Here is a 121,222-nt window from a genome sequence, read left to right as displayed (position 1 = left end):
TGCCCGCTGATGTTGTCTATTCACGACCAACACATCATGTAATGTGAAACGTTCTTTAGAACGTTCAGTCAATATTCAAATTAACACCTGTCAGACCGTAGCCAGAGTTTTCAAAAATGTAATTACCAACAATATGCAAATATTGAAATAACTAATTAAGTGATTAACTAATTAATAATTAATTGGGTGAAAGGTCACGATCCGATCGCGATCATAACATTAGGACACATCGTGCACCGTACATTGACGATGTTAAATGTGGTATATGGACATCAGATATGGGAATTTGCTATTTAAATATCTCTGTGCTTAATTTTTCAAAAAATTATTTAACTAACTATGGAACGAGAAAAACTGTAGTTCCGAGTGCAAGGTTACTTTCAATGAGTGAATCGTTTGAGTCAAGGGACGTTATCAGCTGTTACTTTTATAATCCTATTACAGTTGACATTGCCAACAGATTTAGAGATTGTCAACAACCCGACTTGCCTATTGATGACCTCGGGTTATCCGTAGTTTGGTTTTACCGAGACATTACCGACATGCGCTGCTTGCACTCTGTAGATATAGTCTAAATACTGGAAATCGTTAATTAGCCTAATTAATCATTAACATTTTTAGGATGTTTAACAAAATCTAATCAGTTCTTATTGTTACCATAAGGAAGGTGTGTACAAGTTTCATTAGAAATGATGCTGTATTTTTTAGATATCATGTCCACAAACAGACACACACACACACACACACACACACACACACACACACACACGGGCAGAAGCATAACCAAACACTCCCCTATGGGAGGTAAAAACAGTAGAGCTATTCCAGCCACTATGTTTCTTACATTTCGTGAGATTCTGTATGAATGGTCATTCAATAAACATTCTTTCCGGTTGATTTGTTTATTGTATGGTATTTCTAGCTCTTGTCCATTATTTGTATAATAAGATTATCAATGTAACAGATTTCTTAGATTCATCGCATTATGTTGCCACACCGGATCTGACAGACATGTCGACAGTGAGCTGTTCTGTGTCAGACTTTCTATGTTGCACTACGTCAAACCCTCTATTTTGTTCTATTTAAGATAACTAACCCTAACCCTAACAGGTAACCGTTAATAATATAGATAATATAACCGATAATGCATCAACCCGATATTGTAGTAGTAATATACGTATGATATATCAAAATTAATCAATAATTTATCAATGAACTGATAATGTAATGTAAGTTATTTTCCATATTCTGTCTGTCTGTCTGTCTGTCTGTCTGGCTGGCTGTCTGTCTGTCTGTCTGTCTGTCTGTATGTATGTATGTATGTCTGCCTGTCTGTCTCTCTGGCTGTAACTCTGCATGTATGTATGTATGTATGTATGTATGTATGTATGTATGTATGTATGTATGTATGTGTGTGATTATGCATGTATGTAGGTATGTAGGTATGTATGTATGTAATAAACTTTTGTCGGCATTATCATTGACAGACATTTATTATGGAAAGATCACATTGAATATGTAACGAATTGTGTTAGGAAGAAATCGGGAATGTTATTTAAATTGAGAAATGTTGTTCCCCAACATATTTTACTGTTACTTTACAAAGCCTTTCTCCAGCCCAATATAATGTATGGTTTAGAAGTTTGGGGCAGTACATATTCATCGTATCTACAGCCAATTATGTATATCCAGAAAATGTGTGTGCGATGTATGACTTACTCTGGGTTCAGAGACTCGTCTTCTCCTTTATTTAAAAAGCTGGGTCTTCTTAATATTTATAAACTTCATAAACTTGGTATAGGAAATTTTATTTTTGATTTGTATAATAAGAACCTTCCTCATGATTTAAGCGATTATTTCCAGGAGATCGATCATAGTCGAGACACAAGATTTAAACTTAGGCGAAATTTGGCAATTCCGAAAATACGCACAGCTGCCGGTCAATTTTCCATCAGGTTTTCAGGCACAAAATTGTGGAACAGTTTGCCAACAGAAATGAAATGTATCACATCAAAACATCTGTTCAGGAAAGCTTTTAAAGAGTATCTACTTGACGAAATTTAAACTAGTGAATATAATACATATTCTTGCATTGTTAGCTCGTTTTTGAAATTTTCTCCCATTATATTTTTTCTTCTAGTTCTGTGTAGCCCTTATTGTTATTGATGCATATGAACTCTGAGGTGGAGCCAAACTTGATTAGCGAAAAGCTATTTTTTTGACTCCAAATTTCCAATTTGTTTATTTATTTCCTGTCATTTTGTAATTGTAACTTACTTTAAAAATTGGCAATAAAATGAATGAATGAATGAATGAATGAATGAATGAATGAATGTAGGTATATAGAGCGATCTGATCTGCATTTTACCATAGAATATGTACATGTACAGTTAGGTTATATATACCAACAAAATTCAAATTTTGAAAGTTACGTACTGACAAAGCCGTTTCACAATCTGCGATATCGTCATCCATGTCTACCGTGACTACCTCAGAGATGTTAACTCAACGACCTCCAAATTTGAATACATAATTTAAAAGTAAATACATTAACAGTACAATTTTTGATACATTATCGGTTTAAGAATTTTACCATGTTTTCGATAAATTTGATTTTGATACATTATCAGAATTCTTTTACTGTGATATGCATTGATATAATATCGGTTATTTACTACGTTATAAGGAATAACAAGCCCTTTTTTCGTGGAAAGTCACCCGCGGTTTTAATGGCCAACTTTGGATTCATTAAAGGAAATGTACCAGGTAAATTTAGATTCTAAGAGGACACCAAACCATATTCGACACCATGTTAATTAGTTTTGCAGACATAAAATTCTCCCCCAATGAAATAATAATAAAAGGACTGGTGTAAGCGAATATTTTTTCTTTAAAAATAGTATATTTGCAAAATCAGAGGTTCAAACAATTGTCTGCTTTTCGTAGGAGGGGCTGCATTTTGAGATATCGAACAATTCATCAAAAACAACATATTTTAGAGACAGATTTTCTCCTACCACAGCCTGTCATCATTCTGTCAACCACCCAAAACCATCACCATCACTCATATCATTATTAATCAGTCCACGTGTACCGGAAACATCAACTTTGTGGTAACTTACCGGATAAAAATTAGTATCGGAACTATGGAATGGTCTAAATCGTACCAACCTGTCATCAAATTTTGTGGTAGTCTAAGGGGTCTTCACATGATATATATTGAGCATTATCAAAGGTGAATTGGTCAGAAATTCGTTTGCTGGCAGGAAGATTTCAGCTAGAGCGCTACACATTTCTGAAGATGAAGTACCTACTAATAACTGCTTTTTTGGCTGTGATAGCTACTATGCATGTCGAAGTACAAAGCAAAGTGAGTATAGAAATGTGGGGTTAAATATATCTTGTGAGTTTGCATCGATAGTTAGGGGTGAGATCAATAGTCCAATGTAGGATTAAAAAAACTAAATTATTTTTGTTAGGCCTCAGACCCACCCCCATCCTAACTAAATTGGCCAAAATTGAAAATCATTTTAGACAACGCAATCAATTTCAACTCAGTAGTATGTAGTGCTATGAGTGCTAAGCCAGTATGTTGTATGGACAAATAATTCTTTTGTTGGCACTTGACTTTATTTAATGCCTTGCATTTACTATGGAGAAAATTCTTCCATTTCTCAATTTGACGACAATTTTTAGAAATATTTATTAAGGGGTACAAAACAAATCCATTAAATGTAAAAATCGTTTTCGTAAGATGAGAACTAAAATGGCCCAACATCCCAACCCCCAACCCAAAGTAAAAGAATTTATGATTAGTTTTTTATCCTGCAATGAAACTATTGATCTCGCCCCTTCAGCAAACTAATAGTAATCCCTTTGAAATGATATATATCAGAACGTAGATTGCCTTTCTCCAACATCTCTGATCAGAACTAATGTGACAATTTATAACTGTGTCGTATCGTTTGAACTGAGACGATTTTGTTTGATTCACATAAAAAAATTCTTCTAAAGACTATTGTATACTTTTTTTATTGCAGACGTTAACCAATCACATGATGAAACGAACGCATGGTGAGTATGTTTCCTTGGACCTATTATGAATTCCCCTTCTTTTGTTTTGGGTAATTTAATTTAACAATGAAAACGAAGAGCAAAGCACAGCATCACATCATTATTTATCAGTACTATTTAGATTATTATGATTAAAGTAGAAATAACTGGAGAGCAGCCTGTATATCATAGTACTGTGATGCCAAACATGTGTTTGACGATACTTAACAGCACTGCAACATAGCTCATGTTTTCAGGTGAAACAGTGGGTACGTGAGTGAGTGAGTGAGTGAGTGAGTGAGTGAGTCAGTCAGTCAGTCAGTCAGTCAGTCAGTCAATCGACAGACAGTTTGTTAGTTTTGTTAGCTAGTAAGCAAGTAAGTAAGTAAGTTACTTAAATTTAATAATAGGGATATTCTTAGCTGTGCACACGGACGTAGATGCACCTCCGAGAAGCACGGTCGAATAGCTCTGATGTCATTACGTGTAGAACTAGTGTCAGAATTCAGAGTCAATCTTAGATGTCTTCCTTCCTTTCTTTCTTTGTTTGTGGTCTACTGATCAAAACACTAACTTAGATACACTTTACAGTGTGATCTTTACCAGCAAATCACAAGAGTCAGTTTCGACATTTCACACAAAATTCAAGGAGATCTTAATAGTGTTCTTTGCTGGTGACATGGCGTTTCCAGTGCCAGTGGACGTCAAGAGCTTCCCTTGGGAGTCTTTTACGGCGGAATTACGACACTATATACCAAACAATGTAGACGTATATGCGATCTTTCAAATAACGTGTCAAGACCTTTCCTGTTAAAGCATACATTACATTTCATTTCATTTTATTTCATTTCAATCTGTGCAGCTTTATCAATTTAAAAAGTAGTGTGTGTGTTTGTGTGTGTGTGTGTGTGTGATTTTAACCTTCATCACTGTTGCGATGAATTTCATGACTGAGTTTAGTCTTTAGATAACCTAAAGGGTGCTATTACAATGGGGCCCGTGTGTGCCATATCATCAGATGCAAGCTTTGTTTTAAGATCTTGACCTCAGACTTCTACCTTACCCTGAACGTTTTCTTTCGAGTCCTTGACCTGTGACCCCGGGCCTGTAAGGTCGACTGTCAAAATCAAAGGTTTTTTATTGCATATTTCAGACACCTGGTGGTATCTATAAAGTGTGATCAATTTGTTATTGAAGTTTTGCAATGGGTAATAAAAGAAAAAGGAAATACATTTCCTGATTTAGGTGCTCACGCATTGCCACTTTTGTAATGCAGGACAGCAATATTTGGTGTACAAATCACTTTGGGAACAAATATCAAAATTGCTATTGTACAAAATGTTAGCTTTCTGCTGGTGTCATTATATTCGATCCCAACCTTGACCTTTGTATGTCAATGTTATATCCATCTTTGAAAAAAAGGCATTTTTACTGCTTAATTCACAATTGTGTAACACAAAGAGAGACTGCATTGAAGCGTCTACTCCTCGTTACCAGGGGGAAAAAATATTTTAATGCTTTGTGCCAATTTTGCATAACCTTGCCTTTCAGGGATAAATAACAAAATCAAACCATTTCGTGAATGTTATGCTATTTGAGCACAATTCGTGATGTTTAAGTGTTATCAATTTCTTCTAAATCTTGTACAAGATTATATAGAACAGTCCTTATATCGCTTCTTACTGGGTATTAGCCATATTTGGTGTACAAATCAACCATTTTGTAATAGCTCAAACACAAAAGACACTTTTACCCAAGTATCTATCTCCACATTATCACATATAACGTTTCTGCTAGTATATTTATATTTGACCATGACCTTTAAAGACACCTTCTGAATCAAAGTTCAACAAAAGAAATCAGCTAATTCCCATTAATCATACAGAGGAAAAGTATTCGAGGTGGTACCTATTGAAACCCTCCTAAGCAATGTCAAGGTTGTATTGTGTTTGTTACTTCATATAGTATAGTATGTTTTTCTGAATACAGCTAGTCATTCTTATTTGTTTTCAGGGAGATGTATTAGTTTTAAATTTTGCAATGTAAAGCGCCTCTGAACAAACAACTGTAATCTTTTGGCGCCATACGCATTCTTACTTCATGTCCACTACGTATAAGAGTCCGAGTTTCATATCTACACAGGAGCGCTGACTGAACTAAAAGATGTAAGGAGAAGGCTCTAAAGGTCTCTACTCAAAAACGATTTCCAAAGTTTGGTTATCTTATTAACCTTTCCATTCAATTGCTTTCTTATACATCAGATATAGAGGTACAACGTTGTATGTTGACCCATATATTTAATATCGGTGACATCCTCCAACAGAACCATCTTGTGTTTTAAGTAGACGACCTCTCCAACCTTAGTTGTGTCACCAGTATTTTTTTCTGCAAGTGATGCAAATATTACACCAAAAATGTATAAACTCAGCTTGTGCCCCTTTAAAAACATGATAATGAAATGTGTTGAAAATATTTGATGGGGTTTATGGTTGATGCATTGCACAGAACTATTACTATAGCGTTATAGTCTATAAATCTCCAGACACAATTACTATATCCTTTTCAATATGATTTTTTTGTACCTTCAGATGATTCGTTATGTGATAATCTAAGAGGAACCTGTCATGATGACATTATAGCGGACCCATGTGCAGCTCCATTTCAGGCTGACCCAAACATGTGTGCTGGCCCTACCAGTCGTCAGTGTTGTGTAGGTAAGAACGGTTCCACATTCATTCTGTCACATATTACACATAATGTCATATAGCGTATGCATTCCTGTAAATTTTCAAATATTAGTTTAGTGTAACATTAGACATCAGACCCCAATTGGTATTACACTGCAATGCATGGTATTGCACTGCAATGCATACACATGTAGTATGTCAACGCCGATGCAAGTAAACGCTGGTAGATATGTATTAATAACGTGTAACGAGTTCCTTGAAATAAACTGACGTCATCGCGTATTCCAATTCAACTTAGTTTTATTACAATATTATCACCTTACTCTGTACAGAACACATTCACTAACAACACAAAGAATATACCAAAGAATATACCGCAAAATAAACACATGTAACATAAAATACCAACATTGCACTGAACAAAGACAACAGGGTGACGTCATAACTAATGTGACGTCACCCACATATCATTAGTTTCTATAAGAATTCGCATGACTACAGTTTCCTAATGTTCATTTTAAAACATGTTCCATGGTTATTAATTGTAATATTCAATTGTCGATTAATTTTGCTGAAAACTTACACACAACTGTATTTTAAGCAAAAAAATAAAATAATGATGAACTCAAGGGACACACACCACTCTTTGAAATAAAAGCATGTCCATGAACTTTGGGGCTCTAACATCACCTATACGTGCAACTGCAGAAAAACCTCAAGTTGAAGTTGTCTCCCATTTGGGAATATTTGCTGTGGGCCACATTGGCTCATGTGAGTCAGCAAAATCCTTTACGCAATGGTTAAAAAATCAATATTCATGACGTTAGGGTTCGTGAATATTCAGTGTTTAACCATTGCATTAACATTTCTGAGCCTTGAGTTGTAAGAACATTGTGGTGCAATAATAATTAATATTAACATAGAGACTCATTCTTTGTGTATTTTTTGTTTCTTCACAACATGAGTGTGATTATAACAGTGTGGCAAAATACCATGCATCATGGTACATATACTTTTAGACACAACATAGTTTGCGTTGTATTTCGTTAATACACATAATATTACTTTTGTAGGCACATTGATAAACAATAATTAGGCGCACTCAACATATTTCTGAAGGGGAACAAAGTTGACAGCACGGCCTCGTTTCATTAAATTGTTATTGCTGAGGGACGACAAGCGTATAACATGAATTTACTATTGTTTTATTTCTTTCATTAAAAGATCCTTGTGTGGCACAAGTACCACATGGTAAGAATGGACGTTGCCTACGTCCCGACCAAGTCTGTAATGAGCTTATCGATGAAACCCTGTGCTTTGGAGATAGGAGATGTTGCTTTGGAAATGGAGGTAAGGACATCAAAAGAAAGAAATTATCGGGGTATACCCTCGGTCCTTTCCACAACACTTTGCAGAGTTAAACTAACACCATGTATGTACTTAACTACGAGGCCAAGTAAGGTTTTAAATTTACCATATATATTACAAATGAGTGTTTAGTTTGACTTTTCATTTAATAACGCAACTTTATCCTGTGTTTCTACTTAATTTGTAAAAATAATGCGAAACTACATAGAAATTATACCAAATCCTTGTTGTAATGGTTTTAATACGTAAATGGTTTCGGTATTTTATATAGATTGTGTTATTTTATTTTTCTTCCTTGCCTGTGGTTATGCCTACGAACTTGGCCGTACATTATGTTGTTTCATTAAAAATAAACCAACATACTCGTTTGTCATTCACATGGCATCTTAGCTATATTGTTTATATGTTCAAATCCCATGTTTATAGTGATGTGGTATTGCGACATAGTTATACCTTCTCTACCATACTTTAATTTAAGCCCCTACAGCGCATTAAGACCTATTGTACCTGTGTATTGAAATAAATACGAAAATGGCACGATACGAAGTCAAAAAACAACAGTTTACGAAATTCAAACAAGAACCTACGCCAATAAAGGGTTTCTGCAACACTGTACTGCCAATTCGGAGACACCACATCTGAAATAAAAGAAATTCGTATATAATAGCTTTGCTTACTTGTTTCTCTGTCCAGCTCAGTTGACTAATTGACACACTTTTGTTTGTGTCTTGATTACTGTAATCTATATGCTTTGAGATTTAGTTTCAAAGTACCAGACTGCCATCCCAGATGCCACATAAGGAAAAACACAATAGTCCACTCGAGGAGTTCCATTATAGACTAAAATATGAAAAATGATCCAAGACCTTCCCTGACTCCACGTAAAGAAAGCTTGAAATTTCCTCCTAAAAAAACTAGAAAATCTGACCTGTATAAAGGTAAAATTGCCACTTGTACCAAAATCATGTATTTGTAAATGCTAATTGAAATCTTATATACATGTAATTCCCTCTGTGGTTGCTAAAAAGGTGACGTAAGGCGGGATCCTCATTTAACAACGTTAGATGGTCATCACTACAACTTCCAAGGTATCTGCTGGTATACAATAATTGACGTCTGTTTACCTGGTGATTATCCTGCCTTCAGTATCATTGGACTATTTGAACCACGTGATCTGCCTGGTCCTGAGATCAAGACAAGAATGGTGACTGTAGTTATAACTGTGGGTGGAGAATCTGTTACATTAAATAAGGACAACACTGTCCTGGTGAGAAAGCATTCAATTGTTTCTAAGTCTGGCACTTAATGACAGATCCAAGAGTTGGGTTGCTGCATGCGATTAATTGTATGAAAAATGCATATGACTGGAACTATTGTCTGCAGGGGTTAATAATCATCTCAGCATCCTGTCTAAAAAATATAGGTATACAAGTTGGCCTAGATGGGTTTGAATAAGCCTATTATTCTCTGGGGCGATGCAGGAGTTTCTTACAGCTGGCCTCAGCATGGGCATTGTTGCAGATGGTGTAAAGTTCCTAAATTTGTTTATAATCTATCTAACCTTAGTGTTGTTCTTCTTCAAGCTTATCTAATACTAAAGTATATGTTATTGAGGAAATTCAGAACACATTGTAGGTGTTACATTTCTACCAGTTTCAGGACAAGTGTTTTTGACTCACACAATGTTCGCTCCTTTTTTTCAGATCAATGGCATGTCCGAAAAAGTCAGAACGGCAAAGACAATGAACATAACACATGAGGGCGACGTAGTCACTCTTAACCCATATGGTATCGATCTAAGCATAACTTGGCGTGGGCTAGAACACAAATTCTTCGCTGAGCTCCAGGATTCACGATACAGTGGAGCTGTCTGTGGTCTCTTGGGCAATGCTGATGGAGACAAGAGGAACGATTTCAGAAAGAGAGATGGTATGATGACTCTTGACACCAATGAGTTTGGAGAGAGTTGGAAAGTTCCAGGAATGAGGTAATTGTGTTGATATTTCTACCTGCAAAAATCGAAAACTGAAAGGTATCACATGGATCAATATTGCATTGTGTCATTGTCTCAATTCATTCGTACATTGTCCTGCTGAATGCGTTTCGAATGTTTGAGTAGATGTCTCTCCTTGTAAACATACATTGAAAAAATGATAACAGTTAATTTCAATTATTACAATATGACAAGGTTTAATTTGAATCTTCGACATTGATTAATTTTATTACATAAATACTGAATTTGCTTATCCCTGATCAACTCATGAAATGTTTGACTATAACGAATATTTGTGTGTGACTCATACGAGTGATCGTTCACACATTGATTTCTAATGCAAAAGAAACAATTACATAGATGCTGCACACAGTGGGGATGCAGAAGTAGTCAAGCCGATATGTTGATTATCTGTTAAAAATGAACAATTGAAGGCATTGAAATCATGAAGTCCACGTGTAATGTTTCCATTAGAAGCCTGTCTTTACCACACTGTAAAAGAATGGCTGTGTTTGTTGTGTCTCTGTTATTTGTTAGTCTAGAATTAAAATATTTCTGTCTTTTTGTCAAAAAACGCAATTTCCCATTGAGTGAAACACCAAACCAATATACTTTTAGCTGCAACAGACAACTTTGTAACGCATGCCATTTCTCTCATACACAGCTGTCCAGTCAAACTTTAATAATCCCTGCCAGAAAATGAAGTCGTGAAAAATCGTTGACGTGGTGGATCTGCATGCTATATTGGAATTTTGTGCTGGTTTACTTGGACATCCGGGGACTTGTACATTGAATAGTGGAGCTTTATAATGCATATATAATGTTACTATGACAATAACATCATCATGTAGCAATGAATACTACGCGAGTACGCCACTTTCGCTACGACGTACCTAAGTATAAAGGTATAGCTTGGGACATGGGATCTTACGGATTCATTTGCGCTTAAGTTTGCAGAAATATTTATTAAGGTATGGATATCGCTGATAATTGAGAGAGTGGAATTTGAATAATACTTGGGAATAATTTTGCCAACTGCGAAATCTTTGTTATGTACTTAAATTCCTGATTATGAATTAAAATGGGTGAAACTGCAAAGTATTGCTGTTTATTGTACCTGAATGTGTGTGTGTGTATGACAAAAATAGTCGTGTTCATAGATTCAGTCAAGCCACCACAGGGAGCCCAGGGACCGAGTTACAAATTTATTAATTAAGTAATTGATTAATTAATTATTAAATTGATTAATTATGTTATAAATAAGGAACAAATTGACACTCATTTACAACAAATTTAAAATGCTATGATGAGTTTCTTTCATTTATAGCAATCAATCAATCAATCAATCAATCAATCAATCAATCAATCAAACATGCATGCATGAGTAAATGAAATATCATTTAACCTCATGGATATCTATAAACATGTATAATATGTATATACGGGCCTGTATACAATTGACATAATATACTCTGTTTCTATATATACTGTCTATACAAACACACCACAAGCATCACTTCTCCAAAAAACACCCAAAATCACGATCTCGTGAGGGAAAAAATGTCGGATACATAATATACTTTATCCCTGCTCACTGATTCAGCCCCTTTTTTGACCTTTCATCGAACGTGATCGTTGAAATCAATCAATAAATAAATAAATAGATTAATAAATAAATAAATAAATTAAGTAATTAATTAATTAGTTAATTAATTATTTAAACAGCCCAAACTTTGGTTCACCTTTGACCTATGCCTAAGCTTTGACAAACAACCACAAATTGATAACCAATGACGAGTGGTGGCCATGGAAATCGGTTTGTACGAGTTCGACAATGCATTCGCTGCATATTCCAAGACCATTCAGCTGCCATAATTAACAGACTCGCAAAACTTTCAGCTCGCCTTACTACATGTAGTACGTCACTCAAAAAAAGGCCTACACTGGCAGAAACGTGTACCCATGTTCATAGCACTGAATATGATAGTGTCGGTCTCGAGCATACCTAGCTTAGTAAATATGGGTTTAGCAATTCTAAAAGTGCCCTGACAGGCGGAGTGATCAACTGAATCAATTCAAATTCAAAATGTGCTAAGGTGTTTTATGCAGATTCCAACATACGCTTCGATTCAACAGCACTTTATTACTTATCATCTGACGAGATTGCCCCAACTGACGAATTACCGTTCGTTCACATTGATTTGACGGTATTGCTACATCATTTGAGGGTAGTATTGATATTTCATTAGACAGTATTATATGATTTGACAGTATTGCTGCATCATTTGCCCGCATATAATAGTATCATTTGACGAGACAATTTTTTGCCTTGATTACGCGCCATACCCGTACAACTATTCTCTACACAGAGGGCGCATTCCAATAGTGTTAGTCCAAAGATTTTTAAATTACAACAATGATGTACTTCCACATATACTGTGAATCTGTAGCAAGTCTATCAAGTTATCGGGATTCGAATTAATGTGTATTTTTTGGTCAAGTTATACTGATTATGACCTGGGATATCGACAGGAAGAAATTATACTTTTTTGTCACGGACAGTATTTTGTTTCGGGTAGTAGTAAGCCCATTAAGACCGATGTCGATCAAACCTGAAAAAAGGTAAATCATAGTGTGTACTCGAAAACCACAGGTTGAATTTATCTCTGTAATCCATTAGTTATAATGAAATCTTCAAGATGTACAGAAATTATGTCTGTAACTTCAAAACTAGCATACAACGGAGAGAACGTGGCATCAATCTAGTTATAGGCTTTCGCTAAGCATGCAGTGGGGTCACGACCTTGCCTGCTGTTGTCAGTAGGACAGTGGTGTTTTCAATATTGACAGTGAGGGCGCTGCTCTCCCGTTTATGTATCTCATGGTACACGCTTGACAAACGTAATACGCATGCTCGAAGCAAACCCGGAAGTAAAGTGCAGTCATACATGTGTTTCAGGCGAAACATTGCATACGCAGTTGGAGATTTAGGGGCAATTTCATATAACTGATTTTAAAAATTCCATTGCGAAGAAGATCAGATATACAACCATTACAAGTGTTGCCCGTTAGAGGAACTATCTTATAAATTTTAGACTTGATGAAATGTATCGTCAACACAGACTCTGAAGTCAGAACAAGGATGGATAGAACATGGATACCATGCAAACAAGGTGAAAGTATATATTGCTATAAAAGAAAAGATTCTACGGAGCGAACTCTGCACTTCCTTGCAAACCAGGGATTTGGGAAAAGGATGCAATATGAAATGCTGATAACTGTGATGGGAAAATACGTGTGAAAGCACAATTGTCATAGCCATGCTTGAGAACATTTTGGACTACTTGAATAAATTACAGAACACTGAGTTTCATGATTAGTAGTGACAATGATCCCTGGCATATTTATGGAATATTTTGAATATTCATTAAATGTCTCAACAATTAGTTTATACCCTGCATGGATCATATAGCTGAAGCTTGAAGCTGTCAACTTATCAGCTTGAAACAGCCAGGCCCAGTTGTACATCAACAAACGATCAGGCCAGGTAAGGTATTGCATTGTATAATATTGATATTGCAAGCATTTATACATTCTATGATGCTATAACTGCATATGATTAGTTTATGTATAAATACAATACTATTAGGCAATAGGCAGTGGCTGTGATATTACCTGGTATATTAAGTCTTGTAGCATGATTTTTATAAACATACTCAAATTAAGATGTCTGCTAGTTTTCTGACCCAACCTGATTATAGACCAATTCTTCTAGTTCTGTATTTACACGCAAGTCTGTGAACTCTGTGACATTTTAAAATTTGAATGAGAGATAACACATTAAAAGTTTAATATGTCATCTTAAATTTATCTTTAAGTGTAATATCTCCCACTCCAATTTAATGTACATTTATAAATTATTGCCATATATTAACCCATTTCACCAATGACGAATTCTAAATACTCATCCAGGTTCCAACACTTAACCATTTTCATTCACATTGCAATATTTTGGTATAGACATACAATCATATAAGTATGTTTTGGAGTTAAAAATACATGCTTTCATTTGATATTTACCTATTCTGAAATTATGTTTTAGTGTTAAATATGTATGAAAATATGCACTGATAACAAATAAAGAAATACATTTTTTGTCATTTTATAGGATAACGATAATCAGATTTGTAAGGTTGCCTGCAAAAGTGATATGTTTATTTTACCCTGATTCGTGTACTATCAATGCACAACTATAATATACTGGTATTATTTTAATTTATTTACTAGTTGTTATGTCAATGTTTTTCATTATTCAGGTCACTAAGCACACAGGGTATTTAGTATATCCATATGATGTTCATTGAAATCAATCAATCATTCATATTGTTGCTATATATTACTCATCAACACACACTAGCAGAGAGTGTGTGATAGGGTACAATTCATGAAAAGACTATTTGAAAAACTACAAGCGTCACAATTGAAGAGCATAAACAATTATGCATTGTATACAGGCGACTTTTATCTGTTGCATGGAGCTACCGGAGAGCACAATACATAAGTGTTTCTTTAAAATACCTGCATTGATGATGGTCTAAATAATTTTATTCCATTTTCATTTTTTAAGACATTTTCTGTATGTGAGATAATGGAAAAGGTAGAAGTATTGAAATTACAAATCTGGAACAAAATAATCCCATCAGATCTGTGCTCCTTACATGAAACAAACAAGTGAAACTCACATTATTCTTTTCCTTCGTAATCTTGGTTTATTTTTTCTTCCCTTTTCTATACCCAAATTATGATCACTTAGCCTAAATTTCTCCAGAGAAATTTCTACATTAGATGTAAAAGTCTTCAAACTTAAATGTATTATTGAAAATCCTATTAAAGTACATAATTTGTTATCACTTCCATCATTTCTTGTATCACCGAATTTTTTTTTCTCCAAGCAATCAAAATATTTATTACACAATTTCTGCCTTACTTTCTTGTTTAACTGGTGGTAAGATTTAACTCCATCTGATTAAGTTAGGGTAAAATTTGTGCATGTCGCTAATAATATGATTAGCCATTAGCTTTCCTTTAGTAGAAAGTGACTAGAATTGACTATTTCCTTTGTCTTGTGAATACTTTTAATTCTACAGTGATGCACCATACTTTGCAGAGAATAATGTAAATTTTAGTGGTCAAAATAGATACATGAAATAAGGTTAATGACTACATACTACTACTCAATGTCCTGAGTCATCCACTATATAAATCCACATCAGTTGACAGGTGAGGCTAAGGAATTAATACACTATAATTCTTTGAAAACAGTCTGTACCCAATCTCTTATTAAAACCAGTGAAATTAACTTAAGTGGAAGTGACAACCATTCTTGACATTTTGCAGAAACTTTAATACACATAAAAATACTGATTGGCATATTTTGATATTTATTTCAGATCAGCAAAATTGGTACAATTGGGCAGCAAATGTCGTCACTTTTACTTCCATCATGAAGTTGAACATCTAGGAGTAGTGCATGTAAAAGAAAGAACAAACAGTGAAGAGACAGAAATAAAATCCAAATACTGAGCTCAATGATGGACATCTCAATACTGACTGCAGATAACCTACCTGAGAGCTTTGTATCAACTGACATTTCAATGGATTGTCAGAAATACCTGTACTACAACTTGTGCTGCTCAAGACATCTCGCCAAAGTTTAAGGGCTTATATGGCTTATTATTACAATAGGGTTTTACTCACATTACTCACTAGAACCAAATCATACAGGCCTTTCCAAAAGGACAACAATCATTAAAATGGTCTACTAGGACTATCTTTGGAATTAACCCATTTAAATCTGTTACCAACTCGACTGGATTTTGTGAAGGCCAATCAAACCAAATTGTTCTTTTCTCTGCCACATCCTCCGAAAAGAAATAGCCCATACCAACCCAATAAACATAACAGATTGTTTATATTTGTCTCTATGTGTGTATGTGCATGTGTGTGTGTTTGTGTGTGTATCTGTGTGAACTACCAAGATAAGACTTTGAACAAATATTGTTTATAAAAACAATGTAAAAATGTCTGACGAAAATCCTAAATTCAAGGTAGATGTATGATATTTTTACGTCTAAATTGATCGAATTGTAAATATAGTTTTAAAAAAATTAAATAAACATTCATAATAATGCACAGGAAGCCAAACTCCCCACCACCCCCCCCCCCCAAAAAAAAGAAGAAGAAAAGCAACTTAATAAAGTAATGAATACAATTAAAAATTTGCATGATAATTTGAAATTGAAATTAATAATCATGAATATATGTATATATGAACATGTATATTTATTCATGCATATACAGGCCTGTACACTATCAAAGCAATGCACACTGTTTTACAAACTATATAGAAAAAATAGCAATAAGTAATACATGTATAGGTATACAAATAAATGTATATAAATATTCTTCTCAAAAATATTTTCATTTCCTTTTGTTTGAGAGTCTGGCATTTATTATACTTTTCTCAAGGAAGGATAAGATGCTAACTCAACGATGGTGTCGTGCACCAAGAAATATGTGCAAACACTCGTACTTTTGTTTTTGCATGTTTATTTTATTTATTTAAACATAGGACGTCCAACACTACCTCTCAAATAAGCTAACATTTCTCAAGTACATTTGCAGTGTGGCTAACCATCTCGTTAATAATTTAGACCCGATCTGAAATGCGAATGGCTGTAAATTTATAAATGGACAACACGAAAAATGATCAATCTTTTGAACTATGGATTTATAGGAAAACAACTGACCAGCATGACACAAAATGAACAGTCTGATTCTAGGGTTACAGATAGTCAACGAAGTATCATTTTTAGCACTGTATTGTGATATTTGCCAAAGCCTCGAGGACTGGCGAATTTGAATTTATCTCGATACCGCCACACGGACTCCCTCTCTATTCAGGCAGTGTATGTGTTCCTATTTTTTTTCGTGAGATTTTATAGCATCAACTTTGAAGGGGTCAGTTTCTTTGTACAGTTGTGATGGTTTGTTAGCAAATGTCTGGGTTTTCCCGACAAGTTTGACAAAACGTAGTACAACTTTTGTTGTTATACTGCACTGTTTTCCAATGTTCTTGTCGCATATTTCTGTCAAATTCCTGAGCCTTCGTGAGATCCAAGTGAAGTCGTCATTCGAGGTTTTTCATTTCGTCGATGCCTCAAAAATAACCATTACAAACAAAATAGAATTGTCAATTGACTGAAACCAAGCATGTCAATTTTATATTTATTATTATAAATTGGATATTGTTCAACTAAAAGTGGTGTACGTCTGAATATACAGATTCATAGGCAAGTTTCAATGTTTCACATTAGCGGGACTTGGGACTACTAATTTTTTCAGCAGGACCACTTCATTTTTTAATCACTGGTCCGGGGTTCACCAGTTCACAAAATGATTTGTTCACCCCTGGATAAACTTGACATTAGCCTTGTTCCGTTCGTTAAATCTCCATGAACTCATTTATACATGACATTACACATTACTTCAACCTTCACTCGATGTGATTCACTTTGTGTGCACACTCACCATGCAAATTACCCTGACCTATTTTTAGACCCAGTGTGTCGCATTGACAGTGACGTCTGTGGATATCCATGAGTCATCTGCCGTTGATCGACCTCAGCACAAAGGTGTATGTACCTACCTTCACGATCACATTCTTCTCGTGAAAATGACTACGTGAAAATATTATCTAGGTTAGTTGTCACGTGACGTGCATGTCACATGTTTGATGCAATCCGTAAGATCAGGGTAGCCGGCGCCATGCTAACATTTTATATGCATAAATCGGTAATGAAAACGTTAAACCCATTCATTATTCATTTACAACTTTACTTCTGGTAATAAAACACTAACTTTATTCTCTCTTTTTTTGGGGGGGGGGGTTATTTAAAGGTAATTACAAGGGGGAAGGGTCGGGGAAATTCAAGTTCGGTCTGTGGCATAAACTGTGATTCCCCTCCCCCTCCTAGTCCATGACCTGTTAATTTCCATTCTCTAAAATATGACCCTCCCTGTTCAAATATTTCAATGAAAAAATATTTAACACCGTGTTTGTATTAAATCAATGCCTGCGTTGGATCTAATAGACTGAGCTGATGGCCGGAACTCCCAAAGACAAGAGGAGCGCACAACTGATGACAACTTCAGGACCGAGGACAACATTTCCGCTCCAACACATTATCCGCAAATATTGTCCCAAGCTGTTCCCCCTTAACTTTGCAATTGTGAGACCCTCTCCTATAAAGCTAGCTCCTGGCCTCACACCACAACTAACAGTTAATGCACTCCATTGCAGTGATGTGTTATGACATTACTTTACAATGGTGGCAGTACTAGTGGTGGGATGTAGAAGCAGTAGAATTCGGAACTGGATGGGATCATGCGAAATCACAAAACTAATGCAGATTAGGTTAACTTTAAAAAAATGAGACAAAGTAAAATATGATCCTCCCCTTATTTCCATTTTCTAAAATATGGGCCGAAATTTGGTGAGTAAGGTTAACGTTCATAAATTTCGGCTTTGAGTGATGCAGTGTAAATGCTCAGTGCTGTTTACATGCAATGAGCATGTACTGGTTAACGAGCGAGAGAAGAGCTATAATAGTGAAGATATCGCACCAACCGATTGATCTGCTGCTACACACTCGGTTGGTTCAACATATACATTATAGTCCCAACTAGCATTCATTGAACAGCTTAGGCGCTACACCACATACACGTACACCAATAACATGTTTAAAAAAATGCTGTGAAAGATAAATTTCCTCTGTCCAATAAAGTTAGCTGAATGAAATCCATCCAAGAACTGAATCCTCACGCTACTGAACGTGTTGAAACAATAATTTATTATATCATGGTTTTGAATAGATATAAAACATACGAGTATGTGGTCTGCATTTGGGATTAGTCTCTGATTACTGTCAACACATGCTGTTGATGCCGTACGTTCAGTTGTCCGTTAGAATTATTATATTGAAAGTGGTTTGTACAGATGGTAATCTAGTATGGCTTCTCCATTATTTCAGAAATGGACTGGTCAGTGACATTGACATCTCATGACCTCTGGATCTAAACTGTTATACCTTGAATTTATAAAATAATTGTATCCTTCCATAAGGCCAGCAATTGACTCTGCATGTCTCTAAAGCTAACTTGATTTCATTGACCACTAAATTACCACTATCGCCCCTCTATTTCAGAGACAGATTGTTAGTCTTTACTAATCAAACATTCTACGTCATTACATTAATAACAAATTTCATTTACTAGCCTTTTTTTCTGAGAGAATATTCTCTCAATTTCTTCAATTTTCAATACCAAAGAAATTACCTGCAAGTCTAGGAACATCATTTAACATTATGATGACACTGTTGTATTGGAAGTACAGATATCCACATGGTTGATACATTTTAGGTTTCGACCAGCAAAAAGACTCCGATGAGCATATATTCTTTTTAAGCAAAAGCAAGGTGTTGGCACTGACGTGCATGGTTTGCGACTAGTTGCAATGATTTGAGTATTAATTTCTATTTTTTTCAACAATAATTATCCGACATTTTTAATAAATTAAGTTTGGAGTGCAAACCCCAAAAGTATAAAACGCTGAAAAATGACAAGCTGAAAATGAAAGAAAATATATCCTATTCTCTGCTTTATACAGTTTGTGATTAGTTTTCCAACATAAACCATTTGATGAAGTTGGCCTAGGTATATCCGATTCATAGGTATTCATAAAAGACAATAATTTCAGAATACCAAATGAATATCAGTCTTATCAAAATACAGTCTAGGTATGTGTCTGCTCAAAAAAATCAAGTAACTCCATTAAGCATCCTCAATAGGAATAAGCATGAACTCTTAGACATTCCATGACACTAAAATTGAAATTTGTCTGATAACAATATCAGCAAGATCAATGATTAAAATCTACATGAAATGTTTAATTCAAGACCAAATCGAGTAATAAGGGGAAAAAATTGGGTATTATGTGTTATGTGTTACATGTTACGTGTCAATGACAATGGCACCGTCTGTTTTCATCAGTTAGGTCGATGTTAATTACTCAGTATTAAAAACTGGTTCCAATTTAACGACATTTGATTTTACCACGGTATCAACAAAGAACAAATTCATCTAAACATCTGCACTTCAGTAAATAACGTGTTACAGGATTATTCTCTCACATCGGCGAATAGCCAGTACAATCACATGGCACTCAGGCTTAGTTAGTTATGTTTACGAAAACAAGCAAACAAACAAACAAACAAACATTTGACATCTTGGATGTGGTACAAATTGCAAACAGGTAATTGCCAATCTATTCATAGTCGATGAGGTTACTTGTTTACTGACTTATACCTAATTAATGTTAACCTAACGTGTGCCACATTGGCTAAACACTACTTATACGGTAATGTGTTGCACAGCTGTTGCGGAAATTTCAATCAACTAACTTCTCATTACATGTAACCTGATAAGTAGGTTTGCAATTACCTCTTTGCAATACCCGCTTGAATCGATAATACCACACGAAGTATGCACACCGCAAAGGGCGATAATTCTCCTTTAAACACATTTTATGATATGTGTCCTATTGGATCTTCTTGTACGGTAATGTGCACAGTTGTTGCAGAAATTACATTTGAGTACTACTGTTCGTGATATATCTCATGCCAGCTGCATTGGTAACATAATGATTTCTTTCAGTTTATAACTTTCAAGTACATGAGTGCTATATTTATTCCTGTCATAGGATTATGGATTACTTTGCACTTTGGCTACCCAGTGATGACAACTGGTGCACGCTTTGAGGCTGCTTTATTTGATTAAGTTCGCACCGGCTCCCGGTGAATTTTGTCTGTCAAATAACAGAGCCATTTGATAAGATATTGTAATTGTATCATTCTTGCATCGTCCTTTAGATTTATAGTGATCACTGTCGTCGTTGTCGTCATTTATGTCATTCATTTCGAGTCATTCTCGATACTCTTCCACGTTACGTTTCTCAGCATGTATGCATACATTAAGCCAAGTTCAAATCAAGGCATATAGACAGACAGACAAACAGACAGACAGACAGACAGACAGACAGACACAAACACAACACAACACACATACATACATACATACATACATACATACATACATACATACATACACACACACACATACATACATACATACATACATACATACATACATACGTACATACATACATACATACATACATACACACACACATACACATACATATACATACATACAGTCTTGTCAGTAGCAAATCGAGTAACATATAAAGAGAAGGTGTGAATGTAAATCAGTGTGACCGCTTGAAGCAAGGAAATTACGTCTAAAATTTTGAATTCTGAAAAGGGACCCCAAAATAGCTTTATGGGTCGAACAGTTTACTAAATATACAAATACAAGTTCGTGACGGAGAAATGCAGCCCAAACCAAATTTAAACCTATTACCGAACCAGCGCAACTCCGGGGTAAATTTCGTGCTTGGTTTATTAGACCGATTCGGAGTCTGATGTAACTATTAAAGTTGAGGCCAGTCAAATCCTATGCAAGTTCGCTGAAGACTAGAAGTTAGATTTCAAATGATATTATCTGATAAAAAAGTAATGTCATAGTCCAGCCAAAAGCAGGTTGGTAGCTCATTAGGTAGTCTTATAACAAGACCCGGATCTACGCTCAGAAGGTTGCCAATCAAGATCCGAGCCAAGGATGACAGCACCTCTAGAGAGCAGCTCTCAATGTGCACTTCCATTGAAATCCGACTTTTGGAAACTTAATATCGAAAGAAAGCCCGGCAGTATGGTGTCTAGACTACTCGTGAGCACAAGAACGTCTAACTTTATCAGACGGCAGTGTTGAATCTAACTTTGATTTTAGACTCTTGGTTGAATTTTAGAGAGAACAATGTGACTCATATCATTGGGAAGGCTCAGTCAAATTTCAAATATTTTTTATCAGACGATTTTGTTTGATCTGATTCAGAGTCTAGTATTAGACGAAAGAGAAGATTTTCTAGGCACAATAGTAATTTTATCAAATAATATCGTCAACGATTTTAAGTTATGGTCTAAAATGTAATATTAAATTGTAATTAGTACTTTTTATCGGATATTATCGTCTAAAATATTGTACGTTAGTCACAAATCTAATAAGTTATAATCAGTCTATTTATTAGATGCTATCTGATAATGGATATTTCAGCAATGTCACGTCATCGTGAAGTGTGACAAATGGTCGTTAGATAGGGAGTAAGAACCCGGGTCACATCAGACTTTTTCAGTATTTGGCAATGCCCGTAGTGCAGTCCGAGTTGGTGTAACTAATGCCATTGATATATCTGACAATCATAGTTCTCATGTTTCAGTAAACTCTACTGGCACACTGTATATTCCACATGCAGTGTACGGTCATACACGCTTTTGTTTCGTCTGTTATAAATATTTAGGTGTCTTTCACGTAATCGGCATTTACTAAATCGTCATCTGCCCAAAGAAGGACACATGCAATAAGTGTACCTCAATGTATGCATATGGGTCGTGACATCACCCGCTGCAAGAGGCAGACACAAGCAACATTATTGTCTGTTCTGACTGTATTTCTTACGCAGATTTGTCTCTTCTGCTGAATTTGTATATACGAAGTAAACCAATATCAATGGTAGGAATTTTCCAAGGGCAGGGTGAACTGGCCAGGTGTGACTAACAAAATATCTATGCCATAATCTGAAATACCTCACGTCCAAAGAATTATGCAAACACTACAGCAAAACTGTGAAAACCTATCAATTATTTCAAGATAGACATGACAGTTCCGTGGAAATATTTGGATTCAAAACTTGAAAGAATTCTACTCATTTTGAAGATCAAAATATTTGTACTGGAGCTATTTTCGAGAGGGGTACAATGCCCAGGATTTTGTTTAGCAAAATTAAAGTCACGGAAGGCGTAATGCAGGTCCTCTATCTTCATGTGAAAAACATACTTCAGTCATCCATCTTGAGATCATCGATATGTAGTGTTTATATTCCGCTTTGGTATAGCTTAACATGTGGAAAATGAGGCAATTCACGAGGAGCTATGTAACATCTATGTAGGTCACATCCGGCCAATTTGCCATGTGTCTGGAAAATGTCTTCCCTTGATGAAAGGAATCTTTGTATCATGTAGTTGGCGAACATCTACGGGCAAGTGACTGTAGTAGGCATTGTCACTTGTTCGTGTCAAATCTTACGGCAAGGAGCTTGTTGTAATTGGAGTGCTACTTGAAGTTGACGCCAGGGCCTCATCAAGGCATGTTGATGCACTAGAAAACATGTGAAACAGTCAATATGTACGCAACATGGAACAACGGCTCGTGATGTAAATACTTCATAAACATTACCTGAAAGAACGCCGCAAGGTGAAGCAAAATGGTGCATGGAACTGTGGGTAATTGTGCTGAAACACAGACGTCAGCGAAAAGAACGAATGTGATATTTACAGACAAGCTATCAACGTATACAAGTCGGTGTCCAATTTTATTATAATTTTTAAAACCCCTCTGTCACTGTATGTTGTATGGAGGTTTCAATGGTTGTACGGTTATTTCGATTTCCCTTAAACATGCAACTGGCGGCGCCTGGGACCCTATTTTGCATATGACTGACTGTATGTTTGGAGATGGAGAACTTGTGATGACTCACTGGCAAGTAATCACCGAAATATAAACATTCCCTATATCTGGGTTTTTCACATGCAAATGCCGCATATTTGAATAATCCCGAATGACACATAATCCAAGCAGCTGTTTGCAGGGGGATTTGTCTCATTTGGAAAGTTTTTTTTTCATTCTATGAAACAAACAGACTGATTTTCAACTATTTTGTGTATCAAGTTACCATCCTACGACATTCACAATCAATATGTACATGATACATATGACCAGTGTGTTTCTCGGAGCACAGAAAAAATGCTGAAAACAAGACCCAGAAGCTAGTGCTCTGTACTGCAGTTTGAATTCCCCGCATTTGCATAGATTAGCAATAATCCTCTTTATATAGGGCAGTTCTGTCTTTAAGAAACCAAAAGACAACAATAGCATAGCATATTAATCACATTTGCAGCAAAACGTTCTTCCTCAACGAAACTATTAATTTTACTCAATTATACAATAAGGAAATTATAAAACTAATATAAAAGCACAAACAACCTCCCTCCCCCCCCCCCCAAAAAAAAAAAAAGAAAAGAAAAGAAAGTGTTTTCGTGATGCCTTTTGATATTATCAGTAAGGAATAGTTCTTTTAGATCACCAAACTGTGAGAGCAGGTTTCTGACTTACCAAAGTACATTCGGTCCTCAGCTATCAATCATTCCAGAAACGTCACAGATCATTCGCATCATCATTAATCCGTCAACGTGTACCGGAAACACCAACGTGTCATCAAATTTATTGGTGGTCTAAGGGGTCTACATATTCTATATAATGAGAATATTCGAGACGAACTGGTGATAAACTTGTTTGCTGGCAAGAAGATTTCATCGATCGATACACTTCTCGGAGGATGAAGTTCCCACTGAATATTGCGTTGTTGGCTGTGTTAGCTACTCTACAAGTCGAAGCAGAGAGCGAAGTAAGTATAGCATTTCGAAATTTCACATTTATTGTCGAATTGGTCATTTATGGCAAAATTTTCACTTTATCCAAGGTACTTGTTAAGGAAATTAAGATATACCCGTTTGACAAATGTAGCATAGCTACTAACGTAGCAAGTTAATACAATGCCAGTGTTTCAAACTACACGATTTTGTTGTATTTACACAATAAAGATTGTACACCTATTGAATGTTATATTTCTTTATTTGCAGCAGACAACCAGTCCCTTGGGTGAGTATGCTTTGTCTGTTCAATTATAGGAAACATGTAGCCAGTTTGTCTCTTTTTTAAATTTAAAGCACATCTTTAACGATGCAGTTAATGGACAAAAGAGAATAACTTCGTTGTCATGTTCTTCATCAGAAATTGTTAGATTATTATGATGAAAGTGGAAATAATTCTCTTTAGAATGTGTCTATACTGGATATCAACTTGGACAGTGTGATTTTAACAAATTGTAACACTAGGCATGTGTATGACAGTTACTCAACAACTGTGCAAATTGGCTCGTCATTTTTCACATCATTATTTATTTATTTATTTATTTATTTATTTAGTTAGTTAGTTAGTTAGTTAGTTAGTTATTTATTTAGTTCATAGACAGTGCATAGACAGCCCCTCCACTGTCTATGGTTAGTTAACAAGTTAGTTAACAAGTTAGATATTATTAATGTTTTGTACCTCCAAGGAACACCATCCTACATAACAGATCTGGTGTCATAAGATGTTAGACCATTGACTGAATTGCGGCATTGTAGGACTAATGTCCGAATTTAGCCCCTGTAGACCAGTGTCCGAATTTAGCCCTTGTAAGACCAGTGTCCGAATTTAACCTATGTAAGTTCATGTCAGATTTTAGACAATTTAGGTAAGTTCTTACTGGACCTGGCTTCGTGATCTCATTTCGTCCCAGTCCAGGGGGATCAAACAATGTCTGATGTTTTACAGGCAAATCGCAATAGTCAGTTTCTGAATTTCACATGAGATTCGGGAAGGTCTCTTTATTGAGTTCTTTACTGTTGTGTGTGAATCGTAACAGCTCTTCACAGGGACTTTGTGAAGTGGGATTATGATACGATTGCTATAACATTAAGTATTCATTCAAATACACATTGTTGAAGCTTCACTATTGTTGCAGTTATCGGTCTTGTTGAGGTTTTGTACACTTATCGAAATATCAATATTTAGCCACACAAAAGGGTGTTATTACAATAATGGGCTCCGTCATGCCTTCATTCTTCCGTAGCATGCCATTTTTTCTATATGAAAAATCAAACCTGGCACAAAGATCACATATTATAAGGTACATACGCACGTCACTTTGTTTCACAATATTATCAAATTTTACCGAATGGCGACCAGACATGTAGTTAAAAACCAATATTTAGTGCATAACTCAAAGGTGTAGTACATGTATAGAGACTCAATTCAAGTGTCCAACCCCATAGTATTGGGCAAAAGTTGTCCATTCAGACCTTGACCTATAACCTTGGCCTGTAAGGTAAATTATGAAAATCAATCGATTTCTTCCATATTGCAGAGATTTTGTGGTATATGTTCTTAAATCTTGGGCTCAGATAATAAACAACAGGGGAAATTTTGCAGCGCATGTCACTTCTTTTACAAGGTGGCAGCACATTTGGTCTAAAATATTTAGTAATTTATGCAACAGCCCAGTAACTATAAGACATACAGACACCATTAACATATCTCCTCCTATTGTATAAGATGTTATCTTTTTCTTGGTGTCCTTCTTTTTGACCTTGATGTTGACCTTCATAGACACAGATTGAATGCAGCCGTGTGTGTTGTACAAATGCACCATGATCCTGCATACACCATCTCTTCTTCGAATCTTGGCTGTATTTGGTGTAATAATTAATCTTTTCTGCAATATCTAAAAATCAGAGAGGCACTTGACTAGGTTATATGTCTCTATATTATTGAATATAACCCCTCCGTCCGTATCTTTTATATTTGACCCTGACCTTTACCTTCTGTAGGCCGAACTTAACAACAAAAATAAATTTCATTTGTCAGTCAATTTAAGTATATGAGTGGTCTTTATGTGTCCTACGTAGATCTGTTACTCGGGCGAACATCCTTACATAAAATCTCTATTCTAGTATACTAGCATAATTTTGATGTCGGTGCATGCCTTCTATGGCATGATAATTGTCTTCTGATATTGTGTGTACAGTTGATTTCAAAGTGGAGATTTTCTCAACATTTTCATACACGTAATAAAATTACACCAGATGTTTCACAAGTTATATATCTGAATGCCGAGATAAGCACAGTCAAATTCAAGAGGTTGTTAAGCACGCACCAATAAGGAAAATACTATACTCTGTTCATGTGTGCAGTAAACATTACACAGCAAAACGCATATACTCAGCTTGTGATTCTTTTGAAAATATCATAAAACAGGGTTGAAAATTTACCGTAAAGATCATATGGTAAAAATGAAATGCTTTTGAATGAAATATTTGTTGACGAAGAAACAGATAATCTTTATAAACTATTACTATAAATCTTTTTCTTTTGGATCTGATTTATTGTACCTTCAGATGATTCATTATGTGATGAATTAGGAGGAACCTGTCAGTACACCGATAAGACCCAATGTGCAGTACCATTTAAGGCTGACCCATTACTGTGTTCTGGACCTACCAGTCGCCAATGTTGTATTGGTAAGAAATTATCCGTATTCACTCTGTCATACATTACATACGGTATGATATATGCAGTATATATGCAGTCCTGCAAACTATGAAATATTATTCTGTAGTTAGATATTTATAACAGAATCTTGTGACGTTTGATTGTGGCAAACTCATGAAATGTGTACGTGCTTATCTAAATCAGCAAAATTTGGAGAAAAAAATAATACTTCTGAGCATATGTACAATGCCCAATCGTATGTCCATTGATTTGCATACAAGTATTCAATAATGTTTTAGGTATAACTGCAATGCATACACCCCTCTGGTATGCAAGCGCTATGTATGTAAACGCGGGTTACTATATCACTCTATGTAATCAGTTTCTTAACGTTCGTTTTAAACATGTTGCCTCGATCGTGTCCTTATAGTTCTTTTTAGATAAACTTGACCAAACTGTTAAGCGAACATTCAAGATCAGTGAGCATGATCCCAAAGTTTCATGTTGAGATAGACGCCACAAAGATAGCTAACATACAAACATCAGATACACAGTGTGGACACTTTATTTAGTTAATGATAGGAACAATAACTGCATGAAAGAAACAGTTGAGTTGGCTGCTGATCATGATTTTTTTTTTTGATCTTCGAGAAATTATTCCTCACGTCTCTTGTAATTATAGTACTTGCATTTCGTGGGGATGGGGTGGTAATGTCAGTATATCAGAATTTGGTTAAGACTATACAGTATGCTACACGTACACTTAGAAAGAACATCATTATAGTAAGCATATCATTCATACACCACATATACTACTTGTACTATGACTCATGGCTCAGTTAACTATGTTTGTGTTTTACATTTCTAATTTCCATATGAGGATAGTAGCGGCCTCAAAATCATAACTTTTCATGTGATAATCATTTGATAGCACCATGTCCCCAGGACAGTCACCATTTTAAAAATGTTGAATTTGCTGAAACTTGATATCGGTGTAAACAATCACCAAATTGATCTGAGTGTAAAATGGTTATATTCAGATCCACTAATTAAAACATGTTTCAAGTTTAACAAGTTGAAAAGGTGGAAACCTAATCAAATTGTTTGCTGAAGAAAGAAGCGTATTTAACATTGATTTACTGTTTTGTTTTCTTTCATAAAAAAGATCCTTGCTTGGCATATCCACCTAATGGTAAGAATGGCAAATGTCTACTTCCCGAACAATTTTGTGATGATCTTGTAGATGAAAAACTGTGTCTTGGTGATAGGAGGTGTTGCTACCTAGAAGGTAAGATCATTTTCTATTTTCACAATATATCTCTTTCACGGTATATTTTACTAAGGAGACAGTCACAGTTTTTTAATGTAAATCTTTAAAGAATACACGCAATTGCAAGTTTCTATTTATTTGTTGATTTTCAATTTTAAAGCCGGGTAGTTTTCAATCTCTGATATGTTAGTATGGTATATTGTCTTGTTTTTGGAAAGCAATTAAGATCTGAAAGTGTTCATTCATTGATCAAAAATGAGCATTTTTTTAGAATTTTAATTCATGAAACAAGTCTACTATGTTGTCGTACTTGATATTAATGTTTCAAAGGATCTACCCTAACCATTGGAGTCGTTTGCCTCCTTGCTCACTGGTACTACGTAACGAGAAACAAGGTAGTCCGCTTGAGGGGGGGGGTTACAATAGACGAAAAATATCACAATTTTCCAAGCTCTTCCCTCCCTCCAATTAAAAAAATTATGAAATTTCTTCCTAAAATACAAAATCTAAAAGCATAAGCTTAAATCCCACGTGTAGTGTACAGAACGAAATAGTTATAAATGCTACGTGTAATCGCATAAACTAACAAAATCGTTTCTTTATGTGTTCCCTTAAAGGAATCATAAAAGGTGATCCCCACTTAACTACGTTCGACGGTCTGACGTTCGACTTTCAAGGTGAATGTTGGTATACATTAGCTAAAGTATGTGCCCCTGATGTGAATCCTACCTTCGATATCATTGGATTGTTTGAACCACTTGTGTCTGGTTCTAAGATTAAGACAAGAATGGTTACTGTAGTTATAACTGTGGGTGAAGAATCTGTTACCTTGCATGAAGATAACACTGTCCTGGTGAGTAAGCATTTAATTTGTTTCGAAGTTTGGCGCGTTTAACGGTATGTATATGATTTGAATTGACTTTAATCCCCCAAAGAGTCCTCCCACCCTTGCGTCCCTCCGTACCTCCGTGACACATAATTTCTCTGAAATGCAATATTCAATTTTATTAAAACCTTACACAAAAGTGACATAATCCAATTAACCGCCATTTTTTCATTTGAAATGGTGCGCAATAAGAGTCTGTGTGCTTATGTATGGGCCAACGAGCACAATGACTGAGGAACTATTCAAAAACCGATCTTCACCGATTAAACCACGGCTGTGAGTGTTGCATTGTTTTAACATTCAGACTGTACCAAATACAACTACTATTGATAAATTTTACCATATCTTTGATGATACGTTCACTAAACGACAGGGCCAAAAGTCACTTGAGCATAATGAGATACACCTAGCTTTAGAATCCTTTAAGCATATGGTTTATGCGAAAAGAGTGTTATCATTGAGGGGTGTCAGATCCTACAGCCACGCATGCGCAGTTTTACATTTATAATATGTATTTCAGACAAGTGTTCACATATCACAACATGTCTGGTCTCTCTTTTTTCAGATCAATGGCATAGCTGAGGAAAAAACAGAAGCAAAGACAATGAAAATAACCCATCATGGCAAAACGGTCACTCTTGAACTAAATGATATCGATCTAAGCATAGAGTGGCGTGGTGACAAACACAAATTGGACGCTGAACTCGAGGGTTCACGGTACAGTGGAACTGTCTGTGGTCTGTTGGGTAATAACGATAGAGATAAGACGAATGACTTCACGATGAGTGACAAGAGCATAACTGACAGTATCGTTGAATTTGGAGATAGTTGGAGAGTTCCTGGAAAGAGGTACTTGTATGGATATTTCTAATTGCAAAAATTAACATTTATCACAAACGTGTTGTCACACAGTGTATCATTTCATTCATACAAGGTACATTGTACATTGACCTGTTGAATATGTTTTGAAAGTTTCATGGGATGTGCCTTTTCTTACAAAATGTGCAGCTAAATAGTTTGTAACTGGCTATTCCAATTATTCGAATACAGTAACGTTGGTCTTTAAAAATATTAGACATTAGTAAGTCCATATATACAGAGATCTAGAGAAGTTTAACTTTCTTGGTCACGCTCAAACCATGACGACAATGGACCCTAAAGGAATGCCCGAATGCAAAAGTGACTAATGTGAATGAAATCTTATAACTTTTAGTAGGCGAGGAATATTATAAGGGTACGACAGCTGGAGTGACCCTATTTTTTATGTTTCTCATTACTTTTCCATAATTCTCAACTATGGTCGGTCGCTGGATTTAAAAGCAAAAGTAAACAAATTAAAAAAATCATCTTCTTCATGTTTCTCTGCGTCTCCTTTTCCTCCTCTCCATCTTCTTGTTTAGGATTCCTGTTAACAAGCCATTTCCAAGCTTCTGTACACAATTGCTATGTTCTCAGACCCCCTACTTGAATAACTTCCGTCTTGAAAGACATGCTCTGTTCGTAAACAAGTGTCGCCGCCCTCGCCGTGACTAGAGATGACGTCGACAGTCCAGCCACTTACTTGTTCTTGCCAGAGAGGACGCTTTTCGCCACCTATTAAAGGCGGACGAAAATAATTGTTTTTCTTTTTGATGTTGGAGTTAGAAATTTGGGTCGTTCGGGTATTGAGAAACAGAAAAAATAGGGCCACCCTTATGAAGTAACTAATAATTTCACTTTATGACAGTGAAACAATGGATAATGGATATATATATATATATATATATATATATATATATATATATATATATATATATATATATATATATATATATATATATATATATATATATATATATAACTCGGTGAGTATCAATCTGCTATAAGACAGTGCTCTATACCGCAGTGGCAGAGCGTAATAGTTTTGGTAGTACTGGAACTCTTTCTTGGGTGTAACTCGGAGTTTCACGCATATTGCGATCATCAGACACTCATCAGAGTGTCTGATGATCGCAATATGCGTGAAACTCCGAGTTACACCCAAGAAAGAGTTCCAGTACTACCAAAACTATATATATATATATATATATATATATATATATATATATATATATATATATATATATATATATATATATATATATATATATATATATATATATATATATATATATATATATCAATGATTATAGTCAACGGGTGGCTTCTAATGTGTCGTATGTCTTTCACACACAGCTGTCCATGAAAACAGTCAGACGATGAAGTCAAAAGAAAATAGATGATTTGGAAGACCAGCATGGTGTATTGAAATTGGTGTTCCAAATGTATTTACTCAGCAGACAACGCCGGATTTCTACAGGGTACCACGGAGCTTCATAAGATTAAATAAAGTCCCTTAAAGACTACTACATTTATCGATTATATTAGTACGCAGCAACATATTCTACAAGTATTCCAGTCCATTTCCAGTCTTTATTAAAGTCTGTAACTTTAGACTTGTATTGTTTGATTTCTGGGATATATATATGGGTTCATTTACTCTCTTTCAGAAATACAATTGAGTCTAAATATCGATTGGGGACAGTGGGTTTTTAACGTTCATAACTATTTTAACTGTACTGTCTTGCTCTTCTAAATTGGAAATAAACGAGATGAAATGCACTGACTCGTTCTTAATTGCCAGATTGCGTGTATATGTGAAAACAGTTGTGTTCCTCTATTTTGGCCTGAAAACTAATGCAATGAGAAGCAGTTATATGGAATGGATAATATTGGAATATGGAATAACTTACAGACAGTAGTTACATTGCCTCTGATGAGTCTGAATACTTCTGGCTTACAACTGCTATAGATTAACGCAGACTGCTTGAAACCACCATATATATTAGCTGTCCTATAGTTTGGCGATCAACATTCAAAGAAGACAGGCTTGGGCGCTAATAATATAGCATGTGCATGGTGTGTGCGATTAAGAGAGAGAGAGAGAGAGAGAGAGAGAGAGAGAGAGAGAGAGAGAGAGAGAGAGAGAGAGAGAGAGAGAGAGAGAGAGAGAGAGAGAGAGAGAGAGACAGAGAGAGACAGAGAGACACAGACAGAGACAGAGAGAGACACAGACAGACAGGCAGAGGCCTGAAGGATCGTAATTTCATTCATAGTGAAACTAGTCTCGCAAATTATATACTCTTTAAGTGCTGCTACTTTGTTCACGAAAACTTAAACATATGCTCAGTTAATTTCAGAACGAAATCGGGGGTCATCGTTCAAATATTGAAATCGAGGTTACCCTGTTATCAAAATAAGACATTTTAAATAATCCAATTTGACTACCGAATACTGTGTCAACTATATCAGAAACAAATTTCCTTGACAACAAGGTAATGGACCCCGGATATCTTTATTTTGTTGAGTCATTATGGACGAATGGTTAGAATGGCCGGCTTTGAATCTGCAGTTTGCAGGTTCGAGCCCTGTCGCTGCCGTTTATGTGTGTGAATGGTTAAATTCCTTGGGCAATATTTGAACAGCTTTTGGGCCCAGTCAACCCAGCTGTATAATTGTGAACCTGGTAGGATAGAGGTGGCAATATGAATGCTTTCATCCTATGCGCTTAAAGAGATGGGTTGTATGCTGTCAAGGGAGTTGAGGAAGTAATGGGTCGTTGTGCCGCTATAGATCCGTGTTGGGGGTAATAAATGTAAACCACTTTAAGCACAGAGTGAGAAAGCGCTATATAAAAAACCAACATTATCATAATTATTATTTCAAATAATTATTATAAACCTAATGCTTAACACTTTGTTCGAGGAAATTGGAAAGTAAGCAAAGGGTAATTACATGCAAAAAAAGATTAAATTAAACCAATCTCTATGGAAATGAGAAAATTGCACAGGAAATAACAAAACAAAAATTACTTTAATCAACTGATAATTTCTCTATTCAAACGTCAAATTGTTTTCCTAATGGATGGCGAAGATTAATGTGTCTACGTCATTGGCGTCGACGTGTGTTACTTGAAAAGGTCAAGTGGTTTGAAGTACGTTAGTCCTTCACATCGTCTTGTCTGCACAGCGTTGAGGTGAGTAGGTATCTGGGCAGTTTATTCATAGTGATTACGTAACAAATAACTACTTCACAATTTATTTGTGCTGAGACTTGCTCCAAACATTCTGACACACACAATTCTGTGCAGATTAATTTAATCTTTCCAGGTTTTGGGACTGCCTGACAGGGTTATGTTGCACGTTTACCAAGTGCAGTCTAATAAGGGACACGGCTTTCCCACGTCCGTTCACTCAAACCCGGAATGCTTTGCACCTGAGTGTGTGCCCCATGTGAATAATAATGACTGACTGCATGGAGTCTTTATTCCAGGAGTAAACCCCCCCCCCCCCCCCATCACATTGTCACATTCGTAAGTTGTGAAGGACAAACTATTGGATGAGCTCATGGGGTGAGACGTTATGTTTTCTTTTAAGAAAATGTAGCTTTTTATTTTGTATGATATCATGCCTCTATATAAACTTTTTCCTTACTTCCCTACTTCACCATCCTTCTTTCCTCCCTAACTGGCTGACTGACTGACTGACTGACTGACTGACTGACTGACTGACTGACTGACTGACTGACTGACTGACTGACTGACTGACTGACTGACTGACTGACCGACCGACCGACCGACCGACCGACCGACCGACCGACCGACCGACCGACCGACCGACCGACCGACCGACCGACCGACCGACTGACTGACTGACTGACTAACTAACTGACTGACTGACTGCCTGACTTACTTACTTACTGTCGTACTTACTTAGTTACTTACTGTCCGACAGACTGACCGACTTGTTTACTTTCAATAACACTTCATGTCGAATAGAATCTAGAGCCAAGGAAACTACATTTAAATTTCACCCATTCCCCTATCAATTTCAGTCCCTTTCGCTATACTGAAAATAATCAGCTTTAAACGTTCTGGAGGCCAGATTCTTGCCATTGGTGTACAGTCAAAATAATTTGACGACAGGTTGATGTTGCATAGACAATATTAGACAAACTATTCTTCTTTGTTGTAATCTCCTTTTTTTTTACATTTCTCGAAGGCCATCACCCTTCCATCGATATGAAGACCATCACCATACTTGTTATTTTGCTGACAGTACAATCTACATGTGGCGGGTGGTCGTATTACAGTGGCGATGGGGAGTCATACTACCCAATTCCTGTTCCGGAAGAAAACTTTGGTTAGTGATACCAGTATAACTAATACTGGAGATAGATATAGGGCGTTATATAATAGTGCTTTAAATTAGTAAGTGTATAAACCACATACTTAGCGTAAATGTGTGTGTGTGTGTGTGTGTGTGTGTGTGTGTGTGTGTGTGTGTGTGTGTGCGTGTGCGTGTTTGTGTGTTTCTATAGAACGCCCACAAAGTTTAATTGTGTAGTGCAAATTTTACTTTAAATTCGGTATACAAATAAATTCTCACTTTGTCTCGTGGAATCTCATGGGAACATGTACACCTTTCGCGGGTAGGTACATTATCTGTATCTGTATCTGTAGAATACTGTGTAAACATCCGAGTACGGATTATCATATATACAGGTACATAATACACTGTTGAGGTAGCAGGGAGCAAGTTAGTAGTAATAATGTGAACATTGAACAATTGACATGACATATGGGGATTGTAGATGCTGTTTAAAAGCAGTACTAAATTGCGCTTCCTTGATGTTGATGAGTAAACAGTTCCATTCAGGAATTGTTCGTGTAACAAAAGAGTAACAGTAAGGGGTTAGTAGTAAGGAAATATCGTGTTTCAAATTAGCATGTTTTCATTTCAACCTTTGTCATATCAAGAAGATAAACCACGCATGCTCCAAGCGAATACTGTACACATTAAACCTAATGTACGTCAGCATCTATACGTATTTTTTTCATTGGATAATTGCTAGTTGCGAATTAATAGTCGCCGTCAACGCTCCAATTTATTCCAGTTATTAAATAACATATTCTTCAAACCTGGACCAATTTCCTGTTGTATTATTAAGAGTGGCGATATTCTTGTCAATGATATTATAGAATTATTTTTAATTAATTGATATTCTTTTCTTTTCTTTTGAAAACAAAAAGGTGATTATTACTGTACGACTCGAATGTCATCCAAATCCGGCCCCGCCGACGATGCAGAAGTTGAAGTGGGCTGTGAGGAATGGGAAGTCATGACGTCATGCTCTAGCTTCACAGAACCATCAGATGAAGCTTCGCACGGTACTCGTGACGGCGAGGAAATTAAAGTTATTGGTCGTCCCAAGTGTATCGCATATAATGGATTCGGTGGCAACGGTAACAATTTACGTCACATCCTAATCAGTTATAGTTCACTTAGTAATAGTTCTACTCGTTTTATATACATGAACACCCCCACCCCCTACCCCTCACCCCCCCTCACCCCCTAGATAGATGACAAGAGAACAATTTTGACGAAAATCCCCTTACAAAATGTTTATTTGCTGGGGGCGCTTCATGTCATATGACAATATTTCTCGACTTGTTTTATTGGGACAATTCCTGTGTAACGTATACAATGATGTTCTTGTTCAGACTTTATTTAAAGCTGCACTGCTGGTTGCAACTGGAACACAATTTCTTAAAACTGTTATGTTACATGTAATGACGTATTCTAAAATGATGCACAATGTTGTACCCCGTCAGGTTTATTGAATCATCTTTAAGCAAGAATGTGAAGTAACGTGACCTGGCGTCACATGAGTACGCCCTCTGTGTTGCATGACTATAAACTTGTGCAAGGGCCGTGGTGTGAGACAGGACAATTCAAGGGTGGGGGAACAATGTCAAATAACAGAGGATACAGTAATTTTACCTTGGAGGTAGAAGATATAATGTACCTCCATACACAGGGGTCTATTAATTCAAATAACAGAGGATATAGTAATTTTACCTTGGAGGTAGAAGATACAATATACCTCCATACACAGGGGTCTATTAATTCAAATAACAGAGGATACAGTAATTTTACCTTGGAGGTAGAAGATACAATATACCTCCATACACAGGGGTCTATTAATTCAAATAACAGAGGATACAGTAATTTTTCCTTGGAGGTAGAAAATACAATGTACCTCCATACCCAGTAATTTACATTGGAGGTACAATATACAATGTACCTCCATACACAGGGGGTCTATTCTAATTGCATGGTTCCTAGCAACAACAACAACCACCACTCAATCACTACATTCAAACACGACTCAGTCTGAGAGATATTATAGCTCAAATACGAATAGCCAATCATTATGAACCATGAAATAAGCCCCACCCACTTACTTCACCACTCTAGACTAGAGTAGAAAGAACAAGCGTAGGCAACAAGCCCCCAGGGGAACTTATGATAACTTCACAAATTGCATACATTAGGCAAACAAGGAAAGTTAGTCTTGGACATGCGCAAATCTTTATATGTATCTAATATACGGTCATTATCTCGTGTCTAGGTGTCTATGCAGTAGCTCAATGCTGTTTTCTGCCGTCAAACGTCCAATGTTACTACGAGAAATCTCAACTGTCCGGTAACTATGACGACGCTATAGCAAAGGCCAGCTGTTCAAGGAGCATTGACAGTTTACCAACAATACCTACAGGTAGGAATTCGAAAAAAGTGTATTGATTGTCATAAAACAACTAATTGGTCATGTACATTTGTTGGTAGACATTGTCTTTGGTTTTACTTTCATTACTTTTTATCATCATCATCATCATCATCATCATCATCATCATCATCATCATCATCATCGTCATCATAAAAATGATAATAATAATCATCATCATTATCGCCATCCCCACCAACACTACCACCACCACCAACACTAATAACAATACCACCAATCACCACCAATACCACTACCACTATCACCACCACAACCCCACTATTTTTAACCGTCAAAATAGCCCCATCACCAACGCAACCACCAACCACCTCTACCATCATCACCAGCACCGCAACTACCAAAATATTATCATTATGCCTCCCTTCGCTTCAATTCTTACCAAAGCTGTTTTTCTTCTTCTTAACTTATCTAGCCCGTCTTCGTTCTTCGCGGACCTTCTCTTTATCCGTTTCAATAACAGCAATTATGTAGTCTAGAGCTATTAGCTAAACTCGACTTATCATCGATATAATGAATTAGGTTTGAAAATGGTCGTTTTCATTGTCTTTTTTTATATGAGCTAAAAAGAAATCTACTCACGATAAAGTTCTGTCTTGAATGTATTTCTCAACTTTTCACTGTCAAGGTTGTATGGCAAGGACATTCTGGCAGTGGCTAGACGGTGCTAGACCATATTCTGAGGAGAATCCGTACAACATACCAGCCGATGTTCAGTTTCCACTTGACAAGAATTCCTGTGTCGCTCAGAACGGTGTATTCGGTCAAGGTACTGTGTAGTCTAGCCCCACGGGCTATCTTATTTAATTTTAAAGCGACCGCCGAAGGTCGTCACTGAGGGCGCTAGCCAGACAGAGGTACTGATGACTGATAATACCGTTCAGCTTCAAATCTCAGACCTCTAAATCGCAGAGCCAATTTTCAAAATTCAAAACAATACTAGGCCATGGAAAGTTTACTTCAAACTTGTTATTTAAAAAAATGTGTCCTCATCAGTGTTGAGATAAACACGCTGATACAAATATATATATTTTCCGTACAGGTGTATATGCACAAGCCGCTTGCTGTACCGGACTTGAATGCGGAGTTGTTTACTCCAAACTAAGTGGCGGTGATTCAGGAGACATGACGTATGCCAAGTGCGAAGACGGTTATGTCCTAACTGGATGTAACGTCTTTTCGTGGTGGGCAATAACAGACGGTGCAGTTGGTTTGGCAGATGACAATCAAGGTTATTATTTTGATCAAAGATGGCCCAACGGTAAGCTTTTTTTTTTTACATAACCGTACATTAGAACAGTGTCCACTGTCAGTAAGTAAATAGTTCCACAGATGCCAGTCGACGGTCTTCAGGATGCAATGGCTACTCGCTGCGAGCTAGTAAAAAATTGAGGGTTTTTTGTGGAAGCCATGTTGTACTTTCCTGTATGATATGCATGATGTTGGCGAGATACCATGTGAGAGAGAGAGAGAGAGAGAGAGAGAGAGAGAGAGAGAGAGAGAGAGAGAGAGAGAGAGAGAGAGAGAGAGAGAGAGAGAGAGAGAGAGAGAGAGAGACAGACAGACAGACAGACAGACAGACAGACAGACAGACAGACAGACAGACAGACACAGACAGACAGACAGACAGACAGACAGACAGACAGACAGACAGACAGACAGACACAGACAGACAGACAGACAGACAGACAGACAGACAGACAGACAGACAGACAGACAGACAGACAGAGCGTAAGAGAAACACAGAAAGAGAACATTTATTTGCAATGTGCTGTATATAAATGTATTTATGTCCTCCTGACAGATAACAACGTATGTGTAGCGTACAATGGAGGGAAAGGAACGATGGGGACAAACGACAATGGCGTGTGGGCCGTAGCCACGTGTTGCCGATCTGCAGCTAGCCCCTAAGTGATCTTGAGACTTGGAGGTCATCATTTCACCCACTTCACAACTAATCAAGGGGAGATAACCAACTATTTATGAATCGATATAATCTAGATTTGATGTTGACAAATGTTTTACAAGGAAATGGGGGCGATGCAACGGTTGTGAATAGGAGATAACTTTCCAACATGTTACAGTTTGTCTTTTTACATCATAAAATTGGTGATGGGTTTATTTATGCATGTGTTTAACATTCATCCAACTTCAATACAAATAAAATATCTAATCAAACCGTATATATATATCACTCTATGATTCTATCAAAACTAGTGGCTAATGATAAAATAATAACTCCATTTCTTTTTTAAATTAACATAAGGCCAAATAATATTACATTACTAATTACACTAAAACACACCACTACAAAAATTTACATCCCAGGAAAGCTCAAGAAAGCATTGCCATGTTAAAATTGTCAAAATCTTATACAATATACAACATACAAGTTGGGGGCTATGTCTTCGATTGAAGACTTATACTAAAGATTAGTACATTCAGGCTTGCTATAAGAATCACATTACTGGATAACATACACGAGTGTCTGAAATGATCTCACAGTAATGTGCGCTATATCGTGACCTTTCAGACAATTGAAAGATGTTCTTACATTATTGGTTTGAGTAAGGGAGCCTTCAGTGATTACAATGGGGGGGGGTCACTTTTTACAGATCGGTTCTCGGGGAAGGGTCATGTTTTAGAAAATGGGATAAGTGGAGAGTCACGTTTTACTTTGACTCATTATATATTGTCTAATTTTGCATTTTAGGGGGGTATTTAGTATCCTATGCCACTGCTGCCACATCCTTTAGGGCTAGGGTTAGGATTAAGGTTAATGCTAGGGATTAGGTACCGTAATATCAGACCATGTCAATCAAATTTGCTGCTGAAAACCATGCAGTGAATTAATTATCAAGTGTGATGCAAGGAGAGAAATACAGTGCGTCTCACAGGAGAAGAAGTTACATTGGGTCTCACAGGAGAGGGTACAGTGGGTCTCACAGAAGTAAAACGGGAACAATTGGGTAAGATACATGTATTAGGGATAATATTGTGGAGATGTTGACCTCGATATCAGGAGTGTGCATATCTAGTGTTTGGGAGTTAATATTCTTGCCTTCACCTCAGCCAAGAGATCCAAACCCAGGAATTGATTAATGCAGTGCCAATTTCACACAAATTCGCTCTGGAGGTAGTATCGATATCCTTTAAAACTTTCAATGTGGTGGCAGCGGTGGGATTATACCCATTAAACCATTTATTCTGTATCCTCTCCCACGTCTGACAGCATTTAAACTATGTTTTGTGAAATAGTTTTAATAGAGGAGGGTCATTTTTTAGTGAAATGAAATTGAGGGAGGGGCAGTTTTTAGCACAAAGGAGTTGGGTGTGTCATGTTTTAAGCAATATAGTCCGGGCCTAATTACCCCCGGCCCTCCTCCCTTGCAATTACTAAAGGCTCCCTAATGTATAATTATATTATATTTGTTTTTCAAATAGTTGTAATACAGACAAAGTGATTACCCCCATCATATGTACGACTGCAAATTAAATATATGTCTTTAGGGCAACTAGACGCTATTCTATCTTACGGTATATTACGTTTAATCTCTAATGAGCTATGAGAGATTAACGGACTTTTTACGGTAAGCGCTGTAAACAGGCTAACTAGATGCATTCAATTTGGGAGATAATTTCTTCTGAAGCAGCCAGCAATATTGATTATCGTTGCTTTTTAGCTGGAAAAGAAAAGAAAATTGCATTCATTGATTTATAGAGTTTTATGTCTTCAGATTTCAGCATTAGGGTGTGTATTAAAATTGTGTTATAATAAAATATTTGCTGACATGCAGGTGATGCAACACATACATACATACATACATACATACATACATACATGCATACATGCATACATACATATATACATTACATACATACATACATACATACATACATACATACATACATACATACATACATACATACATACATACATACATACATGCATGCATATACACACAAAGACAGACATACGGACAGACAGACAGACAGACAGACAGACAGACAGACAGACAGACAGACAGACAACTGTAACTTACTTTCTTATGGGACAGCAATGTTTTTGAAAAGATGGTATTATATCCAAACGACTCGCCCTTCTCTCCGTTGACATGGATAGACGCAGTCTTGAATATTACATCGTATTCAGAATTAGACCGATAAATTGTAGGATTAAAAGACAATATTTTATCACCTGCAAATATATGAAACATTGCAGAGCATAACTTTTCATTTCCGTCAACAGAAGAACATGTCGAAACATAGCATTATACATGTAGCACTCTAAAGTAATATTTTGTCATACGGTTAGTGTGCTGTTGGTAGACTTCTCCGAGTAAGACAAACAACATTAAGTAAAGAGTTAAAAAAGGAATACGGGGGGGGGGGTTGTTAGGAAGAAAATAAAGGAAGAATTAAAGGGAAGAACCATCCCAGGAAATAGAAGCATTTGTAACAAATGGGATCGACGTCGTTTTTGCTACTGGTCAATGTCTCACGTCAACCTCTAATGTTAACGTTAATTCTCCACCAGTGTTACCCTTTGATCTCCGCACCTAGCTGACAGATCATGTAACTATACTAGAATCACTCTCATATCTCCACTTGTATGCACAGGATCACTTGGACTTAAGCTCAGACTACATACAACGTTCATGGTTAACTTGTATCATTTTAAAAGTAGCCAGGGAGTAGGTGGACGCTAGCGCTCCTTGTGCCTTGCCTTCAGCTCCCTTCTAAGGAGAAGCCATACTTTATTCCAAGTTTAAATTCTTATAAACATAAATTATACAATACTGAAATGTTTGGGTGCTGTAATTAGTCATTACTTAACCCTGTTGATCTTTTAATGACTTAATGTTGTCATCTCAGAAGAATACTATTTGCGAAATGCAAACATTTGTTCTAAGTATTATTACTTCATGACAGCTGAGAGTTCACTGTGACCTCGCGTCACGTCAAAACTTTGCGAATATTAGACTGTTGTACTTTGTCATCGGTAACACATTTACATAGAGTATGGGTTCGTAAGAGTCGATATTTCATGTTTAATGTTTTGACATCACCTACAATTACTTGCGATTTCCAGAAAAACATCAAAGTTGATTCTGTACCTTTATTGGGTGTCTTGGATGAATATTCAACGATGAGAGGTGTTCAATGCTGAAGAGAATAAGCATTACGAATCATGAATATTCCTTGTTCGAACATGTATTATCTTTTCTGCTGAGGCAGTGTTGCCAATAGTAAAGATACCGCATGAAGGCATAATATCAACTTTATGTTTCTCTAAAATCGGAAGTAATTGTAGGTGATGTAGAATCATGAAATAACTCTCCAAAACCTCTATTTCCTGGAGTGATGAATGATGACAACTTTACGACATATGGTCTCGTTTCAGTTTTCGATGAGGTGAACAGACGTTGCATACATTTGATATATCATTCAATATATACTTTGAAGTTGGTCGGAATGATAGGCCATGCCAGTGTGTAGTTTTAAGGACTCATTTGCATAATTAATATTTTACAGTAATTAGGCCATATCTTACGAATGCATGCTTCAAATTGAATATAATTTGGTACATGCTTCAAATAAAACAAAGGGCACATGTTCTGAAAAATTTGTTGATGTAAAGTAGTTATAAATCGGGGGACATCATATCATATCATATCACATTCATAATCACAGCCTCGTACACATGATGAATTTAAAGTCCAATAATGCCTGTGGCTGTTATTGTACACGATTTAGCGTGGTTTTGGCTTTCTTTTCCCAGGTGTGGGTAGTTTTTGTTTCGTATTACCTGCTTTAATGACTTAAAAAATGCAATTCAAATTGGTCAACTAAGCGGGAATCGACTAGTCATCTCCGGTGTTCTAGGCAGCCCTTTGCTGATTGCCTCGAAGAGCGCCATCTATGTTTCAAGTCAGTAATCATCTAGTAAAAGTCCACGCAAATTGGGATGAGACAAATACATATGTTACAATGCGTTAATTTGATATGAATTCCTACCTCCAGGCTGAAAGCAACTCTCTTTAACAAAGAGATATCCATCATATTTAAGCCATAAAAGAATACTTTTGACCAAATTTAAGATTTCTTCGTCAGTCAAGTACATAAGGAACGAATTACTGAATACCATATCAAAGCTGAAAAACGAACGTGACAAGAGAATGTGTAACAATGCATGTTTTTTAAATGACTAACACTAAAATGATTTTATACAAACAAACATACGTACGTACGTACGTACGTACATACATACATACATACATACATACATACATACATACATACACACACATATATACATACACACATACACACACATACATACATACATACATACATACATACATACATACATACATACACACATACACACACACACATACATACATACATACATACATACATACACACACATATACATACACACACATACACACACACACATACATACATACATACATACATACATACATACATACATACATACATACATACACACATACACACACATACATACATACATACATACATACATACACACACACACATACACACACACACACACACACACGACATTACTAAAATTTGCGCTGAACAAAAAATAAACCCAGATTACATAGTCAGCGTTGACTTGCCACATTCACTGTACTTGTTAAAGAAAAAACATTACGTTAAAGGATAGATAGAACGTTTATTTGCTTAAATTGTACATATTTGTATTGCTGAAGTAGTAATAGTCACAATACATGAGTATCACATTCCAGTCGCCATCTTGAATTTAGCTAATTGCTCGAAGATCAGAAATAACATGTCTAGATATGTGTGGTTGCTAGAAAACCAGTATAGTCACAATTTTTTTTATTTACAGTAAATCTCAACGCATAAAGCACTATAATGTACAGTTATGAACAGAGAAGTTTACATCACGATCTTTGACCTCGTGCAAATTAGCACAAATTCAAGATGGCGGCGCCCGGATGTCAATTCTGATAATTATGTTTTACAAGTAGATTTGATACACTTCACATTAACACTATTTATATATTTGCACTATAACCCTTATTTACAAAATGATTTGTAGGTATACTGAGGATAGCTTACGATTGCCTAAGTCCCAATCCATGAATGAACTATTCTACTAACGTTATCGTGTGTCATACCATCATTCCCACTGTATTGTTAGGCGGCCATTTTTTCTTTGATAAATATACTAATGGTTTGTCCATAATCATAAAAGACACGGTCATACACCTGTATGTTGACGACTAGCAGCCAAAGTGACATAATATTTGGTATAATTTTCCAGTGGACACGCATTACGAATAATATTGGGCCAACTATGCTAAAACGTGATGTCACAATAACAGCGTTTCCAACACAGCATTTGTTTGAAGTTATCATCATCTCAATTCTCTAAAAAAAAAATTGAAATCTCGCTAGTCTTTCCAAGCCTACAAACATGTCAATAGATATGATCAGTTGTACATAACATTTGCAAAAAAATAACATAAATCAGAACAGAAGTTAATCTGTTTTCCATAAAACCTTTCATGACACCTAATTATGGATTCATCATGTGACCTGATTGCGATTTAAATATGATTAATTGTATATTCGACCAATCACGTTATCTGGAGGGATGTCAGAGAAATACTAGCAAGTGTACAAACCATCAGTAGTCTTTGGAAAAACGATCGAAAATTCAAACATCACACTGACAGTAAGGATAGCTCAAATAATGTACTAGTGTTAGTCTTTCAAGACTACATGTAGGCTATAGTTAAAAATGACATATAGTCTAAAATGGCATATACCACAGACATTTTTATGCTCAATATGCAAACCTTTTTGTGAGTAAAATTTTGTTAAAAGGCCTATAGTGAGTTCTTATTTTATAGTGAGTTCAACATTTGTATGTTGCAAATATGAAAGTACCCAACATCATTTTTGTTGTCAAGCATGCAGCAAGAACACTCTAGAATTTACGTTTAATGATAATTATCAAGTCGACACACAGTGGTTATTCCAACATAACATTGAGATACTTTGTTAATTTGTGTGCACCTTTCAACAAAAAAGTTAAAACTGACTTTACCCCTACAAAGTTTGCTCAAAAGTCACAAATTTCAAGCTCGTGACATGGATAATCTTTACGCGAAAGCTGCAAATTGTATTACGCAATAGGGAACTTGCAAACCCGCCATGTTGAATGTTGCATCATGTGATAATAAATACTAAGCAATTAGTATTGTAAACAATATTGTTACATTGTTCATAACCACGAATGATCAATTTATATTTAGCCTGACCATTGGGGGAGGTTTATTTCATCGGTAGCTCCAGATAAGATATTACGATAACCACAGATAATCCCATAGTCCTTTGCATCTGAGCATGCTCAGTCTGGATTGCAAGTTTCCTTTTGGTTGGCTGGTAGAACTTATGAGTAGAACATTACACTAACCATTATGGCATAAATATTTGCAAGGTAAAGTATCAGAGTCAAAGCATACAACCTTATACACACAAAAAAGGTTTTTTTTACAAAAAAATCCTACCATTTACAATGACAACTATCATTTTTACTGAACCTTCAACATATAATTTATTGCAACATAGTATGTAAATTAGCTGAGTTCAACCAACGAGGGAACATGGAAATAATATCACGTGACAGTAAAGCAATACTATGGGGGTTGGTAATTGCAATTCGTTAAAACCCAATGAATCATTCATTTTCGTGTAAAAATGTGGTCATTTGTGATTAAGGCAGTAAAATGAATTAATTTCTAATTAAGCTTGATTCTCTGTCACCAACATAATACTCCGAGAAGGTTCATTATGTGTACCCCATGTTTACTTTTCTCTTTTGCAGAGACCATTGTAAATTTTCAAGAAACCTTTCCATAAAACTGGCCTTTAGTATGTCAATATCTGTTGGTTTGGTGAAAACACAGAGGATAAACTGTTTACTTGACATTACATATGTGATTCCAAAAATAGAACCAAATATGGTGAGATCTGGTAAACGAACAAATTTTATAATATTGATTTTTTGGCTTCAATTGTTTTGACATGGAGAGTTTCAGAGAGGTAGATTCCTACTAAAACACGTAATAAAAATGTCCATTACACAATGCACTGACCCGTTTTTTGTAAACAAGAATGTGTATAATAATTACCCAGCGTCCTTAGCAGTTTGGATGGTTAATCTGGTGTGAAGGGAATACTTGACATGGTGACCAACCAGCCTGCTAATGAGACGATGATTATATTACTGAACATTTCCTTACTACACTAAAAGCCAAATATTACATAACAACACAGTGTATGTAGCCGCCACTATGGCAAAGAAACAACGTGCAAGGCATGTAATGGTTTAATAACACGTTATTCAAAACGAGGGATACATATATTAAATTCTGATGTACTGAACATTGGACATCGACAGACTATATAACGGTGGTGTTTGAGGCTTGTATAACACGGTATTTGGCTAAAATATAGGACAACACAAAATATGTATTAATTTGGCCTATAGACATTCGGGTATATATAAATAAATATATATATATATATATATATATATATATATATATATATATATATATATATATAACAACTTAAAATAGTTTCGCCGTTCCTAATATAATATTTTAGTTGATAAAACATTACAGGTTGAGGCATAGACCCTCCACCAACGTTGGTGGAGGGTCTATGGTTGAGGTGAGATACATATTATTGGAACATGGTGGTGCACGTGATAATTGGTTGTATATAAATGGTAGTAAATCATTCACTGCTGAAATGACGTCACTTTGACGCATGGTCAATAGAATGTGAATCAACTTGATAAATTTCACTCATGCACATTACTAACGATTTCAAGGATTATAGACTATAAATTGACGGATTGTACGCATGCGCACTAAGAACTAGTTGACAAATTAGAATATCCTCAAGAAAAATGAGTTATTTGTTGTTTCTCGATTTGTATTAACTCTTTCGGGATATCCTTTGAAAAGATTGTGGTCTAGAATAGAATGTGATTTTCATTGTTGACTTTTTTTAACTTACAGGCAGACTATCAGTTTACGTACAGTAAGGTCAAACCAAAAGTTCCAACTTAATACTAGGCATAGACACTTTGTATATACTGTCTCGAAGTCTGATTAATTTATCGAGATATTTGTTTTTTAGAAAACTATGATATGATGTTTGAAATCACAAACTATAGTCATGCCTTTCTATCAAATAGTAAGTGTATGTATCTGACTAGCATTGAACCAGTAGACGAAGTACGATGTATATAATGTCACAATAATGTGTAATCATGCAAAAATTGTCCCCCAATATGTCGCATGCGATATATTAATTGAAACCACCTGTTAACTTTAAATAACAACACACATTTATCTAGACTGTAAGATACGTCGTGTCGTCCCGCCCTCATCGATGTGTGAGGGCGCCCCGTCATAGCATACCTTTACAAACTATTACAACTATCGTAGTGTATGTAAATGAATTGAATTATTTTTGATTGACATCTATGAACATTTCAAGTCAGAAATTCCACTCACGGCTTCTAGTTAAATAATCAGCGGACATTGAACTCACGACATACCCACAGTCTACTGACTGTTGACTTGTAGTCTGCAGACTAATATTATGGTCTGTATCTAGTCTGCGCGACATAACATGCACAAAACCTATTTTAACACCACAGTAGCTATAGTATCTTTCTTTCTTTTCTTTTTTTTTTACAAAATAAACTAAACCTTCACCAAAACTGTTAGACCACTCGAGTTCCAAATTGATGAATTACTCGTCAGTGATTTATGTGACAAAAAGGCAAAAATGAAACATCAAAACGATTCAAAGACGGTAAAAGTGGCCATATGGATGAGGATTGGGAACTTATTTTGGATTATTAATTCATACTATAGAACAATTTTGTCATGGCTTCTTACTTGAAAAATCAATGTGAAACAACATGTGCAAAGTCTTTGTCTGTAACTCAATAAATTGAAGAAGATTAATAAATGTGTAAAATCTGTGCTATTATATGTACTAAAACAAACTTTTTACACATATTTTAGCTTTTAGCAATGCATTGAGTTTCAAACACAAACTTATTCAATGTTATTTCACATTGATTTTTCAAGTAGGAAGCCATAATAAAATTGTTTTATAAATCAAAAATCCAAAATAAATACCCAATCCTCATCCATATGGCCACTTTAACAAAAAGCTACAAATACTGGGTAGCACAATATTTTCCATTCAGCACCTTTCTTGTTGATACATTTTGAAGTATGAATAACGGATAAATTATTTCAATCCAAGGCCGACAACACAATAGTTTACAACTACTTTCACACAAGCATTGTGAATCGATAGATGGTTCGACTAAAAATATTCACCAACAAAAAATCAGAACGTCTTTCGAGTTGAGGGGCAATGTTTCAATCCCGGGGTCATATTGTATTTTCTATAGCTATGTCAAGCAACCGTATTTCACCCTTAGATATTAATCCCTAATCAAAATTGTGCTTTTAAACTTAAAGGCCTTGCTTGGATTAGGATTAAGATAATGAGTGTAAAAAAGTATACAGTTGTCTGGCAGAACGATGGGAAACTTGCTCCAGAACAAGTTCAATTATCCCGTGTAATTCCCCATGGATCAACTGGTAAGATAACACGGTGTATGTGAGAACCTGGGATTAAAACCCTGACCCTCGAAGAAAATTTGGCCAGTCAAATACTCAGTAGATAATAAACATCACAAAATTGCATGAACAATGGAATAACATCGATTTTTGTAACATCATTTTGAATTTTTCATTGATTAATAGTTTGATATAATGTAGATGTAACGATAATGTGAGAAATTGTAATGTTATGGGATACATAGTGTACTACGGTAGTTGTAACGATAATGTGAGAAATTGTCATATTATGGGATATACGGTGTAGATGTAACGATAATGTGAGAAATTGTAATGTTATGGGATACATAGTGTACTACGGTAGTTGTAACGATAATGTGAGAAATTGTCATGTTATGGGATATACATTCTTTATCGTTGAATATTGAGGTCGAACCATTATCAAAGTGTACTAGTTGAGTGAAAACGGTTGTATTTCTCAGAAACCTTTCAATAAACATACTAAAACAATGCCAAAAATCAGAGCTACTGCGCATGCTTTGTAAAAGAGCGGGAAACTTAACATCAAATATTGCCTGTCCGGGCCTTGTAAAGTTTGGGCTTTCTATGTAATATCTGTAGAAGGCTCCAGCACTAGGTACGCTTGAAGTTTTCTCGGCAAAGTTGAATGAGAAAATGTAAGATGACACCGATTACCAAGATGACTTCGTATCGTACACCGACAGAAATGTTGCAGAGAACGGGGAATCTTTTCCATGGCGCATAACTGACGGAAGAAACTGTCAAGTCTCGGAGGCAATGGACGGATCAGCGTCGATAGTTCCTCTTTGAGATGGACCACTCCGATGCGTGGATGCGTGTTAATGACCATACCTAAAATTTCCAACGGGTAACTCTCGCGTTGGTTTCGGTTATACTTCTGTAGATATCTCACGGCTTGGTCTTCCACGACCGGTCGAGTTATGATTCCGCCAAAGTTTAAGATTTTCTGAATACATCGAGCGACTTCCCTGTTCTTGTCTTCCATACTCCAGTAGTTCTCCGCCACCTTCATGAGCAGGAAATTCGCCGCTGTATTAAAACTATACGTTTTATCATTGATACTAGAAATACGCTCTACCAAAAAGTCAATACTCTTGAGTTTCAAATGCTTACACGCTAGATGCAAGGCGTTTTGACCGTAGTGATCGGTAATGTCCGGATCGCCACCTGCGTCGCAGAGCAGTTTCAACAAATACGGGCTGTCTTGGTGAGATGCGCAATAGAGAACGGGACTGCATCCCACGTCGTCCTGCTTATTTGGATCGGCACCGAAACCTAAAAGAGCCCGGATGATTATATCAATCGGCTCGGTAAGAAAAGTGACATAGTGAAGAGGTGTTTGTCCACGTGAGTCAGTCACGTTTATGTCGACGCCGTGACGAACAACAGTTCTCATCAAACTCACGCTCATTCTATTGTTGACAAGTAGATGTAAAATAGAACCGTACCCTGTAACTGGAGATGCGCATGACTGCAAATGAGTCAAATCCGCACCTGCTTCCACGAGCATCTTAAGACACTCCTCGAACCGACTCATATATTCGGGACTTTTCGGCAGCGATCGGCAAACAATCGCCAATGGCGAGAAGTAGGGCAAATCGATGTCCAAATTAGCTCCGTGTTGCAGTAAGACCTGCATGCACTTAGGACTACCCAGTTTGGCGGCTACCTGCAGAGGGGTTACTTTTTTCAACTTTTCTCCTAAATTATACTGGAAATATTTCTCTAATTTCTGCACGTTATCAAAGCTTATGTGCACATTGACATGTATACTACCGTCGCTAAGCAACTTCTCCAGGACCTCGTAGTCGTCATACACACACGCTTTCACCACCGTTTTCATTGTCGAGGTGGAAGGGTGCTTCGCAGAGTCACCCAACTTGAGAGCCATACTGGTATGGAGTATTCACAAGCGTCCTTTGTAAATGATAGAAGTTGATGAAGTTGAATCGAAAATTTACCTGAAACAGACAAATTTTAACTAGTTATCACCAAAAAACATTCAAATCAAATAAATCTCAAAGGTTATGGTTCAATCAGTTGAAGCAGTTCATGTAAGGGGTAAACCGTTTGATTTCGGGGGGGGGGGGTGTGAAGTTTGGACCCTACATTTTTTTCAACCACCATGACACCAATTTTTTTTCGGGAGCAGCTAGACACCTTTTTTTTTTGAAAGTAGGGGAACAGCAATCTTATCTTTGCGTTAAATTTGATTTTTGAAATTTAATTTCCTTATACATGATGAATGTAGCTTATTTCAAAACTTAGAGATAACAATGAATGCGACTTTAATATTCCAAAAGTAGCTAGTTAAATTGGAAAGTAAGCAGTAAAAGTTGAATAGAAGTTTGAGGGAGCCAAGTGGGGGAGGGTACGGGAGGGGGAGGGGGTTCTCCGTCCCTGAAGCTTTTTGAAAGTCAAGGACTGAAAGAATGTTTTCTGGTGCTATTTTAACATGTTGAGGTAGTAATAATAGGATGTAAAATTTGAATCAAAATACAGGGCAGCAGTGTGGGGGTGGGTACCCCTAGAAACTTTGAAATGCAAGAACTAAAAGAATGCTTTGTGATGTTATTTACCATTGTCAAGGTGGAAACAATACTAGTTAAACTTTGAATCAAAATACAAGAGAGTAGTATGGCCGTGGGTACGGGAGAGCAGAAACTCCTTCCCGCTCTTAGACATTTTTTGAAATTCGAGGACTAAGTGCTATCTGTTGTTATTTTAATATGACAAGGCGATAACAATACCCTTTCCTGATCACAATTGAAATTAATTTGAATTCAGAAAACTAACACCAAGAATGTATAGAAAGCATTCCGTGCCATTCCATTTACAATTATTTTCTCATTTATGAAAAATAACATCCAAGGTACTAAGTCAGGTCAGTATTCTTTGATTTGATGGTAGTACATGTATGTCCGTTTGTTTCAGCAATTTCCAACAGTTAGTATAAACCTTTGATAAGAAACTTTAAAAGTGTAGGTGGCGGCTACTCATCAGAAACACATGTACCTGGGAATTTGACATTTGTAGCTAGTTTCTAACTTGCAGCACAACAATTTTTTTAACTCATACCCTGAAGTCTTTTTTGTCTTGAGTTGGTCATCAATTTTTTTTCGGAAATCCTCCAAGCCCCCCCCCCCCCCCCCGAAATCAAATGATGTACCCCTTAATAGATAGCATTGAGCTTTTGTTGTCGAAATGACTAATTCCATAGTCACAGGTGACCACTAGGTGGCGGTATGATCAGCCGATCAGATCAGATCAGATCGAAAATATAAATGCTATACATGTCTTTACACTAAATTGAATCCAACCTTTGAAATTCATAAAATGGCTACGTCACGTATGATTAATTAGAGAGTGTGCGTGGAGTGTGCAAGATTCGTTTGGTGTCCTTTTTTCGCTCGAACAAACAAACACGGTCGAACATTTTCTCGATGAACGCCTTGCTATGCATCTTTCTTTTCATTACACATGTACATTTTCGTCTCTTAGTACACTACACTGTAACACATATGCCCATTTGATTGCCAACTTCCTGCAAAGATCGGAACGATTACTAGTAGACATCCCATTCCCCCACCAGACACCCCTGAAAATATTCGCTAAAATCAAGCGTTATCACTTGAGAGGCACTCGCCTTGTATTGTATCTATGTAGTCGCATTTGAAAATAAATATAAATAAATGAACTAGTGCATACATACATACATACATACATACATACATACATACATAACATTTCAACTCTACTACTTCTACATCCCCACTGTGCACGGCACCTATGTTGTTTCTCTTATTGTAACATCAGCAGTTGTCTGTGTATGTGTAAAAAATGTAATGTTACATGAGTGAAAGGCCAAGGTAAACTCATTTATGCTGTAATACATTTTTATTTTGACTTATTGTATAATAAGCATTGTTCGATGTGTAATCTCCTCCCATACACTCGCTAAGTGAGCTTACGCGTTATACACATGGGGCGCTTGTCAAAGTAAAATCATTAATGTTGAAGAATTAATATTAATAATATATCATGTTTCTATACAAAATGTCTACAAAGGAAATTACGCAAATCAAACCTATGGTATTTTTTGTAGTTAATGGACGTACAGTAATTAACCTAGACTGTCAACAGTCATCTTGACTTTTTTGTAATTTATCTTTAATACTATTTTTACTGCTGAAGTTGATAAAATTAAAAAACATGGTGTGCGTTGGACGCTCGATGAAGTCAAGACAACGAATTATATTGTAAGTGTTCGAATCCTCAGTGAGTAGCACGTGTTCTGTATCATGTGTATAGAACAGAGAATGTGCATTGTACATGCTGATTATTATATCGCATATTATGGGTTATATTATGTGTACATAACTAGTAATAAATAAATAAATATTTCAGAAGGGTTTTTTTTTAGGAATGACAAAATTGATCCGCGTCTGAATAAAATATACTATATATAGTTGGCCTTCAAAAACCCAAAATAATCAGTTCGGTTTTGTACTTTGAAAACGTGGTTGTGTTTCCTTTACAAATCAGTTACTGGGTTAACAACAGTACTGTATACGGACGACGGTACCATGTGCGTTTAGCATTACTATTCAGTAGACTATGTACATCCAGAGAAATAAACGCGACAAGTAAAAAAACACACAACAATTTCAAAATATTAAAACGTTTATAATATAATATCAACTGTATACCTAGGCAATTTTATTTCATTATGTATATAAACTTAGAAGTCCTGTCGTAATTAATGTAAATAATATTACTAAACGAATCCCATGGAAGCAGATGATGAGTTTACTAACGTCTCGTAAAACAGACAGACATACAGAGACAGACGTACAGACAGACAGACAGACAGACAGACAGACAGACACTGTGACACAAACACACATACATACATACATACATACATACATACATACATACATACATACATACATACATACATACATACACACACACACACACACATACATACATACATACATACATACAGACAGACAGACAGACAGACAGACAGACACACACACACACACACACACATTGTGATTTAATATTTTTCTACGAAAACCTAACTTTCGCATGTATAAGTAAGTTATCCCCCTTCAAACCTTCGGGGCCTTGTTGTCCTTTGTGTTCCAATTTTAATATATATAGATCCATTATATAATAAGATATATGCTTTACTTTATGGTCAAATCAATATTCTAACCATCGTCATGTATTTTGCGCTGATTTTAATTGGTTCTTTCAAATGACCTCTCCCCCCCCCCACCACCACCTTCTCCTTTTCAATTTCATTCTGCCAACATTCTATCGAGAAACAGATGTAGATATTTCCGATAGAAAGCATAGAGTGACGCACAGAAAACAGAATTTACGTCAATCTTACGTTTTCGATAGTGACATGGCGGCCTCTTCTATGACACGACAGTTTTATACTACTCTACACGTCCATGGTAATGATAATAATTTATGCTAGAACGACTGTAAGCCGCCGACCTTCGCTGTCGTACGAGTAAAATAAAAAAGCTTTTATAAGCTTACGGTTCATTGTGACCGAACGTCACGCTTTGTGTTCTTATTCTGAAAAATATTTTTTATGTACGTCATCGATTTTTAAAAAAATGAAATCTGTTATTTTTAAAAATACTATATATTCAATATACGGTTCTGTAAAACTGGCACGTTATTGAAATACTAATAAGCTATGAAATACTGGTAGTGTAGCTGATAGCTATAAATATATAGATGGGTGGATGCCATCTTGCTTGTCTTTGTCAATATCAGGTTAACTTGTGACGTAAGCGGTGACGAGGACACATACACCGTCATCTAAACACTGAAATAAATCGATAAATTTTGAAGCGCGTTGAAATCAACCGATGCTATAAATTTGTCATGTTTAAACAAACGCTTTAAATACCCTACCTTTTGTGATACGTCATAATCCACTTGACCGATAAAATACAGCCATTTCTATTACGTCGGTTCGCTCTGTGTGCATTTCGCGTTCCTTGACCCTACGATGTTTGCCTGCTTGTTTGTTCCTCTTTTCTCGAAATACATTATTGACTACGGCGCCCTCGACGGCAATGTTATCAATACTTTCTCTTATTATACAACGAGTAGATATTATGTGTATCATTTTAAATATGTTTGATAAATCACAATATGTCTATGGCCAGCACCTCCGTATTTATTTCTAAGATAAAGCCTGAGGAGGGTGATTTTAGGACGCTATATTGCAGACGCAAGCATACGAAATATTTGCGTTTGATTAATTTACAAATTTTACATATTCTGCGTCTAGGTTACCTCTCGAAATATGAGCACCGAGATCTCAGCTGACACGACTTCGTACCCCTCGATCTCCGGGACTAAGACAAGCTGGAGAACTATTTCTTCGTAAGTTCTTCTTCGAAAGGCCGAGACACTGAGTACATCACAATTCAAAATTAAAATCAACATTTAGAATTCAAAGAAAATGTACTAGGCATAACCCCCCCCCCCCCCCCCCCCGCTGACAATCGCTAGCAAATCCATGTCCTAAACCAGCATTATACAGGACGAAACACAACTATTTTGACAACATTTTCCGTTCCCCTGGTTGGAGAACTGTAATAATATCAATTCAAAAACTTACAATCTACCTAATGTAAATTATCTCAACATGACAACTTCATATTTATTACATTACTAAACGGAATGTATCACGTGACGGATTCCACTATAAGTGGTTTAGAATGTACGATTACATATACATTATCAATATGATTAAGACACAAAGAAAATAATGTAAATACATTATCGATATTTATAATGAATATTAATGTTTCTTACAGAGATGCAGTTGATATTATAGATTTACATAATGTTATTAGTGCATGTACTAACTCTTTGTCTATTCTACAACCAGTTTCAAGTTACCGCTCACCAACTGTGTTTAATTTTGATTCAACCACGCAGAGACAAATTAAATAGGGAATATATTACCTTGATACATTTTGTCTATTATGAAATAAACCATTTAAACAATACTGTAACTAAACGCAGACACGCGCAGGCGCCAATGTTTTGACGTCTGCATTTGATGTCTGCTTGGTGGCACTTTACTCGGGCAAAGTGAAACAAGAAACTTCAACAAATCGTATTCTAAAGTGTAGCAAGTGTAGTTTCTTATTGGTTTCTGCGTTCTAAATTAAATCGTATCAAACAGACGGAGGGAGGGGGCAAGGTAACTTCAAACGGGTTGTGTAGCTATCCGGAAGTCATGACAAACGTCATCAGTTCTCGTTGCGGAAAACGCAGTTACAGAGCGTTGTTATTTGCTACAACAACTGTACAAACTACACAGGGCCATTGTGCTGCTATATATCCGTGCCAGGGTAATAATTGTAAAAGCGCTTTGAGCACAGAGTGGGAAAGAGTGATATGAAAACCAACATCATTATTTTTTATTTATCAGGAGTCAACAAACAAACAAACAAACAAACCTAGCATACTCTCCTCAAACGTTTACCTCATTCAGCTTCTTAGTACCAACACTTGATAATCATCTATAAGAACTTTAAAGTAATGGATGAGGTGTGGGGTTCTATGATCATAAGAGTTCCACCTATATACTAGAAGCGTTGTATACGCACTTGAGTTTAATATAGGCAATCTAAAGGCTTTGTTAATTTGGCAATTAACATTACTACAGCTAAATTTCATGTAAGTTTTAAGAATGGTAATACATGTATATTCTTTAGCAGGTTACAGTCGTGTCATCTAGCTATCTAAGTGTCATCTAGCTATCTAAAGTATTAATAAAGTATTAAACTGGAATAAGAATTGGGACAACGCAAAAATACCACACTTCAGTCACAATGATGTTAGTACATAAGTGACAATTTCTTCAGTCATCAGTCACGGCAATCCAAAACACACCGAAACCATTCCCCGTTGAATACGTTCAAAACAGGGTAACCCCCTAAAAAAAGTTACAAAAAAGGCTGAAGAAACTGACCTATCCCTAAAGTTACATTGTCTGATACATATACTTTGTCAAAGAGTCATCAATATCCAGACTACTGAATAATACAAAATATAAATTACTCTAAAGTACGAAAATCTTAACCAATTACACACAACATAAACTGATAGCCACTGACTAGTACTGTTAGCTGTTTTCAGTTCGAAGAATGTGACCAGTCTTTTAATTAAAAGTGTATGATTATATGCAAGGCAGTGCAATGATCAAAGGACAGCTTAGAGTATACAAGTCGGGGATAAAAGGAATACATTTTTGGGTTGTTTTTTGTTTCGTTTTGTTGTTGGTTTTTTATCAGCTATTTGTTTTCTTCAGAAATACGCCTACGTTGAAATACGAACTGTTGCAGTTTGGTAACATATAGGAGGTGTAGTGTTATATTCACATATGAAATTTCACAACTGTTAGATTATTTCCACTTTTAAATTAGTATGACATGAATAACTACAGAATTATGTGTTATTTTCACATCATGAAATGAACAACTGTAGCTATTCTGAAACAAAATGATGACTAATTACTACACGAGTGACTTTGTATTTCCTCTGTATTAATGGGTGAAAAGGGCAAAGAACTTATTACCAACATAGGATAAATACTTTATAAGCTAGGTTCATTCGAGGTCTGACTCTGAGTCATTCTTACGTTACACCCAATGAAAGGATCCATCCATCTGTGTAAGGCTGCGCCTCAGAGCTGCGCACAGTGGATTTGAGATATACAATCATGTAATGTTTAACTCTACTCTCTTTATCACCCGAAATACAAAAACAAACACTCTACACACTAGACTGTTAAAATCTAGAAACGATTTTTGTTCACAAGTTTATCTTGGGATACATGTATTTCACTCTATCAGATCCATCATATCCATTGCCACCTGCCCAGCCCATGGAATGGTTTATCCTCGTAATTTATTACTGTAAAAGTTTATAGTTCACACGGGAGTTCACACTATGATACGTCTGATTGTACGTCTCATATTGTTGGTATTTACACGTCATTTGTAACGAACTTTGGTGTTATAGTGTATGGACCATGTACATATAGACCAACAACCTTATCTACGCTGTTACGCTTGAGGAAGTTTTGAACCGTAAGTATATGTACGACACAATTATTTCCCCATCTTTACTCCGTAAAGTACTTGACACACTTTGAACGTTGATATGGTGGTATAAAGCCTTATACGTGATATGCTATTGCAGCCTTGAAAAAAGTGCGTGACACGACAAGTAGTGATATTTGTCTCATCTCTCCATGGAGTTAATTATTTACAGTTTGAGTTAGCGATCTTTGCAAATACAAAGACAAGCCACCAGTCGAGGAATTTCGTTGCCAGTGTACATACACAATTTAAACTACGTATACAACACAAAATGAAGTTTTATTCTATTCTTCCAATGATTCGCATCGTCTCCATACCCGCAGCTATCTGACGACAAATGAAATGACCTATATATCATACTACGTTTATTTGAAACAATATTTGAGGAATTCCATCCATGCATCGCGTTGAACAAGCCTTCCTTTATCGTGGTGCATATGGCCATATGGTACTATAAACAATGGAACCCGGATGTGAGGTGATGACCCATTTACAGGTTTACATATAGATTACTCAGTTCAGTCCCAAAACCTGTATGCCACCGATTGCAAATTTAAAAGTGTTTGAATTCTGCTTATGCCAAATTACCGATGATGGATAATTAATAACATTTGTTACTATTCAGAATATTGCCATTTCGAAATTTTGGCTTAAAATTCTTTAACTTTGGCATTTTAGTATGCAAAAGGTTAAACAGTTTAACTCAAGGACGAAAACATAGTTGGTTAGTATTGTAATCTCTAACGTTGTTATGGACACTTACAACTCTTTTCCCAGAAGCTAGCCAAAGCTATTAAATGAACTATCAAGATTAGTGAGCCTGATCACAAGGTTTCATGTTGAGATAGACACAAAAAAGATAACACACAAACATCACTTACACTGTGTGGGCACTTTATTTAGTTAATGATATAAACAGTCACAACATATGCACACTACTACACACAGTATAATCTGTTGAAGTTCAAACAAAATCCATGGTCAGTAGCCAGTGAAAATTTAAACACATGCTCACATCTAGACTCCCTGTGGAAAGCCCTAAAATTGAAAAAAGCAGGCAAACTGTTTCAGTATATTGACAATATTTTCAGGTACACATGTAATATGGGAATAGATTATGTGTTCAACTTTAAGATTCTGATTATGACACTTAAATATGACGAAATTGATGACGATGGAATCTTGTCGTGTATGAAGACAACTTTTTAAGAACGATATTGGATGCGATGCATGTTACTGCATTTAATTGTTAATACAATAAGCATCAGCGGTTTGTCTTCTAGAGAGGGTGATTATACTGTTGTAAGGTTCAGGCAAGCCTAAACTACCGATCACTCTACCAGCCTTTCACCTCAGTCAAGTTGAATTCCGGTCTGCATGTTATGTTATAGAATAGGTGAGGTAATTGGTTCACTGACTGTTGGTTCAGAGTATATAATGCACCATGCAGAGTTCACTCACAGGGCTCTGACCTCATTTGACCGATCAAACATGTATTGCAATAGTCTATACAGACATTCGTGTTACGCTCAGCCAGCACACATCAGCACTGGTTAAGAAGTCTGATAGGGCTGAACAACATGACGTATCTTACAATCTAGTATTTAAAATGTGTTTATTTTGACAACAGATTGAAAATTTGATTAAAACTAAAACAATATGGAGCCAGCAAATCGACATTATGAAACCATCACCAAAAGCGTTTGCTGAAGGTCAATTTCTTACAGTCCACAGGACTTTCTGATCGTATTGGTCTTATTCATTCTATCTTGTATTTTATAGGTCCAATGTTTTCAATGTAGCATCTATATGGCTTATCTTAAGTGAACGCCAAGGTATATGACATACTACAAACATCATGGTTGAATTGTATACGATGACCCGACGGGGTCAAGATCTGCTGACACTGGGATATTCCTTTCTTGGACTCCGTAAGCTACCTGATGAGATATTAAAAGAACATGAAGTAGAAGCAGTGTGGCTAGGAGGAAACAACCTGAAAGATCTCCCAGAAGAATTTGGTGAGCTGCAAAAGTTGGCTCTATTGGATCTTGCCTCCAACGATTTCAAGAGCATTCCTGATGCTGTTTATAAGTTAAAGGAACTTGTTGGGCTATACATGACAGGCAATCAACTGAAAATTCTCGGCCCGAGGATAAGGAACCTGGAAAAGTTGGAAATTATCTGGTTGGATAATAACATATTTGCAGCATTTCCACAGGAAATCTGTCATGAGAATTCTCAACTTGAGCACTTGAGACTAAATAGAAACACAATTATGGAAATACCAATCAGTATTTCCACACTACAAAGATTAAAGGCACTCGAATTAAACCATAATCGTATAACGAGCCTTCCTGATGCTATTTGCGAGCTTAGCAGTCTTGAAGTTCTGAGACTCAACTTCAATCAGATCACTCACCTGCCAAGACATTTAGGGAATTGCATGAAAGCCTTGAGAGTTCTAGAAGCTTCTAACAATAGGTTGGAAGAGTTACCACAAACTATATGTGAAATGAGTCAACTGAGGTCACTCATTCTTTCAGACAATTGTGTAACTGTCCTTCCTCCTCAATTCGCAACCCGGCTTGCCGAAAATCTTGTAGACTTTGATATTGAGAATAATCCTTTGATAGAGCCACCATATGAAGTCTGTTTACAAGGTATCAATGCGATACGAAGCTACGAAAAGGCATGTGCCAGTGGAAAGCCAATGGACGAGCCGTGCCAGAAGGTAATCATTCTGGGAAAGACAGGTGCAGGAAAAACGAGTCTTATCAGAACAATGTTACATGGGAAGTCGATGCTAACTGATGAAGTGGAGGGTAGAACCCACTGTGTTGAAATCCTGACATGGTCACCTGGCAATGGAGTCAGGTTTGACGTCTATGACTTTGGAGGACATAAAGTTTATGACATAACCCATCACTTCTTTCTGACATCACACTCACTAAATTTACTCGTTGTGAACCTGAAAACATACCAGTCATCAGAGTTCAATGATACTATTGGAAGGTGGCTATATATTCTACAGTCAAGGGTCCCCGGAGCGATGGTGTGTGTTCTTGGTACTCACATCGACCAGTGTAGTGAGGAAGACATCAAGACAAAATGTGCTGATATCTGTACTCAAATCTCTCTCCAGCAGGAATCAATCGTAGAATTAAGTATGGCACAAATTGCTGCATTGGGTGATGCGATCAAGAACTTTGGCAATCTGCCAATACACCATCGACTCTATGGAGCTAGTATGGAATCCATGCAGCAACGACAAACCCAACTTGAAGCACTCCTACAAAACGGATTGAAAGTTGAGATGAAAGTCCATCTTGTGAGTTCTACAGAAAGTATGGAAGGTGTCAACAACATAAAGGAGCATCTCATCCAGTTAGTCAAAGATAGCAGAATGTTTCCAAATCTTCATCGTCGCCTGCCATCTTCATGGGCAAAGATGGAGAAACTTATGTTAATGGAAAGGAAACCCTACAGGTACATGATGACCTTGAGTGAATGTCTCGATTTAGCAAAATCCTGTGAATTGAAGCTTGAGGATTTGCAACCAGTTTTGTCATATCTCCATCAACTAGGCACCATCCTTCATTTCCATGACAACACAAAGCTGAAGTCCTATATATTTCCAGATCCACTTTTAATCATAGATATTTTGAAGGACATTTTTCATCATGATCAGGACAAAGTCCTCAACAAATCAGATCCTAGAATCAAAGCAAGATTCACCCGTGTCCGTCTTCAGAAGATGCAGAAAGATTTCCTCCACCGTGGATTAATACCTCAAGAGATGATGGAAGTACTGATGAGAAAACACTTCAAGAATGCTGAAAATATGGATGTCATCCTTGAGTTGATGGAGAGATTGGGGCTATGTTATGCAGTTTGTGGCGCAAGTGAGGGGCCTGTCAAAGTCAATCCAATATACAGATTTCCATTGTACCTCAAAGGACAAAGCCCTGAGGATCTGAAAGCATGGGAAAGTGACATATCAAGAGACACAGAAGAAATTACCATTGGTTTAGAAATGCACAAGTTTTGTCCATCTGGTGTCTTCGAACGTCTCTGCACAACCATTCAACCCTACTTGAGCCAATCATATCGACATGACTGGGCAGACGGTATTTGCTCTTACTGCTGGGATGGAAAAGCATTGCTTCTAGTTAAGAAAGAAGTCCACGATGACTACATAAACATCACAGCTACAGGAAGGGCAGAATTTGCAAAACTCGACTCTGTCTGGAATGGTATCACAGCTGTTTTGGAAGAATTGAAAGTAATACTCAAGGAATGGCCAGGTAACTGTGTTAATGATCACCTATCTCTATAGGAAGAGGTTGTTAAATGAATTCAATTGCATGGGTTAACAAATTTAGAATACCATCATCTTAAGAAATTATGAGTTCTCATCTTACAATTTTGTGTATACTGCATTTTTATGTTAATTTGATAGCAAAGGTTATTCAGTCTCACATTCTTTTTATAAAAAAATCCAGCTCTTAATAAGTTGATGCATGAAAAGTAGACTAATAAAGTAAAGAGGATATCTAGGCCTACCAATGCATAATTAATCACACTAATTATTGTACAAGGTAAAACATGTATGAGAGAACTGTATCTGGGGAGCAAAAAGAAACAGATACCCTAGTCAGGGATCTTCATTACCAGTATATGCCAACCAAATTTTTATTCTCATGATTTTACTAAACAAATGACTCTTACTTTGAAATCATAATCTATTTGTCTTTTTATATGTATACCGCTTACTATATCTGGTAATTCTTTGTTTTATATTTTGCCTTTCTATTTAAATCCAAACATTTCCACTTTCTTTAGGCATCATATATGACGAGTATATTGTGTGTGCCCACTGCATCAAACTAAAAGAAGATCCACCAGAAGTTTTCACTGGAGACTATCTGTATACAAACTGTCCTGAAGGCTTAGAATTAGTGCCATGTCCATCAGGAATAGGCGGTGTAGATCCAGCTTTGGTATACCCTCCACTTAGAAGAGGTAAATCTATGTCTAAATATAAATACGGCTTTCTTCCATATTTTGTCACTTTGGTCGCATGAGAAAAAAGTCGATATTCTGTATAGTAACACTTGCACAGAAATCTGTTAAGATGTGAGTCATGATTGTCGAATAGCTAGCTAGAATGGCAGCCTTGGAATTCGCAGGTTGCAGATTTGATACTCACTTTTCAATGGCTAATGATTTGGGCAACATTTGAATCGCGTTTTGTCCCAGTCAATCCATCATCTGTATAAAAGGGGCATGAATAGAAGTTGCAATGTGAAAACTTTAATCTTATGCACTTATAGAATCAGCTGTGTACGTTCCCAAGGAAGTTAAGTAAATATAGGCCCATTGTGTTGTTATAGTTCCATGCTAGGGGTAATGATAATTGTAAAGGAAGCACTTTGAGCACAGCGTGACAGAATAGTATTTTTATGCGTGTGCATGCACACACACACACACACACACACACACACACACACTAAGGCCCTAAGGACTCGTACATCTTTTTCCTTGTATCATACATTATACTCAAAAGTATGTCTTTTATGCTTGTTGATTTCAGCAAGGACGGGTGAAGGATGTCCTAAGGGGAAAGAAGTTGTACATCGTCCAGGCCACAATGTGAACCTCGATGAATCCACTGGGAATATTGTACTTGTTACTGGTGATAATGCTGATATCAAAATACAAGACTTGAAACTTACAAAGTCATCATAAAACTCTCACCAGTGTAGACACCATTGTGTAGCTTTATACTTAAATTTAAAGTCTCAGATGAGTAAAGTTACACAAACTCACAAACATGTTGTAAGTTACCAGTGTTTTCTAAAAAAATAAAAATCATATGTCAGTTGATAACACTAATCAATACACAAAGGCAGAAATAAGCCTGAAAGGAGTTTTCTTTCAGTTTTATAAATGGATTCCATTACCACCTGTAGAAGGTTGGTTGTCCACCTGCAAGTATTCTCGTGACTCGGCCTGTGAACTCACAGTTATCAATTTCTGTATTTTTTATGAGTAACCGGTGTAGCAGCTGTTGAATGAAGTCAAATGATGTCTATACTATTGGTTCAAATTACATGGATTAGATCTACTTTGACATATATGGCAGTGTAACCCTTTAACAAATAACCACGAATATCAACATGTGATATACTATAATTGCAGATAATGATATGTAGTCAGAAATATTGAAAATGATATACTGAGTTCATAGGCCGAGTGGAAAGAATGCTTGCCAGGCTGGCCACCCAGCCTGCTATGGAGGTTAGGGTTTCATCATAGTATGGAAACTGTCTTCACACACTTATGCATCCATGTACCAATCAATAACCATTCCAGAAATGAATTATATTCCTGAAGCCTTATACTATCTGAAACTAGACTGTAAAAGTCGAATTCTTGATCAAGCCATTTTTTGCATTTAAATGAAGTGAAATAACAGGGAAGAATGTTTTCAAAAAAAATAATTTGGGATAACATTATTTTGATTTGTGGCACCAGATATAATTTGTTATTATGTTATTATATATAATCTTCCCATTGTGTATTAGATGATACATTGTAGGGTACAGGACAACCGGATCCTGTGTATTGATGATACCAGAACTATGAAATTGAATATTAGAAATACACTTGGTTTACATTATATATACTTATTAATTTCAGTGTGCCTCAGGTATAATTACTCTAATCTTATACCAATGTGATTAAAATCTGATGTGGTGAAAGCAGCTAGATGTCTTCATTTACCTCTTTTTTTGATCGCTTTGTGTTGTTTGCTATATTTCGGGTGATCGCCGCTTTCCCACTTTGAACAAAATAAATGACACAAAGCGATCAAATTAGATTTTAATCAGATTGATCTCTATAATATACAAAATTTACACAATTATTAGTTTTGGTAGAACTTTGAATCAACTTTGAATCTTATGTAAATAGTTTCATATTTTATACAATATATATATATGAAGTTGTTGTCATATGATATATAAACATATGTATGGGAATTCTGTCTCCAGCTAGTAATGATAAATAGCAAGTGATTGTGACTAGAACTAGTAATATAACATCAAATAAAATAAACAGATATAAAATTACTATGAAATAAAATTAAGGTATGGATCATGCCCTCTGAAGGGTAATTATTTTGTGCATCTGTAGAAGTCAGTGATGCCAGTGAATGTGAATACTATATGTGATGTTGTTAACATAGTATCAATGCACAGACACATCTGAGCATAATTGAAAATCTCTCATTTATTCACCAAAAAGAAATTAACACATACACAATGTAAATTATGCGACATGTAATAATACTTACAAACACATTTTTTTTTTGTATTTTCAGTGTCAGAGTAATACAGCCATACTTGACATTGAGGCTATATAGCTGTATGGTGTTCTGACATTGCAGTCAATTATAATTATTCACAATTATCATTTAGATATGCCATATATTTATTCCTTATCAGCAGAATTTTAAGTACAGAAACAGCTTGAAGTTTTGCACCTCAACATGCTGTTTTGAAAGTTTGATTCAATTTCCAAGTAGAATTTATTAGAATTTTAACTTTATGTAAATATATTTCTTATTTTTCACACAATTGAGAGTTTATGGTCCTTTCTTGTGACTATAGGTCTTGTAAAACCATTGATCGCAGCATTTTGTATTTTAGTAAAATAATGAAAAATTTAACAGCAAACTTTCCCCTTCTGTGCTCAAAGCAAGAATTACTCTTGGCAAAGACTGATTAAATAGGCTCCTTATACTTTCTGATTCCTTTGGAAGCCTACATTCCATTGCAGCCCAGAGGATTACATCCTTCACTTCTAACTCTATCCTACCAGATCCCCATTTATACAGTTGGGTTGATTGCTATACAATAATGGTTCAGAACTTGCCTAAATAGCAGCAGTTGGATGCAAACCTGCATCTTGCAGATTCCGAACTGATGATAAACAATTTGACTATCATAACTTCCATTGTTGTAAACCACACCCTCTTTTACGGCACTGTCCAAGATGCAGTGCTTGATATTTTGCAGTGCCGTGGAAGAAATATGGTTTGCGAGAATTCATAACTACATATTCTCATTTTGTCTTGCCTGCATATCACAAAAAAATACAACTATCATACGTAGTGCTTTATGCTCGACATCTATAATACCATTTTATACTTAGTAATGAATACACTCCTGACGATGCTGATGAGATTTCAGTGAAAATTTGAGATTCACTTTCAACTAATTTTTTGACTCTGTGAGTAGAAATATTCATTACTAAGTATGAACTCAGAGCCCATGAACATTCATTCTCGCACATTTATATCTCTTCAATTTTATTGATTTTCTAAATTTTACCGATACAGTACTACGCTCTCTGCAAATAATGTTATGGATAATGATAAGTATAGCGAATGGAAATTGCTATACAGTCAATACAATTTTGGAAGTGAAAGTGAAGTGAAATTTTTGCTGACATTGTGTTCACATCATCATTGTATCATGCCTGATGAATACCATGACGATTGTGACAAGACATCAGTGAATTTGGGACTAGCTTCTAACAATTTAGATTCATCAGTACAAATTTTTGTCTGATACCGTGAACGCAGAGTCCATGACATTCAAATTAAAGCCCTAAATATAGGGTGTAATTACACAGAGTTACAGACACCAAGTCATTAAAGCCTAACACCCTATATTTAGGGTGTAATTACTTACAGTTACAGAAACCAAGACATTAAAGGGTTAATGAAATCGTTCTAATATAGTGTTATGTACATGAATGCCTCTGAAGGCATCAAAAATAATTTCTTGGCATTTGCGCCGTTTTTGGCATACTAAGAGTTTTCTCAACATTTCAGTAACTGTATATACTAAATTTTATTGAGTGAGACAGTTGTAGCAAGCCTGAATATCAGATTTAAGTTCTGCCAATAGCAAGTGACAGTCAATTTTTCTTAATCTGAGAATTGTGCAGGTTAGTGACAGTCAAATATACTTAAACTGAGTAATAAGCAGGATAGTGACAGTCAAATGTACTTGATCTGAGTATTACGCAGGATACAAGTACATTTAATATACTAAAAAATTACAACCCAAGGACATATTAGTCTGTATACGATGTGACAGGGCGCCCTCACACATCGGTCAACCCCTTCGAGAGAGCAGTCAGTGATTGCGGAATGATACAACATATTTCACAGTCTATTAAGGAGATGTAAGCTCAGCTTTAGCTCCCCTTTGATGAGTATATATCAAAAGCAGATTGGCAAATTTAGATCCTTATAGAATGTGACATGCTTATGCAAGCTGTATCACTAGTACTGCTGCATTTGTACAGTGTAATCAAATGTGGAAGTCATAATGGAAGACAATAATTAATTACTTTGCTTGCAGAGCCAAATGTAAAGAAATTGTTCAGTTCAATCCATTACTACAATAGTCGTTCTGATGACCTAGTTACAAGTTTCAAAACAGAATCAAGAAAACAAGTCATATAGACTTCCTTTCTCACACGTTTTGTACAAAGTTATTGTCCAGATCATTTGAGCTTTCGTTCTACTCTACAAGCTGAAACAAATGTAAAATATATTGCTCATGGTTCCAAGGTTGCATTTAGACAAATGAAATATAGTACATTGTAAGAACATCATTATCTGATCAAGGTACTTAATAGAGTCATTCGCAGTCTTTTCTAATTTTCTGTTTCAAAATGACTTATTTCATTGTCCAGGCTGAAACACACAAGTGTTTTGAAATTTCATAGTTTACTTTTAAATTCTTCAAATGATCCGGATTTTCCAACACCACTGGTAAACCTTCCTGCTCCTTTCACAGATTCCTTCATAATGATTGGTTGTCCATTCTTGTGTTCAAATATCATAGCATCATCAAATGATTGGCTGTCATAAGAGGCATAATATGCAGATCTTCTGTCAGCTTTCATACACTCTTGAGGAAATGATGCAATTTCATTGGCCAACTTTATTGCTTCATCTAAGGCTACAATATCAAAAAAAAAGAAAGATTTAATTTCAATCATTAAAGAGGCAATTTAGAGGCGATGTGGTTAAGTTTATTTACATAAGATATGGGAATTATAAAGATTATGATATTACTTGCACAGCTGCTTGCACATACTAAGTGTTATTTGAACAATTACATTATTACAAATGAGTGCATAACTGTTTATTATACACAGAATTGATACACTTACATGAGCAAAACGTGTATTACAAAAATTGTAGTTTACAAAGCAAGCACTCAAGGAAATTTCCTGAGAGTACCGGGGGTATGCCATGCTTGTACTTGTTTGTCATGGGGTTCTGCCATTATCATTTCATTGTTTTAGGCATGTCAGTAGAATAGCTGTATCAGCCAAATTTATCGTGTCTCTAAATAATCCCCTTACACAAAAGTGCAATTTTTGTAATACACATTTTCCTCATGTAAGTGTACAATGTATCTATGATGGAATACTACCAGTACATTGTATTACAGTACACAAGTGTCGTGTACTTGGGGTATTTGCATGAGAGCTTGCAGTCTTCTCTGTACTTTCATGAGTCTAGCGAGTGAAAGTGCAACAGAAAACACTGCAAGCATGTGTGCAAATGCACACAAGTACCCACACTGGAACTCACATGGAATGGGGTTCTGTTATATTATCTTTCCATATAGATGACACTGTGCGATCATGGGCTTTCATGTAGGATGAAAGATCATGCCATCATTTGTAAGCACGTATGTAATAATGTAATTGCACTGCAGTGCAAGCTACCCCTAGTATCGCAGTGCACAGGCACCAATGCAAGTAATCTCTGGTACATAATAATGTAATAATAGCATTACTTCTGAACTTACAGTCATGTACAACTTTCTTTCATTGTGTGATATGAGTTTAATTTACTTCAATTTCTACTTCTAGACATAGTCTTTCACTGTTGACGCTATAACTGAAGTTCAATGTATTTGTGTTTTGGTTTTATACATTTATTTATTTATTTATTCTTTAGAATAAACAGTAAAGTGTGTCTGGCCAAGACATTTCCCTGAGCTGCCTAAACAGGCCATATATGTTCAGATGAGAGTCCTTACTTTATTTAGTTATTGTTCATTCATTCATCTACTTAATTTTTTTAATCACTTAAATTCATTTATCTATTTATTTTTGCATACTTACAGAGAATATATCTAACAATAGCAAATTTGCTCAAAAGTGAGCCCTCTATTAGTAAATTTCTATATAGTCTGCAATTGTCAACTTGCTAATATGATTTCATTTTTGGAATTAAGTTTAGGTATGAAAATAAACAAGCTTGAGTGTACAAAAATTTTATAAATTATCATGTGTTATGTACCAAGTACAGTGAATTGTGAATAGCTCCCTGCATCTCACTCAACCCTAGATATGATATTATGATTCTAAGACGAGTGGCTTTTGTGTTATATGGGTTATATATTTATTTGTCGTAAATATCGTAGGTTATTTTTTTTAAGGCTCAAACTTCAACAGGTTTTCAATTTTTTGTATGCTTTAATATGTACCTTAACTACAAACTAAGATTTATTGAATTAAACTAATGTCCCTATATCTTGAATGCATAATCATTTTTTCCAAATTCATTGACTGCTGACTAAATACAGAAATACACAATTCCTAAATACCTCAAGAACAAACTTACCTGTTCCATCTGGTACAACTCTATTGGCAAGACCAAACTGTAAGGCCTCTTGGGCTGTAACAGGTCGACCAGTTAGCATCATGTCTAGAGCTCTGGATAAACCAATTAACTTTGGCAATCTGACTGTACCTCCATCAATTAGGGGTACCCCTATTGGACAATAAGGAGAGTGGATACACAATCAATCACAGTCATATAATTCTGTAAAAAGAGGCAGAAAATTAGTATTATGTCATTATTGTAATGATGGTATTCCAGTTTGATTGAATACTTTATCTACTTATTAGTCTTGTAGTACAACTTCAGATCTGTGATTGGAAGGTTAGCAAAAGGATGACAGTACAATGTACCTCTGTTGGAGAGCATGCCTTAAGCTTCAGCTATGTATCATAATCATATTTAACGTTAGCAGATTATTGCCTGTGTGTCTAGCTATTTATTAGTCATGTGCACAACTAGTGACATCTAAAGAAAGAGATACAAAACTTGTTTGAAATTTTGAAATTCTATAATATATAATTAAAGGAATTGGACTTAAACAGGAAAATCATACAAGATCTAGTACAGACTGAACATGAATTTGAGGAGGTAGCTCAAAATCCGTTTTCCCAGCATCAGTGACATGTGACTCACAACTTTGTTCTGCACAACCAAAAGGACATGGCAAATTCAATTAGATAATTTCATACTTTACCAAACCTTCGGCAGAACACTCCCATAATTGCACTCTCCTCAACAACTCTCATATCACAGATGAGTGACAACTCCAAACCACCAGCAACAGCATAACCATTAATAGCACCAATGATGGGTTTACTAAATACTACTTTAGATGGTCCCTAAAGTATAAAATACAATGTAAATGTAAGTAGAAAACTGTTTAAGCATTTATTTTAATCACCAGTGTCTAGGTTTCACACAGGTGTTAGATCATCTGAAATTGGGGGTTGAATGCCTCCTAAAGCTAATTAACAGACTGATTTTCTCACCATATTAAGTCTCAAGAGTGCTACCGGAACAATTGTTGTCATAGACTAGTAGAATAGAACACTATTTCTGACTTATCAGCAACAAACATTGAATTATTGGTCACTTTGGGATTACAGATCACTAACTTAAAATTACTATACATCCTTAAATATGTTCATTAGGTCACTTAAACATATTAATAATTACAGGTCTAACTATTGCATCCCAAGGGTTCTAATTACTTACAAGTTACAGAGATGATGCAATTGGTACCCTTGGTCATGATACAAGAACTAATTATGACAGGAATTATTTTATCATATTATCAGTGATTTGAAGAGTTGGTCATGAATAGTTACTATAGTTAATAACACAGGCTTAGACATTACACTATTTTCTGTAGGCTCTTAATAGTTTAGTTATAGGCAAATTGAAGTTATGAATCGTTAATGACATTGAAGTTGAACTCTGGAGTTGTGATTTATACTGAGTGGCATTGTACAATTAATACATAATGGACTACGTAGAAATTCTAAAGATCGGACACTATCGATATTCTGCTCACCATTGGTGCATACTTAATATCTCTAGAGGCTTCTGGTATGCGACTTCCCATAGCAAGTTCTTTTAGATCAAAGCCAGCGCAAAAACACCCACCTACAAGGGGATAGAAAATATACAATACTGATAACACTAATATGTGATATCTATACACCTACATTCTTTTAATTATCCCTGTAAAATTTAAAATTACAGTTACTCTCATTTAAGTCAATGTCTATGGATTGCATAAATGGATGAAAGTTTTACAGCAGAAATGTGTCATTTTTAAAAAGAGACTGTCTATGCAACTCAAAAGTATGCAGTACCAGTAATTAGTATAATTTATACATCTGATATTTATAACAGTAAAGTGAACAAATAATTGAAAAACTTGAAATTTTATTGTCTACAATCTTAATGAATTCATACCTATCAGTTAGCACATTTTTCATGGTGTAGACAGCAATTGAATTTTGATTGAAAAATTTGGAGGATATTTTAATATGGACCCTACATCATATTCTGATATTGTTAGGGACAATTGCACAATATCACACAAGCTCGATAAATGAATTTTGTTCATTTAGGAGGGGGGGGGGGGGTAGGTCTGGCATCAGTGTGATTACTGTACTTCATTTTCATGCTTCTAACCAAACTTTAAAAATTTTCAAGGCTTCAGCTCTGTATTTACTACTGAGATGTTGATTGAAAGTTACTGCTATTGTGATCAACAGTGCAGTGTTTCTGGTTAGCATTTTAATGTGTTTTTAAATTGAATGTGTTTTAAAATTGTATAGACCATAGTGGTTTAACCACTACAATTTTTGCCACACTCGTTATGTTCGTAGGTGGGGGGGGGGGGGGTTGACCTAAATGAATAGAAGTTAATTTATTGAGCTCATGTGACATTACGTGATCTTCCCTTAGTCCGAGGCAGCTCTCACTTTGAGTATGGATATATTAGGTCCATATTACTCTCTTCTCTGTCAGAGATGCCAGTGGTTACACATGATGAGATTTTGTGTCCGCCTGCCCTAATTAGTATGTGTAATTTGAACAATGTGCCTGTATCAGACATGTATATGACCTTATTATTGTATGGGTCAGTGTGTGCTTGTCAGTGAATGAGGGCCCACTATCTCATTATTTATTCAAATGCATTGTTTGCGAGTTTGAGACTACTTAGATTTCTGACTGAGAATGATGTCATACCGACTAAATATATCTAACTGTGCCCAGTTAGAGCTTTCTCTGACTTGTATCATATACAAATGTTCTGTACCTACAGTACAGGCTGTATAGTAATATATTTGTATTTACAAATATCACACAGTGGTGAACATAATTTTTTTTCTGAAATAATACAAAGGCAACTGATTTTACAACTTTTATAACAAGAATTTGGATGTTTATCACATTGCATAAAGTTGAACCAAATATCCATTAGACATTGTACAAAGTAGCAGAGCTGAGGCTACCACTGCAACATTACAATCTGTATGTACAAAATGTGTGGTTCCTGTCAGACCAAGAACTTTGATAACCAATCAAAACTCTTGATTCATCTTACCTTTGCCATGGAAGACAGCCACCAATGAATCATCATCTTTGTCAAACTCTTGGAAAGCCTTCAAGAGCTGAACACCAGTTTCAATATTGACAGCATTTCTAGCATGTGGTCGATTTATCCCAATCAGGAACACCTTGCCTCTCTTTTCTGTGACCACTGTTTGGTCTGAAATAAATATAAACCTGGTAACTACAAAAATGTTCCATTTTCAAGTAAAAATATTGAATACATTTATAACCATATTAAGTTACAAAGTTAGTGATAAATACATAAAATCTACAGTCATTGCAAGGAATCTGCTACCAATTGAAAAAAAAATATGGATGATCCAAGAAAGAAGAATCAACATTCAACTGAACAGAATTGACAAAAAATGTGATACATATAACATAATTATAACTATGTAAATTCATCATGGAAGCACTAAGATTCATGCACAAGTTCGATTGAGAAACAGACATGTTTCGAAGAAATCACTTGTCCTTCTTCTGTGTCTAACTGGATCTGACAGAATGATCATAAGTTGCTGGAGGTGTTGAATAAAACCAGTTTCAACACACACACACACACACACACACACACACACACACACACACACACATACATACATACATACATAGATACAATAAAGATACATACACAAACATACAAACCATGGATTTATTATTGATAATAATAGATCCATGTACAAACATACCACGCACGTATAGTCCTGCTTGGATATTACGGAGTAAGTCGTCCCTTGAGGGTCATGCCACATTGTCAGTAATCTAGACCCGTGCATCGTGCAACTTACAACTTAAACAAGCAGGACTAGGTGCACCGTCTACAAGCAGGATCTAGGACTAGGTACACGCACCTAGTCCTGCTTGTAGACGGTGCACTGTACATAGTCTGGATTACTGACATGACCCTCAACACCGGAGGGACAGAAATGAGTCCCGAATTACTCTTCATGCAAGCAAGATATCATGTACGGTTGTACCTTCTTCACCGTGTTACTTTCGCCGTTTAAGAATCTGGTAAAAAATTTTATACCCAAGGCAATACCCAGGTACTTACCATCGGCTGTTGAAGCAGTGCTCATCGTAGTTAGCCTTGTAACTGCTGGATTCAAGCGGCCAAAGTTCACAAAAGTTCGTGAAACCCTTGCTGACATGTGCAACATGTTTCGTACACACTGGTACACTATTCAGGTAGTGGTGTTTAGCGTCTGCTAGCTGAACTCAACTGTGCTGACCTGACGGTGACCTCAAATGAACTCTTGGTGACCTTCGAGATACCTGAAAATATTTTACATTTCCCTATTTTCTATTTTTCTTTCTTTATATACTCAATATAAACCCATTTAAATGAAAACGAGAGAAAGGAGAAAAAAGAAAAGGCACGGAAAATGGGCAAATATTCTTCGAGAATCCGTGTGGTGCCGATCATTTACGATTACAACCGGGAACTTTCGAGAACCCTATCCGAACAACTTCGGCTGAGTTCGGCTATCTTCGACATAGCAAGTGACATCCAAAATGTCGGCACTCACAGTTAGCGGTACACGGACCTCAGGCGCCAGTATAAGGGAACAAAATGGTAAGATTGTTGTAAATAAGCTCTATATTTAAAAATGAAATATGAACGCTGGTCTTTTAGTGTCCTCAAAAAAAGTCTTTGGTGAAATACTAGTAACATATTTTCGCAAAGTCACTAGTCGAGTCACGGCTTGAATCCAACATGGCGGCCACCATGCAGTCATGTGCGCCTAACTTCCACCCCAGAAAACTTGTATCTTTCACCTTGAAAAATAAAGTTGAATGTGTGAAATGTTTCAGTGAACCATAACTATCGCGTTATTTGGTTGGCTAGATGTTATATATGTTTTATCCATCTCATCCCACATCAGGAGGGGAGGGTAAAAATTTGATTTGATTCCCGCATGTCCACAGGCACAGGCATAGTACTTCTTCATCGTGACGTTTGACTTGATAAAATAAAATTATGCCAGGTTAATTTTTGTCACGGAGGTAGGGACGCTCTACCTCCATAGTTTTGTGCCATAAATTTGGTAAATGAGTTTTAGTAATCACTTTAAAACAAGCTTCTTGGTAGAACCACCACAGGAGAAAAGGGCGAAGAAATATTTTGAGAGGAATTAATCCAATTATTGTATTCATACAATATCAGATTTAATGTCAGTCTAATGTTATCTTGTCTACATTATTTCATTTATAGTTATGGCAGCATCTTCTATTGCCAACATTGTCAAGAGTTCCCTTGGACCGGTAGGACTTGACAAGATGCTTGTAGATGACATAGGAGTAAGTAGACTTTCTGTGATGTATTGATGTTGTAAAGCAAATTACCATTTAAACACAGGTTCTCATAACTGCAATAATCGTAGTGTTTGTTGTGATTTTGAGGGTATTTTCTTCTGTTTTTTGGCTTTTTTTCATTCTGATGCTTAACTGGAAGCAAATGCTACAATTCCTGTAATGGAAATCATCAAATAGACAGAAGCGATTCAGATCTGAATCGCAAAGTTGGGAGCCTTCAAGACCCCAAGAAATATTCAGAGGTACCCCAGTCCCATCGAAATCGGCAAAAGTAGCAGCACATTTTGAAATGGGTAGTGTGCTGACATCTCCTTCACTTTTCAGTGTGATCTCGTCTATTTGCATTAACGTTACAGGAATTGTAGTGTTTGCTTCCAGTTAAACGTGGATGGGAATGAAAAACAACAACATTAAATCACAACAAACGCTACAATTATTGCAGCTAAGTTTCTCAGTGTATAACATGTGATTGTTGATGTGTGTCTACAAACCGATTTTAGGTTTATTTCACTCTGTTTTACAAAAGTAGGGAGAATCTAGTGTACATATAGAGACTTTGGATAGATATTTCTTATTTTCACTATTTAAACATACCATCATAAAGTGTAAAATGTTAGTTTAAAATTCGTGTATATGTATATGTACATCTATTGAGAGTGAACAAATCTACACAGCATAATACCTGCAATACATACATTCTCTTAACAAATAACAAAATAATGTGTTCAAACATTCAGAAAATAGCTGACATCCTCAATGGCAAGTCTGAACAAGATCTAACAGACTTTTGTGTCTTTCAGTATGTGTTCTATAAATTTAAGTGTGACTTTTTTTTTTTTTTGAGAATACATGATTGTCCTAACAGATTTGTAATTTGTAATCTTAGGATGTCACTGTGACCAATGATGGTGCTACAATCCTCAAATTACTTGAAGTAGAGCACCCAGCTGCCAAGGTGTTGTGTGAATTGGCTGATTTACAAGACCAGGAAGTAGGAGATGGTACCACATCAGTTGTAAGTTGGAATCACAATGTCATGATACATTACAAGAACTGCTTATTATTATGAACATTCTAGAGTAATGATATATGTAAAGGTTACTTTATCACAAGCAGGAAATGTTACCTTGTCCTAATATTTCGTCAAGACTCGATTGACTTGTTTTGTTTTCGCAAAGGTGTTAATGGCGTCACATGGTCATTCTAGAATGAGTTTGTAGTAAAAGCTACCTTCAATCCAACTACAATACACCAGATAGGAGACCGTGACTCTAAATATAGACTGTATACATAGGATAATGAGTTCGAAAGGTATCACCTACTACTTCAGCTATATTCCCTAAAGAAGTCTATCTGTGTATGGCTGAAACGACTGAAATAAAGGACGTTTTTGTAATTTTACTGAAGACTAAGTCTCATTTACTTGCAATAAAACAATACTTTGTCTCAACAAAGTCTAACTCAGCATTCAGATATCCTTTGTCACACAGACAGTTACTTCAAATTGGTATTTGATCTTTGACCTTGTGATGAAAGTACTGGTAACACTTGAATAATTATGTTAAGACAGGTACATTGTATATTGAAAGCCACATAATTGCATATTTCAAGAAATATAATGATGAATGCAAAAAGTATAGGAAAATTAAGGACTTACGTCAAGCATTATAGAATATTATACTAATGTATTACCTTGAAGTTGAAGAGAACAGTGTTACAAGTCATAAGTTTGGTGCCACATTATGTGTAATTGTGTCAAAGAATAGCAAATGCATTATTTTAAATCACAATTGCAGGTAATCATGGCTGCTGAGTTTCTGAAGAATGCAGATGAATTAGTCAAACAAAAAATTCACCCTACCTCTGTCATCAGTGGATACAGGCTTGCCTGCAAGTAAGTGAATATACCAAACAGTAGTATATGATGATTTTTTAAGCACAAATATATATATTCCGTCAAGGAAACAGCAGTGGAAATTTACATAACAATGCATTCCATTGTTTTGTGAACTTTAAGATTCATTGAGTCTGATATACATAATCGCATTTGGAGAAGTAAATCAGTAGCACATGTAAAGATTAGTATAAATAATGAGATCAAGAAAAAGTTTCTTTTTTAATTGGTCAGCTCAAATTTTCCATTATCAAGAAATCACATTGTGCTAGGCGTAACCATGAGCTACTAGTGAACAAGTTTGATTATGAAAATCCCTGAACCTGGGTCTCTGTTTGTAATTGTACAAAAGGTGGTTTAATGTAATTTTAGATGTTTCCATTGGTCTTGTATTGTAAGTGTAGTTTTCGCTGGTTGTCTTTAATTCTATGTATATTTGTTTTGGGGTTCACTTTTATAGGTGTTCGTCCCCTGTGTGGACTGCATTGAGTATTGTAAGAATTAAAGAAATAAAAGTAACAGGATATGCTCATTCATGAGTACAAAGCCTGGTAAAGAACACAAATTCAGTGATGTCACATACAATTCTTTTTTGTATTGTTTACAGGGAGGCATGCAAGTACATTCAAGAGCATTTGACAATTAATGTTGAAGAACTTGGTAGAGATGCAATTGTGAGTGCAGCCAAGACATCCATGTCCTCCAAGCTGATTGGACGGTATCCTTCCAAACGTTGACGTGTGCATTTACAATGTTCATCTTCATGTATGACAATGTGTGCGTGTGCGCGCGCGCGTGCGTGTGTGTGTGTGTGTGTGTGTGTGTGTTCATTTGTACAGTGACACATGGACATGAAATGTCCTTTGATATATGTCTTTCTATGTTTGTTCATGGTCACCTACATGTCATGTGCACATGTTTGTATTGAAATACATAGATGTGTGTTAATATAACTGAGTGGGCTACCAAAGTCCATACAATCGCCAAGAGTGACCATTTGCCAGCTATGTAATTCCATGTTAGTCAAGTTTTTATACATACTGCTTTGTTATCCATATCTAAAATGCATCCATAGATGTGAAAACAGGCTGTGTTTGTTCGTGTTAATTACAGGAGGCCACTATATTGATGAGAAAAATCTTGTCGTCATCATATTTTTGTATAGTTTCACTTAACTCCACAACACAGAGATGCAGATTTCTTTGCTAACATGGTGGTTGATGCTGCCATGGCCGTCAAGGTGACAGATCCAGCTGGCAAAAGTCGTTATCCAATCAAAGCCATCAATGTACTCAAAGCTCATGGACGTAGTGCACAGGAAACTGTACTAGTACAAGGGTATGCTTTGAACTGTACTGTGGCATCACAAGGTGAGATACTAACTAGATTTTTAAAAAATCTATTTTGAATGTAAAGTATATACATATACTAAATATGTGTACATCCATAGCAGGTATACGTAGAAGTAATGGAGATATGTGAGGATCTCTTGAGCTCCCAAATGCATTGGTTTTCATGTGACCTCAGGCTCCCCAAGTGACATCATTGGCATACACCCACCCAAGGCTTCTGGAGGAAGATGAAAAGCTCGACAGGTGTCATCATTGAGTTTACTAATATCTTCACAAGCATGAAGAGATGTATCCAGAACATCAAGATAACATATTTCATTTATTTGTTTTTTATTTTCCCAACAGCTATGAATAAGCGCATTCCTAATGCTAAAATAGCTTGTTTAGATTTCAATTTGATGAAAGCAAAGATGCATCTTGGTGTACACGTCATTGTAGATGATCCTGACAAATTAGACGCTATCAGACAGAGGTAAGTGGGACTGAATTTGTCAAGCAGATCTCTAGATAGATACATATACAGACATGAAAAAGAGAGACAAAACTACAACCAATTTCGGAGTTTTCTAGAGATGTCTGTGATCAGAATGGAGTTTTATCAGTGATGGACATTTAAAACTGGCTTAAATTCTCTAACACTAATACTTCCACATAGTGGACAGTTTGATGCAATCCATAGCAAAGTATAAACTACGTCAAGCCATCTGTTTAACGACACACATGTGAGTATCATGTATTCAGTGTGAGTGCTGTATTTGTGTACATGTATGTTGAACTTGTAGCCTGCTGTGTGCTGTTGTCATGTACATGTACAAAATGTATGTCTCTTAGCAAATTTATGATAGTGTGATAAGGAGAGACTACTTTTCGGCACCTTCAAAGCCAGTTCTAAATGTCCACCACTGATAACTTGACGTTATGATCATAGGCATCTCCGGAAAACTGTTAAATCAGTTGTAACGCGAGTTACCAGAGTGATGTATTGCAGAGTTAGCAACATCAACAAGTCCATAATTGTCATATTATGATTACTTACTTTGCAGCAATATTTGAAAGAAGGTTTACAAAAGGGCACCTCATCTCAAGAGTCAGGAAATGAGAGATATTTGATCATCATGTAAGCCAGACACATTAACAGTAGAAGAACCGACCAATAAATTGTATATCAGATAATCATGCGGTTATCTAAAAATGACATCATCATAGAAGCAGAACTATTCAGACTAGCTGAGAATCAATTTAGTTTAGCCTTGCAATAGTGGGAGGAGTGTTTTACAAAATGAGCCCTGTTACATGTACATGTATTGTTGCCCTCACTGTCATGTTTCTGAATAGCACTCCCAGTGTCCAGTCTATGTAATCTTTTGTCTTTTACATAACCAGAATATGGCATATCAATAACAGTAAATTAAAGTTTTGATATTATTTTCATCACTAGAAATTTCTGTTGGTTCCTGAAGTCAAAATCAGCTATTTTGAGTCTGATGCATAGTATTTCATGTACAGTCTGTTTACCAAAGACCTACCAATGGCTATGTACGTTAGAGTTTTCCTTTCATACATGAAATAAACGAAAACTTGTCCTTGACAAAAAAGTTTCAGGTGTGCGGTTAAGGCTGTTTATGTTGTCACACAGGGTGTCTGGCATTACCCAAGAAAATTGATATCATAAAAAATTGAAATCACAAATTTATCTAATGGCAAGCGTTCTCCTCCAACAGGGAATCTGATATCACCAAGGAACGTATTCAAAAGATTCTGACTGCAGGAGCCAATGTTGTACTAACCACAGGAGGTATTGATGACCTGTGTCTCAAGTACTTTGTAGAAGCAGGAGCTCTAGCTGTCAGAAGATGTAAGAAACAAGACTTGAAGAGAATTGCTAAAGCTTCAGGAGGTAGGGCTGGTTTTGTCGTTATTTGAAAAGCTATGCAGTTTGGTTAATGTGTCATTAGTAAGTGATTTTGCTATTGATTTTGCTATAAGTTGATAAACCAGGTAATGTCACAGAAACAGGATATTTGGTAGTAAAAACAGAATTAGCCTTCTTTATGCTTTGAGAGTCTTGGCTGGCCAAAATTGTAGGGATTTTAAATCAAATATGTGATACCACTCAAAAAAAAAAAAGCTTCATTTTTGTCTCACAAATACATGTTATTATCACTTTGTAATGAGTTATATGTTGCAAAATGTTGATTGGGTATAGCAACTATTTTTAGATGCCACCACCCAAAACAATCATGCTGTGTTCATTCATATCACATAGTATCAGATACATAGATACCCACTTCATTTTAGTTGTGATTTTGCATGTGTACTGTTCCTTTAACGTATTGTGTGTATTTGCATTGTGAATTCCAGCTACATTCCTATCAACACTAGCCAATCTAGAGGGCGAAGAGAGTTTTGAGGCTTCCATGTTGGGTCAGGCTGAAGAAGTTATCCAAGAAAGGATATGTGATGATGAACTTTTACTTATAAAGGGGTATGTATAACAAATCTACTACGTACCTCTGGTGGGGACTTTGTCAAGTTGGCACATGCACCCAGAAAGGAAAAGTTTCAGTTCAGGGGAGGATATTTTATGCTTTTCAATTTTCATGTTATCCTTCTATGGCCACATTTGTTCTCAAACATGACATAGTTTAAAAGGTTAGTGCACTTAGATGTTCCTGATGTACTTTGAATCATTGGTGAAAGGGCCATGTGCTGATCAGCTGATATCCACATATACAACCAGTAAAGAAACACTGGTGCATTTGCTTGCTTATGGTATGCAGAAATGAGACAAGTTTCATGCAAAGACACGCAATGTTATTCGTGTCAGTAACCTATCAAAGCATAAACACCACATGGGCCAGTACCTTAGAACACTACAATATTTGTAATGATTGAGTCCAACTGTTACTGTTGCTTTCCATAGCTAGAAACAAACTGATAGAAGTGTCATATATGAACCTACAACCGAGGCATTCATTGCTGTTTTTGTATCAAGTTTTATTTTTGGTTTTACCGAATCTAGTGTTTTTTCGCTAGTTGCATTATCAACATTTTTTGCACTATTGTATTAAAATTCTTGATCATTTCATTTTTTCCAGGCCCAAAGTCCGTAGTGCTGCGTCTATCATTCTGCGTGGAGCCAATGATTTCATGTGTGATGAAATGGAGAGATCCATGCATGATTCTCTGTGTGTAGTGAAACGTGTCCTAGAAAGCAAATCTGTGGTCCCTGGTGGTGGCTGTGTGGAGGCAGCGTTGTCTATCTATCTTGAAAACTTTGCCACTTCACTTGTAAGTCAATATATCTGTGTATCTCTCTATTTAGTCACCTTAGCTAGTTGCAGAATTTTCAAGATTTTTATTTTGAACTTCTGAATGCAACATCTTACTATTAGTTACAGACAAGTATTTTTATGAAGTAAAGTGGTATTTTGTAAGTGATTTGAAAGTGACAAGACACTATGTTTTATTATTTATGATCAAATTTATATGTGAATGTATATTTCTATGAATATGTTTTATATGTGAAAGGTTTATATGTTGTCTCCAGGGAAACGTCCAAAACCAATAGTCATGTGTGTTATCTTCTGGGAAATGAAATCCCATTGGTAAACATGAAATTGAATCAACTATTGTTATAAACAACCGCTCTTATAAAAAGTTATATTCTTTGTAGCCACTAATAATGTAGTCTGTGTTACCCAGAACCTCGTCAACAATACTCTCAAACACCCCTGATTACTAAATACCATAGCTACAAATAAACTCGCTCTTTTCAATGTGTTATAGAGAGTAGTTGAATTTATTCATTATGTGCTATTTCTGAACACAAATGATTTACTTTTTTCCCCAGAGTTCTAGAGAACAGTTAGCCATTGCAGAGTTTGCTAACTCTCTGCTAATAATACCCAAGATCCTAGCTGTCAATGCAGCACAGGACTCGACAGAGCTAGTAGCCAAACTGAGGGCATACCATAATACTTCCCAGATCAATGCTGATCGTAAACACCTCAAGTGGTAAGTACAAATCATAGTAGTCAGTGAACACCTGTTGAATACACATTACACATAGACGTCAATTATAATATATGGTAATGTATAACTTAGTTGAGTGTTGTGTCGTCCTGAATAACAGTATTGCTAGTTCTGCTGCATTCTCCACTCTGCCTGACTGATTGTTACAGTCAACAGTATCCACTAAGCCAATAGGGAACTTGCAAACCTGCCATGTTGAATGTTGCATCATGGGAAATGTGATAATATATACTAATCAATTAGTATTGTAAACAATGTTGATACATTGTTTGTAACCAGTAATAATCAATTCATATTTACCCCGACCATTGTGGGAGGTTAATTTTATCGGTATCTCCAGATTAGGTATTACGATAACCACAGATATCCCATAGTCGTTTGCGACTGAGCATACTCAGTCTGGATTGCAAGTACCCTATTGAACATACCACTGCACTAAAATTTCTTGCGACGCACCAAAATTCAGTGTGCCTCTGTGCTGCTATGTAAGAAAATGCAGCATCTATCATTTTGTTCTACAGCAGAAAGGGTTGTTTTTTCATGAGAGAACACATTGTTGGTCATTATTAATACACACATTCTCTTCCGTTTGAGATTTTGAAACATCTGTTTTGAACAAATCACTTGTACATCTCCAGAGTCTAAACTAGAGCTGACAGAATGATTGAAATGTAGGTATTTAATAACTGGAGATGTTGAACAAACGTTAGCTTGAATGCTTAATATATATTCAGGTGTGAAAATACTTGTCAGTTAGTTACCGGTATGTACATGTTAGCTGTCCACCTTCTGTGATGATGACACTGTAGATTGGTAGAATGTCATGTTTTCCAACTTTGACAGATTTCTGACATTTATGTACATGGCTTCTAAGTTCTAATACTAATAGTCTTCTTTTATCCAGGTGCTGGTCCACATTAAATGATCTTGAAAGTGGTTGTTGCTCAGTTTAGCTGAGAGTTTTCGATGTTTGTCTTTTTACATTACTTTGAAATAAAAATTTACTTCCAAACTAGATTTGATTTGTGTTCATAAAATTGTAGAAACCCTGTCCTATATAATAGCTGTGGATAGAACTTAGAAAATTAAAATCGCAGTATAGCTTACGCCTTCTATGTATTCTTTGCCACAGGGTTGGACTTGACCTGCGTGAGGGCATTGTCCGAGACAACAAGGCGGCAGGCGTACTTGAACCGGCAATCTGTAAAATCAAAAGTCTGAAGTTTGCCACAGAAGCCGCCATTACTATTCTTCGGATTGATGACATGATTAAATTAACACCAGAAAGTAAGCAAGGTAAATCCTATCAAGACGCTGTGGCTGCTGGTGAGCTCGATGGATAATTTCACCCTCCTCAGGAGAAGACTTGCAGTCCCTATGGTTAAATGGTTTGGCCCGGTTTCATATTATTATAATGCTTATACCATTCATCCAGAGGGATGGCAACTAACTTAAACCCTTTCCTTAAATATTGAGATGTAGAATTATCTTCTCAACTGTCATAGAACGTAATCATACTCTTTGTCAAAATTTGTTGTCTTCGACGTCGCTGTCAAAGAAGGTGCAGCAAGACCATCAGAAGAAACCAACCTCCCAGCAGGACAGTGCTGGCAGAGCAGGGTCTTCTGTGATTGGTTCACACTTCAATTCAGATTTGAATATTTGCACAATTTAAATTTGTCTTCTACCAATCAGCTTACCTGTTAGGCAGTTAGGTAGATAGTTTCATGTACACTTGGTGTGAACATGTTGAAAACTGGTAAACATGTCCTGTGCTGTTTTTTACTTGAAATGCGTTATACTTTATTTCAGTCCAGTGCAAAGAGGAATTTACAACTATGGTCTTGTCACTTTTTTGGTAATTTGTGATGTCTTTTTTTTTTATTTTCGTGTGTAATAAATTTTCTTTTGCAGTAACAATGACTCATTGTGGTTAATATCAAGTGCTGGTGGTTTGGGAGGATGGTGCAAGACTGGGTGAAGGTGTTTTGTGTGTGTGTGTATGTGCTGGTATGGGAATGAGTAAGTGGGTGAAATAAAAGTTGTCAGTTTGGCTATGTGTAAACACTTATAACCTGTGTCAGCTGTAACTAAATTTGATAAAAGATAATTGATGGATGAAAAACTGACTCTTCAAGATGGTGATGTGTATTACCTTCCAGACTCACCAATATCAGTTGATCCACTTAGTCAGTGAAACACTTGGTATGGGTAAAGTCTGGTATATGACAACAAGTTATTACTTGTAAAGATCAAAATAAATGTATTTAACGAAAAACTCACAAGGGGTGATTATTACCACAGTTAAAATGAGAGTAAGGAAAAAATGAAGGATGACAAATTATGATATGTAGTTACATGTATGTAAGAATTGATGCTAAATATCATAAGAATTCCATCACTGGTCAGCAAATCTTTCAGAAATTTTGTATTTTACATATAAATGAGATAGACTCGGTCACTGCGCATGAAATGTAGAATGGTATGGTTTATCCTGTTGAATGATTTCTGGTATGTACTTTACAGTGACCTTTGACACTTTAAAAGTTCAGAGGTCATTCTGGTATTAAACATTCAGATACATCATTGTTTAAGCAACACTTGATGACATACAACATAGCAGGTCTCAAAGACATTATCAAGTCAAAGCACATTTCTGCTGATACTCTGGCAAAGCAAGATTTGGACGGTACCATAAAATGGACTGCTTTATGACCATGGTATCAAGATTATGATTTGACATATTTAAAATTATACCGTGCACAAGCCAAGTTGAACAAAAAATATGGAATATATACTCTAGTCGTTCTACATCACAACAACATGCATCTATGTCACAACATGTGTGTCTACGTCACTGGTGTTCAAAAATAGAGTCAAAATGTAAACGTTCTATATTGCCATTACTTTCCCAGATTTTTCTTTGATATTACTGGTGATGGTATGTTATTCTCCAATATTTTTCTACATTCAGCCAGAAAATACACATGATCTAAGGCTTGTCACTACTTGTGGTGACAAAGGCCCCTTAGGTCACTCATTAAATACTATTTTCCTTGGCTGAAGGAAGAAAAATATTGGGGAATAACATCTAAGTATCAGATGTCAGACCCTCGAGTACAGTCCCTCAAGATAGTAGGACTTGCTGTGCTCTGTGAAAGCCATTGGTGATAGTCTACAGTACTTGTTTATACACAAGATATACATATAACTCGTGCAAATTTTCTAAAACAAGAATCAAGGTTTTGCTGTCAGCTTTCTTCAAGTCTGTCTTGAATAGTTAGTAAATTATCACAAGATGTCCATGTACTCTTCCAACTTTTCATTTCGAGAAAAAAAAGTGTAAATCAAGAGACAAAAATAAGGTTATTGCAGTCAGCTTTCTTGAATCAGAAACTGTACATGAATTGTCTACAACACTTTCCCAAATACAAGAATATACATTACACACACACACAACTTTCAACCAGAAAAAAAAAAACCAAGAGATTTACAGTCTGCTTTCCTGAAAAAGAAATCATTATTTTCATAAGCTTACCCTGCACTGTGATTACATCTGTGAGTAGCCAATACTGTCTTTTTGGTACAACATACCGTAATCCTATAATTGTTTTATGCAAATAGCTAATCCTGGTCTGTCCCAGACAGGGAGATGTAAAGGTCATAAGGTCAACTACTGAATTAAAGATTATGCAAGATAACTTCAGTATTTATCCTCTGTGAATAGAAACTTGTGGTAGTATGATGGCTGTGATTGGTTAGTTTCCAGGGTTTCTGGTTTATAAGCAAATCTCTGTACAGTTGACATGTGTTGATGTACTCTATGGTTATGGAGCCATCAATGTAAGATCATATGTTTAAAGCACTATAAAATTCTCTTTTCAGGTGATATACCAAACAACTCTCTTCATGTATCAAATTTGACCAAAATCAAATACAGATATATCTTATAAGTGTGTTTGGTTTTTGTAAACACTTTTCACAGGCGAAACACTTTTGGTACATCATATGTACTTACCTTCTCATTAGGTGCAATTATTGTAGCTATCTTTTTTATTTCTAAACTTTTTCTCTTTCGGAGGATTGCACTATTGAGTGCAATTCCCACAGTAACAAAAAAAGTTCAGAAACGAAAATAACCCCTCACATGTATGCACAATGTTTGGAACATATTCCCCTCATATGTATGTGCCTAGACTGAAAGATCCAGGCATTGCTTCCGCTTATATAATGTGCTCACTACTGGGGTAGCGAGTAGTTACATAAGTGGACCAATGGCTGGACCTTTCAGACTAGTATGTGCCAAGGTTACAACTTTACCATTCTCGTCAGAGAATTCTCTGATTCTCATATAGTTTTAGAACTTTACCCCCCACCCCACTCGGTTTTCTGAATATTCATCCCAGGGCTTATTTTCTCAGAAAAATTACATTTGTACCAAGTTTTACAACATACCCCTCATACATTGGCCACTTCAGACAAGGTAACTCTTTATCAGAAACACCACCCTACTGTGAGTGTACTTACAGCAACATCCGTTGCTAACCTATATCAACATGTTGCAACAAGTTATAGTTGCTATTGATGACTTCCCAATAACTGACTTGCCATCGCCGTATGACTGTACGCTCTCAGCTTCATCGATATCATGTATGGTGTATACACAACTGACAAGGTAAGCCTTATTTTCCATATTATTGATATACTTGCAATTTTTCTATATTTGAGAAAACATAGTTCAAAGTGTTTTTTCAGAAATATGCATGATTAATTAAAGCAAGGTTGATGTTGGAAAAAATACTGAAATAGCAACAACATTTACTGACAAGATATACAGGTACTCTATTGTTAGAATTTTACCATCAGTATACTGGTATATCAGATGGACAGCTAAAGCAATGAATAACTATATATGTTATGTTTCTTAGTTTAAAGATATGTACAAACCACTTGAATATTCCACTAAAATCTAATCCAGAGTTGTAAACCCCTGTGTTTGAATCCCAGGCTTGGACTCTTTGTATTATATTAGTGGACCATAGGGATTAGGTGAGTTATTCATTTATTCAGAGCCAACCATAGCATAGCATAGCTAGACAAACTGTTTATCGCACCCAAATTTTAATCACCCTCCAACTGTATTTTATTCTCAAAAAAAAAATTGCCTAGCAAACATTTTCTAGGTTGATAAAGTGGCCATATGGATCAGGATATGGAACAATGTTATGGCTTCCTACTTGAACAATCAATGTGAAATATAGACCAAGTCTGTGTTTGTAACTCAATACATTGAAAAAAAGCTAAAATATGTGTAAAATGTTTGTTATTATACATAAAATAACAAACATTTTACACATTTATTAATCTTTTGCAATTTATTAACTTACAAACATAGACTTGGTCTATGCTGTTTCATGTTGATTTTTCCAGTAGGAAGCCATAACATTGTTCTATAAATTAAAAATCCAAAATAAATTCCAAATCCTCCTCCATATATGGCCACTTTAAGAAGTATAACGTCGAGAGTAAGTCATTATATTTGTATGACAAAACTTATATTTTTTTTGTGTCCAGAATAATTTTTCTCTCTTTGAGTCGGAGATATTTTCATTCTCACTGCAAGGACACCTTATTTTGCTACGACTTAAATTTTATCAGTATTTCACAAGCAGACATGTAAATCATTATTTAGTTATAATTACTTTTAATTATTACATTTAATTAACAACCTTTTAAGAATTCACAATTTACTGTTGCTGCTGATCGAATTTAAAAGAAATGAAATCTGGTTGGTTGTTATTCAAATAACAGTAGAAATCTGGAAAAATTAGGGCAATACTATTTTTTAGTAGGGGAGTGCCTTCAAAAAATAGGGTGAATATTTTGAAGGATTTTGTCAAACAATATAATGGGCTTTGTTTACATTTTTCATCAGTAAATCAGTTGCCAATAGTGTTACAAATAAATATCGCACAGTGTATATTTGAATTAAAAAATCATGTAAACACAAAAACTTGATAATCACAAAATACTGTCCCTCTGCAACAATGCTGCTTTCAGTTATGTCTTCATGAATATTTCATTCCAGACCTCGTCATACATGTACGTGAATTAAACAGCCCACAGCACGACTCTAGTTGCATATTTATGAAGTGAGAGGCACACGTGAAAGCCAATACCCTGCCACACAGACAGACATCAAGCTGGCGTGAGCTTTATCAGACGGTATATAACACCTGACTAGTAGGCAGCTGTCGAAATGGATTTATCAATTTGAAATCAGTGTTTTACTGCTGCCAGGTAAGGTCTTCACATGTGGATGAAATAATATCGGGTGTTGGTTATACACAGGAAATGTACATCATCTTTTCAATGTCAATTTCAGGTATAGATGGCATGAATTATTCTGCTTCAATAAGATACACCCACGTTTTTTTTTCTCATTTCATTATAGCTTTACATACAGGATATAATGTCTCCAGGAAGTGTGCAATTTGCAGACATGGAGATTCATGTTAATTTTTTCAGGATTATTTTTTTTTCTTGATGTAAATTTCGTCATGAATTGCTTGTTTAAATTCATAATTCCTCTAAGCATGCTAAGTGTAAGCTACAGATGAAAGGTATTATGTCACCAGTCTTTTTATCCAGCACAATGGGATTTCTTTAGAAATGGAGGGTGATTTGATGGCATTTACAGACCTCGTCCTACGTATAATTACAATTCTTTATCACATCTAAGCTTCACAGCATTTGTGCTGGTGAAATGTGTGGTATTCCTCTAAGTGTCAATTTCATCTACAGAGTAATATTATAAACGATTGATTTGCCTCACTGTAAGAAGAGACTTCAAATATCCCACATGCACTAATTTTGTCAGATAGTCTTACAAAACACTGCAATATAGAGACCTCCAGAATGTTTCTATAAAATTGTTCTTCAAAGCAATGTTTTGATTATAATATTTGGAGAAAAAAACCTTACTTTTTTCATGTTTGTCCCCACATTACCTAATTCTCAATTCATATTTCATTCTGATTTGATATTCATTCTAAATTGTGCCAGGCGTTACCATCTCAATTCTCGGTACCTGAAATAGAATATAAATTGTTACTGCCTATATCATAAAAATAATGAATATTTGATTTCTTGGCCGAAACTATAAATTCTGTTCTACGCGCTTCACATGCATTACTTTTACAGTGTAGGTGTGCATAAGAATAAGTCAACCTTCTTGTTCAATTTTGACCCTCTAACATGAGGTAAAATACTATTACAGATACTGAGAATAAGTCAACCTTTTTCTATTTTGACCCTCAAGCATGATGTAAAATGCTGTCACAGGTACCAAGAATTGAATTCATGATTTATTATGATAATTCTATAGATATGAATCTGACTTATATCATATCGATGACCTAGCAGTAGTAGCTGCCAAAACATACATTTGTAATAATTTTCAATTTGTATTAATTTTCAATTTGAACTTTAAAGTGGCCAAACAGATGAAGATTGGGTATTTATTTGGGATTTTTAATTCATATAGCAATTAAATTTTATCATGGCTTCCTATTTGAAAAATCAATGTGAAACAACATATACTAAGTCTGTTTATAGCTCAATACATTGCAAAAAGCTAAAAAAAAAAAAATGTGTAAAATGTTTATTATTGTACGTACAATAACATACAGTTTACATATTTATTAATCTTCTGCAATTTATTGAGTTACAAACACAGACTTGGTTTATGTTGTTTCACTCTCATTTTTCAAGTAGGAAGCCATGATAAAATTTAATTTGGAATAAATACCGAATCCACATCCATATGGCTACTCTAAAGAGAAATGTCAGAACAACAAAAATAATCCAGAACACACACACATATATATGTATTCATAAAATGTATCTTTTATTTATGATAACAATGATATTTACAACTCAAAAGCAAGGTGTTCTCAGTATAAATTTCAAATAATTTCCATACATGCAACTCTTGCGGACACCTGTTTCTAATGATTCAGTATTTCCACATTGAAAAATATTCGTTTTCATTTTCTAAAATTCTGATTGTTCATAAAAATGCAAAAAAAAAAATAAAAATAATTTTAATGGCAAAGCTTTCTGCCTGAGAATATGGTAAACTTAATTAGATATTGTAGTGGGTACTAAAGGTTGACAAAGGTAACCTAGAAAGGAATTGCAATTAATTCTTGAATGACATTATGCTAATTAGTGCATAATTTGAGTTAGTTTAATAGTACGGCATTTTACACAGGGAGGACAAAACAACCAAAATTTCAATTTAACTTAAACCTAAAAATTTATAAAAATTGTGTTTTTTCCAATCAGTGTTTTATTTAAGGGCGGTAAGTAGGTAAAATCTACCGGGGTTCCTACATCATTTTACCGGGGTTCCCCACCTAAACTATGATACATTGCATGGGAAGCACTACCAGTTTTACCTCTTTCCCCCTTTCTGTTACCGGGGTTCCCAAACCTTAGCAAAAACACTGCCAATTATGCTCAATTTTAGAATTTTAGGTAGATTTTTTGATTTTGTTGATTTGTTCATGTGTGAGTATCTAGTTCAGGTCGTTATATTTTCCATTGTTTTCTATATGGTCTCTGTGTTATTGTTTTCTTCTCATCAGATGTACAGCCATTACAGATTGAAAGAACAGTTTTATATTGTCTTTTTAAGTTTAATTAATTTAAAAGCCATCAATAAATGGCAATCAAACATGTTTATTATGTACACTAAACCAGCAACTGTTGTGTTTTAGTCTCAAAAATAGCACACACAAAAAATAACAGTAGTACGATTGAACGAGCTTGTAATCAGAAAATATTGCTCTCATGATTTGCAAGTACTATGATCACATATTAGGTATATCGAGTGACAACCAACTATATATTCACTGAAAATTGTTAAAATACCAATAATTAGACATTATACATGTCAATTAGAGGTCTATTTTATCTATAAGTATATAAGTATAGTAATTATAGAGACACTGATTTTTGGGTGCGGACCCTAAAATCAATTTGATCGAATCGTGGAAGTATCGCACCATACTATGTGTACTGCTACAAAAATATGTTTACCAACAGGTGATTTAATACTATCCAGAGTGTACAGTATTATCATGAAGTTATTATATCTAACAAAATATTGTTTTTAAAAAAAACGTTCCAATTGCAGCTCGTACAATATATTCACCAATATATTCCCCTCTGTTAAAATTTGATTGACCAATTCATATACAGTGTAATATATATTTTTAGTGTTAAAAAGGAATATGAAATTATATGAATGAAATCATTTTTAGCATACTGAAATGCTACCTACAGACACTCGACTGATTTAAATTATAATTTGCCTTTTGAACCAGAAAGTCATGCAGTTTTTATATTAAATTACAAAAATTATATGACTCATAATTTTTAGAAAAAAATATTGCATGCACAATTTATAATTGATTAGGAGCACAACACACTGTTAGAGTTGTATGGGAATGTGACTCATGCTATGAAGGGTTACCAATTCAGAAACAGGAATTAAATGATGGATTTTTGAATAATTTTATGAAAACATTGTCAGATTGAAATAACTTTTAGATATAAAAACTAGAAGTACATGAGGAATGATCGCACAATGTCACACAAGCTCAATAAGCGAACTTTGTTTGTTTATTTAGGGGGGAGGGGTCCTGGCATCAATGTGATTGCTGAACTTCATTTTCGCATTTCTAACTAAATATCCCCAGAAAATTTTCACTCATTCAATGACAGCAGCTTTTGTATTTACTACTGAAATGTTGATAAGTTGATAAAAATTTACTTCTAATGTAAGATATGGTGCTGGGTTTCTGGTAGTATTTGTTTATACAGTCATGTTTTTACATTACATCGATTGTAGTGGTGTGATATCACTACAGTTTTTATCATAGTGTACAGCATGTAAAACATGTGATGTCACACTTGTCAGTGAATTTTTTATATTGAATGAAAAAATATGAACAGAAAATATTGCATAATAGATGGTTTGTAATTCTCAGTACCTGTAATAGTATGTTACCTCATTCGAGGTCAAAATAGGACAAGCATAAGTCAACTTATTCTCAGTACTTCTAATACTATTTTACCTCACACTAGAGGGTCAAAATAGAACAAGGTTGACTATTCTCAGTACCTCTAATACCATTTTACCCCATGCTAGAGGGTCAAAATAGAACAAGGTTGACTATTCTCAGTACTTCTATAAATACCATTTTACCCCATGCTAGAGGGTCAAAATAGAACAAGGTTGACTATTCTCAGTACCTCTAATACTATTTTACCCCATGCTAGAGGGTCAAAATAGAACAAGGTTGACTAGTCTCAGTACCTCTAATACTATTTTACCCCATGCTAGAGGGTCAAAATAGAACAAGGTTGACTATTCTCAGTACTTCTAATACTATTTTACCCCATGCTAGAGGGTCAAAATAGAACAAGGTTGACTATTCTCAGTACTTCTAATACTATTTTACCCCATGCTAGAGGGTCAAAATAGAACAAGGTTGACTAGTCTCAGTACCTCTATAAATACCATTTTACCCCATGCTAGAGGGTCAAAATAGAACAAGGTTGACTATTCTCAGTACTTCTATGAATACCATTTTACCCCATGCTAGAGGGTCAAAATAGAACAAGGTTGACTATTCTCAGTACCTCTATAAATACCATTTTACCCCATGCTAGAGGGTCAAAATAGAACAAGGTTGACTATTCTCAGTACCTCTATAAATACCATTTTACCCCATGCTAGAGGGTCAAAATAGAACAAGGTTGACTATTCTCAGTACTTCTAATACCATTTTACCCCATGCTAGAGGGTCAAAATAGAACAAGGTTGACTATTCTCAGTACTTCTATGAATACCATTTTACCCCATGCTAGAGGGTCAAAATAGAACAAGGTTGACTATTCTCAGTACTTCTAATACCATTTTACCCCATGCTAGAGGGTCAAAATAGAACAAGGTTGACTATTCTCAGTACCTCTAATACCATTTTACCCCATGCTAGAGGGTCAAAATAGAACAAGGTTGACTATTCTCAGTACTTCTAATACCATTTTACCCCATGCTAGAGGGTCAAAATAGAACAAGGTTGACTATTCTCAGTACTTCTAATACCATTTTACCCCATGCTAGAGGGTCAAAATAGAACAAGGTCGACTATTCTCAGTACCTCTAATACCATTTTTACCTTCCGCTAGGAAGGTTTTAATATAGCGATGAAGTATGTGTTTTTACGGAAATGGTGATAGACACACACGCACACACACGGCTGTATCAATTCAAACGAAACAGATCAAATATTTATCATCATTTCAATTTTGTCAAATATGGACTTATCATTTTCAAATTTCACACACTAATGCGCAGATGAATAAAGAGAAATCGTGTGTTTTTAGATTTTTGATTAGCAGTTTAGGAAGTATTATATTGACCTCGAACCATCTCCTTTTTACCGTGTTCTCTTCCGATTTCTCTCAATAACAAACTATTGCTGTTTGTTGCAAGGCTTGTACATAATAATCATTTATCTAGCTCTGTATCTCAGGATATAAATACACTCTCACATATTTATCAAGTGTAATAATCTATAATTTATACCCAAATGTGTATGGTCAAAATATGGAAAATAGACCAAGCCTCGCCTAGCCTATGAAGAAAATTTCGCGACAATGTATCAATAATGGTGACCTATACATTGACCTCTATATATAATTAGTGTACAGTGAGGGTACGCCACTCAACAAAATCTTGACAATTTTCCCATATAACTTGATTGATGTGTAAATTCGTGGTGGGACAGAAGGAAGTTCAACACGCACATGCCATATCCTGGGAAATTAAGGGGATCACGAAAGCCAAGTGAAGTCGAGGATGGCAAGCTCTCCTGTGCTGAGAATAGGAGGCAAGGCGGGCATTTCAACAACATTTTTGACAACTAACTTTCATTGGGACTTGACGAATCACAGATATAGAGCTAAATTTCTTGCATAAATCATGAAATTGCAAGACTATATACCCTTACGGAAGGCATTCAGTTTAAATCTGGTACCTCATGCTAGAGGGTCAAAATAGAACAAGGTCGACTATTCTCAGTACCTCTAATACCATTTTACCTCATGCTAGAGGGTCAAAATAGAACAAGGAGGTCAACTTATTCTCACACACACATATATAGTAATGCATCATCAATGTAGCACATGGAGTCTAAGTCAACGTGTTGACCAAGAAATTAAGTGTTTTTTTATTTTTACAATGTGCCTAGGAGATAAAATTCTATGCAAGTACAGAGAATTGATATAAATAACAGAGATACAAATTTTGAAGCATTATGTATTTAATATTTACTACATATACAAAATGTAGTTGTCCTGCATGTATTAGCAGCACGTTTTTTGAACCGACAGGCATTTAAAATATTTTAGTGTCAGAAAAAGGTGAAAAATGAAATGAATGAAGTACCTTTCAGACAGAAACTAATTATAAAATATGAGTTCGTAAGTAAGTATCAGTATGCACGAAATATAATTTATGTAGAATTGATAAATTCATGTGACATTTTGAACCAGCAAGTTGAAACGATGAACGACAAAAATAGGCACACGGAAACTTTGTGTTATTTTACATCACCTCTCATTAATATTCAGTGATAAAGTCACTAGGGAGGGAAAGCATCAATTATATCTCTCACAGCTTTGATGTTATAGCTGTACATGATCTGTTTGAATTTTTAGATTTTAAAACCCTAATATTTGTTCAAGCATTAATGTTCGTTGTTTGCCCTGAGGGTATTAAATAGTAACAATTTGTGTATGGGCTGATCTTACTGTTTGTTATTGGTATCTGTAAACTGCTCCAATTTTTCTACTCCTAAATAGTAATAATACTCAAAATTACATCCATACTCTATATTTGTCTTGGGACTTCTTTATTTCCGACACTTCATTTCCATCAATTTTCTTTTTTTTAAAAGTGTTAAATTTTTTGATGAATTTCAAATCCATTTTGGACTGGAATGTTAGAAATTTTCTTTCACTTGTAATTGATGTCAAAATTGTGACATAGAATACTAACATTCATCAAACAAAATTTAAAAAATTTGAACAAAAATTATTGATCATTATTTTGTTGACAAATTTCAAATTCTTTTCAATCTGGAATCTTAGAATAAGTATGTTACTGAGAAGCGATGTCAAAATTTTAACAGAAAATAAAGACATTCACACATTTTAAACAAAAATTTGAAACAAAAATTGTTGTTTCATAACTTGTTGACAAATTTCAAACTCAATTTGGTCTGAAATCTTAGCGCAAGTGTTCCACTGATAGTCAACATCAACATTTTGACACAAAATTCTCACATTCAAATTTTTTCTTACATTTTATGTAAGTCGGGTATATTGCTGTAGGTAGGTGGCCAAGGTTCAGCAGACGTGTCACCTAAGATACATACATCAAAATGTCAAATGGGAGCTGTAGACAAATCATCAACGTCATGACTTTAATACGTATGAAGCGCCGTCGAGTAATTAGTATTTGGGGACTATAGAATAAATTTGTTCAAACTTCAGCCTATATTCAATTTATCATTGCGTTATTTTTGAACAAATTTCCAAACCTTTTTTTATATTACCAGCTACATCTATAGATCAACAAGATGCTTTTATTTTTTTGCAAACAGTATATTTTTCAAATTTGTTTAGTTTTTACATATTATGTACATAAAACATAGAGTACGGCTATTATTCAATAACAAGACTCGAATGTCAACAAGTATAGATTGAGTAGAATCCACCTACACACTGATTCATAACATTTCAAGATGCAAATGAAACATAATTTGCTATCAATAAATTCAACCAATCAATATTTTGTGAAAATTATTTTTTTTTTGCAAAATGTATTTCATCAAAATTGTTCTAAACTAAACTAGAAAGGTGTCACTGAAAATTTGTCATCTGTGTAGTCTTTCACATTCATTGCTTTTTAATAAGTGGAAGCCATTTTGTTATTGCATGCAATGAATCATAAAATTCCATAAAACATGGCATAGTTTGCTTTCAGGATAATTTTACTGTTTTGTCTTCTCTTTGTTTTGAAATTTGATTTTGTGTGAAGATGCTTTATTGAAATATAATGCAATATTAATCGGGTATTACTGGCAATGTTTTAATTGATTTTTTATAAAATTAGACTCTACAGAGTAATTATTTTCATCCATATTTCGAAGACAATGTAATGATGGGTATTCTGTATGCCTGATTGATTTTGACTTAGTGATATTTTAAATAGATATTATGTTAATGAGAAGTATGTAAATTCATCAATACATGCCTGTCACAAAGTTCAGACAATTTATCCATATACCCGCTAAGGCTTATTTGCCTGCTAGTTACACAGAAACATTCATCGCATTTGAAATTTTAGAAATATTAATGCAAAATAAAAAAGAGTGTTTATTTCTGATAACATGATCTCAAAAATAGGGTAGGTAGGTCAGAATTTTATTTTATTTTGCTTTAGATTTTTAGAAATTACTTCAACCCCAAAATGAGATGCTTGTTGATCACAATACTCCGTGAGAGTTTGATGAGGTGTAAAAGAAGTAAATAAAGATAGTGTAAAATTTTATAACAATTTATACTGAAAGCAGACAATGTCTATGTATTAAACCTATAGTAACTAACCTGCACTGTGGTTACAGAATAATATGACTATACATTTATTATGCAAAAATTCTACGTATCAATTATCCAAATAAAAAAAGTAGTTTGTTTCCAATAACCCGATTGACTGAAGTTTAAGCCTGCCACCCTAAATAATTTTTCGCATGCAAAAAGGTAAAAGGTAACAATTTACTTCTATTTCCATCTACACCTTTATGTTTTTACCTCATCTGTGGCCACTTTTTAAAAAATTATATTCCAGAGACAAACCAGGTCTTTTTAGACTATAATAGTAAACAGTCTGAATAACACGAAATAAATGTAGTCATACTTTCTGTAACTCCACGGAAAAGCAATCAGTAGGTTATTATACATAAACATGCATACTCCATTTTCAAAATAGAATATGAAAATTTTACATTATGAAATTATATGCGTTATTTGATACATAATTTTGACATAGTAAAATGTAATCACAATATTTGTATGTAACTACAGTGAAGGGTAGTTATCAGGTTATACATAGACATTGACCACTTTCAGAATAACATTTTTTAAATTTTTTAAATACCATATAAAAATTTATGTAGGTATTAGGTTATTCATAGACATTGACCATTTTCAAAATAAAATTTTGTAATTTTTTTAAATACCAAATAAAAATTTATGTAATTTTTTATACACGTAATATGGGTCATAACTAACGTAAACTGTTGAATTTTTGAGATGATGCTAAATATGTACAGTAAAATCTATTGAAAGTTTATTTTACTGATGTTCTGCACTGAGATTATCACTGCCAGGGCACTTAGTATATAGAGCGCTATTATGACTGTTTTACCATACTTCACCACCTCTCTGCTACTTGGATTTCACTAGCCTTGTCAAAAATTGTGTTATCATATATCAATATATAAAATATTATATTAGAAAATAAAAAATTATGATGAAAAACATGACGATGAATATTATATAGTTTACACATATTATTTCTACTATGTAATATAAGTAGCTATAACCATGACTACTCTTGGCCATCTTATAATTGTACATGTATGATTTAACATATTTTGCAATTTTCTATTTTTGGACTCATAACCTATAAGTATAATCTGTTGAGATGGGAACAGACTGACATATTTTTAATTTTTTTTTGTATTTTTCACTCTTTCAAAACAAAATAATGAAATTTCATTTCCTGTACATGTAAAATTAGATTTATTACATGTAGACCTAGGTGTATGTGCATCTGTTTGTGCATGATGCTGAGCAGCACAATGTAGTGTAACACCAAAACACATTATGGTATGCCTCTATGGAGTATGTATGCAATTGTTCCATTTATACAAGATCTTGTGTATGCACTGTTATATTTTTTGTGAAATTTATTGTTGTTGATAAAGTGTGTAATAAAAATAGAACGTACTCATGCCGTGTGAGTGCATGTCGTGGGTTTTTGTGGTAATATACACTCGTGTTTGTAATGTTTCTCTCAGTATTTCATGCTATGCATGACACTAAAGAGATAACCACAAGAACTCACACAAATACTATCCTGAGTACGTTCACCAAACAAGCACATAAGTATCATGGGGTTTCCTAAAGAGGGAAACACCACTCCAGGAAATAGAGACATTTTCATAAACTTTGCATTCTGGAGAGTGATATATTTCATGATTTTACAGCACCTACAATTACTTGTGATTTTAGAGAAAACATCAAGTTGATCTTGCGCATTTATAGGGTATCTTTGCCATGGGCTATTGCATCGTGGGAGATAGCAGAAATACATTCAATGGTTGAACACTGAATATTCATGACACTGAAGTGTATAGCATTTTGTACTCATCAATATTCAGTGTTCAACCATTGAATAATGTATTTCCGCTCTCCCATGATGCAATAGCCCATAGCAAAGACACCCTATAAATGCACTGGATCAACTTGATGTTTTTTTTTCTGAAATTGCAAATAATTATAGGTGATGTAAAATCATGACTCTCCAGAACCCATGTTTTATGAAAAATGACTATTTCCTGGAGTAGCGCTCCCCTTTGATAATATGGTATGTACATTTTCAATTTAAGGTGTATTTCCCATGGTATGTAGATTTTCAAAAGTGTATTTCCCAAGGTATCCAATGATATACAAGTGTTAGAGTAATACTAATAATGGGCTAGACATCATTTGGGCATGATATTTTGATCCATGTGCAAATTTTATATTTCAGCAATTAATTATTGCCTGACATGAAGTCATTAAAAAAAAACTTTGATTACGATGGCTGTGTATAGTAGACAATGTATTATCTCAAGGGACATGAAATATACAATTATATAGATGATGGAAATTAATGTTGTTTTATGAGTGATATATGACATGCTGTTATTTCATGGATGATGTATATGTCGAGTTTCAAGTCGGAGAATTGATATATGAGTGTTATATTAAGGGCTGTCATTGGCCGAGTGGTTAAACCAGTTGCCTCTTATCACTGCGGTTAGCGTTCAAACCCATTCAGGGTTTGATTAAATTTACTATGCTGTAAGTAAGATGAGTGTCGTTCAGTTTGAATATCGGACAATGGCTGCCTATTTGAATAATGAGTAAGGTATTGGTTATGATAAATGATGTCATCATCATCAATAAAATTGCCATCATCTCCATCGTTATTATCTTCATCTTCAACATCATTATCATCATCATCATCGTCGTCGCCGTCGCCGTCGTCATCATCACCATCACTATCATCACCAAAATCATTGTCATCATCGATGTCATCATCATCTTCATTATCATCCTCGTCATCATTATCATTATCATTGTCATCATCATCATCATCATCATCATCATTATCATTATCATCATCACCATCATCATCCTCATCACCCTTATCATCATCATTATCTTCCTCCTCATCATCATCATGATCATGATCATCATCACCATCATCATCATAATTATCATCATCATCATCATCATCATCATCATACAGAAAACATTCAATAAATTAATACATTGTATAATTTAGTCGGAAGTATTTTTTTTCCATTGAACACAACATGTTAGAGAAACCATGACAGAAAGAATGTGATGTAGTGCATGATATTTATTCTCTGAAGTTGATTTTAGTACTGAATAAACAGGGATCTCAAGAGAGGAAAAAATTTTTGTCCCAAGGTCTGTCTCCAAGGTGATTTATTCATCACGTCAGCCATATTGTTTCATCATACACACTGCCTCAAACAATCAAGAAAAAATACATATTTTGTAGAAAAATACATATTTTCTATTATACTTTATTTTGCTCAAAGTTGCATGATCATTCTGTTAGGTTTTTTAAATAAAACTCAGACCAGATGTTTTTCCTAGGTCCATATAAACCATAATTAGCTAAATTGTGATATACTTTATAGCGTACATAAAGCTTGTAAGATTATCAATAAGGTGAACATATGTGAAAGTATGGTACATGGTAGGTGGAAAACTTTGAATTTAACTAATATTTCAGAATAACAAAAAGCTATTTCCGCTCTCAGCCGGGAACCCAGGGACCATTCATTTGAATTCAGAGTAAATTACAGTTTCATTTTTTATTAGTTTAGTGAAAGCATGCAAATATGTTCATTTGATTAATGCAAACATTATGATAACATTTCTAAAGAAAAAAAAGAAAATAATTAACCTTGTACAATTTTTATTTTCTAAAAAATTGATTCTATACTCTATACATTGGATAGAATCATGTTGGGTTGATTTTTTGTTAGTTCAATTAATTATGCAAGTATGTTCATTTGGTTATTAAAGAAAGACATTAGAAAATTTCTTAGAAAAAAAAAGGAAATAATTTCAGAACTAGTTAATTTGTAAACAAATTAAAGTCATTTGCATTTATGCACTACGTGTAATTGTGGATAGAAAATGAGAAAAAAAAACTACCACAAGTTTAATCTGTCATACAGTAACGCTAAATAAAAATAATTGTTTGGTTCCGGTTACCCGATCCCACCTAGTTTTTCATGCTGACCCTAAACATTTTTTTTAAGTATTTGAGAAAAATAATAATGAAAGCACAAAATTGTGAAGTCTCGCAAGAAATAGGGGTATGGAAACTGACATCAACTTAAAAAGACAATATAAAACTGTTCTTCCAATCTTTAATGGCTGTACATCTGATGGGAAGAAATAATCAACGCAGAGACCATTTGGAAAACAATGGAAAACCTGAACTAGATATTCACACATGAAAAAAATATATAATAAAATAAAAATAAAAAATCTACCTACCCCACCTATTTCAAAATTGAATGTAATCGGAACCACACAAAATTTTTTTTTATACCTAATGAAATATTTGGTAAAGACATTGGGTAGCCTATTGTTACTTTTAGTAATTCTCTGTCTCTCATGACCCAACCAACCCTATATTTTGTCATTCCGATTTTAAAAAAATAATTCAAAATCGGCGCCCTCTACATCACTTTATCCATGTAAACTTTCTAAGGATAACACATTAAGAAATTTTCAATTTTCATAAAAATAACCCTGTGAACTTCTGTAATCTTCTTAACTTTAGTATACTTTAAGACTGACCACTCTAATCTCTAATTTCCTTTCAGATTGCCACCAATGACTATGGAACTATAAAGAGTCGTGTAACCCAGATTTAGTATGAAACTCCAATTACAAATGTATTATACAACTGCTTAAAAAATCCTTCATTGCAAATATTTCGAGGAAATTTCTGACACGCCATAGCTATAGAGAAGAGAGGAACAAAATATAGAAGATGATGGACACTGCTGTTGTTCATGAGAATACTGCCATGGATGCTGCTGCGGATTTGAAAACACTTAAAAATTCGGATGACTCAGAGTCTTCTACAACACAAAAAGTGCCTGTAAAAGTTACTAGTAACCATGACAACATGTCCACAGAATTGAATGATAGCCTAGAAGAGATATATATCAACCACTTGGATGAGAATATGCACAACTGTGACTATACACATGATTCTGTAACCAAGGTGACAGGTGATGGTTACCATGGTGATGCTGATGTAGATGTAGATACAATCAAGCAAATTGATGGGAGGACCAGATCATATAGTCCTGTTTCACCTAGCTCCCATAACTACACAAGCTTAGAAGATACACAGTCAAGAGTTGTTGACACCCAAAATGGTCACACCTCTATAACAAATGAATGTTCTGCAGGCAGTTTAGCCAAGATCACCCCAAGTGTGTGCGATTCCCTTGATGGTGACCCCAATCAATATAAAATTCATCATTCCAAAAACAAGTATGAGAGAGAAAGGTGTAGTTCGGTGTCTTCTATCGGTCATAAAGTCTTCCCCATCTCACCAAGTGGTAGTAATGAATTAAGGAACTTTGACGTGAATTCCATAGGCAGTGGTTCAAGATCAAAAATGACAAAGCATTGCTCTGCTGACAGCCTAGACACACGGTCTAGTGTGAAGAGTTACCATGAAGGCTGTTTTCCTGAAGGATATAAAAAGATAGATAAGCCAAATATGAAAAGGAGACAGACGATATCAGGGAGGTTTCGAAGCCAACAAATTTGTCATCAGAAACATACCAGTGTCAGTAATGATGGAGCTGAAAGGTTTCTTAGAAAGCCATCAATGCCAAGCCAAGACTGGGGGGTGTTTGAGCAGGATCCATCTAAACTCACCAATGCTCAAAAACGCCGAGTTGCCATGACGCAGTTTGCGACATCACGCTACAAATATGGACTTCCCAACTCCCCAGGGAAGAACACACCAACCAAGAACTCAGAAACACAGGTGGGCAGGAAGAGTTCATCAAAGAAACCAAGTAAAGAAAATGAAGATAGAACTCCCAACGGAACATGCATGAAAGCTGAGGATGGAAATGTTAGCATGACAAAATTCGTCTATGAACTTGACTCATCTTGTAGTGTGTATGGGGCACCAACAGAGAAGTATCAGACTCCACTGCAACAGAAGGAGAGACAGAACAAAGAGCTTCATCAACAAGTTAAAGAACTGCAGCAGATTATTCAGAAAAGAGAAGATGAAATCTATAGATTAATGGAGGAGAGGCAGCAACAAATGGATGAAGAGTTTAGAGAACGAGAACAAGCAATTAATGACATAGAAGAAGAACACAAGAAGGAAATTGAAGAGTTACATATGAAGCATGCTAAAGAAATACAAGAAATGCAGTTAGAGTTGAAGGTAAGCAACTAGTACGATGCACAAGTGGGCAAATTTCTAAAGTAGATCGTGTGTTTTGAGCTTTATTTCACAAAGCTAATTTCATACATTTGTGTCATTAGTTTATTTTGGACCTGATTATTTCTACTTACATTGTGCTTTTGTGTTACATCGGTAGCTGTCGTCATACTTCCTAGCCCTCAAAACTAACTAGCTTAAGTTGAGAACCACATGCACACATCACATGCTTCATGTAGTAAATCCTGTGTTCATATCTGCTAGTTGTTTACTGTGTGTGTTCATTTACACAATGACTTCATTTGAATTATCACATGCACACATCACATGCTTCATGTAATAACTCCTGTGTTCATATCTGCTAGTTGTTTACTGTGTGTGTTAATTTACACAATGACTTCATTTGAATTATCACATGCACACATCACATGCTTCATGTATATATAACTCCTGTATTCATAGCTGCTGTGTGTGTGTTCATTTACACAATGACTTCACTTGAATAACAGCATGCTTGTAATCAAGTTATTGGGTGCATATTTCAATTACCAACTTATTCATGTTCTCAAAAGCGATTCTTGATTTGAGGGCGAGGGGTACAGTGACAGGTACAGATGTAACACAACACCCCAGTTAACAGGCAAAAAGGCACATTTACTAATTCTCTCTATGGAGGTATACATGTAGTTACTATTCGATAACATTTTGAAGAAAACTTATATTGACTGTTATCTACTGAGGTAATGTTACACAAGCTAATTATTATGTAAATTTGGGACACATACGCTTAAAGGCAATATATTAAATGATTTGTGCATGTCTGCGGTATGTTACTAAGTTCACTCAATGCAATTGGTGGATTTGAAACTTGCTGAGTTGTAAGGAAATGTCACAGGAATTGTCAAGGAGTAAATTCAGATGGACTGCATGCAGTTAGTGATCAAAAGGATTTGTTTCTCCACTGTGAAAGCCTTGCAGGACTTATATTGACAATATAAGCTACGTATACTAGGTTTAATTGAGGTGTTATTTGTATCACCAGTACTTAGTAATTTCACTTGTGAGTAATAATTTAAGTATAAAAACTCAGTTTGTGCTACTCAAAGTAGGCAGACTGTATGAATAAGTGCCTTTGTATGACAATTTGCCCATTAAGTATAGTTTCATTGGCTTTGGGAAAGAAATATTGAAGGTGCTAACAGATGTGAATTTCTTTCACTTGCAGAAAATGGCAGAAAACAGAGATTCTGAAATCCATCGAAGAGTACAGGCAGAGACAACGATTGCAGAGAACATTGAAGTAATTGAGGAATTAAATAATACTATTGAGCTACTGAAGAGAGAACATCATGAAAGAGAGGCGTGCCATAGAAACCAGTACCTAGCAACGTATAAGAAAGGACAGCTTATACACGAAATAGAAACAGAGGAAGAGGTAGTTCACGAGGCAGCCAAAAATCCACAACACAAAACAGTCAAAAAATTACTCAAAAAATTAGACAAGACCGAACAGCAGTTGGAAAAAATTCAAGCATACAGACGACAAGAGGTCTACGAAAACGGGCCACAAGTAAATGGTGACTCTGAAGCCATTGTAGAACTTTTACGAAGTGCCATCTACTATTATCTGATAGACCGAGAACCAGTGGCTAATCTCAAAGCCATTATGTCGGTGATGGACTACACAGATGTTCAACGACGTGCCATTGTTGATGGATTAAAGAAAAAGAAGAAGTAGATGTATTTGGTATATGAACTTGACATTATATCCGAATATTTTAATTCATTCAGCCTAGAAAAATACAAGTGAGTTAAGGGGCCTTGTCACTTTCAGTTGAGGATGAAAAGCACTGACGAAACCCTTAAGTTAGTATTTTGTGGCTGAACGATGAAAAATATCAAGGATAATTAAATTCCTTGAAGCCATAATTTATGAAAAATTTGGAAGAGTAATAGTGACTTTGAACATTTGACTCCGACGCATATTGTTATGACATGGAACGACGATTATAAAACCATATTTTTTGTTCAAATGTGTTGAACATGGCTTGCATGTGCTATGAACCATTTTACAAACTTTGATGATTTAGATGGATTAACTTTGTGGAACTCAAATTCTATGAATAATTATAAATTTATCAGTAGATGATGATGACCAAGAAAACATTGAATTCTCTATTGACATATCTATGATTGGAAGATTAACATAATGACAAAATTAATTGCCAAAGATTGACAAAACTAACACTCCAGGAGAAACCTCCATTTCTGCATTCACAAAGTTGAATGTGTACTTTTAATAACAATTTTGTTGACCAATTTCGACTCTGTCACTATGATCACAATTTGAGTAATGTAATGTCAACAACAAATCAAGTACTTAAACACACTGAGATATCTGAATGTTAAAATTCAACTAAGAAATATTCATACCCGACTGTGTTAGATATACAGGTAGACTGTAAGATATTATATTGTGTCAATCCATCCCATCATAATGCAACTTACAGACTATGTTAGCTATAGGCTGTAAGATACGCTGTGTCGCTCCATCCCATCATAGCGCAACATACAGATTATAAGTTATGACTGTAAGATATGTTGTGTCAGTCCACCCCTTCATAACGCATCTTACACGCTATGTTAGCTATGGACTGTAAGATATGTTGTGTCAGTCCACCCCTTCATAACGCATCTTATGTGCTATGTTAGCTATGGACTGTAAGATATGTTGTGTCAGTCCACCCCTTCATAACGCATCTTATGTGCTATGTTAGCTATGGACTGTAAGATATGTTGTGTCAGTCCACCCCATCATAACGCATCTTATGTGCTATGTTAGCTATGGACTGTAAGATATGTTGTGTCAGTCCACCCCATCATAACGCATCTTATGTGCTATGTTAGCTATGGACTGTAAGATATGTTGTGTCAGTCCACCCCATCATAACGCATCTTATGTGCTATGTTAGCTATGGACTGTAAGATATGTTGTGTCAGTCCACCCCATCATAACGCATCTTATGTGCTATGTTAGCTATGGACTGTAAGATATGTTGTGTCAGTCCACCCCATCATAACGCATCTTATGTGCTATGTTAGCTATGGACTGTAAGATATGTTGTGTCAGTCCACCCCTTCATAACGCATCTTACACGCTATGTTAGCTATGGACTGTAAGATGTGTCAATCCATCCCATCATAGCGCATCTGACAGACTTTTTTTATGGATTATAAGATGCACTGTATGTCGCTCCACCCCATCATAGTGCACCTTACAGACTATGGTAGCTAATATAGACTGTAAAATATGCTGTGTTGCCACACCCCATCATGGCGCACCTCACGTTAGATATACGTTACTCAAACATTTTGTCTGCATCTTAATATCAACCACATGTCTAACGTGGTTAACCTTGTCAGGGACATTTGTTAGTCAAGAGAGATCTTATTTCAAAATATTAATCTCTTAATATCATTATCAACCAAATAAAACTACGAGATATTCTCTCCTGCAATATTTAAAAACCAGTATTTGAGTCCACAATGACAGTGACAGTTGAATGTAAATAGACCCAGAGAGAAAAAACGATCTACTTAAGGCAGAACCTTTTATGAAAACGTCAGATAGGAAAACAAATGAGATGGAAAAGATATTTTTAGGTCTTTTTCTTTAGGCCAAATTTAAGCATGTCATTTTGGATACTGTGTGTAGCCAAAACACGTATATATTATGACCCTTAGCTTACACATTCATGGTGGTGAATTTCAACTATATCCTCTTCACAAATGCACAGACTTTTGTTGATGATTTTATATTCAAATTTAAAATTAGATATGTCGAAGTCCATCATGAAGTCTTTCCATTTTTGACTGTTCGATCCTGTTTAACAATGGAGATTACATTGTAAATCGCACAGCTCCACCCTTCTTGTTCATTCTGATCACATGACCACTGGTGTCATCTGACACAGTCGGTAGATTTAAATCCCAGTAAGAGTTTTTGCACCAGATTTGCGACCAAAAATTACTTCATGAAAGTAAAATATTGAACTCAAAAGTTTTAACTTTCTTGGCCGAATATATCTTTGATGTGATGACAGCACTGACATCATCTGACATAGTCGGTAGATTTAAAACCCAGTAAAAAATTGCACCAGATTCCTGGCCAACTTATTGTAAGATATTGAATTCAAATGGCTATGATTTACGGATAGAAATGTCTCCACCAACATGAAGGTCATGGCTAATATATATCCATTGACCGTGTTCAAAAGAACTGTAAGAAATGATCATTGGATGACAATGACGTCTATTCTGAGAGAACTAAGACTTTAAAATGTAATTTCATGTACAGTGTTCATGAACTGTTAGTAGAAGTACATGTATTGTGAGATAGGAAATATGATTTACCCGGAGGAGAGATTTGTTTATTATTTTCATCACATTACACTACTTTGCATTATATTATAATTGTAATACAGTCTTATTCACATTACACAATGTGGCATTACATTACACAGGATTTCATTTTACTGCAGAGTACTGCCTTACATTTCATTACACAACATTGCATTACATTATAATTAACTTCACCACAGTGTATTAATTTAAACCATGTTGCACATTACATTACATAGAATTATGTTTCATTTAATTGTATTTTATTACATTACGTTGTAGTGCACTACACACTGCTTTATAAAAACAATATAGCCTTGCATTACAGTTTACTCTACATTGCTGAACACAACTTTACGTCACACAACATCACCATGTTAAACAACAACTGTTCTACAGTCACTGTACTTAATAATAATCTTTATTTATACTGGATAGTTCTTTAAGCATATAAACACTTGTCTCCCAAGAAGTCCAGTGAGGGCCATCCCTCATGGGTTCAGTGTTAATGCAGGAGGAAACTGGAGTACCCTGGGAAAACCTGTGTTGTTCGGTAGAGTCAAACTGAACGACACTCTTCTTACTTACAGCGTGGTAAATTTAATCGAACCCTGAATGTGGTTCGAACCCCGACCGCAGTGGTAAGAGGCAAGTGGTTTAACCACTCAGCCACCGACAACCCACTATTGTAACATTGCACTCATGTACAGTAAATAATGTTGAATTGACATTACAGTACATTATATTGCACAGCAGTACACTGCATTACAGCTTACTGCAGTGCATTACCAGTAAACATGGCATTGCAGTACACTAGATTATATTCATTACAGCACAGTATGTTGTATTACACAACATTGCATTAAATCACAGTACATTGCATTACAGCTTAACAGTAAACAACATTGCATTGCAGTACATTGCATTGCATTGCATTGCATTGCACAACAGCACAGTACTTTGCATTACATGACAATTTACTGTACACCAAGTAGTGTATTTCACCACATTGTAGTACATGACATGCCATGACATTACACATCACCACATTATATTTCAAAGTGTTCCATCATGTTTATTTCGCCCTGCACACTACAAAATATATTTTGTCAAATTACATGTCATGTGCATGTAATTCTTTGTATTTGCAACTAAAACTCTAGTCTAGTTCCTGTACAGTATCGTTACGAGTTAAACCACAGTCTGGTCATCCCGACTAATTAAAACTCAATGGTTGGACTCAATTAGCCTAGCTATCTTTCTGACCCCCTAGTATTCTATGTTATCTTTCTGACCCCCTAGTAGCATCCTAATTTTATTTTTGTCAATTCTGAATAAAATGTACAGTTGTTGTCAATTTCTTGATGGGTAATAAAGTTTCAATGTTTGTGTAAAAATGAGCAGACAAAAAACATGAAGAAATGTGCTCTTTATTCTTACAAAAAAAACGAGACATGCTGAATAACGCTAAGATTTCCAGAAACCATAAAGCTCTGTGGTTGACATATTGCACAATACACTGTAGTCATATCCAGGAGTATAACATGATTGTCCATTTATGTTGCTTCTGCACCTAGAGCTGGGCGAGATTAGGGGCACTATACAAATCGCCTTTATTATTATTCCTCTTATTAATTATTATTTAGCATTAGTCATTTCTTTGAAAGTAATATTTTTTATATACCATGTTAGTGTTGTCAATGTAAACCAGAGCACTGCCAGAGAGTGTTTTTTATTCATGACTCAAACAGAGCAGTATATGCTTGTGAGTTAATTAAGTGTCATGGTTCTCCACTGACATATAACTGCTGATAGACATTCTTGAGAAAAAGACACCACGCCTAGGTTTTTAAATGAACTTTCCAACAAGATTTTTGTCAGACATTCAATATTTGTTATAATGTCGAAAGTATGGCCTAGGCTGTTTTTCTTCTTTATACACCCACTAGAGGGCGCTGTACTCAGCAGAAAGGTCCTCATCAGCAAGTGTGAGCACTGATTTCAACACTGTGGCAGTAGCACATTTCACCACAATCACATCTCAACTTGGCAGAGTTCCAAGTTCTGGAGTGAATGTCGAGGATGATGCCACTTCATTACACAGGACATTCACGCACGATTTATTTGAGACCGGGGGGGGGGGGGGGATTTGAGACAAGACATACAATTCATTGTTATTTGTGTTTTCGTGCCATTATTCTCTTAAAATGAGTTATCTTTATGAAAAGTATTAATTGAAAAACAATATCAGCTTTATTCACTATTTATTCTGATACATGCTAATAAAGACGATGAAGTGAGTGTTAGATTTACAGTTTCGCACAGCATAACCTACCGTACCCCAAATCTTTAGAGTTCTATTTCTGGTGTTTTAAAGTCTTCAATATTTAGCTCAAGAGGGCACTATTTACAACGCGCACTATATGTACAGGCCACAATAACTGGATATGAAAGACATTTACAAATGTATGCCTGTTTTGAAATCATTACTCTCCTTTACATGTGTGCCTTCTAATAGTAATTAATAAAGTTATGGATTCTTGTGTTACAGAAAGACAGACAGAGACAGACCATAGTAAGGTTTATGGGTGATTCTAAGATGTGTTCATTCTATATATACCTGTATATGCAAAAAGTATTTGGAAGGTATTATCAGTGTATTGCAGGAACGAAACGTGTGATGTGTTATTAATTGTTGTTGTTTTCGTTTCAGTCGCATTCTTTATCATGTAGGCATGAAAAACGGACAGGAAGAAAGTAAAACGGGGAAGGGGATTCCGAACATCATCAACATTATATCATATCAAGTGTATGGTATTTCGTTCAATAGTCCCGCTTGCACACGGTGCACGCGTATCGCTCAACACCGAGAGAGTGTGAGAGAGAGAGAGAGAGAGAGAGAGAGAGAGAGAGAGAGAGAGAGAGAGAGAGAGAGAGAGAGAGAGAGAGAGACAGACAGACAGACAGACAGACAGACAGACAGAAGCACACATACATACATACATACATACATACATACATACATACATACATACATACATACATACATACACATGTACACACACGTACGTACGTACATACATACATACATACATACATACATACATACATACATACATACATACATACACATACATACATACATACATACATACATACATACATACATACATACATACATACATACATGCATACAATCATACATACATACATACATACATACATACATACATACATACATACATACATACATACATACATACACATGTACACACACGTACTTACGTACATACATACATACATACATACATACATACATACATACATACATACATACATACACATACATACATACATACATACATACATACATACATACATACATACATACATACATACATACATACATACATGCATACAATCATACATGCATGCATTCATACATACATACATACATACATACATACATACATACATACATACATACATACATACATACATACATACATACATACATACATACATACATACATACATACATACATAAATAAATAGAGAGACGGACGGACGGACGGACGGACAGACAGACAGACAGACAGACATATAGATAGATAGATAGATAGATAGATAGATAGATAGATAGATAGATAGATAGATAGATAGATAGATAGATAGATAGATAGATAGATAGATAGATAGATAGATAGATAGATAGATAGATAGATAGATAGATAGATAGATAGATAGATAGATAGATAGATAGATAGATAGACGTACGCGTGTTTTTACGTACCGGCACAGCGACAAACCTCAATATATCGTGAGATACTTTCCAGTTATTGTGTTACAAAGACGGACACATCCACATCACGTACTCGGTACTCCCTGTGGTATGGCCTTTTCACCTTTTTCAAAATGAATTACTGCGCTGCGCTGCATGATCATGACATACTAGTACCTTCATACAAATTGAATGACGGAGTGATGATGGTCGAATAGTTTAGAGTAGGCGACTGACAATCTGCACAAGTAGCTATAGCCAATTTGAGTCTCAAAAGACAGACAGACAGACAGACAGACAGACAGACAGACAGACACACAGACACACAGACAGACACACACACACACATACTTACATACATACATACATACATACATACATACATACATACATACATACATACACACACATACATACATACATACATACATACATACATACATACATACATACATACATACACACACACACAGATTGAGACACAGACAGACTGATGTGCGCGTGCACGTGTTTTACATGATGTACATACAATGACAAACCTTGTGCTACGAAGACAGATTTTCTCTATGTCACTTTTGTAGCATTATTTTCTCTTCTTCCATTATTACTGAAATCGGAAAACACGGTTTTCATTTTTAATTAAAAAGACCTAAACTATATTAATTGCTTATCCAGGTGGTCACTTTAACATTATTGCGTAGGGTAGCACAGGACAGAGACGGTACTCTGCCTGTACGTATAGATAATCACATCCACATTTGGTGAATGTCTCCTTAATATTCTTAAAATACCATGCGTAAGAACCGTGTCACATTTAATATGTTATTCTACACTGTAAGGCGTTTATAATATAAAGAGTACACCATCCCGTAATACCTGCCTAAGAAAGGCAAGTCGATGACCTGTGTGATGACGTAAACGCCACATCCATGGGATAGAGAAATACGACAGTTTACTTGAAGGTGCCGATATTAAAGGTGAGTTAATTCGTGCTTTGCATATATACACCCAAGAATTGTACAGTCAGTCTAGACATGAACAATATCGGATATTTTAAGATACAATGTTGGGAAGATATTATAAATTAGAATTTGAATCCCTTATTATTGTGTCAGTTTGGAGACAGCTTCCTTGTTAGAAAATACATGCTATTTGACAGACACATTAACAAAACGCGCTTGCAGGGTATAATATCGACATGGTATATCATTCCTAATCTATAAGGTGAAACAAACTGGTGATGAGTTCGCAATCCACGAGTCATGAACGCTAACTCAGTGTATGAGTGAATAAAAAAATTACAGTGTTTCGAAGAGTATGACGTCACCAACATGCCATTTTCACGTGCTGCCAACCTGTAGAACTAATAACCCACTCTAGAGAAAATCAAGAAAGAGATTAAGACTCATTTTTTTTGGCAAGGTTATATTTAAACACTGGTTTTTAAGGGTGAAGCGCCTTTGAAAAGTGTATGGACCAACATTAATTAATTTCGCATGTGCACCCTAATAGGAGTAGTGTTTATGTATTAATAGCCGTATTATCACTTGATAACATGCAACTTTCCATGAATACTTCTTTCATCATCATCATTATCATCATCATCATCATCATCATCATCATCATCATCATCATCATCACCACGTAGTATTTTCCCACATTGAGCTCAAATCGAATAACAATTATTTTTCCTATATAGTGCTGAGCCGATAACGACTTAATGCAGTATATTTCCCCAAGTGCAGTCCTTAAATTGTGGAGCATACAATTCACCTATATAGTTCAGCTTCTAGATCTGTTCGCGAATATGCGATTAATTCCTTCAATAGATCTTCAACCTTTATCATACAGTCCATGAGTAGGACCCAATTATTATGTAGTGGATAGATAGCTGGTTCAAATTTTACGTGTTATTTATACCTAAGGACTTTCACCAATCAGACAGAAAACACGTCATTCGAATTCAATTTGCATGGAGGTACTCAGACTACGCCATGTTTATATGGAAGCATTAATTCGTTTTAAATTAGGGGAAAGGGCTATACCACAGGGAGTACATACAGAGTACGTGATGTGGGTTTCGTTTATGGTCATTTAGTGAATGTATCTCTCTCATAGTATTTCATCAAAACTATGAAATGACGGAAGGGTATTCTGATCGACATTTTGTTTGGTGTTTTGGTCGAAACAATATTTGTTAAAAATAAAAACAATTAAAACGAAAAAATAAAATAAAATAAAATAAAAGAAAACAAAATAAAACAAAATCTTGACCTACCTACCCTGTATTCTCTGATCGCCATACTTATCGGTAACACATAATTATTTGCTTTCTCTATTAACTGAACGCATTAAAGAAACCTTCTCCAATCTTCCACTAACTAAAAATGTCAACTTTCCATACCTTATACATGTACATGTAATTACCATGGTATCAGTTACGCCGACTTTGCAGTGTACAGTACAACAGACAGTTTTTCCGGTGTGAACTGCCCCCCCCCCCAAAAAAAAAATAATAATAAGAAAACAAAAACAAAACAAAAACAAAACAAACAACAACAACAACAAAAACAAAAACAAAAAACAAAAAACCGTTAAACGCCCAGTTCGAACTATCGGATCAAGCTATAGGAATGTTTGCCTAGAACAAAAAGAATAGTCCTATGTATTCTTTATGTCTGGAACTATCTCCACTGATAACATAAAGCTAATGTGCGAACGTGGGATTGAAACGTTGGCCTTTAAAGAAGCAACTCAGCCTACCTTTACCTGACCAATACGAGAGTCGAAGATTACTCAGAGTTCCACGCTTCGAGCGATCTTCAGACGACGAAGATCGCTCGAAGCGGGAAACTCTGAGTAACGACTTATTACATCCTTATTCTTTTGAATTAGGTCTATAATGCTCCGCTATTAATATTTTCATCGAGCACTGTTCTCTCCAGCGAGACACTTACATTAATATGAAAAAAAATAAATATATATATATATATATATATATATATATATATATATATATATACATATATATATATACATATATATATACACACACACACACACACACACACACACACACACACATATATATATATATATATATATATATATATATATATATATACATATATACATACATACATACATACATACATACATACATACATACATACATACATACATACATACATACATACATACATACATATGAATGTAAGTGTTTAAACCTTTACAAGCGGCTTTTAGTATATTACAATATAATGTACATCCGGGTTGACATGTATTTGTGTCAGTGCTTTGAACGCATTGTCATGAACGATTTACAGCCGTGGTGTGCTTCCTGTCCGTTTCACATATAAGGCTTAGGTTTATATAATACCATTTTATCATATCACCAGCAACTGCTCTGGTCAAGGTTGATGTATTCCTGTGTTACATCATTTCACATTCATTGAATTCTGTGCGTTAATAACACTGAGCTGACGTCGACGCATCGTGAAGTGAAAGCGGAAGATCGAATATCAGTGAATTAATTCCTACCACGAGTACTGAGGCCTATTATCGGCCGCGCGTTTAGCCTAAACGCGGAGAGAGAATACGGAGAGAGTCGCCTGTGGTAAGTTACGTATATAAATAAAACAGGTACAGTCTTTTCCTTGTCTGTGGCTTAAACGATGACAGAAGTATGGAATCGCCCTAAGCTTGTTTCCTAGCAACCAACCCTTCGTGTCAGATTTAGCCCAGGCTTTCGAATGGCTATCTTGTACATGTACCCTGTTGTTGTACATGTACTATACAACCGGTTTGACAATGTCAGTGGAGTCAGTTATGACAGATTCGTGGTCTGATTGATATATGCGAGTTGGTGTACTATCATTAGTACTATTAGGTAAAATCACGCTGAAAGCCTGTAGTGTGTAAACGAGGCTCACCTCACCCGGTATCGCAGTATCAAAACGTTGTTTTGTACACCGTAATCATATGAATTAGGCACAGCAGCTCTACATGTATATATTTGCTTTCGGTGTCCTTGCTACTCGCCTTTCAATCGTCCTTTGTGGTGAGGTGAAAGGGGAGTGTAACTCAGCGACATCGCGACACTGACATATCGGGTCCACTGGCTACTTGTTAATAAATTTATGCACAAAACAGGAAATACTGGAAATTGACATTGAAAGCAAATAATAATAATAATTTATTCCCACGTACAAAAAAAGAAAATGTGATACAGAACAGAACTAAATATCCTTATGTATATACATAAACGTGTTATTCGGGAAAAGGGTGTGGAAGTAGTTGTTACACAACTAATTGAGTCCTCCCCTCACAAAACATATGACACTTATCATTTAATTTTGCCCTGTTTCAATCAAGACTATTTAACGTGGTAGATGATACATGGAAATACACTGAAATTACAAAATAAATTAAACATGAGCTCTAGATCCCGAAACAACCAGACTGTAGACATTTTAAAAAATAGTTCGGAGAATCGTATTTATTATCAACATTTATCATCGAGAAAAAAATCACCGAGTCGATCGCGATCGGTCGATCACGGACGGGCATTGGGAGCCGGCCATTAAGGCGTACCGACACACTTTATCATACCACTATCGATTATTTACTAGGCCTAACCTAATTTAAACACATCTAACTCTTCTTTCTTGTACATGTAATAAGGCAAAATGAAGTAAAATGTTTGTTTCTGATAACATGATTACAGAAATTAGGGTAGGTAGGTTGGAAATTTTATTTTTTTCACTTTACATTCTTAAGAATTACTTCGACCCCAAGATAAGATACTCTTCGGTCACAATAGTTCGTGAGAGTTTGATGACTCAGAGGTGTAAACGAAGTAAATAAAGACAATTATATGTATTTAAAAAAAAAAAAAAAACTACTTCGACAATTAACACGTTATGCAAACTGTACTGCTATAGTCTCTGGAGTACGACATTTACAAAAACAAGTGACCACAGATGAGGCAAAGGCATGGAGGTGTACACAGAAATAGAAGTAAATTGTTATCATATCATTTTATCTTTTTGCATGCAAAAAAATGTGTAAAGTTTAAATTAGGGTTGGTCGAGTTATCGGAAGCACACTGTTTTATTATATTTTGCTTGCAATAGGCCCTAATTATCAACTCTTTTGTCCATTACATCGATCTGACTTTTAGTACCTGTTTGGTAAAGAAATCACAAAATTATACAAATGTCAATACATACGTGATCATATCGTTCAAGTTTCAACCCCTTCACAGTTTATAATATTATTACTGTGGTTCAACGTGCAACATGAATAGCGCAGCGTTCATCACGTGACCTTAGGGTTCACGAAAGGTCATGAAAGTGACTGTTGTTGTATATATTATAAAGCTCAGCTGCGACTCGAAGGCCAAAATCGTTACATCATACTTACATAGCGTGTGTGGCGGGAGGTAATTTTCTAAGGCAGCATCTAACAGCGACATACCGAGTGTCAACGTCCAATATATTGGGTATGGGGTCGGATAACGTGAGGCGTTTTATTTTTAAACTGTGAAGTATGCGGAAATAATCATTCATCATTTACACGATGACGGCATGAGATGATATATTGTACTTGTAGCCTGATTTTATGGTCAAGGAACTTTCGCGATTGTTTCTTTTACGTTACAAGTACATCGCATGCCGCACCCGCTAGCCACCCATATCAAGTTGTTACATGTTTACTTACAGTGGAACTATTTGTACAAGTTTTACTTTAGTCGTAACTTTTGCTGATATTTTAGGGGCTTCACATTTTTTTGTGATATTTTTAGCGGAGAAATCATGTGGGGATTTTTGGCTATCGCCTTTTCCCAAACATGGTAGCCAAAAACCTCTCAAGACTGGATTCTAGGCGATATGATTTAATTCACTAACTCTGCGATTTATTGCACTTTTATCTTTGGATTGAGATCATAGACACGGTCTGTGGATTAATTATATCAGTTTGCGATTAGACTAGTGTTGCGCCGGATCGGAGTTTAGATAAAACGGAGGAAAAAAAGGCGCGAGCGACTGTCGACAGTCTACGAAACTATCTACTTCTTATTTCCTAAGGTCATTAAATCATTACAGCCTATTAAACCTTCAATGGGTTTTGATATAATATGTCATGGGTTCATGATACTTTGTGTAGGTGTTAATTGTACACCTCTATTGATGGTACAGTAATAATGGATTCTCTCTCTCTCTCTCTCTCTCTCTCTCTCTCTCTCTCTCTCTCTCTCTCTCTCTCTCTCTCTCTCTCTCTCTCTCTCTCTCTCTCTCTCTCTCTCTCTCTCTCTCTCTCTCTCTCTCTCTCTCTCTCTCTCTATCAGCATCTTTTCCAATTCCTAGGGGGAAGTGACAATTGAGAATTATCCACAGAAAAAATATGTCAGTGATACTTCTGCCTTGAGTTGGTTTTTGATGGTTTATTTGTGAGGAAGGTGATTTAATCTACTGGAAACATGAACTGGAGGTTGACACAGTTCAGACTTCTTCTCTGGAAGAATTTTATCCTTCAGGTAAGAATTATGTTAATTTAACTGACTAATTAGTATGTATTTAAGGTAAACTTGTGCCGTGCATGCAGTCCAAAGTTTCTAAAAAAAAATCCATGTTAGGCCAAATTAAAAAAAAATTGTGTGGTTCCAATAAATGCCTAATTCAAAATAGGGTGGTTAGCTAAGAGTTTTATTTTTTTATTTATTTTTTTTTACATTTTTTATTCTCTTTTTTGTTGTTGTTCTGGTTCAGGTTATGTTTTCTGTGGTTTATCTAGGGCCTTTCCATATGGTCTTTGTGTTATGGGTCACACCAGGTGATGATATCTTCAAATCTCACTATTTCTCAGAAGACTTTGTAAATTGATTTGATTTTTCAATAGTTTTTTTTGAATTACCTAAGAGAAGTTTTGAATGGGAAGTAAAAAACTAGGCTGGGTCAGGTTACCGGAACCAAACAAAATTTTTTGGGCCATATTAAAATTTTCAATTTCTTGTCATATAAAAACTTGTTCCTGGTCCTATTGCAATGGAAAATGAAATTTGGGAATTGACCATCTTGTTTTCCAGGAAATTTTCAGTCATTTACTGATATTTTCCCTGTATCAAATTAACATATAGTATTCAGCAGCCATGTTGGATTTCAAAATGATACTGATTCCAACATAATGCAGTCAGGAAGTTATCTCCCAACCAAGATCCTGATCGGAATAAAAACATACAATGCACTTTCTGTGTTTATCCTGATTGGGACAAATAGATAAAAATATATCAGATAAAATATTCTTCAAACACATGTACTGAAAGAGTGCCCTTTACAACTTAATACATTATACACCTGCCATTTTTGTAGGTCTTTAAGTAGAAAGCATAATATTATCTGTTTCCACACATGCCATGCCGTAATTACATATGCACTGGTCAAAGGGCATTTATCACAAAATTTATCCTGAGATAAAAGTTTATCCCAATCAGGAGATATTTCTGACTGCAATTTGAACCTCAATTGTTTTAATTAATATGGTTTATCATCATCATCATCAGCAGAGATCAAATTCGCAATTTGGATATTTCATGCCATTAACTGTAATTTACCATCATAATGATAATGATTTATTTTGAGTTAAACTTAGGCCACAACCCATCATACAAAAAATTTGAAATTTTTTACATGACTGGATTGGTCAGTATGTTATATATGTATGTAATAAATGTCATAAGAAATTAAATATAATTTGAGATGAGTTAATTTAGACATGAAAAAATTTTCTATCTTGATTTGAGAGACTTAAATATGAAAATTGACCTAAGTTGGAAATATATACGATACAGATTTATGATAGAAGAAAAAAACCCTTTTCTCTGAAGTTGGAAAATTGCAAATTGAACCCGGTGGATATGCTGGCCATAGCAAAGGAAAGTGTTTCTTGTCTTGTCGAACAGAAATATCATGAAGAGCACAATACGTCACCACAAAGATTGAAATTATTGGACAAAAATAGCAGGATGATATATAATTGTCTTTCTAACAGTGGCTTTAATCTTTTTTCAGATTCGACGTCCCATCGGCACATTTTTTGAAATTGCCATACCTGTTGCCTGCATTTCATTGATCATTTTAGCAAGGTAAAGTATTGATGTGTTTGTTTGTTTGTTTGTTGTGTGAGTGTGTGTGTGTGTGTGTGTATGTATGTATGTATGTATGTATGTGTGTGTGTATGTATGTATGTATGTATGTATGTGTGTGTGTATGTGTGTTTCTGTCTTTCATTATGGTGACCCATTACTTGTTGCTTGTATTTCAGTAATCATTCTAGCAAAGAATTTAAGCAGAGTGTAAAAGTATCGGTAATAGTAAATTAATCCTTATCAATAAGTACAGTCCTGACATTTTCAAATTGATATCCTTTAAATTTGCAAAAGGATTAGGCAAGATATATATCGGTAATGTACCCAACAAATACCTGTGCACTATAAAAAATACAAGGACAAACCACTTTACAGATCATGAAATGGTAATAAAGTAAAGTATTGATGTGTGTGTGTCAATCCTCAATCTCCCCTTTTGCTTGCAATTCTGATTGTTTCAGCACCTTGTCTATACCCAATCCTAAAGTTCTGATTCGTCTGTTTCTCCAGATAATTTCTCTTCACCCTATTGTTATTATAGCACCATATTTTTTGTTACCTTTATTCAAAAAAAAATTGTCAAAACTTTCAGCTAGGCTATGTTGATGTGGACTCTGATCTTTAGGAGTAGTTCACTACAATTGGTTTTGCAATAAAGTTTTATATGTGATACGTAATTCAGATTTGAACTCTCAAGTCTCAATCTGATTTCAAACTTTGGTGTAGGAATATGGCTCAATTCCTTTATTTAATTACGTACACCCTTCATACATTTCCTTTTGTTTTTGATTTTGTAGTTCTCGAAGTGAGAGGTGATCACTCGCAGAATTACACAATAGAAAAAAACAAATGACAATGTACAATATACGAAGGAATTAAAGGTAAATAAAGGAATTTAGCCATGTTCCAAAATCAGATTTTAATTAGATTATCTGAAGTCTTTAATTCTGTTGGTAATCAGTAAGTAATTGTCATTTTTGATTATTTTACAGGGATCGTATCAAAAAAGAAGATAATTGTTTTTGTGAGTAACAGTATTTTGGTGACCCTATTTTTTTCTTTTTCTCATTACTTACCCAACCAACCCAAACTTTCAGTTCCAACATTAAAAAAAAAATTATTTTCACCCACCTCTAATACTTTGCGGAACAGCCCCCTCTCTGGCAAGAATAAGCAATTGTCCCTCTGGACTGTTGATGTTATAGTATGGAGGTGTCATTTAAATACTTTTTTCCAAAAAAATCCCTAAACATTTGTTGACTTTTCATCTGAATATCCCTAATCATGGGTTGATAACATGGGAAACATCTACATGCTATAGAAAGACCTTCACAGCATCAGAATTAA

The 121,222-nt window shown here is 35.4% G+C and overlaps 7 protein-coding genes across 7 annotated transcripts; 5 read left to right on the top strand and 2 right to left on the bottom strand.

Moving 5' to 3' along the window:
• The first annotated feature begins 9,309 nt into the window (after window positions 1-9,309).
• LOC144444361 (von Willebrand factor-like) lies at window positions 9,310-10,099 on the top strand. The gene is made up of 2 exons (XM_078133775.1): window positions 9,310-9,375; window positions 9,812-10,099. The coding sequence occupies exons 1-2, from the start codon at window positions 9,310-9,312 to the stop codon at window positions 10,097-10,099; spliced, it is 354 nt and encodes a 117-aa protein (XP_077989901.1).
• A 14,628-nt stretch (window positions 10,100-24,727) lies between these two features.
• LOC144444360 (BMP-binding endothelial regulator protein-like) lies at window positions 24,728-32,080 on the top strand. The gene is made up of 7 exons (XM_078133774.1): window positions 24,728-24,796; window positions 25,032-25,050; window positions 27,390-27,512; window positions 28,649-28,771; window positions 29,371-29,606; window positions 30,205-30,488; window positions 31,854-32,080. The coding sequence occupies exons 1-7, from the start codon at window positions 24,728-24,730 to the stop codon at window positions 31,861-31,863; spliced, it is 864 nt and encodes a 287-aa protein (XP_077989900.1). The 3' UTR covers window positions 31,864-32,080.
• A 1,536-nt stretch (window positions 32,081-33,616) lies between these two features.
• On the top strand, window positions 33,617-39,474 carry LOC144444782 (proprotein convertase subtilisin/kexin type 9-like). The gene is made up of 7 exons (XM_078134317.1): window positions 33,617-33,693; window positions 34,718-34,858; window positions 35,749-35,961; window positions 37,131-37,277; window positions 37,930-38,070; window positions 38,344-38,562; window positions 39,106-39,474. The coding sequence occupies exons 2-7, from the start codon at window positions 34,738-34,740 to the stop codon at window positions 39,210-39,212; spliced, it is 948 nt and encodes a 315-aa protein (XP_077990443.1). The 5' UTR covers window positions 33,617-33,693; window positions 34,718-34,737; the 3' UTR covers window positions 39,213-39,474.
• A 9,773-nt stretch (window positions 39,475-49,247) lies between these two features.
• Window positions 49,248-55,062, bottom strand: LOC144444820 (ankyrin repeat and SOCS box protein 16-like). The gene is made up of 2 exons (XM_078134361.1): window positions 54,977-55,062; window positions 49,248-50,991 (listed from the first exon to the last, which is right to left on the bottom strand). The coding sequence occupies exon 2, from the start codon at window positions 50,919-50,921 to the stop codon at window positions 49,593-49,595; it is 1,329 nt and encodes a 442-aa protein (XP_077990487.1). The 5' UTR covers window positions 50,922-50,991; window positions 54,977-55,062; the 3' UTR covers window positions 49,248-49,592.
• Window positions 55,063-58,030: 2,968 nt separating this feature from the next.
• Window positions 58,031-66,004, top strand: LOC144444429 (malignant fibrous histiocytoma-amplified sequence 1 homolog). The gene is made up of 4 exons (XM_078133841.1): window positions 58,031-58,176; window positions 59,971-62,495; window positions 63,034-63,213; window positions 63,785-66,004. Exons 2-4 carry the CDS (start codon window positions 60,047-60,049, stop codon window positions 63,937-63,939), a joined length of 2,784 nt encoding a protein of 927 aa, XP_077989967.1. The 5' UTR covers window positions 58,031-58,176; window positions 59,971-60,046; the 3' UTR covers window positions 63,940-66,004.
• On the bottom strand, window positions 65,499-74,328 carry LOC144444430 (enoyl-CoA hydratase EchA19-like). Its single transcript, XM_078133842.1, has 6 exons — window positions 74,061-74,328; window positions 72,999-73,163; window positions 71,451-71,542; window positions 70,611-70,755; window positions 69,917-70,066; window positions 65,499-68,234 (listed from the first exon to the last, which is right to left on the bottom strand). Exons 1-6 carry the CDS (start codon window positions 74,164-74,166, stop codon window positions 67,993-67,995), a joined length of 900 nt encoding a protein of 299 aa, XP_077989968.1. The 5' UTR covers window positions 74,167-74,328; the 3' UTR covers window positions 65,499-67,992.
• A 147-nt stretch (window positions 74,329-74,475) lies between these two features.
• LOC144444173 (T-complex protein 1 subunit alpha-like) lies at window positions 74,476-84,523 on the top strand. The gene is made up of 12 exons (XM_078133582.1): window positions 74,476-74,582; window positions 75,222-75,307; window positions 76,209-76,337; window positions 77,119-77,216; window positions 77,824-77,934; window positions 78,405-78,586; window positions 78,914-79,040; window positions 80,290-80,465; window positions 80,930-81,053; window positions 81,667-81,859; window positions 82,422-82,585; window positions 83,736-84,523. The coding sequence occupies exons 1-12, from the start codon at window positions 74,522-74,524 to the stop codon at window positions 83,944-83,946; spliced, it is 1,662 nt and encodes a 553-aa protein (XP_077989708.1). The 5' UTR covers window positions 74,476-74,521; the 3' UTR covers window positions 83,947-84,523.
• The last annotated feature ends 36,699 nt before the right edge of the window (window positions 84,524-121,222 follow it).

The sequence above is a fragment of the Glandiceps talaboti genome, chromosome 13 (assembly GCF_964340395.1).
Source record: "Glandiceps talaboti chromosome 13, keGlaTala1.1, whole genome shotgun sequence".
NCBI lineage: Eukaryota > Metazoa > Hemichordata > Enteropneusta > Spengelidae > Glandiceps > Glandiceps talaboti.
This window is presented reverse-complemented; position numbering and strand designations above follow the sequence as displayed.

What these genes read in the sequence shown, in the direction of transcription:
- LOC144444360 (XM_078133774.1), top strand. Translation starts at nt 24,728, where the DNA reads ATGAAGTTCCCACTGAATATTGCGTTGTTGGCTGTGTTAGCTACTCTA. An exon ending in CAGTCGCCAATGTTGTATTG is followed by an intron (nt 27,513 to 28,648) that starts GTAAGAAATTAT and finishes TTCATAAAAAAG; the next exon opens with ATCCTTGCTTGGCATATCCA. An exon ending in GAGGTGTTGCTACCTAGAAG is followed by an intron (nt 28,772 to 29,370) that starts GTAAGATCATTT and finishes GTTCCCTTAAAG; the next exon opens with GAATCATAAAAGGTGATCCC.
- LOC144444430 (XM_078133842.1), bottom strand. Translation starts at nt 74,166, where the DNA reads ATGTTGCACATGTCAGCAAGGGTTTCACGAACTTTTGTGAACTTTGGC. An exon ending in CACTGCTTCAACAGCCGATG is followed by an intron (nt 73,164 to 74,060) that starts GTAAGTACCTGG and finishes TATTTATTTCAG; the next exon opens with ACCAAACAGTGGTCACAGAA. An exon ending in GGCTGTCTTCCATGGCAAAG is followed by an intron (nt 71,543 to 72,998) that starts GTAAGATGAATC and finishes ATCCCCTTGTAG; the next exon opens with GTGGGTGTTTTTGCGCTGGC.
- LOC144444820 (XM_078134361.1), bottom strand. Translation starts at nt 50,921, where the DNA reads ATGGCTCTCAAGTTGGGTGACTCTGCGAAGCACCCTTCCACCTCGACA.
- LOC144444173 (XM_078133582.1), top strand. Translation starts at nt 74,522, where the DNA reads ATGTCGGCACTCACAGTTAGCGGTACACGGACCTCAGGCGCCAGTATA. An exon ending in TCCTCCAAGCTGATTGGACG is followed by an intron (nt 77,935 to 78,404) that starts GTATCCTTCCAA and finishes TCCACAACACAG; the next exon opens with AGATGCAGATTTCTTTGCTA. An exon ending in AATTGCTAAAGCTTCAGGAG is followed by an intron (nt 80,466 to 80,929) that starts GTAGGGCTGGTT and finishes TGTGAATTCCAG; the next exon opens with CTACATTCCTATCAACACTA.
- LOC144444361 (XM_078133775.1), top strand. Translation starts at nt 9,310, where the DNA reads ATGGTGACTGTAGTTATAACTGTGGGTGGAGAATCTGTTACATTAAAT. An exon ending in ATAAGGACAACACTGTCCTG is followed by an intron (nt 9,376 to 9,811) that starts GTGAGAAAGCAT and finishes CCTTTTTTTCAG; the next exon opens with ATCAATGGCATGTCCGAAAA.
- LOC144444782 (XM_078134317.1), top strand. Translation starts at nt 34,738, where the DNA reads ATGAAGACCATCACCATACTTGTTATTTTGCTGACAGTACAATCTACA. An exon ending in TGTTCCGGAAGAAAACTTTG is followed by an intron (nt 34,859 to 35,748) that starts GTTAGTGATACC and finishes GAAAACAAAAAG; the next exon opens with GTGATTATTACTGTACGACT. An exon ending in GAACGGTGTATTCGGTCAAG is followed by an intron (nt 38,071 to 38,343) that starts GTACTGTGTAGT and finishes TTTTCCGTACAG; the next exon opens with GTGTATATGCACAAGCCGCT.
- LOC144444429 (XM_078133841.1), top strand. Translation starts at nt 60,047, where the DNA reads ATGGTTGAATTGTATACGATGACCCGACGGGGTCAAGATCTGCTGACA. An exon ending in AATACTCAAGGAATGGCCAG is followed by an intron (nt 62,496 to 63,033) that starts GTAACTGTGTTA and finishes CACTTTCTTTAG; the next exon opens with GCATCATATATGACGAGTAT. An exon ending in ATACCCTCCACTTAGAAGAG is followed by an intron (nt 63,214 to 63,784) that starts GTAAATCTATGT and finishes TGTTGATTTCAG; the next exon opens with CAAGGACGGGTGAAGGATGT.